The 105,655-nt window shown below is 42.0% G+C and overlaps 2 protein-coding genes and 1 long non-coding RNA gene across 4 annotated transcripts; all 3 read left to right on the forward strand.

Annotated features, from left to right (window-relative positions):
- Window positions 1-22,928: 22,928 nt before the first annotated feature.
- Window positions 22,929-70,849, forward strand: PIK3AP1 (phosphoinositide-3-kinase adaptor protein 1). 2 transcript variants are annotated; one of them, XM_053450315.1, is made up of 17 exons: window positions 22,929-23,244; window positions 28,810-29,199; window positions 53,629-53,780; window positions 54,800-54,944; window positions 55,918-56,060; window positions 56,212-56,344; window positions 56,601-56,797; window positions 57,799-58,015; window positions 61,566-61,658; window positions 62,431-62,604; window positions 63,530-63,595; window positions 64,291-64,499; window positions 64,906-64,978; window positions 65,065-65,217; window positions 66,339-66,409; window positions 66,616-66,722; window positions 70,395-70,849. In XM_053450315.1, the coding sequence occupies exons 1-17, from the start codon at window positions 23,232-23,234 to the stop codon at window positions 70,456-70,458; spliced, it is 2,400 nt and encodes a 799-aa protein (XP_053306290.1). In that variant the 5' UTR covers window positions 22,929-23,231; the 3' UTR covers window positions 70,459-70,849. The 2 variants fall into 2 exon arrangements, with proteins under 2 accessions (XP_053306290.1, XP_053306291.1); XM_053450316.1 differs by having other exon boundaries at window positions 62,434-62,604.
- A 905-nt stretch (window positions 70,850-71,754) lies between these two features.
- Window positions 71,755-72,440, forward strand: LOC128468563 (uncharacterized). Its single transcript, XR_008345863.1, has 2 exons — window positions 71,755-71,826; window positions 71,895-72,440. It is a non-coding gene; the product is annotated as an uncharacterized LOC128468563 (long non-coding RNA).
- An 8,262-nt stretch (window positions 72,441-80,702) lies between these two features.
- Window positions 80,703-97,868, forward strand: TM9SF3 (transmembrane 9 superfamily member 3). Its single transcript, XM_053449920.1, has 15 exons — window positions 80,703-80,968; window positions 84,671-84,866; window positions 85,756-85,878; window positions 86,857-87,017; window positions 88,391-88,468; window positions 89,229-89,360; window positions 89,781-89,947; window positions 90,864-90,958; window positions 91,215-91,345; window positions 94,042-94,181; window positions 94,485-94,553; window positions 94,927-95,073; window positions 95,798-95,881; window positions 96,222-96,298; window positions 96,531-97,868. Exons 1-15 carry the CDS (start codon window positions 80,897-80,899, stop codon window positions 96,596-96,598), a joined length of 1,740 nt encoding a protein of 579 aa, XP_053305895.1. The 5' UTR covers window positions 80,703-80,896; the 3' UTR covers window positions 96,599-97,868.
- Window positions 97,869-105,655: the final 7,787 nt, after the last annotated feature.

Here is a 105,655-nt window from a genome sequence, read left to right on the forward strand (position 1 = left end):
TATATTTATTAAATGTTTATAGTAGCGTTACCTACCAAGCTATAACTACCTATGTGTATTTGCATTTTGCATACCTAGTTTAGCTAAATTAGATGGGACAGGACTGGAAAAAAGCAGGACTGTCCCTGAAAAAGTTGGGTCTGTTGGCAGGTATGTGGATGGAAAAATGTTATAGGGTGAAGTGTGAGTTATAGTGTTAATGTAATGCTATTAGTGAGTGAAGGCCAGGGCAAATAACAAGGAAAACGTCCTTGTGTTTTGTGCATTGTAAGTGTGTGTGTATGTGTGTTATGTGTGATGTCACTGTGTGTTATATGTGTTATATGTGTTATTGTGTGTGTTATGTTTGGTTGGTTGTGTATCAGAAGGAAAATAATGAAATGGAAAAGGAAATGGGAAAGGCAAATGAGTGGGCAATTGGCGACCCGCTCACCTGTTTCACCCCAGGGCAAAGCACCCAAACACTGTCAGTCTTAGACGTTTGGCAGCAGACTTCCAGAGCTCAGACACAAGGCCCTAGCGTAAGCTGGCCACTCCGGCGGAGGTAGCAGGCGTTGCCACACCGCAAACAGAGGCAGCCAGGGGGGAGAAACTGCCCTTACCATTAGGGACATTTTGGGCATGACTCTAGCCAGGAAGCGAACTGGCAGAGAAGAGATGCTGGCACCACCACCAGCAGCAGCATTGAAAAGGCGAATGAGTGGGCAATTGGCGACCCACTCACCTGTTTCACCCCAGGGCAAAGCACCCAAACACTGTCAGTCTTAGACGTTTGGCAGCAGACTTCCAGAGCTCAGACACAAGGCCCTAGCGTAAGCTGGCCACTCCGGCGGAGGTAGCAGGCGTTGCCACACCGCAGACAGAGGCAGCCAGGGGGGAGAAACTGCCCTTACCATTAGGGACATTTGATTCATGACACTAGCCAGGAAGCGAACTGGCATCGAAGAGACACTGGCACCACCAGCAGCAGCAGCAGCAGCAGAATTGGGAAAGGCGAATGAGTGGGCAATTGGCGACCCACTCACCTGTTTCACCCCAGGGCAAAGCACCCAAACACTGTCAGTCTTAAACGTTTGGCAGCAGACTTCCAGAGCTCAGACACAAGGCCCTAGCGTAAGCTGGCCACTCCGGCGGAGGTAGCAGGCGTTGCCACACCGCAGACAGAGGCAGCCAGGGGGGAGAAACTGCCCTTACCATTAGGGACATTTGATTCATGACACTAGCCAGGAAGCGAACTGGCATCGAAGAGACACTGGCACCACCAGCAGCAGCAGCAGCAGCAGAATTGGGAAAGGCGAATGAGTGGGCAATTGGCGACCCACTCACCTGTTTCACCCCAGGGCAAAGCACCCAAACACTGTCAGTCTTAAACGTTTGGCAGCAGACTTCCAGAGCTCAGACACAAGGCCCTAGCGTAAGCTGGCCACTCCGGCGGAGGTAGCAGGCGTTGCCACACCGCAGACAGAGGCAGCCAGGGGGGAGAAACTGCCCTTACCATTAGGGACATTTGATTCATGACACTAGCCAGGAAGCGAACTGGCATCGAAGAGACACTGGCACCACCAGCAGCAGCAGCAGCAGCAGAATTGGGAAAGGCGAATGAGTGGGCAATTGGCGACCCACTCACCTGTTTCACCCCAGGGCAAAGCACCCAAACACTGTCAGTCTTAAACGTTTGGCAGCAGACTTCCAGAGCTCAGACACAAGGCCCTAGCGTAAGCTGGCCACTCCGGCGGAGGTAGCAGGCGTTGCCACACCGCAGACAGAGGCAGCCAGGGGGGAGAAACTGCCCTTACAATTAGGGACATTTTGGGCATGACTCTAGCCAGGAAGCGAACTGGCAGAGAAGAGATGCTGGCACCACCACCACCACCACCACCACCACCAGCAGCATTGAAAAATTGGAAAGGCGAATGAGTGGGCAATTGGCGACCCACTCACCTGTTTCACCCCAGGGCAAAGCACCCAAACACTGTCAGTCTTAGACGTTTGGCAGCAGACTTCCAGAGCTCAGACACTAGGCCCTAGCGTAAGCTGGCCACTCCGGCGGAGGTAGCAGGCGTTGCCACACCGCAGACAGAGGCAGCCAGGGGGGAGAAACTGCCCTTACCATTAGGGACATTTGATTCATGACACTAGCCAGGAAGCGAACTGGCATCGAAGAGACACTGGCACCACCAGCAGCAGCAGCAGAATTGGGAAAGGCGAATGAGTGGGCAATTGGCGACCCACTCACCTGTTTCACCCCAGGGCAAAGCACCCAAACACTGTCAGTCTTAGACGTTTGGCAGCAGACTTCCAGAGCTCAGACACAAGGCCCTAGCGTAAGCTGGCCACTCCGGCGGAGGTAGCAGGCGTTGCCACACCGCAAACAGACGCAGCCAGAGGGGAGAAACTGCCCTTACCACTAGGGACATTTTGGGCATGACTCTAGCCAGGAAGCGAACTGGCAGAGAAGAGATGCTGGCACCACCACCACCACCAGCAGCAGCATTGAAAAATGGGAAAGGCGAATGAGTGGGCAATTGGCGACCCACTCACCTGTTTCACCCCAGGGCAAAGCACCCAAACACTGTCAGTCTTAGACGTTTGGCAGCAGACTTCCAGAGCTCAGACACAAGGCCCTAGCGTAAGCTGGCCACTCCGGCGGAGGTAGCAGGCGTTGCCACACCGCAGACAGAGGCAGCCAGGGGGGAGAAACTGCCCTTACAATTAGGGACATTTTGGGCATGACTCTAGCCAGGAAGCGAACTGGCAGAGAAGAGATGCTGGCACCACCACCAGCAGCAGCATTGAAAAGGCGAATGAGTGGGCAATTGGCGACCCACTCACCTGTTTCACCCCAGGGCAAAGCATCCAAACACTGTCAGTCCTTGGCGTTTGGGAGCGGACTTCCAGAGCTCAGACACAAGGCCCTAGCGTAAGCTGGCTACATTGGCGGAGGTAGCAGGCGTTGCCACACCGCAGCAAGTGCAACCAGGGGGGAGAAACTGCCCTTACCATAAGGGACAATTAAGGCATGACACTAGCCAGGAAGCGAACTGGCAGAGAAGAGATGCTGGCACCACCAGCAGCAGCAGCAGCAGCAGCAGCAGCATTGGAAAAGGCAAATGAGTGGGCAATTGACGACCCGCTCACCTGTTTCACCCCAGGGCAAAGCATCCAAACACTGTCAGTCCTTGGCGTTTGGGAGCGGACTTCCAGAGCTCAGACACAAGGCCCTAGCGTAAGCTGGCTACATTGGCGGAGGTAGCAGGCGTTGCCACACCGCAGCAAGTGCAACCAGGGGGGAGAAACTGCCCTTACCATAAGGGACAATTAAGGCATGACACTAGCCAGGAAGCGAACTGGCAGAGAAGAGATGCTGGCACCACCAGCAGCAGCAGCAGCAGCAGCAGCAGCATTGGAAAAGGCAAATGAGTGGGCAATTGACGACCCGCTCACCTGTTTCACCCCAGGGCAAAGCATCCAAACACTGTCAGTCCTTGGCGTTTGGGAGCGGACTTCCAGAGCTCAGACACAAGGCCCTAGCGTAAGCTGGCTACATTGGCGGAGGTAGCAGGCGTTGCCACACCGCAGCAAGTGCAACCAGGGGGGAGAAACTGCCCTTACCATAAGGGACAATTAAGGCATGACACTAGCCAGGAAGCGAACTGGCAGAGAAGAGATGCTGGCACCACCAGCAGCAGCAGCAGCAGCAGCAGCAGCATTGGAAAAGGCAAATGAGTGGGCAATTGACGACCCGCTCACCTGTTTCACCCCAGGGCAAAGCATCCAAACACTGTCAGTCCTTGGCGTTTGGGAGCGGACTTCCAGAGCTCAGACACAAGGCCCTAGCGTAAGCTGGCTACACCGGCGGAGGTAGCAGGCGTTGCCACACCGCAGCAAGTGCAACCAGGGGGGAGAAACTACCCTCACCATCAGGGACATTCGAGGCATGACACTAGCCAGGAAGCGAACTGGCATTGAAGAGAGACACTGGCACCACCACCAGCAGCAGCAGAATTGGGAAAGGCGAATGAGTGGGCAATTGACGACCCGCTCACCTGTTTCACCCCAGGGCAAAGCATCCAAAAACTGTCAGTCCTTGGCGTTTGGGAGCGGACTTCCAGAACTCAGACACAAGGCCCTAGCGTAAGCTGGCTACACCGGCGGAGGTAGCAGGCGTTGCCACACCGCAGCAAGTGCAACCAGGGGGGAGAAACTACCCTCACCATCAGGGACATTCGAGGCATGACACTAGCCAGGAAGCGAACTGGCATTGAAGAGAGACACTGGCACCACCACCAGCAGCAGCAGAATTGGGAAAGGCGAATGAGTGGGCAATTGACGACCCGCTCACCTGTTTCACCCCAGGGCAAAGCATCCAAAAACTGTCAGTCCTTGGCGTTTGGGAGCGGACTTCCAGAACTCAGACACAAGGCCCTAGCGTAAGCTGGCTACACCGGCGGAGGTAGCAGGCGTTGCCACACCGCAGCAAGTGCAACCAGGGGGGAGAAACTACCCTTACCATCAGGGACATTCGAGGCATGACACTAGCCAGGAAGCGAACTGGCATTGAAGAGAGACACTGGCACCACCACCAGCAGCAGCAGAATTGGGAAAGGCAAATGAGTGGGCAATTGACGACCCGCTCACCTGTTTCACCCCAGGGCAAAGCATCCAAGCACTGTCAGTCCTTGGCGTTTGGGAGCAGACCTACAGAACTCAGACACAAGGCCCTAGCGTAAGCTGGCTACACCGGCGGAGGTAGCAGGCGTTGCCACACCGCAGCAAGTGCAACCAGGGGGGAGAAACTACCCTTACCATCAGGGACATTCGAGGCATGACACTAGCCAGGAAGCGAACTGGCATTGAAGAGAGACACTGGCACCACCAGCAGCAGCAGCAGAATTGGGAAAGGCGAATGAGTGGGCAATTGACGACCCGCTCACCTGTTTCACCCCAGGGCAAAGCATCCAAGCACTGTCAGTCCTTGGCGTTTGGGAGCAGACCTACAGAACTCAGACACAAGGCCCTAGCATAAGCTAGCTACACCGGCGGAGGTAGCAGGCGTTGCCACACCGCAGCAAGTGCAACCAGGGGGGAGAAACTACCCTTTCCATTAGGGACATCTGAGGCATGATTTCAGCCAGGAAGCGAACTGGCAAAAGATACTGGCACCACCACCAGCAGCAGCGTTGGAAACGGAAAAAGGTGAATGAGTGGGCAATTGACGACCCACTCACCTGTTTCACCCCAGGGCAAAGCATCCAAAGACTGTCAGTCCTAGGCGTTTGGGAGCGGACTTACAGAGCTCAGACACTAGGCCCTAGCGTAAATTGGCTACACCAGCGGAGGTAGCAGGCATTGCCACACCGCAGCAAGTGCAACCAGGGGGAGAAACTACCTTAAACATTAGAGAGAAAAAATTTAACTTTCCAAGCTAAGAGCTGGGTAACCCAATTTGGGCAGATTGAATTTAAGAAAGGCAATCTGCTCCATCAGATGAGGTGCCATGCGTGAGCGCTGTGGACTCAGTATGTTTCCAGTCATAGAAAACACGCGCTCACTTTGAACAGTGGTTGGCGGACATGATAGAAGCTGCTGCGCAACCCATGAGAGTGCAGGCCACACACTCTTCTTTTCATCCCAGTAGCTAAGAGGATCAACATTAGGAGCAGAAGGAACTTCACAGAGGTAAAGTTTGACCATTTCAGCAGCACTACTCTCCTTTCTGCTGCTAGCTCTGTCAGATGGTCCAACTATACTGCCAAGTGCCTCTTCCCAAAACGCAGCTGCTCCACTCAGCTGTGTTGTGCTGCTTGTGGCACTGCTGCTGATGCTGCTGCTAGGGGTAGCAGACCACATCATCTCTTCCTCCTCCTGCACCTCACCCTCCTCGGACAGCATTCCCATTTTACGCTGCCAGTCACGCACCTTGTTGACCAATTGCTCCCGGTAGCTACTGAGAACATTGAATTTCAAAGCTAGCTTTCCCTTAATTCTTGGATCACAAAGGCACGCTAGCATCATTTCGGGACTCTCTTCCATTCGCTTGCGAAGGTGTACTTTTAGCAGATCCTTCAGCTTCCTGACTATGGCTGCTACGTCAGGATGTAGAGTGCCACCTTGAACAGCCTCACGGTTTCCAAGGAACACATCCATCTTGCTGCCTAGATGGGAGAACACTGGGATTACCTGGGCCAGACTGGCAGTGTTTGAGCTTAAATTTTCTGTGGCATCCCTGAATGGTTTAAGGACTGCCACTAGCTGGGCGATCACTGTCCAATCCTCCCTATTCAATGGAGAGGTAATCCCTATATTGTGCTCTGAGGCAAGATTATGGATTGCCCTCTGCTGCTCCAAAATCCTCTCTAGCATGTCTAACGTGGAGTTCCACCGTGTACTGACATCCTGACGTAGGCAGTGTACGGGAAGACCTGACCTCTCTTGCTCTTCCCTCAAAAGTTGGCTAGCCTTAACACTATGGTGAAAGTGCCCAGCGATCTTTCTGCAGCGGGACAGAACTACTGCTGCCACATTAGTTCCTTCTGACATTGCTGCCTTCACTACAAGATGGATGATGTGGGCTGCACAGCGCACACCAACAATATGACCATCTCGCAGCGCTTTCACCATATTGGCACCTCCGTCAGTTACCACAAAACCAACTTCAACATTGGTGCCCGCCTCTGCTCCCACCCAAAGGCTAAACATTTTCCTAATCGCATGCAGAATATTTTGGGAAGTGTGCTTTTCATCCATCACTTCTGCATGGAGAAGGAATGATCGGTAGCCTGCTGCAGCAACTTCCTTAGACACACCGGGCTGCCACCAGTGTGCTGTCAAAGAAAGAAAGGCATGCTGGGCGCTAGGTGCACTCCACAAATCTGTAGTGAAATGAACACACTGACCAGCAGCCTTGGAAAGCTCCTCTTTCACTGCTGCAACACAGGACCGATACAGCGAGGGGACAATGTTCCTGCTGAAAGTGGAACGTGACGGAACTGTGTATTGTGGAGCCACAGCCGCCATCAATTGTTTGAAAGGCTCCCCTTCAATCATGGAGAAGGATGCCCCTCCAACAGCAATGAACTGACCAATAAGTCGCGTTACTTTATTGGCCTGCTGTTTGGGCATCGTTCTCTTGGAGTGGAATGCCCCAAATTCTTCCAGGGTGGGCTGGGCATGCAGTGCTCCAACCTGCCTTGGTCTCTGGCTGCCAGCACTAGTTGCTGCTGCTGCTGCTGCTGCTGCTATTGGCTCAGAAGAAGAAGCTGTTGGGGTTTTTCCACGGCCACCAGCTATGCTGCCTGCACTAAGTTTTACCTCTGCATCTTTCCCCAATAGCACAGCGTTGTGTTGAGTGCTGAGGTGATGCTTCATGCTAGCACTGGTAAAATGGCCAGACACTTTCCCTCTGCTTATTAGCTTCCCACAATGTTTGCACTTTCCATAGCGCCCTTCTTCAACATTTTCAAAGTGCTCCCAAATTGGGGCGCGCATAGCCTTGGAGTGTGCCTTGGGTGCTGCTCTTACTGCTCGGGGTGGATGAACAGAGGCAGAACTAGTGGTGGTGGGACTGGTGGTAACAGTACTGGCCATAGTGGGACTGCTAATTGCTTTAGATTTGCTAGGTTTTGCTGCTGCTGCTGGAAGTGGTGATGGTGATGATCGTAGCGGAGAAGGTGGAGGCTCAGGGGAAAATTGTGCACTAGTCATTTGGACACTGCTCCCTGAGGAATCTGATTCCTGACCACTCATCTCCTCTACTTCCTCTGGCTCATAGTCTAGCTCTTCATTAGCCAGATCGAATGGAATTCCTGCTAGGCTGGAGCTAAGACTGATATCGTCGTGAGACTCGTGACTAGTAGTAGTGCGAGCAGGAAGAATAGACTCTGCACTTGGCCTCTCAGTCTCAGGCTCCTCTGCTACCTCGCTAGGTGGAGTTCCACTATGTGTAGCCCTCTCTCTAACTGTCTTTACAAAAATTTTGTAAGGACTTGGTGGCTTGCTAGAGGTACTAGGAGGACATGGCGTGGCGGTACCAGTGGGAACAGTAGGCGCAGCACTAGTGGTGGTAGAGGCGGTAGAGGTGGGGGTGGTGGTGGTGGTGGTTTTCCCTACAAAGGAATGAGATCGCTTTGGTTTGGGACCCCTCTGAGTCTTGCTGCTAATTTGGCTCTGCTTGGTACCTTGCATGCTGCTGGTGGATGGGGAAGATGCTGCTTGGGGCAAAAGGCACTTCTTTTTAGTCACTGGGCTGGTACTACTTGTGCTACCCTTTAACTTTGAACGTGCTTCTGGTGCTTTAGGCTTTCCGTAAAAAACCATAGAGCTTGTGGGCCTAGCCGCACTACTACTGCCTGCTTTTGGTGCCTTTCCTTTACTTGATGATCCTTCAAGCAATGCTTCCCCAAATGATAAGCGAGAGCTTGGCCTACTTGGCCGACTAGACTGACGCAAAGGCTGCATCTTAGAACTGGTGGTGGTGCTGGTGGTGGTGCTGGTGGTGGTGGTGGTGGTGGTGGTAGATGGAGCTTGTCCCTCCTTAGTCCCAAAAGGAGGATCCATTTCAAATTTTGTGTTGTGTGTGTAGTGTAGTGTAGTGTAGTGTAGTGTAGTGTAGTGTTTAAAAAACTATAAAAAAAAAATAAAAAAATAAAAATAAAAAAAAGGAAAAACGAATTAAAGACAAAAAAATTAGAGGAAGTTCTCTTCAGTGCTACTGCTTAAAAAGTAAAACTATGCACTACTGCACTGTGCTGTGTGCAATCTGCCAAAATCCTAAAGTTATTTAAATTATTAACTCAAGATTAACTATTTAATAACTAGCAGTATTTTATTTTTAATTTGAATTTACACGGGCCTAAGAGCTTAGCCTACTACTATGCTAGCCTAAAGCTATATTTCCTTACTATAAGTCTACCTCTAGGCAGACGCTCTCAAACCCACTAAGCTAAAGTGAGGTTAAATCAGATTCAGTATATGATTTATTAATTAATATTAAGTTATATAATATTAATAGATTAGAACTAATTTACTTATATATTATGTATTATAGATAGAAGAATATAGATTATGAATTAGAATTTAGAATTAGAATTACTTATATTATAGATTATGAATTAGAATATTATTATTTATAATATATTATAGATTAAGATTAAAGAAGATTAGAATTATTTTAGTACTACAGCTAGTAGCTTGAAGCTTTGCTTAGTACAGCTCGTCACAGTCAATTTTTCTTGAAAAGAATTAGAAATAAAATAAAATGTCACAGCAAAACAGTTATCTTCACTGCTTGCTGCACTCACTAGCCCAACAAGTTCACTTCACTGATGGACTGAGGTGAGCAAAACACTAAGGGTACTTTTAATAAAATTGAAATAAAATGTAAAATAAATGAGAAAATCTTTGCAAAACAGTTAACGTCACTGCTTGCTGATCAAAAAAAAACACAGCACTTATGCGGCTGCACTCACTAGCCCAACAAGTTCACTTCACTGATGGACTGAGGTGAGCAAAACAAATGAAATAAAATGAAAGATTAATTAAGAAAAATTGACTTGGTCTCTTACTGTTGCTAAAACAAAGCACAAACTATAGAGCTGCAGCACCAGTACTAATAAGATTAGCTGAACTATACGCTAGTAGTAATTAATTAATATTATTACTTTTATTTATAGCTAATTTAATTAACTATTAAGATAAGAAAGAATTAGAGAATTATTGATATTACTGATTTTAGATTAGACACTAGTAGATGTTCTGAATGTCTACAGTACACTCTACACTAGTATACTATTACTAACTATAACTGACAAATATATATATTTTATAATGAATTCAATTATTAATTATATTAATTAATATTACTGATTTTAAATTAGACACTAGTAGATGAATGTCTACAGTACACTCTACACTAGTATACTATAGTATATATATATATATGACTGACAAATATATATATATATATAATATTATAATGAACTATTAAATTATAGATTCTATTAAATTGTAATTTATAAATTCTATTTAATTTATTTAAGCAGGACAGGCAATAGGCACTAGTGCCAGCCCAGGGCAAGGGCACCCCAGTGCCACTGAGGCACTGGGTGCACTGTCAACTCAACAGCACTTACACTAAAGTTGATGACAAATTAATTTTAAAAAAATTAAATTAATCAAATTATTATTATTAAATTAATTATATTAAGTAGCACTGAAGTGAGGATGAAGTACACTGTGAGAAAGGCTTACCAGTCTCACACAGAACAGAACAATCTCTCTCTGTAACGCTCGGATGCAGCACAGCAGTGTTGCCAAAGCAGTCACAGCGAAAAATGAATGGATCTCTCAGGCAAGCTCTGGTCTTATAAAGGCGCCTTCAGAATTCAAAAAACAGCAGCACAGGCATTGGACGAGACCCTTAGCGTTACGTCACAAGAGTGAGCTGATTGGACAGACGAGGATCAGCTCACTCCTGTTTGAAATTTTGGCGGTTGCGCGGCAAAAACGAAGACGATCACGAAGAATCTTCGATTCTTCGTGATTGTGAGTCTTCGTCTTCGCCTACGGTTTGCCGGCACTGTATTCTGTTCTACGTTCCTTCGGAACGAACAAAAAAACGGCCTCTTCGTGCTCGTTTTCATGTTCGCCCGAAGACGAATGCACAAGTCTAGTGACTACACTCCCCCGTTTGTTGAGCACCTAGGGTTGTGCGGCCATATACCAGGGCCCTGACATAGCAGTGGATGTTGTCCAGAACAAAACAAAATGATATCCAGCAGGCACCCTGGAGCAGGCATGAGACATAGCTCAACAGAGAAATGAGCAGGATGCTGCAGGCTGGGAGTAGGGAAGCTAAGCAGAGTAACAGCAGAAACATAGTAAGGAAGGGGGTGGGTGAAAATGTCTTGTTGATGTCAGAGGAGAATAGGCAGACTGGTTCAACATGACAGAAAGGCAACAGTAACCCAAGTAACACAACACGTTGAACCTTGAAGTAGATGGGGTAAAGCAGCAGAAGACCACACTGGGCGCCACTCCTGTCAGCTAAGAACAGGAAACTGAGGCTACAATTCACACAGGAACACCAAAATTGGACAATAGAAGACCGGAAGAATGTTGCCTGGACGGATGAGTCTCGATTCCAGCTACAAAATTCAGATGGCAGGGTTCAGACTTTGGCGTAAACAACCTACCTGAGTATTGTTGCTGACCATGTCCATCCCTTTATGACCACAGTGTACCCATCTTCTGATGGCTACTTCCAGCAGGATTATGCACCATGTCACAAAGCCCACATCATCTCAAACTGGTTTCTTGGACATGACAATGAGTTTACTCTACTCCAAAGGCCTCCACAGTCACCAGTTCTCAATCCAATAGAGCACCTTTGGGATGTGGTGGAACAGGAGATTTGCATCATGGATGTGCAGCCGACAAATCTCCAGCAACTGCGTGATGCCCATACCTGGGAACTCTCCAGGTTTGACCTGGAGATTGTGTCATGTTTACAGGTTTGCCATCTGGCGGGATGTACGCTGGGGTCCACTGCATTCCCACACAGATAGCAGTGCCGAAGGTCTAACACCCAGCGTCTGTATAAATATTCCATCAATTCAAAGTATCTATTACCAAAATATTATCTAGTAGGTCTGAAACTAGTATTTCAGCTTTGGAAATCGCACCTTTCCTTGTTTGCAAACTGTAATGCACCAGGTGGGCAGGTGAACGTCACCCTCCCATCCCTTCTACCATGACACTTTCCTTTGTATATTCCATATTCCACGAGTTTCCCTAGAATAATGATACCTAATATCAAACAAAGCAGTAATTTATTATGGTCTTTTATCTCCAAAATAACAGTGTAATTACATATAGACATCAGTCCCCTGGATTCAGAACTGGATAACTTCGATAACTAGTAGCGACTGAGATGAGATCTGCCTTCCATTTGGAACCCTAACGGTTCTGAAGGCCACCATGTCCACTGGTGTTCAGCTAAAGCATCATGCTTCAACATATGAGAAGGACAAATGAACGTCAAGTTTTGCAGAGGGTGTGCCTTGCACTATGGCTGGGATGTTAGGTAACAAGCAGGTTCCCCACTGCCCTCTACTTTGTCCCCACATACACTTACATTGCTTGCTGCCATCTTTTTGGCAGTCTGCACCTTCCCTTTTTCCATCAGTTTGTGCCAATATTTAACCAGTGAGTAGGTTCCTGTCTGTCTGTCTATCTATCCTGTAGCCCAAAAATCAAAGAAGATTTGTTTACGTGATAACTCGAATCGTGAACCTCCTTGGTTCCCTCTCCCCTCTTTCTACTTGACCCCTCCTTCCTGTGTCCTCATACCGATCGGGGTCAGGAGGGCCTTTTCTAAACTATTTTGAAACCGACATGGAGAGACAGGAGAAGCTGCTTGTGTACAGTGCGAGAGCAGCCAGCGGGAAAGCTGCAGTAGTGGTGAGAGGTAATTGCAGGCTGGAGGTGGGATATATATGTACATCTGTGTGTGAATATTGATGTGTAATTGTGTAAGTGGGGGCAATGATGGCACAGACCAGCTGTTGAAGTTGGGGGGCCCAGGGCAACTAAAATAGAGTCTGTGGTTTCCATGAAAATTATGAATGTAAGTTTTTTGGCAAACCTACAGTATGATACTGCTCTTAATTGTTATGATATTCTTCTATGTAGTTGGTAAAATGTGATCACATTTCATGATATACTGTACAAGGTAATCTTAAAAAAAAATGCTAAAATCATTTATACACATGTATTTATATATTTACATATTTATTGGAAACGAGATACTACTGCCTTTATGTAGTGCTACTGCATATGCAGTGCAGATATATAGACAACAGTTCCTCAGTGGGAATATTGTAAAGTCCTGGCAAGGAGAGTTTCACAACCTCTAACAAACAATGCTTTGTACTAGAACAGGGAAGTTTTTTGATAATATGGAGCCAGGAAAGATTAAAGGATCTTAACATATATAGCCTGGAAGGAAGATGTGACAGGGAGGATATGATAGAAACATTTAAATACTTAAAGGGAATCAACATGGCTAGTCAATGCCTAGTCATATGAAAATTATGACATATTCTTCTACAGGCCAACAACATGCAGTAATGAAGTAGTAGCTGTGGTCGCTTTGTAGGGATAATTATATAAGGAGTCCAAGATAGCACTATTGGAGTATAGAAGGTGGGTTTCATCTGACTATAGTGAGATCACGGTTTGGATCTTCATCACTAGCATAGCTCCTGGGCTTCAAATTGAACAGCTGTATGTCTATCACTTGAGAAACTCTATGATAGCATCACTTGGGGCCCCAGCATCCTCTAAGGAGACGTTCTGGGCAGTCACAGAGATAGGTACATTACCTTCAAATGCAGACTATACATATACAACTTGTTGCTGGAGCTGCTTTACAGTTTGAGCCAGTTTGAGCCAAGTTTGCAAGTTTTTTGGTGAGGGTAGCAATATCTTCCGAAACTCCACATGATAACTAGATAAATCATGAGGTCTGTTTTGCAGGGTAAAGGCAGAGATTGCAGAACCAAGGGTCAAAAACAGAAAATGTATTCAGACAGGCAAGAGTTCAGGGGTTGATGTAAGGTCCAGTACAAAGGACCAAAAGTGGTAAGTCAGGGGTGTCCAAGTTTCTTCTGCAGTGGGCCACTACATCAGAAATGTATGAGTGCAAGGGCCGCACTAATTTTTCAATCAGAGAAAATATGGTTTTAGCTTTATAATGCGTATTAATACAGGGTTAATTTGGCGATAATGAAAAAAGGAGTGGACAGTTTTTTGATCAACTTTTATATGTCATTCTATCAATACTGAATTACTTAAACAGTAAAACAAAGTCACTCCACAAACCATTTAAAACAAGTTTAGCCAAATAAAACTACACAAGGCCGGAGCACACTTTTTTGTGGCCATTTTATGGAAATAAGTAAAATAGACAATCTTAACTCCTCGGCATCCATGTGTACTGGATAAAGATGACATTGGTGCTCGGCAGATAATACAAGATAGAATCTTATGTGATGGCACTGGGAATACCTCAGTACACCAAAAAAAAGTCATACACTGGGACATCTGAAGCCACAATTTAGTGCCACTGATCCTTTTTAATTAAATATGCAGATTTAAACAGAGTAAATAACGCAAAACCTTTACTTTTCCTCTCACTGATTTCTGGACCTAGAAAGTTATGTCCTCGGAAGTGACTACAAATTCAGCATAGCGTTTTATCTCCGGATAAATAAAATTAAATAGTTCAATTTATTCCTACAGAAAGTAAAGTGCAGGAAAAGGATGACCAAACACACAACAGGACAGGCTCTGCGACACCGACACCCAAACACACACACCAAGCCAGGCTCTGCCACACCAACACCTAAACACACACCAGGACAGGCTCTGCCACACCAACACCCAAACACACACACCAGGACAGGTGCTGGCACACCGAAACCCAAACACAGACACCAGGACAGGCTCTGCCACACCAACAACCAAACACACACACACACACACACCAGGACAGGCTTTGCCACACAGACACCTAAACACACCCCAGGACAGGCTCTGCCACACTGACACCCAAACACGCACACCAGGACAGGTTCTGCCACACCAACACCTAAACACACACCAAGACAGACTCTGCCACACCGACACCCAAACACACACACACCAGGAAAGGCTTTGCCACACAGACACCTAAACACACACCAGGACAGGCTTTGCCACACAGATACCTAAACACACCCCAGGACAGGCTCTGCCACACCAACACACACACCAGGACAGGCTTTGCCACACAGACACCTAAACACACCCCAGGAAAGGCTCTGCCACACTGACACCCAAACACACACACCAGGACAGGTTCTGCCACACCAACACCTAAACACACACCAGGACAGGCTCTGCCACACCGACACCCAAACACGCACACCAGGACAGGCTCTGCCACACCGACACCTAAACACACCAGGACAGGCTCTGCCACACCGACACCCAAACACACACACCAGCACAGGTTCTGCCACACTGACACCCAAACACACACACCAGGGCAGGTTCTGCCACACTGACACCGACACTCAAACAAACACACCAGGACAGGCTCTGCCAAACCAACACCCAAACACGCACACCAGGACAGGCTCTGCCACACCGACACCTAAACACACCAGGACAGGCTCTGCCACACCGACACCCAAACACACACACACACACACACTAGGACAGGCTCTGCCACACCAACACCTAAACACACACCAGGACAGGCTCTGCCACACCGACACCCAAACACACACCAGGACAGGTTCTGCCACACTGACACCCAAACACACACGCACCAGGACAGGTTCTGCCACACCAACACCTAAACACACAACAGGACAGGCTCTGCCACACCGACACCAAACACGCACACCAGGACAGGCTCTGGCACACCGACACCTAAACACACCAGGACAGGCTCTGCCACACCGACACCCAAACACGCACACCAGGACAGGCTCTGCCACACTGTCACCTAAACACACCAGGACAGGCTCTGCCACACCGACACCCAAACACACACACCAGGACAGGTTCTGCCACACTGACACCCAAACACACACCAGGGCAGGTTCTGCCACACTGACACCGACACCCAAACAAACACACCAGGACAGGCTCTGCCAAACCAACACCCAAACACGCACACCAGGACAGGCTCTGCCACACCGACACCTAAACACACCAGGACAGGCTCTGCCACACCGACACCCAAACACACACACATACTAGGACAGGCTCTGCCACACCAACACCTAAACACACACCAGGACAGGCTCTGCCACACCGACACCCAAACACACACACCAGGACAGGTTCTGCCAAACTGATACCCAAACACACACACCAGGGCAGGTTCTGCCACACTGACACCCAAACACGCACACCAGGACAGGCTCTGCTACACCGACACACAAACACACACACACATGGACAGGCTCTGCCAAACCAACACCCAAACACACATCAGGACAGGCTCTGCCACACTGACGCTCAAACACACATACCAGGACAGGCTCTGCCACACCAACACACCAAACACACATACCAGGACAGGCTCTGCCACACCAACACACCAAACACACACACCAGGACAGGCTCTGCCACACTGACACCCAAACACACACACCAGGTGTCACGTCCTTCCCAGGCTGCGGAGCTGAATATCTCGCTCTTGTTTCAATTTCCCTGTTTTGCTTCAATCCATTCCTGGATTTCCTTTTGCACTGTTCTGTTCTCCCATTCCTTGCTTCTGCTTCAGCTCTTTGCTTTTGCTTTGTATCCTTTATAAGGTGTGCCCCTCCCGTGTGTTCTGTTTGTCTCAGTCTGCAGTCTAAAGGTATGTCTCAGTGCTATGTGCTTGGTTTACATGTTTGGTTTGTTTTGTATCTTTGTCAGCAGGGATTAGCGTTAGGACCCACCGTCATTGGAGTACTTTGGCATAGTGGTGGGCTAAGCATACTATGGCCATAAGATGTGAAGGAATCTCCAATAGTTGTCATACAGTCCTAGGCTAGTTTCTGTATTTATGTGTGTCAGTCTGCCCTGCATCCCCGGCAGCGGGGTGTCCTGTCTTGTTCCCTGTTGTGCCCTGTGTTATGTATATCTTGTCTGGTTATGTTTATTCCTTGTCTTGTTCACTGTTGTGCTCAGTAACATGTATATCTTGTCTGGTTATGTTTCGTGCTTGGTCTCCCTGTCCCTTGCTTGTTATGTGTCTGCTATATTTCTCTGCTTAGCTTCCATACTCCCAGCCTGCAGCATCCCACACATGAGTCTTGTGTGATGTCTCATGCCTGTTCCAGGGTGCCTGCAGGATTTGACTTTGTTCTGGACTACATCCGCTGCTATATCAGGGTGCTGGTGTTTGGCTGTACAACCCTAGATACTCAACACCCAGGTGAGTGCGGTCACCCTGCAACCAGGCCCTGTTCTACTCCACTACTGCACCATAACTCCTGCACACAATCTTTGGGCGCGCTGGGTCTTTTAGTCATCTGTTTGGACCCAGTCCGTGACACCAGGACAGGCACTTCCACACCGATACACAAACAAAAACACCATGACAGGCACTGCCACACCGAAACACACCAAGTTAGGCACTGCCAAAACAACACCTAAACACACACACATCAGGACAGGCTAAGCCACTACAAAGCATAAAAATGTATTTTCTAGACTGCTTTGTCATTAACCCTCCCTTTTATATTTTTAAATATTTACATTTTTGCTTTTCTTTTTTTCCTCCTCTTCTCCAACGTGACGATCCTCTCCCTGTCACGAGGAACTCTACTGTGAGCATGCCCCCTTGACCGTCACGTCTTGAAAGGGGCGGGACAAAGAGCCTCACTGAGGCACTGCCACACGAACGTTTGTCTGCCAGCCCACGGACAGGCCCACCAGGAAATTTTGCAGTGGGCAAGTCCGGGCCCTGCTCATGTTAGACGCACCTGTGCTAAGTGGAACAATGTAACACTGTCAAGTAAGGGAGGGACAAGCTGGGATTTATAGGTGTCAAGGAAATTGTCATATTTACTATGAGCAGATGCCCCCTTGATAGGGCCGGCCCAAGGCATTGTGCTGCCTGGGGCGAAGTGTGAAATGCTACACCCCTCCGCTCCGGGGAGAAAAGTGCTGCAAAAACCGTCCTACATCCATTATGTTATATCATGATAGTTAAAACTAAAATTAGGAAGTGAGAATTTACATACTGCTCCATATGGGGCGCAAATACATAAGGAGAAAAACAAAACAAAGATAGTGTAATATAGTAAGGAGCTATATGTGATGCATAGTCCCCGCTATAATGAAATCAGCAATTGCGTTTCACAAACTCTGAAGAACCAATTTAAGTTTCCTTTTTCATAATATATTCAGATTGAAATAGAGTAAATAAAATGATACCTTCACTTTTTCTCACACTGATTTCTGGAGTTTTGTCCTTTGAAGTGACTAGAAGTTCAGGAAGGCGTTTTATCTCTGGATAAACAAAAATTACAAAGTTCTATTTATCCCTAAAGTAAATAAAGTGCCAGGAAACAGATAACCAAATACACACCAGGACAGGCTCTGCCACACTGACACCCAAACACATACACCAGGACAGGCTCTGCCACCGACACCCAAACACACACACCACGACAGGCTCTGCCACACTGACACCCAGACAAACACACCAGGACAGGCTCTGCCACCGACACCCAAACACACACACCAGGACAGGCTCTGCCACCGACACCCAAACACACACAACACGACAGGCTCTGCCACACTGACACCCAGACAAACACACCAGGACAGGCTCTGCCACCGACACCCAAACACACCCACCAGGACAGGCTCTGCCTCACCAACAGCCAAACACACACACACCACGACAGGCTCTGCCACACTGACACCCAGACAAACACACCAGGACAGGCTCTGCCACCGACACCCAAACACACACACCAGGACAGGCTCTGCCACACTGACACCCAGACAAACACACCAGGACAGGCTCTGCCACCGACACCCAAACACACACACACCAGGACAAGCTCTGCCTCACCAACAGACAAACACACACACAGGTCCGGCTCTGCCACACTGCCACCCAGACAAACACACCAGGACAGACTCTGCCATACTGACACCCAGACACACACCAGGACAGGCTCTGCCACACTGACACCCAGACAAATAGAGACAGACTCTGCCATACTGACACCCAGACACACACACACACCAGGACAGGCTCTGTCACACCGACCCCCAAACACACACAAACCCAGACAGGCTCTGCCACACTGACACCCAAACACACACACCAGCTCAGGCTCAGCCACACCGAGCCCCAAACACACACACCAGGACAGGCTCTGCCACACTGACACCCAGACAAATAGAGACAGACTCTGCCATACTGACACCCAGACACACACAGGACAGGACACACCAGTACAGGCTCAGCCACATCAGGATGGGATAAGCTGCTAAGAGCATAAAAAATGCTTTCCACATTGCTGCTTGTTGTGTGTTTGCCCACTTTGTGTATCTGTGCCCCCGGCCAGGCCCCTTTGTGCATTTTTCCCCAACACACCCTGTCTGTTGATTTAGTTGATGCCCCCAGCCAGCCCCCCTCCCTTGTGGTTTGATGCCCCCACCCCCTTTTGTACCCTTTGTGTATAGATTGTCCTAACCACCCTGTTGTGTACTTATGTCCCCAGCCACCCTCTAGGGACATGAATATGTCTCTCCATCCGTCTATCACCTCAATTTTTTTTTTTTAAATACTTACTTTTTCTGCTGGCTTTCTTCCACTGACGTGCTCTTCTCCCTTTGAGATCTTCTCTTTGTCACGCGGTGACGAGCAACTGTTCTGCGTGAGCCCGCCCCTTGAGCGTCACGGCGCATCTTCAAGAGGGCGGAACGAGGAGCCGAACTGATCGGCATGCAGGCAAGCCGGCCGCTTTCAAATAATTAAACGGAGGCGGTTTTACAGCTGTTTTCAAACCGGTAGCCGCATCGGATGCATTATCTACCCCCCTCTCTCCCTATTTTCAAAAAAAAAAAAAACGGCGCTTGGGGCGGCAAAGTGCTCCATGGTAGGGCCGGCCCTGCCCCTTGACACCTGAGAACTAAATATGTTTTAAAAATGTACCCAGGTTTGGAATAACACTACTTTATTTAGTATATACAGTATATATATATACTACCATAGAAAAGTTAACTTAGAAATGTCCTTGTTTTTGAAAGAAAAGCAAATGTTCTATATTAAAATATCATGACTGAATGGTAATTTATATATATATATACAGGCCCGGACTGGCCATCGGGCACACCGGGCATTTGCCCGGTGGGCCGGGCCGCATTGACTTAGGGGCTGATGGAGCTGCAGCTCCAGGCCCCTACCCTACCTACGGCCGCATTAAAGCAGGGCTTAAGGGGCACCTGCCCCTTAAGGCCGCTGCAACTGCGACCGGGTCCGCCACTCTAAGGGGCTGGGAAGACCCCACCAAGGCCGGCCTTACGGGTCTGCGGCCGCACAGGGTTTAAATTAAAACATCTGGGTTTTTTTAACTTTATTTAACATCCTCCATGTTAAATAAAGTTTTTTTTAAACTTTATTTAACATGGAGGATGTTAAATAAAGTTGAAAAAAAAACCCCGATGTTTTAATTTAAACCCTGTGCGGCCGCAGACCCCTAAGGCCGGCCCTGGTGGGGGCTTCCCGGCCCCTTAGAGCAGGGCCGGCCTTTGGGGTGTGCGACCGCACAGGGCGCCACACTGCAGGGGGCGGGAGGCGGTCCGCACCGGGTGTCGCTCATCAGGGGGTGCCAACTTGCGGCACCCGGCACCCCTCCAGAGACAGACAGTAATGTCCGCCGCTGGAGGAGCAGGATCGCAAGGGAGCGGTATCTGAGGTCTTTAACAGACCTCCGGTCCCCCTGAGTGATTTTAAGCCGGGTTCAACCCGGCTTAAAATCACTCAAGGGAGCCGGAGGTCCGTTAAAGACCTCCTATACCGCTCCCTTGTGATCTGCGCGGCAACAGCTGCTGTGCGCCGGGGTTTGTTGTCAGATCCCGGCGCACAACACTGAAGCCGCGCCCACCGCTGTCCGTGCCCTCTGAACCGGAAGAAGACAGAGAAGACAGAAGAACTGAAGAAGAGGAGGAAAAGGAGCTGTAAGGAGAAAAGAGGAAAGGTAGGAAAACATTCAGTGAGAGTGGATTGGTATATATGAGTGGATTGGTATATATATGTGTGGATTGGTATATATATGTGTGTGGATTGGTATATATATATGTGTGTGGATTGGTATATATATATGTGTGGATTGGTGTATATATGTGTGGATTGGTGTATATATGTGTGGATTGGTATATATATATGTGTGGATTGGTATATATATGTGTGGATTGGTATATATATGTGTGGATTGGTATATATATGTGTGGATTGGTATATATGTGTGGGTTGGTATATATGTGTGGATTGGTATATACGTGTGGAGTGGTATACGTGTGGATTGGTAAGTGTGTGAGAGTGATGGGTGTTATGCTGTACCATTTCCAATGTCTTTTTCATGATCTAATTATGCTCTAAAAGTACATCATAACTCCCATCACTCTATACTGTTCCATACAGTGGCAGAGCTGGGAGGCAGAGGCCTTGCACCCCCACCGCAGGACTCCTGAAAGGTAAGTGAACTTCAAAGAGGGAGAGGGTAGATAGTTAGGAGGGGGTAGATAGGGAGAAGGGAGTGAGAAGGGGTAGATAGGGCAATCATACTCCTATCATGCCAAGTCTGCGAGTACATCCTGGGATCTGGGTATCTCTGGGCATGATAGGAATGTGATTGCTGTTAACAATCATATATATATATATATATATATATATATATATATATATATATATACATATAATATTGTTTTTTAATTGTTTTGTCCTATTTTGGTGTGTTACTTACTTTAAATAAAAGTGTTAGATTTTTTTATGGTGTGGGGAGGTCATATTCGGTTTCGGACAGGTAAATGCTGCATTTTCGGTTTCAGTCCAGAATTCATTTCGGTGCATCCCTACTACTAAGCCAGACAATGAAGTGGTAGGCCTACACCACATCAATGTTTGGCGTAGTATATAGTGATTGGGGTTATGCTGCACTATTGTCAATGTCTGGTTCAATGTATAGTGATAGGGATTACGCTGTACCACCATCAATGTTTGCCTCAGTATATAGTGATAGCAGTTATGCTGTACCACCGTCATTGTCTGCCTCAGTATATAGTGGTAGGTGTTATGCTGTACCACCGTCAATTTCTGCCACAGTATATAGTGATAAGTATTATTCTGTACCACCGTCAATGTCTGCCTCAGTATATAATGATAACAGTGAGAAGAGGGGGGGGGTCAGTGAGAAGGGGCAGAGGTGGTAGATAGTCATACAGGGGGATAGATAGTGTGAAAGGGGAGTTTTGTTACAAGTTTTTATTCCTTTCTTTTTTTGGGATGGGGGGGCGCCAGAAGAGTAGTCCGCACAGGGTGCCAGAACACCTAAGGCCGGCTCTGCCTTAGAGTGGCGGACCCGGTTGCAGTTGCGGCGGGCTTAAGGGGCTCTGCGTTAATGCGCCCATATAGGCCCAGTCAGTCCGGTCCTGACTGGGCCTATTTTAAGGTGGGGGCCTGGAGCTGCAGCTCCATCAGCCCCTAAGTCAATCCTGCCCTGCCACAGGCGCGGTCGCAGTTGCTGCTTGCTCCGGCAACAAGGTAAGTAGGGTGAGGGAGGGGGGTGCAGTGAGAAGGGGGAGAGGGGATAGATAGAGGCAGTACATATTGAGAAGTGGGGAAGGGGGTTACATAGTGAAAAGGGGGAACATAGTGAGAAGGGGCAGATAAGATGAAGAGAGGGGGTAGTGTGAATGTGTATGAGAATGAATGAATAAATGTGTGGATGAATTGTGTGAATGCGTATGACAATTAATGAATTCATGTGAGGATGAATTGCTTGAATGATTTGTGAGACTGCATTAATGAATGTGTTAATGATTTGTGTGAATGATTAAATGCAAAGATGGTACATGAAGGGTGGGCTTTAACAATAAATAAATAAATATGGGCTGCTCAGGCTTAAATGCCCGGGCCTATTTTTTGTCCCAGTCCGGGCCTGTATATATATATCTATACTCCCAACCGCCCAGAGAGAGAAAGTAAAATAGAAAGCCTTCTCTGCAACAGGCGCTTTTTTTTTGGTTGATGAAGCATGACAGACTTGTTGGTAACAGGACTGTGCTGATAGCACATTCTTGTCATTAGTCACTTTAAGCCAGAATACAGGAAGTATGGGACAAATAGAAATCAGGAAGTAGAGTATGCATAATGATACCGTGAGTGTTGTCTGTAGCTGTGTACGACAGGTGACTCTTCATTCCTGACTGAACACATTGAGCTGGGTTTGTGACAGATATATTTCCAGCATTCAGGCACCTGTTGATTTAATAACTTTTGAAGCAGAATCAAGGACCATTGTAACAACCCTTTGATGAACTGTTAAATAATACACAGAATAAAAAAGGGACATGGAAAAGAGAAAAATCGTGTATGCTGGATAAAAAAAGAAAAAGTAATCGTGAAGATCATTTAATTTTAAGATCTTGGTCTACAAATCTACAGGATGGCATCAAAAGGTTCGTATTTAATTTTTACTTTTGTATTTAAAAAAATATAGAAAACGGTTTCTTTATTTGGAAGTTCCTCTTTCTTGTCAGTTTCAAGCTGTTAGAAGATTACATTCACTGCATTGTAATTTGTACTACTAATATAATTTACATGAAGTAGGTTTGTAACAAAGTATTTGGAATTTTAACCCTACCCTGTTTAGAGATTCAAACAGCTTGGGGTTATCATATTTGATCAATAATTTGTAAATGGTTAATAAAGTTTCAAGTTAATATATTAGAGAACTCTTAGAGAGTATAAGACACCACACTTGAAATACTTTGTTTAAATATTCTGTCTTTTTACTGTTTTCCACTTTCTACCATCTAAATACATATTCAAATGTTTCCAGAGCTCCAATTGAAGGTGACTTTAAAAATTAAGAGTGGAAAACTGCAAATAAACCCCTATAAAATAAAATGCCTAAATTCATACTACTTTTACTTGTTTGTTGAGTGTTCCATTTGAAAAAAAACACTGCAGTACAGAAAATTTAAACAAATTAAGTTAAGCTTTCACAATTTAAAAGAGGTACATGGTGATTTTTCATACAAAGTTTTCTCTCGATGTAAAGTTACTGACCTCGGTAAAAGAAAGCACTTTTACCTATTTCTTTCCTGCATGCTAGAATACAAACCTATACAGGTCCGGTTAAATTCCTGTGTTGTTTATCCCCCAATGGTTGCACTGTATCCTTATAATCATTATTGTCCCACTAGTGGTCCAGGTTTCATGCCCTGTCATATTATGCCATCATTTAATTGAGTTTGGATCTCCAATTTTGTATAGTATTTTGTTTACATTAAAACACTTGAAGCTTACAAAAACATAAAGCAGGCCTCCATTAGTGAGTTGCCAGAGGGTGTTTAGCATTCTGATGGCTGAAGGAATTCAAAACAAGAGGTATAATTTGGGGGGCTCAAAAGGTGCAAGAAATGTATACCTTCATTCTCTTCCCTTAATCCATAGAATATATTTTCAGTAGCAATTTTTGTGCCAATCCAATTTTTGTAACTCAGTCAATTAAAGCTTGTTTGTTAGCTAGTATTGCTTCCGCAAGTAAAATTAATCGCGTAAGTGACAATTGGTGGCAAACAAGAGGGCAAACACATATGCTGCAAGGCTAGTTGCTGAGGAACGGGGAAAGAGGCAAATTCATATGTGAGGATTTTGTAGAACACTAGAGTGGTTGGAGTGTCTCTTTAAAACAGGGGCTAATTGAACAACAGGCTACTCTAGCATAAACCAGTGGATGTGCCATACAATCTACATGAGATGTTATGCTTCCCAATTTCTTCTGTTTTAGTGCCAGAAGTTGGTAGCATGTTCCAGCAAGTATCTGCTGAAAGTGAGCCGTAGGTGTCCGCTTTGTGTATAGAAAAAGATAGTAAGGGAATAACAATATAGCAAATATAAAGAAGGGGGATGAGGAATAAGAGATACTAGAAGGGTGACTAGAAGAGGGTGACTAGAAGCCAATGGCCAAAAGGAAGTAGAGAGGGGAAATTGCTAGTCAAGTGAACTAAAGGAGAGAAGGGACAAGTAGGTGGGAGGTAAAAAAAGAGAGGAAAATATATGGGAGAGGTGGAAGAGTTTTGGGGAAAAATTGGGTGATGAAATAAATACCGGTACATAAAATATATACATTAATAAGTCACTATCTAGATCAAGGTAACCATAGTAATGAAGATACGCAATTATAAGAGTTGGTTTAATGTTATATTGAAGAACAACACCCATGAGATGCCCAAGAGGACAGTGAGTAGTGCAAGATAAAGAGGGAATGAGTAGTCAGTGAAAGAGTAATCTATTTGAATATTATCAGTGGTTAGATACTACTGGGTAGAGATTTGGGTATTATCACTGAATAGATGCTATTAAAATAGATGTGTGTATTATCAATGAACTGATGATACTGATATAGATTTGGGTATTATCAATGAATTTACAATGCTGATATACATCTACAGTATGCATAATCCATGAACACATGCAACTCAAAAATTTGTGTAACTGCTATGGAAATACAGAAAAGAAAGCATGTACAGTATTTATACACTGAAAGGTGTGCTCTACTTCATTCCTTGTAAAACAAAACCAATGATCATATAACCTGCATATATTTAGCCTAGACTATATTAAGTTACGTACACAGAAAACAGCTCCTGGGTATGATAGTTTCATATAACATTTATTTTATGGAGTTACGTTCATTTTACACAAAATGAATGTTTGAACTCTACACAAATATGACATAATACTTAGTAGGTCCCAAATCAGCAAACAATATTGGTAAAGGATTGCAGTTCGCATGTCCTCGTTCTGCTGGCTGTGGCTCGTGAGAGGACCCTACAAGCTTAAGCTTAAGTTCAATTAATGTTTAAATCTCTTCACATTGTTGAAATACAACTCTTAATGCTTTTGTGCTATGTTGATTCCAAGCTTAGCCCCGGTGAAGATTTACCCTAGTCCCTCCAACATAAGACGAGACGCAGAAAATCTTTTTTTAATGATTATTTTATTATTAGTGTAGTAATGAGAAGAGTATAAGGTAAATAAGCAAAATAATACCTTTTCACAAAACTATGAAACTTTTTTAAAGAACAAATCAAATGAAACATTACTGACATAAATGTGTGGAATCATTTGGTTCCTGTTCTGGGACATCTTGCTGATTTTCACTTTCTTTTGCTAACATTAATACTTCCCAAATTTGAAGTTTTTCAAGTGCCTGATGAATTTCTTTTAATCAAATCTTTCTGTTTTAAATGGGCCCAGAAAGAGGCATCTTCTTAATGGAAGTATTTCCCCCCAGGGGAGGGCTGGGGGGCAAGTCTAGTCAAGTGGCCCGTTTCGCTACCGAATCAGCCCACCATCCATGACCATCTTTTCCTGATTTTCTAATGCATATTGATGTAATGTGATGGGATTGGATGTACATCAGCACAATTTAGTGCCACTAATTCTTTTTAACAAGAAATGCAGATTGCAATAAATAACACAAAACCTTTACTTTTCCTCTCACTGATTTTTGGGCCTCGAAAGTTTTGTCCTCTGAAGTGACTACAAATTCAGGAGAGCATTTTATCTCTGGAAAAGTAAAAATTAAATCTGTTCAATTTATTCCTACAGAAAGTAAAGTGCCAGGAAACAGATGGCCAAATACACATACACCAGGACAGGCTCTGCCATACAGAGACCCAAACACACACACTAGGACAGGCTCTGCCACACCGACACCCAAACACACACACACACACACACACCAGGACAGGCTCTGCCATACAGACACCCAAACACACACCAGGACAGGCTCTGCCACACCGACACCCAAACACACACACCAAGACAGGCTCTGCCACAACCAAACACACACACCAGGACAGGCTCTGCCACACCGACACCCAAAGACACACACACACACACACACACACCAGGACAGGCTCTGCCACACCGACAGCCAAACACACACACCAGGGCAGTTTTGGCCCCCTGATACCCAAACACACACCAGGACAGGCTCTGCCACACCGACACCCAAACACACACCAGGACAAGCTCTGCCACATCGACACCCAAACACACACCAGGAAAGGCTCTGCCACACTGACACCCAAACACACATCAGGACAGGCTCTGCCACACCGATAGCCAAACACACACACACCAGGACAGGCTCTGCCATATCGACACCCAAACACACAAACCAGGATGGGCTCTGCCACACCGACACCCGCATCAGTACGGGTTAATCTACACAAAGCATAACAAATGCTTTCCACACTGGTTTGTTTTTTTGTGTATTGATGCCCCAGCCAGGCCCCCCTTTGGTTTTAATGTCTTTCACCCACACCCTTGTGTAGTGCCCCATGTATATTTGTGCCCCCAGCCAGCCCCTTTTGTGCATTTATTCCCCAACGCCCTTGTGTATTGAGTTATGTGATGTCCTCAGACAGCCCCCTTCCTTTTTGTACTCGTTAATGTACCCATGTGTATTGCCCCCAGCCACACACCCCCCTTTGTGTATTGATTTATGTGATGCCCCAACCACCCTGTTGTGTACTTACTCGCAGCAGCAATGGCTACAATGGCATCTCGGTGTGCCGGCCAACAGACTGGCTGGCCCATCGCGGGTGCTGCCAGCTTGGTGCGGCTGATCACAAGAACTTTACTTACTTACTTAGTCTGAGATCTTACCAGGTCAGCTCTACTTTATTGTTTCCTGGATTTAATTTGCTGGACCAAAAATTCCAAGGCAGATGCCTTATCTTATCGGTTTGAATTATTATCCTCCCTTCTCCAAGGCTTAGCCTATCCTTCACAATAAATTGTGGCTAATTTGAACACTATACGGGTTCTAACTATAATTAAGCATGATTGTGCATGTTTAATGGGGTTTCTACATAGTTCTATTTGATTATATGTGTTGTGCATTACTGCATAGTGTCTATCTATTTTGGGACATTCTTTTACCCTGTTAGCTTTATTGGTTTGCACCGCAACAGTCATCAGTTTGTCCTCTCTAGTGTCAGAACATCTGAAAGCACAATTCACTAAATATGCATTGTAGAAGGTTGAGTGAAAAGTAAAAAAAAAAAAAAAAAAAAAATTATAGGTATCTATATTCTTTGAGTCTCATAACCATACATGCTGGTCTAATAAATTTTTCACCAAGACCACTCGTTGTTTGACATATTGTCTTTGTTTATTTACAGAAAGAAAAGGCGGTAACCCAGTATCAATGTTTTTCCTTTCCAAATGAACTTACACTACATTAGTTTACCATATTTGCTCAATAATAAAACAAGGGTTTTTTCAGAGCAAATGCTCTGAAAAAGATCCCTTGTCTTATAATCGGGATCGTCTTATAATCAGACCTCAAATAGGTCTGACTATGAGACTAAGATTCAGATCCCCTGCAACGAAGCAGGGGACCTGGATCCTCCTGTGTATCCCCCCCCCCCACTTACCGGTGCTTCTGAGTCCCTGGTGTGTAGCCGGGGCAGCGTGTAGACTGCCGGAAGGAGGTGCGGTTAGCAGCGGGGGTTGTCTGCGTCCATTGCGCAGACCTTCCCCGACTGTCAGTGAGGAGAGTTCCCCGCACCACAGTGGTATTTAGAGGGTTAAAAGGCATATCATGGGGCACAGTGGTATTGAGAGGCTTAAAAGGCATATCATGGGGCACAGTGGCATATAGGGGGTATAAGGCATTTCTGGGGCAGAGTGGCAAGCCTGAGGGCAGATGTGCATAACCGGGGGGGGGGCAGGTTGGAAAATTAAAGGAAATAAAAACAAAATATTTTTCTCAATCATAGCTTTTATTAAAAAAAAATAGTTTACATTGTTTACATGAATCAACATTTACTGGTAAAACTTTTTTCCTATAGGTTATATATAAATATACGTCTTACATTCAGGCTTTTTCTTTTTTTCCTAAATTAATATTCAGATTTTGGGGTGTCGTCTTATAATCGGTATAATGAAATGTGAGAAGTCTATTAATATTAACTAATTTTTATTTTTAAATATCATAGGTGGCATTGATGTGATAATACTTCATGGACGTGATGCACACGAGTGGAGTCGATATCTTGTAGACCTCTTTCAGGATCTAATTGTTTATAATTATGAAGTTATCAGCAACAATCCAATAGAGGCAGAAGATCTGGAATTTTTCAAGAGTTGCAAATGCATTCTTATTCTTTTATCTAGAGATCTGTTATGCAGTCTATATATCCCTGATGTCCTAGAAGTATTTCAAGAAGTATTGAAGCCACCAAAAAAAGTGGTGGTCTTACTCTGTGAAGTGACAGAATGTGAGAATTTTACAGATATCTTTGCAGACTGGCCTAAGTGGAAGCAGCTTTCTTATGAAGATGAATCTGAACTTTACATTAATGCTGTTAGAAATGCCATTACTGAAGGTATGTAATTATATGTATTATTTAACTCAACTTTATAATAAGGTGGGCAGAAAAAGAACTCCCTGTCTGACCAACACTCTTCCGCTGCAGGAGTACATTTGGCTTTGGAAAATCTTTGCATTGTTTATTTAAAGAATGTTCTTTATATTGAGCAGAAACCGTTCATATTATTGTTATATTGCTTAGAACACCAAATATCAAACAATTCAGATCTGCAAAGATTGACAGATACCTGGTTTCTGATACATGCAAGATTGCAAATTCTACTCTACAATGTAGGGTGAGAACAGCAATAAAAAACTTGGGGGGGGTTGGCTACCACATGAATCTCAGTGTGGGGTGATCTGGCCTACTCACATGCTCACCGTCCTTGAATGAAGTAGCGTCCAGATCCCCCCCCCCCCGATAAATAGATAAATAACACAAGAGACACTTCTTTAATTACAACTGTTATTAAACGCCAGCTATGGATTTTTGTCCGCGGTGCGGACCACATATTACCACACCACCGCGACACTCAAGCTTTATTAATGTTTAACATCACTTATAAGTGTAACCATTTATTTGCCAAACGCATTTTGACACAGTATATAAACAGCTTTAATTCCATTCCACATGACCATACGATTTACAGGGGTGTCCTGCACTTACACCTCTGTGCACCACAAGTAACCATACCTATAGATGGTTAACCCCTGCACCGTACCAGCCTCAAACCTAAGCCACCGGCTGATGCCAAAACATAGGGGAGGGATTGGCGGGAAAATATTATTTTCAAATTAATTACCCCTGTACCACATGCCCCCCCTATATATAACCATTAGTGATAATTACCCCCTCCATTCCGGCCTTGCACGTGCTAAAGAGGCATTAACCCTTTACATGGCCAAATTATGTTTAGTCATCCCTTTAACCCGGGATTCAAGGGGGTACCTTGTCCTGCACTTCATTCATGGGGCCATCCGGGGATGTTCTGGAATGACATCTTACATAGTATCTAAAAAAAAACCTAGTGTAAAGAGTCTCTAGAAACACAGGGTAACTAAGGTAACGGCTGGTATACCAAATCACTTGACCTTCATTCATCACTCAGAATTGCAGAGACAATTGCATACCAATGTCCCAGTCACTTTAACATCTGATGCAGGTTGAGTTCAACCTGACCCTAGCACAATAAGGTTTGTTGCATGCTGGGTAAGGGCTGATGAATGCCAATGGACAAGTGAATTGGTATTTGGGTAGCAGATAATGATACTAATGTACTTTAAATGGCAAGAGTGCTATGTTTTAGCTAAAAGGGACCTGGTTGTACATAAAAGGGAAAATGGCTGTCACCATGGAATGATCCTACATCCATCCAATCTTACATGGTACATGGTGCTGGGGCCATATATGGAATTCAAAATAACTACAAAAAACCTTGGTCCAACCATATTTACAAATTAAGATTTAAGATATGCATTTAGTAATAAAATAGCAAATCTAAATCTTAATAATTGGCATAATTATTTTTAACAGATTTTGCATATTGTATACATATATACATATATATATATATATATAAAATGTAAATATATATGTAAATATACAAAAATACAGCATATGTATAATATATTACTTAGATTAAAGGGTTCCCTTTAATTAAGTGCTAAGTCAAGTCTGCATTAAAACTATTGGTATATTGTGATACCATGGCTAGAACTTGAAACTTTTCTATATTAAAAGAACTGGTTTTGAATCCTCTTTGAATATATGGCATATTTGTACTAAGGGTTTTCTGAGTGAAAATAATAGCAGTGTCCTGTAATCCAATCAAGATAAAAAATGGGTTTATAAAAACATTGGTTTTTGAGCAAAGTTAGTAGGGGGGCAAAGAAAAATCCAAACCACATATGTTAAAGATACTAGAATTATTGGGTACAGTTGGGAGTAATGAAAAGAACATTAGATTCACATATATCAAGAAAGAGACCTTTGAGGTCCCGAAAGCTTGTAACATCATGTCTTTTTCTGTGGTGGCCAAATTATTTCAAAATTGACTAAAGACTCAACTTTGCCACTTATTTAACAGACTTGTGCATTCTGGTTTGTCCAAACTCCAAATTATTGAAATTTGTTAATTTTGCATGTTTGGAAGAATCTTAGATAATGAGGAGGGTCCTTAATGAAGACGAAAGGCAAAATCTCTGATTTTTTTTTAAGATTTGCTGTGTTTTGCTGCCATTACAAGCCATTTTGGTGTGATTGCTTTTTGATGAGGTAAAGTGGCCAAGGACTTTGTGTAAGAGGGTACATATAAATGACTATTTCAAATATTTGACTATTTCAGGCAAATTAGTAAGATTAAATTCCAATTTTGTTCGTGTGTTAGAAGTTACGTTTTACATAGTGTTTTGTTTTTGTTTCTATCTTTATATGTTATGGTTTATTCTGAGATTCATTTGCATTATTTCCCTGATAACTGTGGTATTTATTAGGCTTGTGCTTTTGGATCAGTACAAACTTATTTTTCATGAAAATTGCCTTTTTTCACTCTGACAAATCAGCATTTAAAGGGAGAAGGGACAAGCAATCGATTTAAAAGTGTGTCGATGCCATTAACGCTACTTGACAGTAGCAGTTACAGACTGATGAGAACTGGAGTGTGACAGTCAGTTACAGTGTTGAGGCTGAGATTGATGGTCATCTATCATACTGCAAGTGTTAATAATGTAGAGCAGAACATTTACTGGGGTGGGGTGGACTGGAGAAGTTGTAGTGTATATTAGTCCATAATTGATATACAGAGACTGCAGCAGACTTTTTTCTTTTTTTATGTGATAACTAATTTACTTATTTTAGAAGTGTTTTTTTTTAAATCTCTAGTTTGTCAACAACATAAAACGTGAAATAATGAAAAATATCGGTGACAAAATCAGGCATTTGACTGTGCTTCCGCAAACTTTGTTTTAGTCCATGAAATCCTGTTTCCGCCTAGATTTAAGACAGTTGCACATTTACACTCCAAGTAAACCTCTAGTTTGTGGATAGCTTTCCAATTGTGGGTAATTTATCAATTATCCTGTGATAAATATTGATGACAAAATTAGGCATAGGACTGTGAAGTTCCTGAGAAGGGTTAAACATTTTTTTTTAAAATCTTTTTAAAAAGTTATTCCAGTTTGTTTGTGGGTTGGGCAGAGCTGGCTGCAGGAGTCTATGAAAAAAATGTTGCATGACCCCTGTTATACTAGTCCTAAGTAGGCTGAAACATTCTTGCTCAGACAGAACTACCACAAGCTGCTAATACTATCATAATAAAATCACTGGTACCACTGCTACCTTGCCTGGTCAGGAGCGCCGTGGTAAAATATGGGATCATTTTGAGAGAGTGGGAGATGGCTGCACTGCAAGTAGCCGGGTAAGGTGTTAGGTCATCTCAACAATTTTGGTATGAACCTATACCCATGAACACACCTCAGCCTTCTCTGAGAGTGTGACGGGTCACCAGAGACAGGTGGGGCAGGGACATCCACTGCACCAGCCTCTTCTAGAAAGCTTTTTGGCTATACATTCAAGGGACATGTCAAAGCAGCAGTCAAATAAACTGACACGACTGCTTGACCTGCTTATTGCTGTACCTTCTCCATGATTGATAGGGAGCCCTTCAGGCAGCTGCTAGAGGATCCTACTCCCCACTACTGCCTCCCCTGTCACACCACCTTCAGCAGGACTATAGTGCCCTTTCTTTACCAGTCTCAGAATGAAACATTTGATTCATGGTGCAAAGTTGAATACAACTTGGTCTGCCAATGTGTATGTTCTTGTTAAGGGGAAGGACTGTGAATCCAAAGGGGAATAGTTCCCTGTAGAGCATAATGTAATCAGCCCTTACCATTGAATTGGATTTCGCAGACTTCTAAGAGCAACACCACCATCCAAGTATCTGTGATAAAATATGCAGATTGAAATAAAACAATATCTTTTTGAGGATACTTTTTCTCAGATTTCTGGGCCTAGAAAGTTTTGTCCTCTGAAGTGACTACAAATTCAGGAGGGTGTTTTATCTCTGCATAAGTAAAAATTTAATAGTTCAATTTATTCCTACAGTTAGTAAAGTGCCAGGAGACAGATTACCAAACACACACCAAAGATACCCAAAACACACACACCAGGACAGGCTCTCTCACACAGATGACCCAAACCCACACACACAATGACAGGCTCTCCCACATCAACAGCCAAACACACAGACGCTAGAACAGGCTCTTCCACACTAATAACCAAACACTCACACACACCAGAACAGGCTCTGCCACACGGACACCCAAACACACACACCAGGACAGGCTGTGCCACACCGACACCCAAACACGCACACACCAGGACAGGCTCTGCCACACCGATACTTAAACACACACACACCAGACACACACTGACACCCGCATTAGGACGGGTTAAGTTACATGAATCAATAATATTACAAGTTATGGATATTAGATTAATAGGGACAGAACGTTGATCCAGGGATTTATTCTGATTGCCATAATTGGAGTCGGGAAGGAATTTTCCCGCTGGTATGGGGCAATTGGCATCTGCTTCATAAGGGTTTTTTGCCTTCCTCTGGATCAACACAGTAGGGACACAATATGTATATAGGTTGAACTTGATGGACTTTGGTCTTTTTTCAACCTTATGAACTATGTTACTATGTTACTATGTTACTATTTTCCACACAGCTTTATTGTTTATGTGTACCCCCTTTAGTATTAATGTATTCTCTCCACACCCTTGTGTGTTGCCCCATGGGTACTTGATGCCCCCACTGACATGTTTTTGCACCCAGCTACCCCTCCTTTTGTATTTATGTGATGCCCCAACCACCCTGTTGTGTACTTATGCCCCCTCAACCACCTCCCTTTTGTATTATTTCATTTTTACTTTTGACCCAAGACAGCCCCCCTTTGAATATAGGTCCCCTTTTGTCTATCACCCCTACAATTTTCTGTAACTACTTATTTTTTACCGACTTCCTTCCCCTGCAGAATGCTGCACACACTGCTCTCCTCCGCCGTCACTGACTTTTCCCTGTCATGAGGAACTTGCCACCTTGAGCATCAGGCCACGTCTTCAAAGTTATGGGATGAAGAGCCTCACTGAGGCACTGGGCAGCATGATGCAGCCGCTATAAAATCATTAAGTTGTAGCTATGGATAAGCAGGCTACATCTGCTCACAGTTTGGTAGCTCTTAGGAAAATTCTTGTAGAGTGGATTGGACCACAGGCAGGCAAAGCAGTAAAAATGTGAGTGGTGGGGACTGACGGGGCAGCAAACATGGTGAAAGCGGTTAGAGATGGGGATTCTTGAAAGTTAATCTGCTTAAATTACAGTTACCCAGCACTCAATATTCAGCAAATGAGGTTCTACTGCTTGTGCTCTTCTTTCTTCCTGAGGGACCATTGCTTTTCATTTTTCAAATCTTGAGGAAAGTAAGTCCGGCGCCAGGTGACTGAATGTGTCTGTCTACTCTACTGCTGCTGCTCCTCTGTCTCCCTCCTTATTTTGGGGCATCAGCTGTTTTAATTTTTCAGATATTGTGGAAACTCAGTCATTCACCAAGGGTGGTTAAGTCTGGTTTTTTGTTTCTAAAACTGGGGAAACTTCATTATTGTACTAAATTGGTAGATGCCTATGTCTGCCAGTGCCTTCATGTGCCCTGCCTCTGTAGTGGCTCAATCTCCTTTCTTACTTTAATGGATAAATATTGTTTTCTAATTTGGGGGTAAAGTCAGTGTCCTGTATTGTGGGGCTGGATTTGTATGTCTACCAGTGCCTAACAAGGGCCTTGCTACTACTGCTGCTGCCTTATCACTGTCAAAATGGTCCATTTTCTGGAGAGATTCAGTCCCATGGCATGCTGTTGGATGGGCATATCCATTGGTGCAGTGCTGCTGGTGGTGGTCCTGCAGTGCAAAATTGAGTCTGGATCTCTTTCTAAACCTTGAGATGGTGTTGCTGTAGTTGAAAGGTGAGTCCAGAGGGTGTCAAGGACACCTTTGGGAACGCCTCCCCCAAATGTCGTTCCAAAAAAAAGCCCCCAAATTTTGGGGGTCGGAAACAAATTCCAAAAACGAATGCAACAAAAACAAAATTAAAATTTTGTCTAAAGCAATTTTGCTTGCTGTGCACAAGTCTAGTGGTGCTGATGGTGCTGCAATGTAAAATCTAGTTGGAAAAGGAGTCAGAAACTTCTTCCCTTTCGGAGCTCCCCGAAAATGTTGTTTTTCCAAATCAAAAAGGCCTCCAAATTTCATCTGAACCGAACAGTCGGAAAACTAAATTTGTTGCCCGAAAACAGACGTAGAAAATATGAAACATAAATTTTGTCTGAATCAATTTACCTTGCCATGCACGAGTCACATTTTTAATATAGTGCATTACTGTGTGATATACACATCCTATATACTGCACATCGTCATATAAAAGCAAGGTTAAAAAAATTCCCATTATAGTTTCCTATTACATAAATATGTCTGTCTCCCATATCCTGGTGGAGTAACAGTAACTTGTCAGAGGAAGTGAGATTTCAGATTGAAGTCTCCTGACTCATACTTCACAAATTGATGGTGAGCATATGCAAATGAAATGTCTTGATCATACAGATGTTCATTTTATATATATAGTGTGTAACGGACACATCTTATTTAGAAGGCTATTTAATTGCCACTGCCAGTATTTGAATTATCTTGCTTCAGTTACAAGCCTATCTTACATTGAGGATGAGAGAAAAGAAAATTAATGAAACTAGTATTAACTAACTCCCTTTATTAGGCTCGTTAAGGTGATTTGGGTTAATATTAGTTTCATTAAATTATTTTCCTGACCTCAATATAGGATAGGTTTCAGAATGATGTCCTGCCAAACTGTCAAAAACGAATGGCAAAATTGTCATTTGTTTGCCACGCCATTAGAAGCCGTTTTGGTTCAATTACAAGTTGTTTTAGTGCTCATTAATGAGGTAAAGTGGGAACGGACCGTGTGTACAAAGGTACATATAAAAATGGGGGTGGTCTCATTAATGGTTATGGCTAAGACAGCTTAGCAGAGGCTAAGATTTATGCTCGTTGCTCATCTATCATACTGCCAGGGCTGGCCCTATAATGGGGCAGACTGGGGCAATTGCCCCAGGCGGCACTTTAGAAGGGGCGGCACTTTGCCGCCCCAAGCGCTTTTTTTTATTTTTTATTTTTTTGAAGCGGAGGAGAGAGAGAGGGGCGCCGAGTGGTTTTCGCTTACCCGCTCGGCGCCCCTCTCTCTCTCTCCTCTGCGGCGAGTCTCCCTGTTCGGTCCCGGTGCCGGCTTGTAATGCAGAGCGCCGGAAGTGACGTCAATTTCCGGCGCTCAGCATTACAAGCCGGCACCGTGGCAGAGCAGGGAGACTCGCCGCAGGACTGTTTAAAGGTAAGTACCGGGGGGGGGGATCGTAGATTATGGCGTCGGCGAAGTTTAAAATGCCGCCCCCCCCGGCGTCGGCGGGGGGGGGCGGCGTTTTAAACTTCGCCCCAGGCGGCGTTAAGTCTTCGGCCGGCCCTGCATACTGCAAGTTAATTAATAATAGTAAATTCTAGTGCAGAAAATGTACTGGTGTGGAGTGAATTGGAGAAGTAGGGTACTCTAGTGTATATCAGTTATATACACTTATACAGGGACAACAGCAGACATTTTTCCCAACTTATTTTAGCGCTTTGTTTCTCTTTAAGCATTAACCGAGACAAAACCTCTAATTTTTGGTCAACACAATACAAAGATATTTCTTCCAAAACTAAGCATTTGACTGTGCTTGTGCACAGTGTGTTTTAGTTGTTTATTAAATATATACTGTTCCTGAGTAGAGACAGTTCATTCTATCACTCAAACCCCTAATTTGTGGACAACTTAAAAAATATATATTTATATCTTATGACAACATGCATTTTACTGGGCTTGCCCACAGTGTGACTGTTTTTCAGTTGTCAACACAAAAAAATATCATCTTAATATCTTATCATACTCAATTCATTGATAAATATTGGTGACAAAATCTGGCATTTGACTGTGTGAAATTCCTGAGTAGGGGGTATATATTTTATTTTTTCTATTTTCAACGGCACATACAAAACATTTGCACGTTTGTGAGAAGGGGTAAGCAGGGGTGACAGTTTTCATGAGTTGGGCAGAGCTGACAGCAGGCATGTACAAAAAAGTAGTAGCCAGGTGATTCCTGATTCCAAATCCACGACTACCACTACTGCCAGCACTCCTCAGAGGAGTGTAACCGGTATGATTTAACACCTATGTACACACCATAGTGCAGCTTTGCTGTGGTGGTGTGGTGAGGGCTCAGTCTTCTCAAGTAGTGTGAATGGTTCCCAGAGACAGGTAGGACAAAGACATCCACTGCAGCGGCCTACCCTAGAACACGTTGTGGCTTTCCATTCATTGTGAAAGCAGCAGACATGACTGCTTGGTCAACTTACCACAGTGGGAGGTGCTTCTTTCTCTATGTGAGAGCCTTTCAGGCAGATGCTAGAGGCCCTCTCTCCTCACTACTGCCTCCCTTGTTACACTAACTTCAGGAGAACTGTAATGCCCTCATTTTACTAATCTCATGTTGTTGAAGGATGAGCTGTCCAAGGCATCTTGACAAACCATCAACTTTACCCCTGACATATGGAGCACAACTAGCGTACAGCATGCATTTCTTTCCCTGGCGGCACATTGGTGGCTGCCCAACTATTTGGAGGACAATACCACTGTAGCTGGTGTAGGCACACAGCGTGAAAGGAGGGGCAGAACTGGAGCACATGGGCAGCAGGATTATAGAGCCTTCCTTTTCCATGCTGAGGTTATGGATGAGCAGCTCACATCAGCTTACATTTTTGGCAGCTCTTCGGAAGATGGTGCTTGTGACAGAGACTCGAACTGAGTATCTCCGCAGTAGAAAATCCTCCCTGGATAGGATTAGGGGTATAATCACCACCAGACAGCCCGGCTCCGCCATACAGTTCTATGGCCAGCAATGCCCACCAGACAAAGAGTCAGTATTTCGGGGTGATCCCGAGGGAGCGGCGTCAATCCCCAGGTACCAATGGAGAGCTCAGGATCTGAAGATGTTATGGTGCAAAAACTTCCCCAGGAATATTCCATGCGGTAGCCAGGCCAGGGTTCTATAGCCACAGTTATTGCCGTGGTTCCTAGCCGCTATACAGTTCCGTGAATTTGTGGTTAGGTCCCGGTCAGGCACACCGAGTGTTACCTGGCTTGTAGAGCCCCCATTGCCAGCCAGTTCATTGGATTCTGGTTAGGGCAGACCAGACAGGGTTTCCCGTTCACCCTGTGCCCCCCAATGACCACAGGTTTACTTAGACATAAGAGGGGACTGGGCAGGCAGGTAAGAAGTTTCAAAAAAAAAAAAAACAAAGGGATCGATCCAGCACTGGAAAAAAAACTTCCAGCTTTATTATACTTAATAATTAAAAAGCATGGTTCACACCTGAGTGCATCTAGTGCACAGGAGACCCCTTTGTTTTGTTTTTTTTGTCTATTCTACGCATCAAGTCCGTGCGGATCCGCGCAGATGAATACATAGGGAGGTGAGCTGGCTTTTGCATTTATTCAATTTTGCTAGGTAAGAAGTTTCCCCTGGAATCTACCAGTGCCTGCCTCCCAAACTCAAACATACCCCCATGTGTCCTCAGCCTCAGTCCTCAGCCTCCGTGTCCTCAGCCTCAGCACCGTGACAGTGCTGCAGTGGATTGAACCACAGGCTGACACAGCAGTAGAAATAGCGATGGTGGTGACTGACAGGGCTAATGGGGACTTTATGAGTATGCATTGAATGGCCTGGTGGCACGGACAGTGCAGGCAGTCAAAACTGATTAAAAAGTGCTGTAAGATTGCCGGGCATTTTCACAGCATACTGAAGGCAAGCCAGCAGCTGAGGGAGGAGGGGGAGAAGGCAGGTCCACCATACCACTAAAGTCATCAGCTGCAACGCCACCCTGGACATGATTGAATAGATCCTAGAGTAGCAGTGGACCCTTCACTCCATGTCCACTGATCAGAACATTGAGGTGTCTAGCCCATTGGCTAGAGGGGAATCGGCATTAATGGGGCAGGTGATGGCAATCCTGAAGCCATTCATGGATGTGACCGAGAACCTTAGACAGAACACTGCCACTTTGGGCCAGGTCATCCCCTTACTTACCTACCTTAAACAAAACAATGAATGAATTCCTGGAACAAAATGTGTTCTTTCTGGGCATCAGATTACATGTGGAGAAGCTGATCAGTAAACTGACAGGTCAGATGCAAGCCATAGTGGACAACCCAGAATACATGCTGGCTACCCTCTGTGACTCAAGGGTTAAGGGCAAGTTGGTCCTTAAAAATATTAAAACTCGAGGGGGGTGGCATGCTTGTCCATAGAGTACATTAAATGCAGCAAAAAAAGGGCATGCTAAACAAAGGAGAGATGCAGGAGATGCCAATGAAAATTCCCAGCAGTAGTGCCACTTGCATGTCCAATGCTCGGTACCCTGAACCCATGCAAAGCAGCAGCACTAGCTATCCTGGAGCATTAGCCATTTGGGCAACAGACCTTGATACTTTAGTGGGAACGAGCCATGCTCCCCAAACCGAGACTAGCGCCTCTGAAAAGGTCAAAGCCTTGGGGCCAGAAAGGGGTTATCTGGCCAGGTCTCTCTTTAGTGGCCCAGCAGCTACCCACCAGTATCCAAAGCAAGAGGGTTTTCTCCGTGACAGGCAACATTCTCCACCCCCAGAGAACACAGCTCTCCCCACATCTAGTGAAGCAGATTACTTTCTTGCACAAATTAGGTTACCCAGCAGAATTCCGGCCCTACTACTTCTGCTTCTCTCTCATGTCCTTATTTTTTGCTATTTCTATAAACATTAGGGAAATTCAGTCCTGCACTGAAGGGCTGCATTTAACTATTTATCTGCCAGTTTCTGCCTGTCTAGGCCTAGTGCCCTTCTACTGCTTTTGATGCTGTTCTTCTCTCACCATCCTAACGTTAATGGTTCAATTGATTTAATTTCAGTAATACTGTTGAAATTCCATCCTGCAACAAAGGGGTGCATGTGCCTAAGTGCCTATAATCTGCCAATGCCTTCCTTGCTCTGGGGGATCAATTCTTGTTACTTTTTTCCTAATATGGGTGGAAACTAGTCTTGTACAATCCTGTACAGAAAATGTTGCCCAAAATGAGTTTTTTTGCCCTGCATGTGTCTAGGATTTACTTCGGTACTTTAAGAATTGTCATATGCCTGTCTGGTTTAGGTTCTCTAAACCACAATCCACCAATATGTGGATTTTTCTTTTGCGTTCATCTGGAAAAAAGCTAATGCATCTTTATTGTTTTTCTTACAGTAATGCAGATAGGGGGACAATTTCTTAAATAAGATTATGGGCAGCTAAAGATTTCATCATCAGATAAATTTGCCATTTTATACTATGGTACAAGTGTTTACTAATGGGAATTAAACCACTGGCGTGCCTACACCGTGCTCTTTGTCCCGCCCCTTTGAAGACGCGATGTGACGCTCAAGGGGGCGGGCTCACACGGAAAAGTTCTTGTGACAGGGAGAAGAACACGTCGGAGGGGAGCAGGGAAGGAAGGCAGCAAAAAAGTAAGTATTAAAAAAAAATTGTTTGTATAGATGGAAGGGGACCCCATTCTAAGAGGGTCTTTCTGGGGACAACAATACAAAAAGGGGGTGGCTGAGGGTATAAGTACACAACAGGGTGGTAGGGGCATCACATACATCAATACACAAAGGGGGGTAATACACATGGCTACATTAACGAGTACAAAAGGGGGCATCAATACACAAGGGTGTTGGGGAATCAATGCACAAAGGGGGCTGGCTGGGGGCTACATGGGGCAATACACAAGGGTGTGGGGGGAATACATTAATACCAAAGGTGGGGCTGGCTGGGGCACCAATACACAAAAAAACAAACCAGTGTGGAAAGCATTGTTTATGCTTTGTGTAGATTAACCCCTACTGATGCAGGTGTCGGTGTGGCAGAGCCTGTCCTGGTGTGTGTGTTTGGGTGTCAGAGTGGCAGAGCCTGTTTGTGGTGTGTGTATTTGGCCATCTGTTTCCTGGCACTTAACTTTCTGTAGGAATAAATTGTACAAATTAAATTTTACTTGTAGTCACTTCAGAGGACAAAACTTTCTAGACCAAGAAATCAGTGAGAGGAAAAGTAAAGATTTTGTGTTATTTACACTATTTCAATCTGCATATTTTATTAAAAAGGATTAGTGACACCAGATTGTGACTTCAGGCGTTCCGTGTATGATGACTTTTTTAAAGTGTACTGATGTACTTCCAATCCCATCACATTACATCAATATGTGTTAGAAAATCAGGAAAAGATGGGCATGGATGGTAAGCTGATTCAGTGGCGCAACAGGCCACTTGACTAGACTTGCCCCCCAGGCCTTAGGCTGTCAGCCCTCCCCTAAATGAAACAGTAGTACAAACAACGTTGACTGTAACTCATTCATGGCTCTAGTAGTAGAGCAGATTTCAGATCAAAGCCATGCTGGCTTGTCAGAATTCCAGAAAATGTCTTGCAATCTGCCCTAAGACCGCTCTGGAAGCCTCCTCCACATTGTGGGTACCACCAGAATTCCATGGATGGACACGGCTACATAACAGAATGCGACCCCATGTCTGAAGCAGCAGTATCCACTCCAGTAGTTCTATTTTAAGCAGGACAGTCCCAGTTTGGTCAGTTCTGGTAACTGGGCACCTTAAATCTTGGAATGTATAGTGATAATTTTCTGTAGGAAGAATATATATTTGTGTGGCATTTGTGTCTTGAATCTTGGAGTACAAAATTAATCTATAGAAAATGTACACAATACAGCAGCTGCTACAGAATGTGTATATACAATGTGTTAGTTGAGTTAGGTGTGTATGGTGAAGGAGGTATTGTGAGAGGACATGCAATATGGGTGGGAGGTCCAGGGAGCAGCAGCCACTCTGCCATAGTGGATGATCAGAATCCCCAGTACTGCTCAATGGGCTGCTCAGTTCCCAGGTGCTGTGCATCCTTAATTAGTGGAACGCTGGATGATATTATTTCATATAGACTTGGGCACCAGGGGGCTCTTCGTGTTCGTCTTCGTGCTCGTCTTCGGGGGAAAAAAAATCTTCGTATTCCGCGAATATTCGCCCGTTCCTGTCTTCTCTTCGGGCGAATATTCGCGGACATTCTTCGTGCTCGTTTAATCTTCGTTTTCCTCCTGGTTGCCTAGCAGGGGTTAATACGGGGTTAATAACACATCACAGCAGCAGCAGCTGCCGTGAAGGTACGTGTGTGCAGCTCTATTGGTCGTTTCGGCAGGGGGCTGGTCTGGCATCAACGAGTGAATTGCAGAACTGCAGAATGCACTTCATTCGTTGATGGCAGGCGAGCCCCCTGCCGAAACGACCAATAGAGTTGCACACACATACCGAGGTGTACTGTCCATAGATGTTTAATAAAAGAATAGGGAATATTTTACATTTTTAAATTGATTTTGGACCACTTTACATGCCTAACATTTGCTACCTATTTACAATGGCATACTTTGCAACAACCCAACTTACTTATTGGACAGGACTGGAAAATAGCAGGACTGTCCACCAAAATCTTGGGTGTGTTGGCAGGTATGCTGATGGAAAAATGTTGGACAAGAACTAAAAAATAGCTTAGGGTTAATGTACGGTTATGTTTAAGATTAGTAGCAGTGCACTGGTTTGGTTAAAGATGGATTATGTCTAAATAATAATAATTTAATTTTAATGTTTTTTTTTAAAAAAAAATAGGGGTTTATTTAAATGTATTTTAAAGTTAGATTTATTATTTAGTACTTGATTATATTTATTAAATGTTTATAGTAGCGTTACCTACCGAGCTATACCTACCTATGTGTATTTGCATTTTGCATACCTAGTTTAGCTAAATTAGATGGGACAGGACTGGAAAAAAGCAGGACTGTCCCTGAAAAAGTTGGGTCTGTTGGCAGGTATGTGGATGGAAAAATGTTATAGGGTGAAGTGTGAGTTATAGTGTTAATGTAATGCTATTAGTGAGTGAAGGCCAGGGCAAATAACAAGGAAAAGGTCCTTGTGTTTTGTGCATTGTAAGTGTGTGTGTATGTGTGTTATGTGTGATGTCACTGTGTGTTATATGTGTTATATGTGTTATTGTGTGTGTTATGTTTGGTTGGTTGTGTATCAGAAGGAAAATAATGAAATGGAAAAGGAAATGGGAAAGGCAAATGAGTGGGCAATTGGCGACCCGCTCACCTGTTTCACCCCAGGGCAAAGCACCCAAACACTGTCAGTCTTAGACGTTTGGCAGCAGACTTCCAGAGCTCAGACACAAGGCCCTAGCGTAAGCTGGCCACTCCGGCGGAGGTAGCAGGCGTTGCCACACCGCAAACAGAGGCAGCCAGGGGGGAGAAACTGCCCTTACCATTAGGGACATTTTGGGCATGACTCTAGCCAGGAAGCGAACTGGCAGAGAAGAGATGCTGGCACCACCACCAGCAGCAGCATTGAAAAGGCGAATGAGTGGGCAATTGGCGACCCACTCACCTGTTTCACCCCAGGGCAAAGCACCCAAACACTGTCAGTCTTAGACGTTTGGCAGCAGACTTCCAGAGCTCAGACACAAGGCCCTAGCGTAAGCTGGCCACTCCGGCGGAGGTAGCAGGCGTTGCCACACCGCAGACAGAGGCAGCCAGGGGGGAGAAACTGCCCTTACCATTAGGGACATTTGATTCATGACACTAGCCAGGAAGCGAACTGGCATCGAAGAGACACTGGCACCACCACCAGCAGCAGAATTGGGAAAGGCGAATGAGTGGGCAATTGGCGACCCACTCACCTGTTTCACCCCAGGGCAAAGCACCCAAACACTGTCAGTCTTAGACGTTTGGCAGCAGACTTCCAGAGCTCAGACACAAGGCCCTAGCGTAAGCTGGCCACTCCGGCGGAGGTAGCAGGCGTTGCCACACCGCAGACAGAGGCAGCCAGGGGGGAGAAACTGCCCTTACCATTAGGGACATTTGATTCATGACACTAGCCAGGAAGCGAACTGGCATCGAAGAGACACTGGCACCACCAGCAGCAGCAGCAGCAGCAGAATTGGGAAAGGCGAATGAGTGGGCAATTGGCGACCCACTCACCTGTTTCACCCCAGGGCAAAGCACCCAAACACTGTCAGTCTTAGACGTTTGGCAGCAGACTTCCAGAGCTCAGACACAAGGCCCTAGCGTAAGCTGGCCACTCCGGCGGAGGTAGCAGGCGTTGCCACACCGCAGACAGAGGCAGCCAGGGGGGAGAAACTGCCCTTACCATTAGGGACATTTGATTCATGACACTAGCCAGGAAGCGAACTGGCATCGAAGAGACACTGGCACCACCAGCAGCAGCAGCAGCAGCAGAATTGGGAAAGGCGAATGAGTGGGCAATTGGCGACCCACTCACCTGTTTCACCCCAGGGCAAAGCACCCAAACACTGTCAGTCTTAAACGTTTGGCAGCAGACTTCCAGAGCTCAGACACAAGGCCCTAGCGTAAGCTGGCCACTCCGGCGGAGGTAGCAGGCGTTGCCACACCGCAGACAGAGGCAGCCAGGGGGGAGAAACTGCCCTTACCATTAGGGACATTTGATTCATGACACTAGCCAGGAAGCGAACTGGCATCGAAGAGACACTGGCACCACCAGCAGCAGCAGCAGCAGCAGAATTGGGAAAGGCGAATGAGTGGGCAATTGGCGACCCACTCACCTGTTTCACCCCAGGGCAAAGCACCCAAACACTGTCAGTCTTAAACGTTTGGCAGCAGACTTCCAGAGCTCAGACACAAGGCCCTAGCGTAAGCTGGCCACTCCGGCGGAGGTAGCAGGCGTTGCCACACCGCAGACAGAGGCAGCCAGGGGGGAGAAACTGCCCTTACCATTAGGGACATTTGATTCATGACACTAGCCAGGAAGCGAACTGGCAGAGAAGAGACACTGGCACCACCACCAGCAGCAGAATTGGGAAAGGCGAATGAGTGGGCAATTGGCGACCCACTCACCTGTTTCACCCCAGGGCAAAGCACCCAAACACTGTCAGTCTTAGACGTTTGGCAGCAGACTTCCAGAGCTCAGACACAAGGCCCTAGCGTAAGCTGGCCACTCCGGCGGAGGTAGCAGGCGTTGCCACACCGCAGACAGAGGCAGCCAGGGGGGAGAAACTGCCCTTACAATTAGGGACATTTTGGGCATGACTCTAGCCAGGAAGCGAACTGGCAGAGAAGAGATGCTGGCACCACCACCACCACCACCACCACCACCAGCAGCATTGAAAAATTGGAAAGGCGAATGAGTGGGCAATTGGCGACCCACTCACCTGTTTCACCCCAGGGCAAAGCACCCAAACACTGTCAGTCTTAGACGTTTGGCAGCAGACTTCCAGAGCTCAGACACAAGGCCCTAGCGTAAGCTGGCCACTCCGGCGGAGGTAGCAGGCGTTGCCACACCGCAGACAGAGGCAGCCAGGGGGGAGAAACTGCCCTTACAATTAGGGACATTTTGGGCATGACTCTAGCCAGGAAGCGAACTGGCAGAGAAGAGATGCTGGCACCACCACCACCACCACCACCACCACCAGCAGCATTGAAAAATTGGAAAGGCGAATGAGTGGGCAATTGGCGACCCACTCACCTGTTTCACCCCAGGGCAAAGCACCCAAACACTGTCAGTCTTAGACGTTTGGCAGCAGACTTCCAGAGCTCAGACACTAGGCCCTAGCGTAAGCTGGCCACTCCGGCGGAGGTAGCAGGCGTTGCCACACCGCAGACAGAGGCAGCCAGGGGGGAGAAACTGCCCTTACCATTAGGGACATTTGATTCATGACACTAGCCAGGAAGCGAACTGGCATCGAAGAGACACTGGCACCACCAGCAGCAGCAGCAGCAGCAGAATTGGGAAAGGCGAATGAGTGGGCAATTGGCGACCCACTCACCTGTTTCACCCCAGGGCAAAGCACCCAAACACTGTCAGTCTTAGACGTTTGGCAGCAGACTTCCAGAGCTCAGACACAAGGCCCTAGCGTAAGCTGGCCACTCCGGCGGAGGTAGCAGGCGTTGCCACACCGCAAACAGACGCAGCCAGAGGGGAGAAACTGCCCTTACCACTAGGGACATTTTGGGCATGACTCTAGCCAGGAAGCGAACTGGCAGAGAAGAGATGCTGGCACCACCACCACCACCAGCAGCAGCATTGAAAAATGGGAAAGGCGAATGAGTGGGCAATTGACGACCCGCTCACCTGTTTCACCCCAGGGCAAAGCATCCAAAAACTGTCAGTCCTTGGCGTTTGGGAGCGGACTTCCAGAACTCAGACACAAGGCCCTAGCGTAAGCTGGCTACACCGGCGGAGGTAGCAGGCGTTGCCACACCGCAGCAAGTGCAACCAGGGGGGAGAAACTACCCTCACCATCAGGGACATTCGAGGCATGACACTAGCCAGGAAGCGAACTGGCATTGAAGAGAGACACTGGCACCACCACCAGCAGCAGCAGAATTGGGAAAGGCGAATGAGTGGGCAATTGACGACCCGCTCACCTGTTTCACCCCAGGGCAAAGCATCCAAAAACTGTCAGTCCTTGGCGTTTGGGAGCGGACTTCCAGAACTCAGACACAAGGCCCTAGCGTAAGCTGGCTACACCGGCGGAGGTAGCAGGCGTTGCCACACCGCAGCAAGTGCAACCAGGGGGGAGAAACTACCCTCACCATCAGGGACATTCGAGGCATGACACTAGCCAGGAAGCGAACTGGCATTGAAGAGAGACACTGGCACCACCACCAGCAGCAGCAGAATTGGGAAAGGCAAATGAGTGGGCAATTGACGACCCGCTCACCTGTTTCACCCCAGGGCAAAGCATCCAAGCACTGTCAGTCCTTGGCGTTTGGGAGCAGACCTACAGAACTCAGACACAAGGCCCTAGCGTAAGCTGGCTACACCGGCGGAGGTAGCAGGCGTTGCCACACCGCAGCAAGTGCAACCAGGGGGGAGAAACTACCCTTACCATCAGGGACATTCGAGGCATGACACTAGCCAGGAAGCGAACTGGCATTGAAGAGAGACACTGGCACCACCACCAGCAGCAGCAGAATTGGGAAAGGCGAATGAGTGGGCAATTGACGACCCGCTCACCTGTTTCACCCCAGGGCAAAGCATCCAAGCACTGTCAGTCCTTGGCGTTTGGGAGCAGACCTACAGAACTCAGACACAAGGCCCTAGCGTAAGCTAGCTACACCGGCGGAGGTAGCAGGCGTTGCCACACCGCAGCAAGTGCAACCAGGGGGGAGAAACTACCCTTTCCATTAGGGACATCTGAGGCATGATTTCAGCCAGGAAGCGAACTGGCAAAAGATACTGGCACCACCACCAGCAGCAGCGTTGGAAACGGAAAAAGGTGAATGAGTGGGCAATTGACGACCCACTCACCTGTTTCACCCCAGGGCAAAGCATCCAAAGACTGTCAGTCCTAGGCGTTTGGGAGCGGACTTACAGAGCTCAGACACTAGGCCCTAGCGTAAATTGGCTACACCAGCGGAGGTAGCAGGCATTGCCACACCGCAGCAAGTGCAACCAGGGGGAGAAACTACCTTAAACATTAGAGAGAAAAAATTTAACTTTCCAAGCTAAGAGCTGGGTAACCCAATTTGGGCAGATTGAATTTAAGAAAGGCAATCTGCTCCATCAGATGAGGTGCCATGCGTGAGCGCTGTGGACTCAGTATGTTTCCAGTCATAGAAAACACGCGCTCACTTTGAACAGTGGTTGGCGGACATGATAGAAGCTGCTGCGCAACCCATGAGAGTGCAGGCCACACACTCTTCTTTTCATCCCAGTAGCTAAGAGGATCAACATTAGGAGCAGAAGGAACTTCACAGAGGTAAAGTTTGACCATTTCAGCAGCACTACTCTCCTTTCTGCTGCTAGCTCTGTCAGATGGTCCAACTATACTGCCAAGTGCCTCTTCCCAAAACGCAGCTGCTCCACTCAGCTGTGTTGTGCTGCTTGTGGCACTGCTGCTGATGCTGCTGCTAGGGGTAGCAGACCACATCATCTCTTCCTCCTCCTGCACCTCACCCTCCTCGGACAGCATTCCCATTTTACGCTGCCAGTCACGCACCTTGTTGACCAATTGCTCCCGGTAGCTACTGAGAACATTGAATTTCAAAGCTAGCTTTCCCTTAATTCTTGGATCACAAAGGCACGCTAGCATCATTTCGGGACTCTCTTCCATTCGCTTGCGAAGGTGTACTTTTAGCAGATCCTTCAGCTTCCTGACTATGGCTGCTACGTCAGGATGTAGAGTGCCACCTTGAACAGCCTCACGGTTTCCAAGGAACACATCCATCTTGCTGCCTAGATGGGAGAACACTGGGATTACCTGGGCCAGACTGGCAGTGTTTGAGCTTAAATTTTCTGTGGCATCCCTGAATGGTTTAAGGACTGCCACTAGCTGGGCGATCACTGTCCAATCCTCCCTATTCAATGGAGAGGTAATCCCAATATTGTGCTCTGAGGCAAGATTATGGATTGCCCTCTGCTGCTCCAAAATCCTCTCTAGCATGTCTAACGTGGAGTTCCACCGTGTACTGACATCCTGACGTAGGCAGTGTACGGGAAGACCTGACCTCTCTTGCTCTTCCCTCAAAAGTTGGCTAGCCTTAACACTATGGTGAAAGTGCCCAGCGATCTTTCTGCAGCGGGACAGAACTACTGCTGCCACATTAGTTCCTTCTGACATTGCTGCCTTCACTACAAGATGGATGATGTGGGCTGCACAGCGCACACCAACAATATGACCATCTCGCAGCGCTTTCACCATATTGGCACCTCCGTCAGTTACCACAAAACCAACTTCAACATTGGTGCCCGCCTCTGCTCCCACCCAAAGGCTAAACATTTTCCTCATCGCATGCAGAATGTTTTGGGAAGTGTGCTTTTCATCCATCACTTCTGCATGGAGAAGGAAAGATCGGTAGCCTGCTGCAGCAGCTTCCTTAGACACACCGGGCTGCCACCAGTGTGCTGTCAAAGAAAGAAAGGCATGCTGGCCGCTAGGTGCACTCCACAAATCTGTAGTGAAATGAACAGACTGACCAGCAGCCTTGGAAAGCTCCTCTTTCACTGCTGCAACACAGGACCGATACAATGAGGGGACAATGTTCCTGCTGAAAGTGGAACGTGACGGAACTGTATATTGTGGAGCCACAGCCGCCATCAATTGTTTGAAAGGCTCCCCTTCGATCATAGAGAAGGATGCCCCTCCAACAGCAATGAACTGACCAATCAGTCGCGTTACTTTATTGGCCTGCTGTTTGGGCATTGACCTTTTGGATTGGAATGCCACAAATTGTTCCAGGGTGGGCTGGACATGCAGTGCTCCAACCTGCCTTGGTCTCTGGCTGCCAGCACTAGTTGCTGCTGCTGCTGCTGCTGCTATTGGCTCAGAAGAAGAAGCTGTTGGGGTTTTTCCACGGCCACCAGCTATGCTGCCTGCACTAAGTTTTACCTCTGCATCTTTCCCCAATAGCACAGCGTTGTGTTGAGTGCTGAGGTGATGCTTCATGCTAGCACTGGTAAAATGGCCAGACACTTTCCCTCTGCTTATTAGCTTCCCACAATGTTTGCACTTTCCATAGCGCCCTTCTTCAACATTTTCAAAGTGCTCCCAAATTGGGGCGCGCATAGCCTTGGAGTGTGCCTTGGGTGCTGCTCTTACTGCTCGGGGTGGATCAACAGAGGCAGAACTAGTGGTGGTGGGACTGGTGGTAACAGTACTGGCCATAGTGGGACTGCTAATTGCTTTAGATTTGCTAGGTTTTGCTGCTGCTGCTGGTGGTGGTGATGGTGATGATCGTAGCGGAGAAGGTGGAGGCTCAGGGGAAAATTGTGCACTAGTCATTTGGACACTGCTCCCTGAGGAATCTGATTCCTGACCACTCATCTCCTCTACTTCCTCTGGCTCATAGTCTAGCTCTTCATTAGCCAGATCGAATGGAATTCCTGCTAGGCTGGAGCTAAGACTGATATCGTCGTGAGACTCGTGACTAGTAGTAGTGCGAGCAGGAAGAATAGACTCTGCACTTGGCCTCTCAGTCTCAGGCTCCTCTGCTACCTCGCTAGGTGGAGTTCCACTATGTGTAGCCCTCTCTCTAACTGTCTTTACAAAAATTTTGTAAGGACTTGGTGGCTTGCTAGAGGTACTAGGAGGACATGGCGTGGCGGTACCAGTGGGAACAGTAGGCGCAGCACTAGTGGTGGTAGAGGCGGGGGTGGTGGTGGTGGTGGTTTTCCCTACAAAGGAATGAGATCGCTTTGGTTTGGGACCCCTCTGAGTCTTGCTGCTAATTTGGCTCTGCTTGGTACCTTGCATGCTGCTGGTGGATGGGGAAGATGCTGCTTGGGGCAAAAGGCACTTCTTTTTAGTCACTGGGCTGGTACTACTTGTGCTACCCTTTAACTTTGAACGTGCTTCTGGTGCTTTAGGCTTTCCGTAAAAAACCATAGAGCTTGTGGGCCTAGCCGCACTACTACTGCCTGCTTTTGGTGCCTTTCCTTTACTTGATGATCCTTCAAGCAATGCTTCCCCAAATGATAAGCGAGAGCTTGGCCTACTTGGCCGACTAGACTGACGCAAAGGCTGCATCTTAGAGCTGGTGGTGGTGCTGGTGGTGGTGCTGGTGGTGGTGGTGGTGGTGGTGGTGGTGGTAGATGGAGCTTGTCCCTCCTTAGTCCCAAAAGGAGGATCCATTTCAAATTTTGTGTTGTGTGTGTAGTGTAGTGTAGTGTAGTGTAGTGTAGTGTTTAAAAAACTATAAAAAAAAAATAAAAAAATAAAAATAAAAAAAAGGAAAAACGAATTAAAGACAAAAAAATTAGAGGAAGTTCTCTTCAGTGCTACTGCTTAAAAAGTAAAACTATGCACTACTGCACTGTGCTGTGTGCAATCTGCCAAAATCCTAAAGTTATTTAAATTATTAACTCAAGATTAACTATTTAATAACTAGCAGTATTTTATTTTTAATTTGAATTTACACGGGCCTAAGAGCTTAGCCTACTACTATGCTAGCCTAAAGCTATATTTCCTTACTATAAGTCTACCTCTAGGCAGACGCTCTCAAACCCACTAAGCTAAAGTGAGGTTAAATCAGATTCAGTATATGATTTATTAATTAATATTAAGTTATATAATATTAATAGATTAGAACTAATTTACTTATATATTATGTATTATAGATAGAAGAATATAGATTATGAATTAGAATTTAGAATTAGAATTACTTATATTATAGATTATGAATTAGAATATTATTATTTATAATATATTATAGATTAAGATTAAAGAAGATTAGAATTATTTTAGTACTACAGCTAGTAGCTTGAAGCTTTGCTTAGTACAGCTCGTCACAGTCAATTTTTCTTGAAAAGAATTAGAAATAAAATAAAATGTCACAGCAAAACAGTTATCTTCACTGCTTGCTGCACTCACTAGCCCAACAAGTTCACTTCACTGATGGACTGAGGTGAGCAAAACACTAAGGGTACTTTTAATAAAATTGAAATAAAATGTAAAATAAATGAGAAAATCTTTGCAAAACAGTTAACGTCACTGCTTGCTGATCAAAAAAAAACACAGCACTTATGCGGCTGCACTCACTAGCCCAACAAGTTCACTTCACTGATGGACTGAGGTGAGCAAAACAAATGAAATAAAATGAAAGATTAATTAAGAAAAATTGACTTGGTCTCTTACTGTTGCTAAAACAAAGCACAAACTATAGAGCTGCAGCACCAGTACTAATAAGATTAGCTGAACTATACGCTAGTAGTAATTAATTAATATTATTACTTTTATTTATAGCTAATTTAATTAACTATTAAGATAAGAAAGAATTAGAGAATTATTGATATTACTGATTTTAGATTAGACACTAGTAGATGTTCTGAATGTCTACAGTACACTCTACACTAGTATACTATTACTAACTATAACTGACAAATATATATATTTTATAATGAATTCAATTATTAATTATATTAATTAATATTACTGATTTTAAATTAGACACTAGTAGATGAATGTCTACAGTACACTCTACACTAGTATACTATAGTATATATATATATATGACTGACAAATATATATATATATATAATATTATAATGAACTATTAAATTATAGATTCTATTAAATTGTAATTTATAAATTCTATTTAATTTATTTAAGCAGGACAGGCAATAGGCACTAGTGCCAGCCCAGGGCAAGGGCACCCCAGTGCCACTGAGGCACTGGGTGCACTGTCAACTCAACAGCACTTACACTAAAGTTGATGACAAATTAATTTTAAAAAAATTAAATTAATCAAATTATTATTATTAAATTAATTATATTAAGTAGCACTGAAGTGAGGATGAAGTACACTGTGAGAAAGGCTTACCAGTCTCACACAGAACAGAACAATCTCTCTCTGTAACGCTCGGATGCAGCACAGCAGTGTTGCCAAAGCAGTCACAGCGAAAAATGAATGGATCTCTCAGGCAAGCTCTGGTCTTATAAAGGCGCCTTCAGAATTCAAAAAACAGCAGCACAGGCATTGGACGAGACCCTTAGCGTTACGTCACAAGAGTGAGCTGATTGGACAGACGAGGATCAGCTCACTCCTGTTTGAAATTTTGGCGGTTGCGCGGCAAAAACGAAGACGATCACGAAGAATCTTCGATTCTTCGTGATTGTGAGTCTTCGTCTTCGCCTACGGTTTGCCGGCACTGTATTCTGTTCTACGTTCCTTCGGAACGAACAAAAAAACGGCCTCTTCGTGCTCGTTTTCATGTTCGCCCGAAGACGAATGCACAAGTCTAATTTCATATGCCAGTGCTCAGATTAAGGACAATGGCCATGGAAGGTGCCGCTAGGGACATTAAGCAGCACAGAAGATAAATATGTTGCTGATGTGAGTAATGAAACTTGCCAGACCATTGGCATACTTTGCTGTGTAATCATTACATGTTATAATGTATTATGTATTTTTGTTGCTATGATAATTGTACTGATTTCAACACTTTGTGTGAGCGTTGTTTTTTATAAATTAACCCCAGAGTAGTATCTTTATGCACTGGTCTTTTCTACAATGTTTTCAAGGTCTGTTGCTTACATACCTGCTTCCTGTTTCTTATCTTACATCCTCATTTTTGTTTCTATATTGTTAATTACATTACAGACACATTCATGTTATTTAAAAAAAAAAACTTGTACAAAATATTTAACTGTAAGAGTCATTTGTAGCTTGTAATTGCAATGCATACATTTATTTTAGATTCTGGCTGTGATTCTGTTACCGATACAGACGCTGAATGTGATGACGAAAACCCCATATATTCAAGACATCTAGAATATTTACACCAACCATTGACTCAAGAAAAGCATGGAAACTTAATAGCTGTACAGCCAGAGAGGATACGCTGTGGGGTAAGTGCTTATTTTTCATATAGTTATTCAGCGTGGGTTGGTATTAGCAAACAATGCTAAATAATGTATTTTTGTAACTAAATATCTTAATACTTGAGCAGAAAGAAATCTAAGTATAATGTCAGTGTTGAGATACAACATTAGTTTACAAGCAATTCAGTATAATACCGGTAATATGATTATACGCAACTGATTTGTGACTCATATTAAAGCTAGGATCTCAGCACCTGCTGGGGAGCTCAGATATCAGGATAAAATAGTGAAATATGAAAAACTCAGATTGTATGACCCTGAGAATGAGCGCATGGGCATTGGGATAAAATGTTTAGGTGATTCTTAGTAATTCTCATTTTACTAGGAATAGTGTAAAACAAAAATTTAGACCGAAACCATGGTAGGCACATAATAGGTAAACTAACTAGTCCTTCCTGAATCTACCCTGAATTTAAAATGATCCAAAAGGTATATCCAGAAATGGATATTTCAAATAAAGTAGAATAGAAAGAACTTTACAGAAAAATGCATATGTAGCATCTAATAAAAAAAGAATCCTGTCCCACTGTTGGCAATGGTATTTAAAGGTAGCTCCTTTGCTTGTCACATGATTCTAGTAACAGCAAACACTGAAGACAAAATGTCATGCAATAGAGAAATATGATCATGTTCCCCTACTTCAGTATTCCCTAAAGTGCAGACATGCACTTGCATTGATTATTCAATGAATAGTAATAACTATGAACTTGTTTAATAACAGCATAATTGTAGTCCATTTATGTTGATTTATTAGTGATTATTGCATTATCCCATACCCTGCAAAAGGGCCCACAGTGGATTGAGGTGCCCGTGCATTTCTTCTGATGAACAGATCTGTTTTTACCAAGTTTCTTTTCATCATTGAAGAGGCTTTAACAATGTGTAGAATTAAGAAAGTGCTGAGAAAGAAAAGTTTGATACACATTCTGTAATGCCCCTAAGCCATTTTATTTTCAATAATAATCACATACTTTTATGCCCTTCAGGAGAAAACACAACTTTATATAATTCTGAAGTGCAAACTTGACAGTCAAATTAAAAATGAAGTGAATTTTAACCCAATTAATGGACCTTCTGTGAGATTTCCTGCTACTTTACAGAATGAATACATCTTATCTGTGGATGCACCAGGTAGGTAATATTTATATCTCTCCTAATGGAGAATAGATAGATAGATAGAAACAATGAGAATAGATTCATGGATAGATGATGAATGTTTGAGAAAAGGAAGTATGCTTGGAGAACTGGTATGGGTCCTTAATGATGATTTCTTGGGGCACCATTAAAATTAATATGTCTGAGTGTAAAATGCTAGATAATGTAACTTGTTATTATTCTTTTAGTAGGCAGCCTGACTTTTATTTCTGCACTTGATGTACATTCCATTCGCTTAAAGCTTACTCCTTCCCCTATTCCAGGGCTCTCCTCTCCCCGCAGTCTCCCCGATTGTGAGGCCTCTGGTTGGTGGGGTTAAATACCCAAGCCCTGCTTGTGAATAGTCTTGCATAGCCTTTTCACTATGAATCTGCTTTCCAATTGCTCTACCCCTATATAAATGTGTGTGGACAAAGTGTTTGGTTTGTTTTTGGCCCATTTTTGTCAGGCAACAGAAATTCGTCGCCTGGTGCCTACCTTCACTCTCACTTCACTCTCACTTTCTCTCTCACATTCTCGTTCACTCTCTCACACTCTCCTAATATTTTCCTACCTTACCTCTTCCTTATCTGCCTACCATTTCTGCATCTTCTCTTTTCTCTTTTATCTTCAGTCCGCTATCTTCAATTTTTTATCTTCGTCTGCATTTCTGGACATAACCCAGCGGCTTAAGGGATATCATCGGGTGAGAGGACGTAACCGAAAGCCCCGCCATATTGCCCTGAGTTTAAGTAAGGGCAAAATGACGGCATTTTCGGTGACATCTTCTCCTCCGTTGGGATGAAGCTCCTGCTGGGTTATGGCTGCGGAGATCCAGATGCCTATATAAGATTGAAGATAGACGCTGTGTTTTTATATGTCATTTCTATATTATGTTTTTACCCACACATAATTGATTTTAGGCTTTCATATAACATTCATCTGACCTTTGTGGCTCTTTCCTGCACAGATTTCCCATCAGGACCAGTATATCTAAAGGTTTTTTCTGGTGACCTGGTAATATGTGAGGCCAAAATCACATATTACACTGACATGGAGGAAATAAGTAACTTGCTACTCAATGCAACAAATCCTATTGAATTCATGTGCCAGGTAACATTTGTCATCTACATTTGGAATTTTGGAATTATGGAAAAACAAATATAGTGTACTGCTTTCTGGCTACTCATTTTATCAGTAATATATCATTCTCATTGGTATTCAATGTTAGTTATGTTTATCATGGAAATAATTCTTGTTTTAGGCTTTTAAAATTGTGCCCTACAACACAGAGGCACTTGACAAGCTGCTGACTGAGTCATTAAAGAACAACATTCCAGCCAGCGGCATACACCTTTTTGGAATTAACCAGATAGAAGAAGAAAACCTCAGTGCAAGTAAGTAAACTATTACATAGGTGCAAGTTATGTTCATGACCTTGACCCATATGTGTATACTGTTTTGGATCTAGACATTATAAAGCAAATATAGGCAATTTTACTCAAAATATAAAGTGGTAAGTTACAAACAGTGTAAGTAAAAATTAGATGCCATTAACAGCATTTCTTTGCCATTAAGCCTTAGGAGCCTCCTGACATCAACACCTTTTCTGCACTGTAAAGACAGTATCTTGTGTGTTTAATTTTGTTATAGATCAAAGAGATGAAGAACTACCAACCCTTCTTCATTTTTCTGCAAAGTATGGCCTGAAAAACTTGACAGCCGTTCTTCTTACTTGCCCTGGTGCCCTACAAGCTTATAGTGTGGCAAATAAACATGGAGATTTTCCAAACAACATGGCAGAAAAACATGGCTACAAAGACCTCAGACAGTTTATTGATGAATATGTGGTGAGCTTTCATTGATTAGTAACAAGCTTCGTTAGGTGACCATAAGGAACGTGATAATGGATTAAAAAGGCCAGGGAGGTACAAGGCAGTTGTTGCTGGAGCTTTGGATGTCTAGCAGGCAACTGCTTATTGAAGACTCTCCTGCCATAAGCTGACAGGTCAAGTTAAATGTATGTAATGTGCCCCTTGCAAATGCAGAATCTCCCTGTGATGGTACCCAGGAGTTTGCACAAGACCCTTTTGGGGCCGTCAGTTTTCTGGTCTTTGTCACTGGTTATCACCAGTTGAATCCTAGTTGAGCACTGCCGCTCTTAAAGGGTTTTTTTTCTCTTTAGAGCTAGTGAGCTAATATACTCCTTTGCAAAGAATCCCTTCCAATAACCAGACAAGACTTGGTTTAGGGTGGGAAAACAGGCATTGGTTTATTACAACACTGAACAGTTTATGTAGGAAATTTACAGGGGGGGGGGGATGACACACAACCAAAGACACAACACTAGTTATGGACACATCCTGCTGAAAACAATATCAATGTCAGAAACTGATAACACAATAAGATACATTATAACCAAATAACATAATACCAGTTTAACCATAATAGTTACAACACTCTTTTCAGAGGGGGGGATTAGAGGCGAGCAAAAATTAATCAAACACTAATTTGCATACACAGACATATACACATACATTGATGCTGAACTCTAATCTGGACCTGGCCCAGGACAGTGCTCCCAGCCATCTCCTTTGCCACTTTTGTCCTTACTGTTGATGTGACATCATAGCCAGATGGTCTGTCCGGTGTAAATGGGCAAATATCCATTTTATAATAGTCCTGGGTCTCCTTTTTTAAAAATGCCTGAAGGTAACCAAAGTGTAAATTTAGAAATGCCCATTGGAACTTTTGGTTTCCCCCTACCTTGTAAAGATTGTAGTAAAGCCCATGTCGATATAATTAATTATTATTACACAAAGCTGTTTATATTTTTGTTTCTTTCTAAAAGGAAACAGCTGACATGTTAAGGACTCATATTAAAGAAGAACTGATGTATGGTGGTGGTGGTGGTGCTGATGATGATGATGACAATAACCCCACATATGAGTCAATGGCAAGCTTCTCAACTGATCTGCTAATGAAATGTTCCCTAAATCCTGGTTGTGCTGATGACATTTACGAATCCATGGCTGGCTTTGTACCACAGTATAATGATGAAGAAACATGTGAGTGTGTTTATCTCAGAAAACATACCAAGATACACAACATAATCATAAATGCAAATGATTTAAAATGTACCCATGCAAAAATGTATTCAAAACCATGGGTTATTATAACATATATATGACATTGTCAATTCAGATGAAAATGAAGTGTGCTTAATTTGTTTATATGTACCAGAAAAATAAGTAAGATTCATAAATTTAACATCATTTGTGTATTATAGAATTGTGTAGCTGGAAGGAATCTGTTTATAGGTGGACCCAAATCATAGCACAAAATGCAGATGCCTATGACAGCCCTATTTCCAGACAAAGGTTGGACTTTGGGGTATTCTGTGGCCGCCAGAACTTCACTACCCCCCGCTGCTAGAAAAGATTAAAAAAAATGTGGTCTGCTGAGAACAAGAGGTCATACACAGTACAGAGCATGGATAATCAATAATTGTAGTCAAAGATAAACCATGGGTCAAAGTACAAATCTGTAAACAAGAAAGCCATAACAATAATACAGGAAGAGTAGTCAGAAACCAGGCTGGTCACAAAACACAATACCTGTACACCATCTCATTGAATTGGCTGTTTTATATTTTAGTTTAGTGTCAATCTAAGAAATGTGATCCATAACAGCCAAGGGAATTCTGCTCCAAGTTGTTGGGTCGCCCAGGGGCAGCCTTAGTGGGGTCAAAACGAAGTAACTGAGTAACAATAAGAACTGTAAAAAATGGTGGTCTAAGAACCGATAACTGATAGGGCATAATATGTGCTGAATAAACCCTTCAGTCAACACAAAGGCATCAGGTTACAGATACTATAAACCTAAATTCACGTTAATAATGTTAATATTGGTTAAATCAAGTCCTAAATTTGGTTACTGTAAGTATGAATACGTTAGATTCCTCTTTATGTGAGAAAATGCCGTGTTGATTAAAAACATCTATACCAAACCTATGTCCATCCTGTCAAGTCATCCTGTCATAAATCAAATCATGAAATACCACTGACAATTATGGTACTTAAGGCAATTTCATATTTTGTTTGTGGTCCAAGGTCTAAAAATGGAGAAGACTTAAGAACTTAATGGGTGGTTAAAAGTAACTGCTTTAATTAAATTATTGAATGCTGAACATTTCTAACGCATGACAAAATATTATAAGCATCACTTAAAGTGTACTCTTGTTTAGAGTAGGAGTGATTCTTTGTCCTAACCAAAATATGTCTTTAACTTTCTGAACCTTTTGTATGGAAACAAAGGTAATTGGCTACATGTATCTTTGAGATACAGAATCAGAGATTTTAGAACAAGTTCTTTCTTTAAACAGTGCTGTCACGTTGTAATTTAGTAGCAGTTGGCTTAAGAAGCTAGTGATAAAAGAAAGAGTAGGCCATTTTTGGAAAAGGTAGTGTAAGGTTATCCAAACCACCTTGCAACACAACACATTGAGCAGATATAGCTATAGTGGTTATCTATGTTTACAACATTTTCCAAAGAGGGCAGACTTTGAATAATACACCATGAGGTGTTAACCAACAGGAAAATGTATTATAAACACTTCAGCTCCATTTTATGACACTTTTAACTGCAAACTGTCTTAGCGTATAGTTATAGCATTAAAAGCCCTAATTCAAAAGTATCCTTAAAAGAAAACTTTTAAAACTTAAACAAAAACTATTTATATTGTGTTCGGTGTCTTAAATAACAAGAAAGTGTTATTTGTTCAGATTCTTAGAGTAGGGGCTCAGGGTGCAAAGTAGGGCACGGAATGATGAACCTTGTGCCACTTTACAGTTATAGGTGTGTGGGATGTTTTGAAGCAATGCCCATGGTACAAAATGGAAAACCAAAATACATTCACACAGTAAATATTGCCTAACTACACCTGTTAAACATAAAACTAAATGAATATAGCAGAAACACCAGTAAGTCATCACAGAAACTTTGTAACGAATGTATATTTCTACTGAATTGTGAAAAGAACTTTAACTTTGCTTGAAATACTTCAGAATTAGAATGACATTTCATGGCTTCAGTAATAGAGCCAGTCAAGAGCCAATACTGCTCCCGGCCTGAAACACAAAGACTTCTTCTATTCTACTGCTTATTTTTTCCAGTTCTGCTTTCCATTTGATAGTGAGCAGTTTGCAGAGAGACACACCTGTCCATGCTGCAATGTTACTCTGCAGCTTCTCGGGGTCCACATGTTCTATATACCGCTTCTATACCTATAGTGCCCTAGAAATCATTTTGGTGGATCAGTCGGCATGGTCCAGTTCGGGTTGCATAAAAAGTATACTCACCCCATGTTTTTCTGTTTCTGCTGAGTAGGCAGCATGTGCATTCACAAGGGCCCATAAAGCTCTCTGGTTTGTTAAAAGATTAAAATTCTCATTAATTATGTAATCTTCTTAAGGAGCCGTTTAAAAATAGAATACAATACAAAACATATGAGAAACATCAATACAATGTTTATTGATCCGGTTCAACTATACAACTGAGCAAACGTAGAGGATCTGGAAAGGTTCTGCTTGTGGGCATTCAAGGGTATGCTTAGGGATATTGGTGCCTGGGTGTAATATTTCTTCTGTGCCCCACCCCTAGATAACATACACATATGCTAGCATGATACCATACACTTACATATATTGTACATACACACTCTGTGTCTCACTCATTTCCTTTCTCCAAGGCTCCACTAACACTAGGCTTACTCCTGACACATACACTAACACCAACACATACTAACACCAAATACATATTTATGCTAACACTATTAACAGGCATACACTCACTCTAAAACCATATAGACACATGCACTAACACCATACCCTAACACACAGACCCTAACACCATACACTGACACACACACTATCTAACACCATGTAGTAACACACACACAATTCACTAGCAAGCATACTTTAATGGTTATGGTATACAGTGACATGCATTCCAAAACAATACACAAACACACACTCACTCTACTTACATTTCCATACACACAAGTTCCTTATGCCTCTCTTTTCTCCTCTCCTAATAATGGTTTGTGTTAAGTAATTGTGAAAGGGGGTTATATTATCATCTCAGCAGTAATACAGTAGCTTGTAGTTCTCTAGTACTGTTTCTATATGGGTGTGGGAGTAGACAAACACAGGGAGTGAATCTGGGGCTGTATGAACTTCAGACCGAGATGCTATTTCCCCCAGTAAACCTGTCATCCATAACTAAGAGGATGACACATTTTATCCACACATTATTCCACAGAAATTGTTAGCAAACGTTAGCTATAAAATGTAACATCTTACATTTTCTTCCTTTGTGTATCTGACAACATACAGACATAAACAGCAAATAGGATTCTAAAATATCATTTCATCTATACATACACCAGATGTTTGGCTACTGCAATGTACAAATGAAATTTTCTCATTCCCTTGGTGCTAAAACATTATTAAGCATACACTTTCTTTCAAAACTACTGGTGCAATTTTGTAAAAAAAAAAAAATAAATAAAAAGGAGCAAGTTTGTAAGTATTTGTGTTTTGCAATTTATTTCCACAGATATGGATATGATGCAAGCTAAAGGTGCCAGTGCATCTACAGATGGGCAAAGGCTAAGTGCTAATGATTCTGTAATACGGAAAATTTTGGAAGGTAAGATGTCTTGTAGTGTTACATTACAGCGCTAAAATCAACTAATATAAAGAAAAAAGCTAATACTGCAGAAGTATTCTTGTACAAGGTAACTGAAAAACATGATAATAATTTATATGCTAAATTGCTTATCCTGTAGTTCTCGAGCCAGTGACATTTAATGAACTTTATTGAATATATTTTGTGGATATGGAGATACTGGACCTATAAGGATATCAGGATCTACTAGAAGAGTGTGAGCTGGGCGTTGTGCAATACAAGATGAGCCAGATGCACCTGGCAGAGAAGGAAAGTTCCAGACCAAAAACCTTAAGACAGAAGAAGTTTGAGCCAGCTTACATCTGCCGTCGATTCGCATGCTAGGCATTTGTTTGAGTCTGTGCTCACCCTGGTATTATAGGGTCTAGTGGATATATAGATAGTTGGTTGCAGGCCGTATGTTGGCTTCTATTGTTAGTCCTCCTCTGCTTTTTAGCTAACTGTGTGCCAGAAACCTGTAGCCTAGAAAATATCCAAAAGACATGTATACAGGCTGACTCACATTTTTGTGTTTTCATGGTGGTCATAGGGTGTAGATAAATATGGCAAGCAGAAACATCCTTGAAAAGGCATGCTCGCTGGCTTATTGCTTTTATTTAATAATAATTACACTGAGCAAAGTGCTTATTGAATAGCAGTTGCTGATTTGTTTTTTATTTATTTTAAGTTTAATAATCAGGGAAACATGTCAAAGTGCAGTTAATTGTCTATTTCCTTTTACATTGGTTACTAGGAGACACCATCGACTATAGCAGTGATGAAGAAGATCCGTATCATCTTTGTAAACATGAGGATGTCTATGATGTAGTGGAGAGAGGCAGCCTGAATAGTGAACTAGGGAGTCGGCCTCCAGTCCCCGTTCCAAGGCCAGAAGAACCTCAAGATATGGAATCTTACATTTCTAAAGGTAACATTGAAAAAAATCTGAAATATTGTATGAACATCAATGAGACAAATCTAGTTGATTTTTACATATACATATATGTATGAAGATGAAGATATTGGGAGGTATAGCGTATGTCATTGACAAACGGAAAATTAATGAACAATTTTAAGAAATGTCATATGGGGTTGCTAATAACCCAGAAGGTTTTGATAAGATTTGGTCAAGATGTGCATGGATGTAAGAAGGAAGGGAGCCGGGGAGCAGGGGACAATGCTTTCCATGTAGGCTGACACTACGGAAGGGATGGCAATCCCAGTTAACAAACCAACTTCATTATGAAATAGATAAAAGTTTAAGGGGACAATGACATGCAACATAGCAAGAATTTAATTTACATTATTATTTTGTCTTATCTTTATATAAACTATAGCAACTAAAGCTAAAAGTCTTTTATATATGTGTAACACCGTAAAGTAAGTAAGTAAAACCCACTGCGTAAAGGTAATATTGCAGACACCATCAAAATGTATGCTATTTCCTCTTATTTTTATATGTTTTCTTTTTTCTGTAAATTAAAAACTCAATAAAAGCACTCAGAAACAGAGAGAGCAGTGAGGTGAAAGACATCTGAAGAACTTTCAATGGAAGCAGGATTAAAGCACAATGGTGTGGTGCATGGGCAGGTCTATACTTTTACCTCCATATGCAATAACTTTGAAAATTTATAACAGTTCCACAAACCAAAAGTGTATGAAACATTTATTTTATACTTGCTAAGATGTCCATGAACACAAACTTTAAAAAAAAAAAATATATATATATATATTGGGATTTTTGTCCTGTAATTATAATATGAGTTAACTATTTTCCAATATATTGATATTTTTTTTTAGATAAACAAATTAATAATGCTCATGTTCATTTATATGTATACCCTTTCTCTTAGTTTTTCCTGAAAAAACACAAGTGAGAAAAGAAAATATTTATGTGGAATCTGTACCCAAAAAGAGAGGTATGTCAAATATTTATACAATTAGCAAATTCAGCAGAGCTGGAATTCCATAAATATACTATTCATTTATGTGACTTTTAGCCATTTTTCATTGCCAAAATATCCTACCACCATTCTCTCCACTCATCAAGAATTGTATTTGTGTATGTCATACAAAAAGTGGTAATAATCAGTGCAAGAATACGCAGTCCAATAATTTTGGATGGAAATAATTTGCTTGTCTTTTTATTCCATTAATTCCCAATTAAGCTAAATATATATTATGTATCTTGCATGTTGCAAGTAAAACATGCATGCATACATGAACATACAGCAGATATACACAAATATGACCAAAAGGCAGTTTCGTATATTTCGTAGCTACCATTTTATTTTATATTTATTTCTTATATGTACAGTACTCTGCAAAAGTTTTATGCAGGTGTGAAAAAATGCTGTAAAGTAAGAATGCTTTAAAAAAAAAAAGACATTTTAAAAATCTAAATCAAATCAATATTTGGTGTGACCACCCTTTGCCCTCGGGACAGCGTCTATTCTTCTAGGTACACTTACACAAAGTCAGGGCTTTTGTAGGCATATAGTTAGGTATGATTAAACGATTATATACCAAACTGAAACAGAAACAGCTGTATAGGAGGAATAAGCTCTTCTCACCATACTGATCTGATTGGTTTTGTTAACATTCTGTTTCGCAGAAGTCACAAGTATCAAGATAAAGAGAGACAGGCCTCAGTCAAGTGTATATGACCCGTTTGTGGGTATGAAAACCCCAGGTCAGCGAGAATTAATCACCTTACAGGAACACGTAAAGCTAGGAATGGTCAGTGTGGATGAAGCTTTACTTCAGTTTAAAGAATGGCAACTAAACCAGAAGAGGAGGTCTGATTCATTTAGATACCAGCAGGTACGTCTTCAGTGCAAGTTAATATACATTACACAATATTTATGACATTTAGTTTAATGGTTTCACAAGTTGCCTAAAATATACATAATTGTGTAATACGTACATATAGTGTGTTAAAGTGGTAAACACATTGAATGCCACCTATGCACCTTGTGTCATTGACATCATTTGTTGATTAGTCCAAGCTGATAATTGTTGTATTCCTACTTAAAATTTAGTGAATAAACCCTATAAGGCTATAATGGTATATTTCCACTTTGCTGCTTTCCACCACATCCCAGACAATTAAAATTAAATGTTGCTATAAATATCTTCCTGTTTGATTTAATACTAACCTGTATGTATATATATATTTTTAACAATCAATGCTCTTCTCAGTTTATGATCATTTTCTGTACTGTTTTAGGAAAATCTAAAAAAATTAAGAGACAGCATAAATCGAAGGCGAAACGAAAATAAAAAGCGAGGGAAAAAGTCGGGTAATTGGCTTTCAATTTTTGAAATGCTTATTTGACAGAAAAATCATTTTGTGTACAAAATAGAAAACTATAAAATTTTACTTTAGATTTAGAGATCACTAAGCCTATCCGCCGGGGTCAAAATACTGAAACGAAACCAGAGTTTGCTGTGTATGAGTCATACCCCAGGATGCCTACTCCATCCAGGAAAGAAATCACGCGAGGAAACTGGAAGACAGACAGCACGTCTAGCACTACAAGTTGGTGACTCTCATATTACTTGCTGCTCACTGTGGAATATCTTGATTTTTTTCTTTAGCAATGTCAATTATACATAGGAGAACTTCCACTTACATTAAATATAGATTGTTACATATACTTAACTTCCCAAAACCAGAACGGACAACCAGACCAGAGGAGAGGTAGTGAAGGTCTAGAGTGCATGCTAGGCAAATAAAGAAGGTAATATAAGACAAACTGGAACTTTTGACAGCACTGGACACCAGAAGCATAGAGAAGGTCACGGACATATTAGAGATGATCGACTGGTGCCAATTGTAGGAACAATTATTGGGGTTGGGGCTTGATCAGGAGCTGGAAATGTGGTCATTTAGATAAGTGAAGGAACAGTGGGGAAGCCACAGGTTGCAGCACTCAGAGCAGGTCCAAGAAGTAGCGTATTCATAATGCAGAGCCAGTTAAGCCAACTTAAGTAGGAACAAGTAGTAAAGTCCAAAATACTTGCTGAGGGTCAAGCCATTTGAGTTTATGTACAAGATTCTATTACTCGTGTGATGTTATTTAATTTTAGAAGGATTGTGTCATTTCCTCTGCATGTGCAAGAGGGCAAAACAGATACCTAAAATAAGAGAGGAACTTAATCAAGGGAGAAATATGTAGGAGGTTTTCTAAAGAGGAAGGAAATAATATGTAAATATATGCTCATTTGAAAAATAGCTCACCGAAGACATTGCTCTGATAAATTCACCTAATAAATAATTGGTATGGTTTTGCCTAATGTAGAATTCTAATTACCTTTTGTTATTTTATTATTTTTAAGCGTCAACCTTTGTGTTGGCATACCTGAAAAAAAGGCGTAAGAAACATAGACTACTAAGCCATGCTGCTTGTATGAAAACATTTTTTTAGTTGTGTTCCATTCCTTTGAGAAGTGGAAATACTGGGTTGTCTGGTCTGTCTATTCTTGCCACTTACAGGGGAACCATCACCATCACAGCTTTTGGCAAGACAAAGTAATCTACCTAAAGCATGCTCTTTTGGGTTTTCAATCAATGTCCTGTTTTAACGTTCCTCTATACTTGTCACAGTGATGCAAGGCATACTTCTTATGCTAGTTATTTTGGTTTTGTCTTCTGCACAGGCAGTGCCAGTAACAGATCCAGCACACGGAGCACGTTGAGTATCAGTAGTGGGATGGAAGGAGATAATGAGGTAAATTATGCGCCTTTACAGCATTACAACCATTGCAACCACACCCAATGTATATATATATATGTCTCCCAGTTAGACATGTATATACCTATACTAACTAAAGAAAGAAAATGTTGTGATCTGTCTTGGGGTCAGCAGGAAATGTAGAATATTAAAATAAACAGCCTACAGAAGTCCTCATAAATCCAACATTTCTACTTTTGTAGGATAACGAAGGATCTGAACAACCACAAAGGCAAAACCCTAGGCATTCTTTGACGGAACACAGGCCACCACCTAGGCCACCAAGAATACCTACCCAAAGCCCTATAAGGTAATTAGAACCATTTTATCCAACATATAAGCAAATCAACTGGTGCATTTTTATTCCTATGCTTCATTTCCTTTGTGTATGTTTCTTGTATGCTTCCTAGTTTTTTTAAATACTGATGAAAACAGTAAACTAACTTGGAGATTTGGACTTCGAGAAAACATTATTGTCCTATCCATCTCTCATTCAAGGACAGCATTTTGGATATATAAGCAGGATGTACTGTGACTGCTTTAGTGTTCACATACATGCCCCCCAACTGTCCCGATTATGGCGGGACAGTCCTGATTTTGTGACTCTGTCCCGCCTGTCCCTACCTCTGTAGCCGTAGGAAGGGTGAGGCGAGAGAGGCACTCGCCTCGGGCGCAGCTGCGAGGGGGCTAACAGCCACCCGATCAGCAGCTGCAGGAATGTGTGTGTCTGTGTGTTTGTAAGCTTGTGTGTGTATGGGCAGGTGTGTGTGAGAGAAATGTAGGTATTTGTGTGTGTATGTGTGTGTATGTGTATATATGTGTGTAAAGGCAGTGTGTAAGGGTCCTGGGAGGGAGGCTAACATTTGCTGCTGTGGACTACTCTTTCAATGATGCTCAGCCAGCATCACGGTGGACACCTGGCTGGCTGAAAATCATGGGAATTTTTATTCACAGCTAACATCTGCAGCTTTAGTTTTGACTGCACTTCCTGCACTCATGATGCTCAGCCAACATGATATAAGCAGTATGTCTGGCTGAGCCTCATGGGAACTGTGGTTAACTGCAGATGATGTGACAGGTGTTAGTTGTGGATTACAACTCCCATGATGCCTACTCATGGTGGACACCTGAATGTCTGAGCATCATGGGAATTGTAGTTCACAGCTAACATATGCAGCTTTGTCCACTGTTAACTGACTTCCCATTATGTTCAGCCAGCATCATGGAAGTAATATATCTGGCTGGGCCTCATGGGAATTCAATGCAATGTGGTGGTTATTTTTAATATGCATGACTGTACTGACAAAAAGTGGCGAAGCAAGCGCGACATTTTAAAGTGCAATTGCTTGTATTGGTCAGTTGCGCAAGTGTCCCTTGTTCACATTTTGAAATGTTGGGAGGTATGCATTATACTAGTTAAGGGAATAGTTCTGTTACTAAAAAGAGGGTTCAACAAGCAGAACAGTCTTTGCAATAAGACAGTATTAAAAAAAAAAAAAGTTGTCTTCTGTTCATTATGAATATATTGCATTTGAATCATTTACAAAAATATAAGTTACCATTTCAGAATTAAAGTATCAAGTGATTACCTATAATGACAACTTCCAAGTTAAAAGTCTGCAATTACAAAAACATAAACACACTTTCCTGTGGTGCTGGTCTGAATTATTTTTCAACAGAACCTCGTTTGAATAAATTCTGCTTGTTACTGTGCAAAGGCTTTGATGAGTTACCCTAGCAGGCAATAATATTAATACACAAAAATAAATATTGGTATAGCTTAATATTCTAAAATGAAAATGTCACTTTTATTAATCAGACTATGAGTAGAAATCTCTATGAATAGAAAAAAAAATCTGAAAATTACATTTAACCAATTAACCCACCTGCATTAACCAACCTGCCTGTAATCACCTGAGACGACTACAGACAAATAAGAAAGAAGAAAATAGACCATGTCAACACAAATAAGAAGAAAATGCATAGTTAATGAGGAAAATTTATAAGAGGAGGCATTCCTGAGTTAATTATGCATTATTAAGGGAAAGCGAGAGAAGCCCAGTTTGCCATTGAAATGCATAATGAGGTTAGGAAGCAAGCTCTATCATGGAGAAGGTATCAGGGTAATCATTTGCTAATAACTCCCAGCTCATTTAGCCCTTTGCAATACAACTGCTTTAACCCCTTAACGACAATCCACGTACATGTACGGGGTTGCCGTGCAAGGGGTTAACGACAATGCCCGTACATGTACGGGCTGCCGTTAAATAGCTGCATCGCCGCGATCGCGGCGTTTTCGCCGCGATCGGCGGCTTTGCAGCATCCACGGAAGCCTCCCAAGTGAGGCTGACCGTGGATCCGGGGAGGGCAGCCCTTGGCAGCCCTCCCCGGAAGAAAAATGGCCGCCGCCGCACCGATCATGAAAGATCGCGGCGGCGCCCGGCTAAAACAGCTTAGGAAGCGATCTGAATCGCTTCCTAAGCATAAATGGTGTTACTGACATGCCTCGATATCGAGGCATGTCAGCAACACTACCCCCCTACCCCGATCGCCTTGTGATTGCTCCGAAGAGCAACCACAAGTGCCATCCTGTAAATGACGTTGCCGTCATTCACAGGATGGCATCAACAATAGAAATGAGTTCATAGAGGGTCTATCCAGACCCTCTTGTGAACTCTCGAGCTCCTCCTGCAGGTTGAATGCAGGTACTGCATCCAACCATGCAAGGTCAATGGAGCCCAGCTCACTAATGAGTGATTAGTAAAAAAAAAAAAAAAAAAAAAAAAATAAAAATTAAAATTTTTTTTTTAAAAAAAATGTTTTAAAAAAATAAAAATAATATGGTAACATATAAAAATCCCCACTGTCACCAAAAAAAAAAAAAAATTAATAAGCAAGTCCTAAAATTCTTTATCTTTACAAAAATTCCAGCAGGGAAAGAGTTAAAATATTGGCATTACAAATGCCCATAGGGTGTCTCGTATTAAAAAATGCATGAGTGGATGGGATAAATTGAATTGGCCGGGTTCAAAGGTGTCCCAAATATGGGACATGGGGCAGTAGGATCAGATGTCTAAATGGCCAAAAAATACACACCTCACAAAGGCGGCCTTTTACCTCCCAAATAACCCAACAAACCCATGCATGTGGGGTATCACTGCGCTCAGGAGATGTTACTGAACACATATTGGGGTGTTGTTTGACAGGGACATATACCAGGAGCGATAAATTTATACCTGAAGTACAACGTGTGTGAAAAAAATACAAAAAAATGTACTACCATAAAGTTTCACAAAGGCTGGTGGTAAAATTAGTGCATGGAAAGGGTTAAATTACCAGCATGTGAAATACCTTGGGGTGTCTAGTTTTTAAAAATATATGACTTGATGGGGTAAATTGCATTGGCCGGCTTCAAAGATACCCGAAATGGCACATGGGGCGAAGAATTACCAGATTTGGAAAAAAAAGTTTTGAAATAGCAAAACGCTACCTGTACTTATTGCCCCATAACGTGCAGAAAAAAGCAAAAAAACATAAAAACATTGGGTATTTCTAAACTCAGGACAAATAGTAGAATCTATTTAGCAGGTTTCTTCATTCGTTTTTGCAGATGAGTAAAAGTTTTCTGTTTAAAAAGTGAGAAAAAGTAATTTTTTAACAAAAAATCCCCATATTTTATCATTTTTTTTATAGTAAATTAGATGATATGATAAAATTAATGGTATCTAAAGAAAGCCCTGTTTGTCCTGAAAAAAACAATATATAATATGTGTGGGAGCACGAAATGAGAAAGAAGAAAATCACAGCTAAACAGGAACACCGAAAAATGTTAAAATAGCCATTGTCCCACAATATACTACGAGTAAAAACCCCTATTGTCCTTAAGGGGTTAATAAAACCCTTCCTTGTTTGTTTATTTTTTTAAATGAATGAATAATAGCACCTATTAACTTTTTTCTACCTTTGCATTTTAACATGTCAGATTTCCACCGACAACATCTGATAATAAGTGGAATCCACCTCCCGTCCCACCAAGAGGAAGATGATACATCTTGATTTGGCGAAGGATAATATTTCAGAAAACAATAAGCACCGAGGATAACTCTTAACATCTTTAAAAAAATACTGTGTATTTCCTACAGACTAATTGTGCTATCATGTCCTACATGTCTTGCTAAGTAAATCGTGGAAGCCGGGTGTTATCTTACCTATTATGTGTAAGAGTTGGAAATGTGTAAACAAAATATGCCATTTGTGTGTTCCAAAGAATGCAGCCATACTACATGCTTCTCATTTACCATGATACATGAGGTTAACTGCTTACTATAGTGGAACACTTCATTCCGCTTTACAAAATAGAAATGGTGTCATTTAATGCGATTAGGTGGGACAACGTTACAAATTACAATTTTGTTTTAATACAATAATTTAAAGCAATATATTTAATACCAGCTGTGTCTAATTTCACCATATTGCAATATCATTCAGACACTTCAAATCCTTTTTGACTGATGGGATATTTCTGAGCCAGTCAGTCACGGAAGGACATGCTGATGTGTCAGCCGCTCTGCATTTCACAAACTGGCTAACACATGGTTTGACACATGCGTGTGTACTGAGCTAACAGATATGCAGATATGCAGATATGCTGAAGATATTCAGGTCCAAAATTAGACCATTCCAGCCACAGCCAAATTTCAGGGACTATTCTACTGGTAAGGGTTAAATCGACAATTTATTGTCCTTAAGAAACTCACCAAGGAAGCTTGCATTTTAAAAGTACTTTATTATGCATTCTTTAAACGTTAAAAACACAGTTACTTCCTCAATGTTTAGAGCATTCTCTCTCAATAAGTAGTAGGAAATCTGAGTCCATATTTTGTGGGTGCACATGGGAGAATCTCGTTAGGACTCCCCCCAATGATGTTTCCTGGAACAGTGCTGAGCTGAGTGGCGGTGAGTATATCAAATGTCAAGATACGTGTTTTCAGGTGAACACATCTGCTGCAAAAAAAATAGCTGAGGGGTCGGGGGGAAAGGAGGAAATATGAGGGAATTCTACAGTTGTCACTCTGCCTTTCAAAACTCATTGGTGTTAAGTTTTAACCCCCTCCCCAAATTTTTACAGATAACTCCCATTGCCAATGCAAAGACTTAAAAGTGACGGCAACCAACTACATTGTTATGGTGATTGAACCATTCCATTGGTTGCTTTGATGATACAAAATCAACAATCAACTAAATTCTGTAATTTGTCATTGGTTTAGCCTTCTTACTATATTACTTTGTAATAGGTATACATAAAGCAGCTTTTACTTTTAAAAAAAAGCTTTGTTTTTGTGATTTACCATTGATGATCCTTATTTTTAGGAGTAATTGGGCTTTATTATGTTGTGTTGCCAATGCCATATCATGTTGCATAAATATTTAGCTTTAAGAATTTGTATCTCCTAAAAGTCTACGGCCTTTTTGAGTGATGGAGTGATAGATTTGTAAATCAATTCCACACATAGGGGATCAGGCCAATAAAACATGTATTAGGCTGTGGCAACAGGTTTAAACCCTTTTTTTGTGTGATCTATCAACCTACTACTGAATGTGTCTTAATAGATTTAGTTATGGTAAAAGAAAATGAAATATTGCGTTGTGGAAAGTCGTAGCATACTTAACTTATTTCCAAACCTTATGTGCATGCTTGTACAGATAATTTGATGTTTACGGTAATTTTTCAGTGGTTCTAATCTGATGCCTTCATTTAAACTTTAATTTAATTGTACCTTAATTGACAAAATGCAACACAGAATTAGCAAATGTATGATTCAGGATTTGCGTTGTACATATTTCTATATAATGTATGTATTGTTTCTAAAGTGTTGTGTGACTTTATAAAACATATAAAGTAAATGCACTTTGACAAAATACACATTACAAATGTTACAATTCACAATTAAAATAAAACTGTTCAAATTAAAAACATACTTTTTCCAAAGCTTGAAATAAAACCTTTTTGTATAGGCATACATAACAATTTGTAAATGTATGCATTTTCTTTAAAAAAAAATATTTTTTAACAAAGAGCAAAGTGTAATTCATTTTAATTCATTCAGTCAATTACAATAATTGAACCGATACAATACGGAAAAGAGACAGGTTTTTGGGTATTCTTAAAACCTGGAGCCACCTCTGAGATTATGCTCTAGTTTTGATAAATTGCTGGACAGATAGATGAGAAGTGTTACGGTCTATGAAGCCTATGTCTATTATTTAATGTTTTCATACAAGTGGAATGTCAATTCATATGTATATACATACAATCTGTTTGTTCATCGCTGAATTTATACTTATCAGGAGCTTCATAAGTTTGTCATTTTATCAACATTCCAGTGTTTTTAAGAGCAGAAATAATGTGTAAAAACACTTGGCTACTGGTTTTCCAGAGCTGGGCTAAATTAGGTGCAGCTACCAGCTGTGTAGCTGCATGAGCATAAGACAGGTAACTGAATTGCAAACCATGCTTTAATGATCTTTTGTTAAAAAACATTTTAGGTATAGATGAGTCATCAAATTAAGCCGGTAATTACTAGACTTGGGCACCAGGGGGCTCTCTGTTGGTCGCTCATACAGACTTTTAAAACTGCAACTTACCCGGCACATCCCACTGGTCTCCCTGTTCTATCAGTTAATAAATGATAGAACAGGGAGACCAGTGGGATCTGCCGGACAAGTTGCTTCATTAGGGGTTAACTTTTTAAAGTCTGTACGAGCGACTCTGTTGGTCGCTCGTACAGACTTTTAGGCTCCTGGTGCACTTGTTGCACCTTAAGGGGTTAAGGGGGCCGTGCGAGTGATGGTTGGTTGATGCCAGAGGAGGTCCCTGTAGGCGACTAATAGGCTCATTCGCACTGCCCTGTAACCCGTGACGGCGAACCTGCGGATTTCCACTTCCGTGAACTGCCGCGATGCCAAGGTAAATTAGAAGGGGAAGGGACCGGGGAGAGTGGTAGACGAAGACGATCACGAAGATCTTCATGGTGTGTGTCTTCGTCTTCACCTACGTTTTACCGCTGCTGTCTTCTCTTCGGGATGTCTTCGGAACGAAAACACACTCTTCGTGTTCGTTTTCATGTTTGCCCGAAGACGAATGCACAAGTCTAGTAATTACTGGAACCTCCTAACAAAAGTAATCTGCAAAAACACGATGTGTACTATTTTGCATTGCTCCCTCCCTACCCCTTAAACCATGCTAGTTTTCTGCAACATCAGCAGGACCATCCACAGACGTCAACTGGACTGCCTACCCGCATACCGAGAAGGGAGGGATCAGGGTAGTCGGGGACTGAAAGTTCCCAGGTATGGATATAAGTAATAAAAACTGTGCACACAAGTAGTATGTATGTATGTATGTGTATATATATATATATATATATATATATATATATATATATATATATGAAACCAAAGAAAAAATGGGCACTCACGGGTCTTTGCAGTAAAGTGCATTAAGCACAATTTTATTTCAACCAGCACAGCCAACGTTTCGGACCACCTCCGGTCCTTTCTCAAGGCCATATATATATATTTATATATTATATATTTATTTTTTCTCTGCTGCATATAATCTGAGGTATATTTGCTGGCTTTTTTTTTCCTTCCCTTCATGAATAGACCACAAATACCAACACTCCTACAATTGTTACTTTTTAAATTGCACCATGGCATTGATTTCTTTTCTATGCATTTTTGTTATTATGGAACGTTTTTTTTTGCCATATAAAATTTAAAAAAAGTATTAAAGTAGCGCCGGCCGGCGGCATCAGCACCCTGCGGCCGTTTAGAATAGATTTCGGGGGGGGCCTGGGGAGCAATTGCCCCCCTGCCCCCAGGCCCAGCCCATCCCTGTAAGGCAGTGCTGGAAAATAATGGTGGGCACACAAAATATTGAAACTTTGGGTTTCAGTATTAAAGTAGCTCTGGCCAGCGGCATCAGCATGCAGCGGCCGTTTAGATTAGTTTTCCAGCAATCTGATGGCCGCATAGTGATGGGAGGAGCGTGAGGGGTGAAAGCTCCGCCCCCTCGCACTCAGACTGCTGGAGCACCGGATGTCGTGTCACTGACATCCTGTATACATAGAAAACAGTCTGTTGCTACCAGAGGATTGAGGTCTAGACGAAACCGCCCAAAAGTGGAAGTAGAAGGTTAGTAAACCAATTTATTTTTGTACAAGCTATATAATATTTTTTTTGTATTCATTAAAAACAAAAAAATAGGTATGTGTGTGTATGTAAGTGTGTCCGTGGGGGACAAACAACATAATGCCTTTTTACATTATTAAACAAAAAAAGTTCAGCTCCCCAGTGTCACTTCTGTCCCCAATCAGCTCCTCCCAGTGTCACCTCTGTCCCCAATCAGCCCCCCATGTCATTGCTGTCCCCATTCAGCTCCCCAGTGTCGCCTCTATCCCCAATCAGCCCCTCCCAGTGTCACTTGTCCCCTTTCAACCCCCCCCATGTCATTGCTGTCCCCATTCAGCTCCCCAGTGTTACCTCTGTTCCCAATCATCCCCTCCCAGTGTCATCTCTGTCCCCAATCAGACCCTCCCATTGTCACCTCTGTCCACAATCAGACCCTTCCAGTGTCACCTCTGTCATGTCATTGCTGTCTCCATTCAGCTCTACAGTGCCACCTCTGTCCCCAATCAGCCCACTTTGAGGTATGATCCTGGTAGGGTACTCATATTAGCCTTTACAATTTTCCTGCTGCTGTGTACTATACTTCCCATAATCCTCAGCCAGTATCATGGGGGCATATAACTGGCTGAGCATCAGGGGGACATTAGGTTTTGCTTTTTTACCATCCTTTGTTGCTATTAAATTTACTTATGTTGAACCACATTTGAATCATATTTGTATTTTTATAATGAATATGCATTCAGGAAAATCAGGAAAAGATGGGCATGTATGGTGGGCTGATTCGTGGCACAATGGGCCACTTCACTTGAGTTGCCCCTCAGGCCTTAGGCTGCCAGTCCTCCCCTGCTGCCTTAACACTCTTGGGCATGGAGTTCACCAGAGCTTCACATGTTGCCACTGGAGTCCTCTTCCACTTCTCCATGACATCACAGAGCTGGTGGATGTTAGAGACCTTGCACTCCCCCACCTTCCGTTTGAGGATGTCCCACAGATGCTCAATAGGGTTTAGGTCTGGAGACATACTTGGCCAGTCCATCACCTTTACCCTCAGCTTCTTTAGCAAGGCAGTAGTTGTCTTGGAGGTGTGTTTGGGGATCAATCAGGGTGCCCATGCTGACCTGTCCACTGCCGAAAGTGGCTACAATGGGCATGTGAGCATAAGACCTGAACCAAGAAGCAATGGAAGAAGGTGGCCTTATCTGAAGAATCACATTTTCTTTTACATCACGTAGATGGCCAGGTCCGTGTGCGTCACTGGAGAACACATGGCACCAGGAAACACTATGCTGAGAAGGCAAGCCGGCAGAGGCAGTATGATGCTTTGGACAATGTTCTGCTGGGAAACCTTGGGTCCTGCCATTCATGTGGCTATGACATGTACCACATACCTAAGCATTGTTGTAGACCATGTACCCGCTTTCATGGACACAGTATTACCTGATGGCACTGGCCTCTCTGCACAAAACAAAAATGGTTCAGGAATGCTTTGAGGAACACAACAAATGAGTTCAAGGTGTTGACTGTTCCCCAGATCTCAATTCAATCAAGCATCTGTGGGATGTGCTGGACAAACAAGTCCAATCCATGGAGGCCCCACTTCGCAACTTACAGGACTTAAAGGATCTGCTGCTAACGTCTGATCAGTATATATATATATATATATATATATATATATATATATATATATAAATATATATATCTGTATATATATATATATATACATACTGTGATAAACCCTGTAGCATGAGGGCCATAAATGTCACATTTAGGGGTCCTAAGCACAGTCCTCTAGGGCAGAGTCAGTAACACCAGCTTGTAACAACACAGCGCTTTATTTTAACTGTTTAAATGCAACACCCAAAAAACCAAACCATAAAAAGAAAACCTAGCTCCCAATTGGAGCCCTCTCTAACTGAACTATGCTGGTCCAGACTGACCAGCCTAATCACCCACTAACTCGACCTCCCAGCCAGATCCAGCTAAGCCAGGCTCTGGAAAACCTTCTCCAGACAGCACACAAAAGGTCCAGGCAGGTATTGCCTCACTTGGCTCAGGGATGGTCTTCTTCAGGGCCTCTCCTTGGCCTGGGAGCACAGGGAACCTCCTCTTCCCCCAACAGTCTCTCTGAGTATCAGACTCCAAGGGTTTTTTAGTGCCCAACACCTGTGCCTGACACCAGCCCCATAGGAAACCCGGATCGGATCCTGCAGACTTCTAGCCTCCTGGAAAAGCCAGCATGGATTTTCCACAGAATGTTCTGTCTTTGGGAATGGGTCAAAGTCAGACTGGCCTTTTTTAAGAATCTTGAAGTGGCCAGAGGGGCACTTTATCCCCAACCAGGCCCTTTGTAAAAATACCTTTGTAAAAATAATGTATATCCATGTGTAAATATATGTATATATACTGTATATGTTCTACCCCATTGATATAAATATAGAAACATGGACTCTCCCTGATACATGTATACAAGTGTACACATTCGAACATCTATAATAAGCCATATAATACATTACTAACTGCCTGTAAAGGAGATAGGTGGGGCTTTAATCAGCGTGGATCAACTAACTCCCTTGCCATAAATGTAATCCCCTTACAGTACAGTCTATTTTCCTTCTAAGCTTATTATTCTCTCTTCTTACCCTCTAATTAGCCCATTAGTCTTGTCTACCCTAAATACACTACATGTAGAAATATATAATTGGGAGATCTATACTGTCTGCTGATAGCTCCTATAACCTCTACCCCCATTAAAGGTTAATGCAGGCTAGCAGGTTTAGTGAAATCTCCTTGGGCACCATCAGAATGCATGCAGCACCACATTGGTGTACCTTATGTGAAGCCTTCAACCTCCCAGCAGGAACCTATAAAGCCTACATTACTCTTAAACAAATGTATTTCACTATATAGCCGACAAATAATACTTCATATACGCATACAATACATATACCCAAAAACAGCCAATTAATATATGCACAGGCAAATATATCTCTTGTATTAACCCTGATTCCCTGGGGCTCCAGACACATTTTTGCCCCGTAGGAGGATAGACTAATTATTTTGTTTTTTTTTTGTTAGATGACACTTACACTTTACCTAAGGAAAACTGTATATTTTTTCTGGACAAGTTCAGCAATTCATGTATTAAACAATATATTACTTGGTAGGCACACATAAAAAAGGGTTAAATTCTATATTTATGTTAAAGGAAAAGTAGAAAATTGGAATGTCTGCAAGTATTTTGTCCCTTGTTTTTCAGGGCCACAATCCGTATCAAATGACTGAGCATGCTGTAAATTGTACTCAAGGGATGAGGTTTTTTTCCAGCATGTTAGACTGCTGATCTCACAATACATCTGCTAGCAGCATGCTGTCACCTTTACTTTTAAATGTTGTTATTATAGCAATATCATGCCCTAATCTCTACCCAAAGGCAGAGATCGAATATAACTTTTTAAGCTGGAGAAGCTGAGAATTGGTCTGTGATGAACATAATCTTTTTTTACTGTAGATGAAGCCTTCTCGTATGGGCAGAGCAGGAGATGGCTGCAAATTGTATCAAGAGCTGATTGGCAGCCCTTGAAAATACAGGAAAGGATGACATGCATCACATATATGTAATTGGCATTAGGGGTCGATTTTGCCAATCACATACATTGTGATCACATTCTGCCACTATCATTCCCTGGATGATTTGATATCTCGATCAGTGACTGAAACATAATGAGCCTAATTAACTTCCCTTCCATGACAGCAGGGTTGATCTATAAACATACCTGTTTACACAGAGCCCACCCCTGCGAGATGTGGGTAAGAGGTCTCGCTGACATCAAGGGTGGCCCTGCTGACATTGCAGGTGGTCCCACTGATGTCAGTGGGCAGTCCAGCTGACATTGCAGAACACACACAATTATTGGAGAGGAAGTGTGCTGGGAGTGGGGGCGGTGCGTCACCCAGGGAAACACTTTGAGACCTGGAGGGTCTTATTTTTTTATTGTCATGCTGGCATGCATACTAACAGGAAGAACCAGATCTTGGACATCGAGGCAGATTGCAGCCTCCATAGACCCCATGTTACAAGATCCTACCGTGAAAACAATGTATTAGTACTCAGTGTGCAATTGTGGGTGCCTCTCCAGAGACCGGGACCCATACAGCTGTACCCACAGAATATTGTAGATGTACTGAAATGTAATGAATTATAGACAGCCCATTATGCACCATTAATATACACAATTACTATCCACTATTTATATGGCAGAGACCGTGAGAGAGGAACTGAGCAGAGCTACCACAGATAAAGATTTGAGTGGTAGTAACAAATATTCAAATAGGAACTTTAGTATTTGGCACCTCTGTAGCAAATTTTGTAGTAATGTTACCGGGACAAAATATGTAACCTCAAGAACAAGGATTCTTCTTTTTGGGGGTCCTAAAATGTGTCTGGAAAAAGCAAGGTTTTTGAGCCACAAGGTTTCATAAGGAATAAAACACATGCACATTTTGCTTGCAAACTACATGTTACAATTTACATGCTAGATGATACCTAAGCAACACTTTCTATAGCGTATAACTGACAATACACAAATCATACCAAACATATGTAACAACACATATCAGCTTACAAAGTAATCTAATTGTAAATACATAGAAGAGAAACTGGTGCGCCATGTTAGCATACTCACCTTCCACCGAGCAGCTTCTGGGTTTTTGTGATTTGAGCCCCCACTGATTTCTGCAGGAGCTCTTTTATTACACAGAACTCAAAAGTCATCAAAAGTATAGAGTTGGGGATTAAAAATCTTTACTGATCCCAATTATGATCTTGGCGCCTGATGCTCCAGTCAACCTGGGCCTTAGGTGGTAGATAAGGATACTACCGATAGCTGTAACGTCACAAGGCTTGTGGAAATCATTGCTGCCAATGGGACACTTACAAAAAAAGCTGACTATAAAGCCATTTGCCCTACTCCAGAAATTAGACCCCGCGGTGTCACTAAGACCAACCATATGGACATCAGTAGGTATAGTAGGCATTTCCCATTGCTACGCAGAACTTTCTGGCTTTGGCTACATGGAGCCCCCCTTGCGGAATGGAGGCAGGAGGTCCCACTGACGTTGGTGGGCAGTACCTGCATCATCGTGGGGCACACACTATTTTTTACAGGGAAGTGGGCAGGGAGTGGAACATGCCAAATGCCACTCTTGTGACCTTAGTGATCCAGAGAAGCGGTACTTCATCCGGAGTCTCCATGCAAATCCAGAGAGTTCCCAGAAATTACTGTATAACCCCCAACATTTCAAATGAGAGGAACACCTTTGTTTTAGGTGGGTGTGGCTAGGGCTTTACCAAGCCTTTTCATGTGACCTCACTACTGTATATTTATTAAAGGTATTAAGAATAATGTATTTTATTTGAATAACTGTTGTTTCTATAAACATTATTATTTTCATGGCTTTAGAACATTGGGGCACACTCACCAATCGGAGGAGAAAAGAAGAACAGTGTGATTTGAAGGCAAAAGGGGAACTGCTCCTCCTAAAAAAATGAAACTTTGTGTAATACACCATAACTCCCTCTAGACTGTACGCTAGTTTGTGCAGGGCCCTCCTCACCTGCTGTTTCTGTAAATCAAATAGTTATGTTTATACTACTTGTAACGTCCTGTCCACCTACTGTGCAGCTCTGCGGAATACGATCGCACTATATAAATCAATTCTAAATACTCCATTACAACTCAACGTTGCGGCATGTTACATTTACGGCTGTGAAAAGTCTATATATTTTGTTAGACAGGGTAAGTCTAAATTCCATGGGTAAATAAGACATCCACCTGTGTGTCAATGAGACTTTAAATATGGCAAAGTATAGTATCATTCTTGGTGCGTGTGGCCATATCTATGTGTGCCACTGTTACATAATTACCATCTATATACCATCTATATACCATCTATATACCATCTATATACCATCTATATACCATCTATATACCATCTATATACCACCGAAGCCTTACAACACGTTATAGATCACAACCCTTTTGTGCCAACACAGGTATCTCCGCCCCCCGTGGACAGACCGTGCACTTCCGGGATGCTGGCAGGAGGTGAGGCACTTCCGGTCCGAAGCTCCGTGGCCGGATGACGTGGCTGAGCGGCCGCTGAGAGGGTGGCGGGTGTCGGAATAGGGCCAGTTACAGCAGCCGGAGGAGGACCAGCAGGAAGCGGTTGGTAGGAGGGACTACCGAAGGAGCCTCCGCGACATCGCCGCTGTTCGTCACGAAGTGCCAGGGCAGGATGAGGCCGCTAACGCTGGTGCTGCTGTGTGTGTCCGTACTGTGTGTCACGGCGGATGAACATGAGCACACGGTGAGACACCGGGGATAGTGGGTGGGCTTTACACGTCCCTCGGTGTGTTCCGGGATGAGGGATGGCTTCTGACTTTACAGCCAAAGGCTCAGGCCTAGGATGTGCTCGATTCCGGAGTACTTGATCCCATCAGGCCTCTGTATGTGTGTAGTCAGGGCTTTACAAATGTCATTCCGAGCGTAGGCCCAAATTTGCAATTGTATCACTCATCTGGTGCTAAGTACTTGCTGATAAATGGCTTCAGGCCTGCGTTCTGACACAGGATAGATCTCGGGACTCTGCACAGATCCTGTTCTACGAAGATCCTGTCATGTGTAACATGTTGGCTTCACATGTATCAATTATGGCTGCATTAGAGAGTTATTATATCATTGTAAGCCTCCACATGCTGCTAAAACTTGCTTTCATACATGGGTTAATTTGCTGAATTGTCCTGCACCCCTCAAAATGTAGGATTTAGACTAGATATGCTTGGGGTTAATGGTGTGCACTGATAAAGCATTTACAACCTCATTAGTTATTTGTGGATAGGTTGGTTTAAAACATTAGTAACCATGGTCAACACATTTGTTTTGTGTTTCCAACAGTAAACTGTTGCTTTTATTAAACATTGATACAATAGCAAACAAAGTATCGTTAGAAATGCATCTCGTGTTTATTTGCATGGGTTAATCTTGGTCGCAAGTAGCTTCCAACCGTTTTTTTTTAACCGGTGTTAGTGTCAACTGATTTGTCCCGACTATTGGTTAAATAATCGCCGTTCTTGTAGTACGTGTCCCCTGTGCCTTTTTTATGAATGCCTGGACAGTCACACCCTTGAGTTTCAAAGGAGTGTGAAGTTTATACCTGCATATCGCAGGTATAAATTGGTAGACATAATCTGTAGAATTTTGAATGCCATAACGAATATTTCCTTATGGCATTCAAAATTCTACAGATCATGTCTACAATTCCCTATTTAGATTTGTGAAAAGCCGACTGGGTATTCTCTGTTCCCAAAATGATTGTAACCGTACCAATGCCAAACTACATGCTTCACAGTGATGATGACTTCAGAGACCAAGTTCTTAATAACTAAAGTGGGGGTTTGCTGGACCGTTGCGACTTCAAAATTCATTATACGGTATTAAGGTCCCACCCTGGCAAGTTTCTCCTGCCTCTACATAATGTGTTTAATCGGTGATGTCACTGGATAAAAATCACTGATTTCTCTATACTTTATCCAGGGTCAACCAAGGCAAGGGTTTTCACAAACTCCGTTTTTGATATTTTCTCGCCATGGAACAATTGTCAAGGATCAAAAATACATCACTGTTCATTTTAACCCGTTTTAGACGCACATGTTTCTTTGGGTTGTTCTTCTAGGTTATTTATTATACATATGACTTTGTAGAAATGTGCTCAGGTGTATTTGACTTTTTTTTTTGTTTTCTCCAGCTTGCAAAGACCAGGTCACACTGTACATGCAGGCTTTGTATTGTTCATGACCACGACTACTGCCACCTTTGCACACCTGAGCTACACACCTTTACACTTCCTGGATTAGTAGCAGGAAATGCCACATACAAAAGTCCTGAACACATTTACTTTTCTCAGTACAAGCCTCACAGCATTAAGTAAATACAGTGCTGATTATACCATTATTTAATTGTTTGTTTTTATAATTTAATGCAAAGAAATGTTCCTGTGATGTTCATTTGGCACAGAAAGTAGGTGAAAGAGACAGCAGTGAGTGTAGAAAAGTAAAACTGCTGTCATGAGAATAGTATGTGTAATAAAGATGGAGTGTTTATTACATTGTATTCTTACACTAGTTAATATTGATAGGTAATTGGTTCTTATATATAGTCAGCATCTGTAAATTAAAGAAGTTTATTATTTCAAGTAACTTAGCAGCTTCCGGAGTCGTCATTACCATATAGTACTCAATATAAATGGTAAGAGGGATTTGCTTTTTCCCAGATAAAATTAAATTACCTGCAGGTAGGTTACTAGGCAAATACTTACTTTTCTCCTACGTAGTAGCGTATCTATTTAAACACCCTTTTCATATAGGATCATATAGTACACAATGGTGTACCCAATGTATTGCATGACTGACAGCAATGGCAGCCTCCAGGTCTACAGATACAGGACATTTATTGGTCTATGACTTAGTTATATGTAGCGATGCCCTTTTTCTGATGGGGAGCTGACATTGGTCTGGATGCCCTTTACTTTTAAACTTAACTTGATACATGTTAAGCAACTCACAGATGAAACGGTTTCTAATGCAAATTGTTACATTCATTGAACAAATACTAGCTAACGTTAACCGGTAACCTAATGATTTGGCTCCCGTCTGCTAGGAGACCCGTGCATTCACTTGGCAGTGTTTTTTATTTTTTCTGGTCCACGTGAAAACCACAAATGATGAGCATAGTGATATTATCCTGTTATCAGTAAAGCAGAAACCAGACACATGAACCTCTAAAATACATGCATTCTCTTCAGTGTTGCCTTTCTTTAATACATTTCTTGGGTTTGTCTGTAAGATGCATTTATTTTATCATAGTCTTCTTCTCAATAGCGCCGGTTAGAAAGGTTTTGTTTTAGACTGTAGATCGATTAAAAAATGAAAAAATTCTGGTGTACAGTTTTGTTGTCCATCACCATAGCAACCACTTACAACTTTACTTCAGAACTGCTCTTTGGTTTTGATGCAAACACTTAAAATATTGTGAGATGTGAAAGTTTTTTAGAATTTTAATAATTTATGTAAATTCCATTCCCATAGAATTTGCTCTTTTCAGAATACGGCCAGTTAAGACCCGGCGGGCACTGTCACTTTTTCTCTTTTCCACCAGAGATTTGCATCTAATATACTGAAAGCATTGCATCATTTATTGCAGTGCGTATCATTTAACACAATATTATGGGGAATTGTGATATCTGTGTAATGTATCTGATGCCCATTGGTGGGTTCCTATGGGTTCTTTTACATGCAGGTAAATAAGTTCTGGTCCGGTAATAAATCTGAAAACAATGCCAGTGTCTTATTGTTTACAGATAACCGTCTATCTGTGGATATTCAGACATTCAGGATGGGCAATGCGTATAAAACTGTGTTAGTCGGTACAGGCTTTAACCCCACACCTGGTTCTTCCTGGCTCTTTGGGGGGACAGGAGTACATGCTGGCTAAATTGCTTCTTCCTCCATCTGTGTTTGAACAGAGTTCTTATGATACCGTTTGCAGTCCTTACAGCTAGAACAGAGGGGAATGAAAAAGGAGATGGTAAAACGTGATTTGATAAATATATCTTAAAATAGGAAGTTATTTCAAGAAGTCAACTACAAAGGAGTTTATTCTCTAAAGGGAGAAACATGCATCTCTGTATTAATATATGTGGGGCTTTATCCAAAGCTGTAAACCAGAAAAAAAAACCGATGCAGAGTAAGAAACATCACGATGGCATGGAACGTAATGGTTGATGCGAAGTGGTAAAAGTAGTTAAACAGCCTATATCCGAGGACAGCAACATTCTGTGATACACAATCTTTTCAACAGAAGACCAAAAATACAAAAAAAGGAAATATTTCTTACTTGTGTTTTAAAAGCTTCCATATATAATTTTTTCTGCTTCCTTGTGCATTAATGATAAATGCAAATCAAATCTTTTTTTTATTGTTTCCCCCCCACCTTATTTTCTTTCTTTTTCTAGTATAATGACAAGGAAGAAGTTGTTTTATGGATGAACACGGTGGGACCGTATCACAATCGGCAAGAGACATACAAATACTTCTCCCTGCCTTTCTGCGTGGGGACTAAGAAAAGTATTAGCCACTACCATGAAACTTTAGGGGAAGCTCTTCAGGGAGTGGAGTTGGAATTTAGTGGCTTGGATATTAAATTTAAGGGTGAGTGCGCAAGTGTTATAAAAACTAAGAATATCATATTGATGTAATTAACCTATGCAATTAGTTCAGTATTATTGTATTGTATAGAACATCAAATAATCTAAATAATTTGCACAGAAAAAATAGCAATGTCATAAAACTCTAACATATCTAACATTGATGCATTTACTTTGATAAAGCTGCTATGTAAGCATGGATTTTCTTTTTCAGTTTGCTATGTTTTAAATACTGTTTGTGATGAATAGTTATGTGCTATGCTCTCTATATATCTACTTTGAAACTAATGATGATCAGAGTTAAATATATAGTTGGAACACAGATCCTAGATGCCCTGGGTTCTCCACTAGCACGTATTCACTAAAGCGGCAGTTGGCGGAGCAGTTGTAACGAAGCTCAAACTACATCAGGTCCGGCCCCAATGAGCTTCTGCTGCAAGAAAAGCTTTTTCGCCCTGTATAATACACAGTTCACACTTTCAGTGCCAAACACGTATGCGGTAGGTCCTTGACAAAATGAAATCATTCATGACTGCTTTCTGCCAGCTGATCTTTTAAACTTGGTGTAAAAACATTGATATACTTTATTTTTTATCTCTATTTTGTGTCTCAGCATAATTGTCTATTGTGTTTTAACCACGTGTTTCGCTCTGTAAAGTGTGAACAACTTATATGATCATTACCTAACTAGAGCGAGCTTTAGTAAAGCTACAAACATTGAAAGGGTTAAACGAGGGACTATTTTTTTGCGTCTCTGCAGCCATAGAATACTGCATTTTGCAGGGCTAGCCAACCTCTTGTAAGAGAAGCTCGCTAACATGTTAGGTACCATTCACTTTTTACTTGAAAATATATAGTTGTTGAATGAAGTATCTTTCTGTTTTTATGCGCAGATGATGTCATGCAGACAAGTTATTGTGAAATTGATTTGGACAAAGCCAAGAGAGATGCATTTGTTTATGCAATCAAGAACCACTATTGGTACCAAATGTATATTGATGATCTACCAATCTGGGGTAAGATATTGTATATTGGGATTTTTGTTTTTTTCCTTTATGATCAATTGAATACATTTAGATGGTCATATGATTGCAGAACCCCCCCCCCATGCATTTGCAAAGTGGACCACACTGCTATCATAGGGGGAAAAAAATTCAGTTTCACCTATAAAAAACCTATATATAACCAGTGCAAACGGGAAAAAAATCCAAAAGTGTAATTGGGTATCTTTTCTGTTTTTGCAAAAACCTCATATACCTGGTATTTTCATTTATTTACAGTGTTAAATATGGATGAGACATTTCTGAACAAGAATTTTTTTAAATGTGGTATGCTGGGAGTTCCGCCCCAATAGCGGCCAGAAAAAGAAAAACTGCTAAACTAAAGTGTATATTTTTTAAAAGTTGACATCCCAAAGTATTTTACTAGGGGCATTTTAAAACTTTTGATTTAACTATTTTAGCGCCAGTTTGTCCCAAACATTGTAGTAATAGACAGCTCAGGGAATCTAGTTAGGGGCATATTGGCCTGTCCCATGCAGCTGGTTCCACACCCTAACACCCTTTAAGTACAGCGATACCCCACATGCATGGATAAGTCATGTTTGTGCTGTCAAAACTGGAACGTGCGTGTTTCGGTTTTAAGGGACAAATTTAGGCCACTGACATTGATCAGGGAGATCAATTAATAATCAGTGACTTCAAATGTTACTCACAAGTGATCAGGTAATATGTATTTTTTGGTGTTTAAGCAGGGAGCAGCCTGTTTGGTCACTCCTGAAGGCGTGATCAGAGGGCTTGTGGGGGCTCTTTTTTGCTGAGACCAGCAGCAGCAGAGCCCTGTACAAAACACATATTAACCCCTAAAATGCCCCAATTGCGGGATTGAAGGGGTTAATGCTGCACTGTTGCTGATATGGAATTATGGAATAATTGTATAATTGAATAATTGTATGAACTTCTAAACTCTAATATAATTTGTTTATTAATACACAGGTATCGTAGGCGAAGCCGATGAAAATGGAGAAGATTATTATCTTTGGACTTACAAAAAACTAGAAATAGGTTACAACGGGAATCGTATTGTAGATGTAAATCTTACCAGTGAAGGAAAAGTCAAACTTGTCCCAAACACCAAAGTCCAGATGTCGTACTCTGTAAGTAGACAGTGGCCGTATAGCTGTGGGTTCTTGTTGCTTTTGGGCAATGTTACTTTGTATTTCATCGGTCGACCAAATTGGATATCGGATGACTCTTTGCAGATTGTGGTATGAAATGATCTTCAGTCTTTGATGTAAGATTGGCAAGTTAATGAACAAAGGTTTTGGTTTGAAACTACTGGGTCAATAGCCTTTCTTTGACATTATAAGGCCTGGCTTCAAAACTCGTTAGTCGACTATCCACAGGCAGTCCTTGTTATAGTATTTTCTGTGACTTTACGGAGCACGCTGTAGTGTTTCTAACTTTTTATGGTATTTTAACAGCCCTAACCATTCTTGACTTGGGGAATTGTGCTGTGTTTTGTAAAAAACCTGCACCCAAATCAAGCAAGCCGTTGCCGACATATAATATAGCGTTATTTATTAACACATTCCACAGATCTGGATATTCACGCAAATGCTACTTGTCTATTGGTATGCTAAGACCCATGGCCGGAGTACACATTTGTCTTTTCTGTAAAGTCTAATTAGATGGTACTTGAATCAGTCATTACAGTATGCAAAAATACTTGCGGTCCATGTTGGTGGCAACTCTGTAAATATATATGACGTATTTGGCTATGTATATATAATCTCCTTATTAACGAGAGAATGGTCGGTCACGTTGGGTCAGAATTAATCTGAGGGTCCAATCATTGTGAACTTTCTGCATAGTGATTGGACCCTGTCCAGCCCAGCATTGCAATTCTCTAGAACACCGAGGTGGACCCTGGTGCGCATTGCAGGTAGGTAGGTAGACAACACCAATGTAAAGAGAGGTTAGGCAGGAGGACTTTGGTTCGAGGGGGAGTGGGTAGGTAGAGGAGCTCTTATGCAGGCGGAGGACAAAGACTACTGTGCTGGAGTGGTAACGGTAGAGAGGAGGACAACAATGACTCCCAGTGTTAGAGGAGCCTGTGAAGCAGGAGGCCCTCAGTATGTAGGTGGAGCACAAAGCTAGTTTAGTAATAGCTACTTAAATGTCGGGCTATTTAAATAAACGAGTACTGTGGTCTTCAAGAGGAAGCATCTTGAGTCTTACATTTTATTGGTTTTGCATTATGCAGGCAATCTTACATAGAATCCAATGCGTTTGTTTGCACAGATTTCATGCCTTTTCCTCCTTTTTTTGTTTTTTATTATTGCATATTTACCTTCATTATGTTTACATGGCCAGCCAGGATAGTTAATTGACTTGAATTATTGTGTTTACAGGGTATATTTCGGCTTGCGGTAATGCTGCTGTTAATAATTGACATAGGCATACTTCTCTTAGAAATAATACATGAAATTGTTCTCATAAAAAACTTTTTTTCCCTTCTCTCCTAAAGGTTAAATGGAAGAAATCTGATGTTCGATTTGAGGATCGTTTTGATAAATACCTCGACCCTTCATTTTTCCAGCACAGAGTATGTAAAACACTAATTCCTTCTTAAAATCAAACAAAAATATTACCCATATAGTAGAGTAGTGTGCTTTTTGTTTTATCCACGTATTGTGGGCACTTATCTTACGCTTTGTTAATTATCAATTCATCCAAAGTGACATGTTAAATGCTATCAAAGTAGCATTCCAAGGTTCTGTTCCTGGGATCTTGCCAGTTACCGGCTATCTCAGATATAAATATAGTGATTGTGACCTATAATAAGCTGCTGCAGGTCGTGATCCCAAGCTATCCTAGATAAAGATGCATAGATAGTGATGGTAGAAAAGAATGAGTTGTCCCATCCAAAGAAGGCCATTCTTTAATCACTTTATGCAAATTCTCCCACAACTAATTGGGGTTTATCTGCTAAAATATCAGTGAACCCTTTCCCCATTATTTTCCAACGTACTTCTGACACCCCTTTTTTTTTTTTTGCTGTATTTATGTGAGGGGCAGCCCTGGGCCTGGTCTGTTGCTTGTTTCGTTTCATTTCATAGATGCTGTGAGTACCGTAGTATAAGTGGACCTGCTCCAAATAACGTACTCTCCTCTCTAACCAGCCCAATGAGCAGTGTGACCTAAGGAGCCTGTTCGCCCGATAGGATGATATTTGTCTGGCGCATGGTTTCCCCCACAGCCCTATCTAGAAAATGTGGCTGACCCCTTACTGTAGATTGATTTTTCAAATGTTTGAACTGGTTACATGGTGTTCTTATGGTGACAGTTGTTTATTTTTTATTTAGATACATTGGTTTTCAATCTTCAATTCTTTCATGATGGTTATTTTCCTGGTGGGCTTGGTGTCCATGATTTTGATGCGCACCTTAAGGAAAGATTATGCTCGATACAGTAAAGAAGAAGAAATGGATGATATGGTGAGTATATGGCACTAATATAGACTGATGTGTAAAAAAAAAAAAAATACAAAATCTGTTTTCCATGAATCACAATTGCTAGGTACTATTCATCAATTATTTTTCATTTTTATCTTTTTTCATTGAACTTTTTTTTTTAAATTATTTTTGCAACCATTGCTTTCATATTTGTTACACTGCTTAATCCTGGGCATAATATATTGCCTTATAGTTTTGCACTGGTCGGCAATATTTTCATAGTTGTGAATGTTGCGAACTGCCATGGTTCCAGATTTGTCAGTTGTCTTATTTTCCCCTAGGAGTCAATGCATAGGCCATTTTCAAATTATCTTGTCAAATATTGTTTAAATGTTTTCCCTCCCACTGTTCCTTTTAGATTGCACGCTTGCTATTTAATTGTACGCTTTCTTTCATTTCTAGGACAGAGATTTGGGTGATGAATATGGTTGGAAACAGGTCCATGGTGATGTTTTTAGGCCATCAAGTCATCCACTAATGTTTTCGTCTTTGATTGGATCCGGGTGCCAGATCTTTGCTGTATCGCTCATTGTAATCATTGTTGCCATGATTGAAGATCTATACACAGAGTAAGCATAATATATTTGTTTCCTGACCAGAGGTGTATCTAGGGTATGGCACCTATGGCTCGTGCCATAGGCGCCATTTGAAAGGGGGGCGCCAGTGAGCGGCTTTCAAACGCTGTCTGGTTTTTTTTTATGCGGAGGAGAGAGTGGGGTGCCTAGCAACCGCTCGGCGCCCCTCATTCTCCTCCACAAGGCCTCTACCTCCGTCCCGGTGCCGGCATTTCATGCTGAGCGCCGTAATATGATGTCATATTTCGGCGCTCAGCAGTGAAGCAGCGGGCACCAGCGAGCGGCTTTTAAACGCTGTCTTCTATATTCCCTGATTGGTTTCACAGCTTCAGAATGTCACCTTAGCATATCTGTGTTTCAGCCTTTTTCTGAGATATATACCTTATTTACAATTTTAGACATGTATTTATTTTGTTAGCTGATATTGCGTCACATATTGCATATGGGGATATGAATTAGCTTAACTGATTTTCTTTTTCATTACTAGTTTTCGCATAATGTGTTCTGTCTCAGTTAGTTTAGCATAATCTACTAGACAAACATCCTGATGCCTTATCATACTGCATGTGTTACTGCAGTGGCTCTTTGTATAGCCAGACACACTCAACAAATGAGTCTGTGAAGCAACATACGGTACATTAGCATTGCCATAAAGAATCAACTCGGCGTGGTGTATTAGAGAGGAAAGTCGCCTAAAATATCAAATGACTGCCAACCTTGATTATCTATAGATAAGTAAAGTTTATTGAAACAAAATGAGGAAAATAACAGGTTAATAACCTCTGCTACTGTATAAAACATCCACTGCTTTACCCTCTCTTACCTTACATTGATTCTAATATTGGATAAATGCATACTTTACCTACTCATACTTTTTTTTCTCACAAACATTGTTTTTTTCTTTCTTTAGGAGGGGATCCATGTTAAGTACAGCTATATTTGTCTATGCAGCAACATCTCCGGTAAATGGCTATTTTGGAGGAAGCCTTTATGCTAGGCAAGGAGGTAACGCATACTTTTATGTAATACACAGATATCCTTGAACTATTTCTTCTCAAACAGACCATAAAAGGAAAGAAAAAAATGTTTCGTTTTATTGTGCTGTACAAGTGATCCAATTGACTTTGCTTCCTATCGCTGCTATAAAAATTTCAGTATTAAGGTTTTATTTTTTTGTTTTGAGAGTAAATAGTGGATTATAGTTTTCCTATTTGTACTTTTGAGTGTCCTTTATTCACAAATAAACTATATTTACCTGCAGGTAGAAGATGGATAAAGCAAATGTTTATTGGAGCTTTCCTTATCCCAGCAATGGTTTGTGGGACTGCGTTCTTTATCAACTTCATTGCAATGTATTATCACGCTTCAAGGGCAATCCCATTTGGTACTATGGTATGTTGTTGCTTTGTTTCTGTTAATTGTGATGGCAATCATAAATCCTTTTTGTCAAATTTAGCATGATGGTAAAATATTGATAATGTAAGGATACGTCATTTGTTGAAGCTATTCCCTTTGTTTCTAGAACACGTGAATTATTATATTACATCCTGGCAAGGTAGATATTTTGATTTTATCAAACTAATGGTGCATTCCAGTTAATGGTTTGAATAAAGCTCAAAGTTTAATAGCACAATCCATTGGTAGTTCTAAGGTATGGATGTAGTTACTCTGAAAGCTCTAACAGGTTCCTTTGTTTCAAACAATGCCAGAGATCTCTTAAACAAGCAAATAACCAAATGAATATGTATTTAAATGGCTTGTGTACGGGGTTTGTTGCTCTTGGGATAATGCAAATAGTTTATTTTTTAAAATAGTTTGAGTTTAGCATATTGGGCACGCTTAAAAACCCAGCTTTCCATACCTTGTTAGCATTATGGGTACCGGATTGCATGGTGAAGCAACATGCAGATGTTCCTTCCTGGCTATCCATGGCAGCATTAATTTATGGGTTAGCTCTTGCAGCTGATTGGACAGGAAATAAAGCAGAGATCCTAAATAGTCCCCTTTACCCCAAACCCCCAGTATTTTTCTCCTGTCCTCCATCATTAGAAAGGTGGCTTTTGTGTTACAAATGTTTTTTATGGCTTCCCTGGCTTTAGTTTTAGCCTTGTCCAGGGGAATTCAGCCTCTCTCCCCTGGAAGCCGCAGTATGTACCTTTTCACCAAGGAGTTGTCAGTGTGGTCCCCTTCTTAGTGACCAGAGGGTAAACCTATGCCACTCACCCACCATACTGCTGAAGGCTTCTTGGAGATTAAGTCCGTTTCTATCGGCAGGTCTTTACCTTCAGACAAGGCCCGGTTTGCCAATGTGGTCCAAAGTTCGGCTGGGGCCTTGCCTCAACCGCAAACAGGAATACTACGAAAACAGATATTTATTATTTCACCCTCCTCGTTTGGGTGCCCATAAGTAAATGCTGCCATGTATAGCCGGGAGAACTAAAAATGAATCCATAATCAGCATAACTTTCCTTGCTTTACTCCATGGCAGCATTACTTTGTCTTCCTCTTTTGCTGTTTGACTAGTCACTAGACTGGGAGGTTTAGGTTGGAGGGATCTATTTTAGGAACAAAATATGTTGCCCTGTGCCCTCAGTCACTCTCACACTCACTCACTCTTTATCTCGTTCACGCTGTCTCTCATGCTCTCTAAATGTTTCCCTACCTTCCCGACCGTTTCTGCATTTAGTTCTGCATCTTCAATTTTCTCTCTTAAATCCTTATTCATCGTCCGCTTCTATGTGGATATATGGTGAGAGCGAATAAGAGTGTGAGAGAGTGTAAATTAATGTGGACCCCCATTTTCGTCTGAGCCCACGTCTGGCCTATTTTTCCTGGGTTTCGTGCAAATCGCCAAATTGACCACAAACCCTAATGCACAAGTCTGGTTTCCAGTTTGTGGCCACTAGGCGGCATTGTAACCACCCATTAGCTTCAATTTGCGTGATTAGGTTTCTCCTCAGCATGTGACTGTGCAGCACCTGTAAGTGCTTACGAGTTTGTTCAAACTCTTCTGTAGGTCTTAAACTGATTTAGTGTTGCAGCGTTTAATACCTTTTGAAGAACCTTTGTTTAGGATTCAGATGTTGATTGTACCCCCATGTATTGTTTTTATAGAATAAGTTGCCATTAAAATGTTTTTGTTTTTTTTTTTGTTTTTTTCTTCAAATGTTATTTCTATATACTAAATAGTTGAGTCCCTTAGAGTAGACCATCTTTGACATTTCTTTGGGTGCTTCTAGAATTGATCCGCTACTGGTGTAGTTTTCCTATCCAGTGCCAGGAAGATTCTTCAGCCCCTGTCAGAAAAGCTTCTAATGTGGGTCTCTGACATGTGCTGAACATGCATTTTCCCAATATTGCATTCCTTGGTAGTAATCTGTATATCATTCGGTCTTTGGGAATGCTGACAGAAGGGCATTCCATCTGCATTAAAGCTTTCTTTTTGGTTCTATGGATTGCGCTTTAAGTACACACGTGTTTAATCTAGACAACTATGTATTTTTGGAAGTTTATTTGGGGTCACACAGGGTTTTTTTCTTTTCTTTTCTAAGAAAAGCAAACTTTAACCTGAGTTTTACGTGCCTGGAAAATATCCAGGGTAATCGAAGCTGGTACTTCACGTACAAATAAAACTTGCTCTTACATGTTAGAGATTTATGTTTCGAAACCGTTTCTGCATTGAATTGGGGCTTTAGGGAACTTTACTTTATACTTGAGCTTTTGTCAATGTCAAATCCTGATTTTTCTTTGTAGCAGTTTCTGCATTGGTATATATATATATATATGTATATGTATGTGTATGTATATATATATAATATATTAATTTGTGATTTGTTATAGTTGCACTGTTTAGCTTCAGTGTTTTTAAGTTGCCACTTTCACCTGTTTTTACATTGTCAGCTGTATTTGAGGTTTCATAATAAAAGTTACAATCCTGGGTAGGAAGCAGCAGTGATAATTAAAAGGACAGTATAGACGCCGGGGCTCAATAATAGCTGATTACACAGACCATTTGGAGATGTTCTTATACGTCTCTGCTCCAATCAGTAATAAGACGCTTAGTAATCCAAACACATGATGTTCCCTAGGTTGCCGTGTGCTGCATTTGTCTCTTTGTGATACTTCCATTGAACCTGGTGGGGACTATTCTTGGTCGGAACTTGGCAGGACAGCCCAACTTCCCTTGTCGCGTCAATGCTGTCCCACGTCCCATTCCAGAGAAAAAATGGTAAGTACAATTAAATTGAATGTGTAAGTGTTTGCACTGATATACTATTATGATTATGTAATAATGCTCCAAAGGGATTTTTACAAATGAGTTGTTTCCATCCATGACTAACACTAGCTATAAAGTATCAACAGGGAAAATGAGTGGAAACCCCATATCCAGAATTCTTAGGAATTGTGTTTGTGTTGACACTTGTACCATGGATACTTCCATGAATGCCTTCTTTATTGTGTGCAAAGCATTGACACTTGATATAATGAGATTAAATATGATTTTCCAAAAGTAATACCTTGTTCATTGTAGGTTCATGGAGCCGGCTGTCATCGTTTGCCTGGGTGGCATTTTACCTTTTGGATCCATTTTTATTGAAATGTAAGTGTATTTGTTGTCAATACTTAGTGTAGTCAATATGGAGTATGTAGTTTTGCAGTGTTATATATTATATATAGCTTATGCTCCTCTGAGTTTGGATAATAAGGCTGCTGAATGTAAGGATTCATGTTAGCAGATTATAAAAACGTCACAGCACCCCTACACAAACTGCTTGTTGAAGAAGTAGGCCCTTTGAACTTGGCCCTAATCTGTTGTTAATGGCGTCTGTCATATTTTATTACTGAGCAAACACATGGCGTTAATATGCCACATACATGGGAGAGGGCTAACAACACGGCAAGATTCTGTGTTGGGTGGTTGGTTTAGAATTCTCTTTAGTTCATATAACTCATATTTGCTTTTTCCTCCCTAGGTATTTCATTTTCACTTCATTCTGGGCGTATAAGATCTATTACGTTTATGGATTTATGATGCTGGTGCTCGTTATCCTCTGCATTGTAACTGTTTGTGTGACTATTGTATGTACATACTTTCTCCTTAACGCAGAGGATTACAGGTGGTACGTATTCCCTTTTTCTTGACCTCATGTTTATAACAAGAAAAACTGGTGTGTGTGTAAATGGAGTATATAAGTATTGAGACATTTTTCCTAATTAGGGGGTTCAGCCACATCCATTTCTAACAGATGTACATAGGCATCTATCTCCATAGACAGACATTGGCAGTAGCATGGGTTGTGCTGAGGAACTTAGTGATTTTGAACATGGCACTGTCATAGGTTGCCACCTTTTACACAAGTCAGCTTGTGAAATTTGTGCCCGGTATCCGGCAAAATGACGGCGCTTGCGGTGACATCCTCTCACTTATCCGCCAATTGGTGAAAGATGTCACGACAAGCACCACCATTTCCGTGCAAGTTCCCGCTGGGTTATGTCCACGGAGATGCAGACGAAGATTAGGGGATAGTGGATTGAAGATAGAATAGAGAAGAGAAGATAGAAGTTGCAGAAGTGTTTGACAGAGAAGGTAGCAAAACAGAGAGAGAGAGAGATTTGCGAGTGAATGTAGATCCATGATTTTCTGAAGACAAATTTGAGCTCGGTTTTGGAGCTTTGTACTAATCACCAAATTTACCAAAAGTCCTATTGCAAATTTCCTTATGCAGGGTATATAGAATATTCATTATGCTGTGTCCCACCATACTGCCCCTTTAATACAGTTGATGAGATTTGTTTGCAAATATATTTTGTATATCTTTTGCTAAAATGTGTCATCTCTTCTAGGCAATGGACAAGCTTTCTTTCGGCTGCATCAACTGCAATCTATGTTTACATGTACTCATTTTACTACTACTTTTTCAAAACTAAGTAAGTAGATTTTTGTATACATTGTGAGATATGCTTTGTTTCATCAGTTATTCTTAGGAAAATACTTCAAATTACTTCAGTATGAGCTGTGAATCGTTGTGTTTTACAATAGATAAAACAGCTTAATTTTGACATATATTTTCTATATACTGTTTTGTATTGATTTCATACTGCTTTAGTTTTAATTTACAAGCATTGCCGCCCAGGACATTGTGTGTATGGTTCACCAGATTTTAATTTGAGCCCTGCCTTTAAGAATATTTCTCTCCTTTTGATGCCCCCCCCAGGTCCAATGCTCTCTGCATTAAAACTAATCTATCTTCTCTCTCTACTTTGCCAGGATGTATGGATTGTTTCAAACATCATTTTACTTTGGATATATGGCCGTGTTTAGCACAGCCTTGGGAATCATGTGTGGTAAGTGCCCTTAACATAAATACCTTATTTAATTTGAATGTTGTGGGAACAAAAAAAAGAAACCCTGTCATTTTAAGACCCCATCTGCAAGGGGGTACATTATCCTAATGGACATAGTTTAAACATGTACCTATATTTCATAACAATATTGGTGATTTCATCAAATTGTTTTATATAATCAGTATAAGTTTATGTCTTCTGCATTTTCTTAATCTTTTATTTCCTTTTATAGGAGCAATTGGTTATATGGGAACAAGTGCCTTTGTTCGAAAAATTTACACTAATGTGAAAATTGACTGAGGAAATCCAAGAGGAATGGGAACTTTGGATCGGCTACTACTTTTTCTGGGGTGCGGGTGAAAAATGCACATTAGTGCCAGAAGAGATTGGGTTTTAACACTGGGTACTGTGTTGGTCTCCGTTATGTGGATGGCTTAAAACGGCATCTATTTCATTGATCCTTGGTTCTTACTGACTGCTTTCTCCAACCGTTCGCAGAAAATGCTTGGATAATATGCAGTAAGCATTACTACAGTACATGGCTAATCTTCCCAAAAACTAGCTCATTAAAGATGAATAGACTAGCTCTCTTCAGTGAAGAGGACAAACAGTTTATTTAAGGCATTTGTTCCATTAAATAAAAAGAGGGAAACTTGGCTGCTCAAACTAGTTGATTAGTAGTCTTCTTGGTACCTTCTAAATGCTCTAGAAATGCTGTTCCAGGAAACCTCCTTTTCTCTAATTTTTGTTGCCACTTTAAAGATGGGTGTTTATATTTTGACTGTGGTGTCCATTATTATGCAGTGTTAAATATAGCTGCACCTGTTTTGTTACAAAAAAAAGAAAAAAAAAATGAAAGAAAAAAAAAATCCCTTGTACGTAATAACCTTCCATATAAATGGACCAGTTTCCCACATATTTATCTCTGAAACAAATGAAATGGCAGTCCAGAAATCAATAGAATGAAATAGGAAAACAGGTGTTCTTTCCACTGCAATTTATTGTATAACTGAATGGGAAAACAGTTGAAGAGATTGTTTTGTTTTTTTTAACCATTTTCAGGTCTAGATTAAAAAAAAAAAGAAATCTTTTAACAAAATTCCAATGTAATGTCCGTAGATTCAAATTAATTTTGTTTCCATGTGTTTTGGTTTTTTTTCGGTCGAGGGGGAGGGCCTCAACAAAGGCATTTTTTCTTAAAATGTAAAAGGGGAGTTGTATATAACATTAAATAATGTAACTTAGGTTTAGATCCCAATGTATTTGGATGTACAGGTTTACTACAGAGTACTTTTTTCTGACAATGGTTCATTGTATAAAATCTGTGGAGTCCGGTGGCTTTTACATCTTGCTTGCCATTGCATGAGGCTATGGTTTTCTCAATGATGTGTGTATGTTAGCTTTTTCTTTCCTCTGAAGCTCCTACATGAAATGTCAAATTTGTAATTTAGAAACATCTAATTTTTTGTTAATCCTGTCTGGACACTTGTGAAACATCTGAAGCACTGCGGCTTTAGGGTGTTCAGAAAACTGAAATAAAATTTTCAGACAAATCGTCTTGCTTTAAAAACGTTTGTTTTCCTTTTTTTTGTAAAGTAATTATGTAGGCAATAGTTGTACCATTGATTACCCCACCCTTATGAAGGCATATACTTGATGCAATATTTTGATTGTTGTGGTTTGTGTGACTTTTTTTCTTTTAATAACTGTAAGAGGGTGACTGCAAAGAATATAGGCAATTATGTCATTTTTCCTTACTTTTTATTGACTTTATTCCTTAGTCAGAAGGAACCATTAACGATTGGGCATGAGAATCTTTACTAACAATGCCATTGTGATCTGCAGTAAAGAGGACATTACAGGCCAAAAAAAAGTCAAAAAAAGCAAATGAAATGATTTGGATAAAAGGCATGGACAACAGCATTGGAACTATATTTTAATGTTAATAAATACAGAATTATTGAAGAAACACAAGAAGGGAAAGAAAACAATCTTAAAGTAGAATACTAGAAAAAAATACTGTTTTTTGTGGGGTTTTTTTATGATTTCCATAGAGATGTGTAATGTTTGCACGATAGGGGATTATAGTTGGAGAGTAAATTTTGCATTGAGAATGCATATCCAGAAGGACATGAAGACCCAGAAGAGTTGTTGGAACTGGAAATGGTTTACAGACAAAATAAAGAATTGAAACAATGAATCTGAGCTTGGAGGGGAAATGCAAGCAAGCGTACGAAACCTAACAGTTAAAATCTCATTGGAGGTTTAGCAATAACAAAAAAAATTCTAGTTCACTTGGAGAACGTTGTGCTACAGGTTAATACAGGCATGGCATTTAAATATACATGACACACGCAAATGTATCCTTGTGAAAGGGGTATATAGTGGCGGTTTAGAACAGATTTGTTTTTGTTTTTATTCACCTGTTAAGTATTTTAGCCTTGTCTTGTTTTAAAATACGGTTTCCTCTATAAATGTTGAAATTTATTTAATTTAGTGGACCTGCAACACTCCCTAAACAAATGGATCGGAATGACTAGGAGACAAAAGTTAACTTCCTATACCTCATTCCGCTGCAGTTTAAAGACGTGGCGCCATATGGCTAAGTACTGAATACTGTACACTTCTGTATTGGTGTCAGAGAGTGCAAAGAAACTGTGGCAGAAACTGAAAGCCTGTGTGGCTCTACATCTATGTGACTCTTGGGTAACTAATGTTATTTAAATAGTTCTAGGTACAAACATGTTGTGGGCTTATTTTTAGATTGTCTGCAAGATTACCCTGAACCACAGTTGTCAGATGTAATATTTGTCCTTTAAAGCATAAAATAAATTGATGTATACAGTAATATAAGTTAGCGTTGACAAATACCTGAATTTATTTTACTTTGTTCCTTTATCTGCAGATCTGGATGCTATTGTTGTGTGGTTTTTCCTGTTTAAACCACATAGCTGATTTTTTAAATATTTTTATTACAGTGCTAATGAAGTCTGTTCCGTGTAGACTTTCATTAGAGTGACGGTTCTATTCTCTTGTTTACCACATGCAGTATGATAAGGGGTCAGGGTGCTTGTCCTAGTAGATTGTGTTAAGATAGGGTTTAGAACATATAAGTACTGCTAATATGAATCGGTCTAAAAATATTGATATTATGCAACATCTAGAAAACAAGTATTTTTTCAAATATATGAAGTCTTATATCAGTAATAAAAACATATGGTAGGCATGTATTATACCAGGATACATGTTATATACGATGTTATAGAAACGATAGCGAAGGTACAAAGGGAAGAGTACCCTTTATGTAAAAAATGGTAAATCTTATACAAAGTAAAAAGGAGAAACTAGAAAACATTTGTGTAACTTTAGAGCTTTTAACAAAGTGGCTCTCATTGGCGTGTTATATAGACTTGGGATTGTTTTGCAGCTGCAGGACCATGCAACAGGACAATGTTCTCAAGCGCACCAGCAAATCTACAACAGAATGGCTGATAACTAAAAGAATCAAGATGTTGCAATGTCCCAGTCCAAGATCGTACCTCTACATGATTGAAATGCTGTGGTAGGACCTTAAGCGAGCTGTGCATAAACAAATGCACAAAAACCTCAATCAACTGAAGCAGGGTTGTAGAGAAAAGTGGGCCAAACTTCCTCCACAATGATGTGAGAAGTCCGACTTCAAGACTAAGATCCAGATCCCCCGCAGCACTGCAGGGGACCTGGATCTTCCTCTCTGGCAGTCGGGGGACGTCTGAACAATGCACACAGACAACCTCTGCTGCTCCTGGGGCTTCTACAATGGAGCGCCAGCGTGACATGACCTTCCTGTGCTCCACCATAGAAGCCCCAACGGATGTACCAGCCAGCAGCAGCAGCAGAGGTTGTGTACACGCATCGCGCAGACTTTCACCTGCTCCTAGAGAGGAGGATCTCCTGCAGCGCTGCAAGTGACCTGGATCCTCCTCTCTGGCAGCATCTCCGCTCCTACCCGACACTTCCACTGGGGTTTTTATGAAGGAGCGCCGGCATGACGCAACCTCGGGAAGTGCCGGGTAACAGCGACCCCCGCTTGACACCAGGGAGTCTGGAGCACAGGGCAAGTCTAGAGATGCATCGGTAAGTCGGGGGGGGGGCATATAGGGGGGTTATAAGGCATATCAGGGGGGCAGAGGGGCAAATAGTGGGTTATAAGGCATATCTGGGGGGCAGAGTGGCAAATAGTGGGTTATACGGCATATCTGGGGGGGCAGAGTGGCAAATAGGGGGTTATAAGGCATATCTGCGGGGCAGAGTGGCAAATAGGGAGGTATAAGGCATATCTGGGGGGGCAGAGTGGCATATAGGGAGTATAAGGTATATTGGGGCAGAGTGGCATATAGAGAGGTATAAGGTATATTGGGCTGAGTGGCATAAAGAGGGGTATAAGGCATATTGGGGCAGAGTGGGATATAGGGGCATATAAGGCATATCTGCGACTGAGTGGCATATAGGGGGGTATAAGGCATATCTGGGACTGAGTGGCATATAGGGGTGTATAAGGCATATCTGGGGGGGCAGAGTATCAAGGCGTGGGGCAGATGTGCATAACTGGGCGGCACGTTGGCAAATAAAAAGGAGATAAAAGCAAACTGCATTTTTCTCAATCATAGTTTTTATTACATATGAAAAAATAGTTTACATGAAAAATTAATATTTACTAATAAAACTTTTTTTATAGAGAGGTCTTATATTCAGGCTTTTTTTTTCTAAATTAATATACAAATGTTGGGGTCGCCTTATTATAATCAAGCAAATACGGTATTTACCTAATTTTTAGACCTGCTAAGAAACAGATGAGTATTTGTTTTTTCTGATATGTAAAACCATAGAATTCAAAGAGGGTGTACTTTCTTTTTCACACGATTGTAAGTATGTAACACTCTACAAAAGACAGCACTTAAATACATATAAAAACAATAATTTTAATACATATACAGACAAAAAAGAAATATACAATCAATAAAAACAAAAAAATACACAGTAATAAATAACATACATAAAAAATATCCTAAACATTTTGATATAAATACACAAATATATAAATAAATCAAAACAGTGAAATAATAATCAACCTGCCCCACCAAGGGTTAAAAAATATACAGGAAGAAAAAAATAGAAATAAAAATAGAAACCTAACACTGAGATGACTGTGCCTGGCTAGCGCCAAAAAAACACAAGCAGGACGCGTTTTGTAAAAACCTCCTCAGCTGCAGTGGTTCGCTACCTGTTGGAGAACCTGTGCTAATCTACTGTTGTTACCTCTTCCCACTCCCGTATCCAGGAATTCCCTTCCCGTTCCGTCAGACCTGCTGCCTCGTACGCGACAAAACCTCTCTGAAAACCCACTTGTTCAGGGAAGCATAGAACATTCCTTTACGGTGCTCCCAACCATCATCCTAATCAAAGCCATCGGAACAAACAGCTTCAACACATCATCGGAACCAGATCAACTCATCCCCATCCAAGCAGTCCTCTCTATTGTCCCCCCTCAACCACCGACTAGATTGTAAGCTCGCAAGAGCAGGGCCCTCTTCTCCTTTGCACCAGTTTGTTATTGTATGTGTTTATAAATTGTTCTAATAAATGTAACAACGCTGCGGAATCGGCCGGCGCTTTATAAATAAATGTAATGTAATCAAGACTAGCAGCTTGATATTTGCCACACTGACTGCAGATTAGGAGAAGACTTAAAGTCCCATTGCGGGACTGTCCTGGACATGTGGTCACCCTACTCTTCACCCATGCAAAAACTAGTTGGCAGCTAAAGGAAGCACTTGTTTTCCCAGGGGTTTTAACCAGTTATTAAATCACATTTTATGAACAATTAATGTAGAAACCAGGTCATTCTGAAGAATGCTGAAGAACTATTTTTCTTGCCACTGTACCACCTATAACAGTCCTATAATATTATTTAAACATTCTTGTAGATGATACGTAGTATCATCTTGTAGGATGATACGACAATTTTATATGCAAGTTGTAAACGCTTGGAATGTATGTGGCCAGCCCATTTAGGTTGCTTACCGTAAATGTATCAGTTGACAGAAAAACTGTGCATCAAAAAGGCAGGAAAAGGGCTATGCATATTTATAAAGGTATTGATCTCTACTCTTTTCGGGACGTATAATTTCCCTTTAAATGTTCCTAGGATCCTGCTATAGAAGACAGAGTTCAAACATTTACTGTTGTCTCAATATTGATGTAGTTAACAACATTACAACAGGAAACAGCTTAACCTTGGCATGAGAAAAAGATAGTAAATGTTTTTATTGGGCTATATTTAAGCATACCTTGTTAAATTCCAGGGCCAATTGACTCTGACCACCTGAAGACTATTAAGATGAGTCAATAAAGCATGCCCTGGAGTGACAGAATTTGTATTCATTTAATCACTGTTTTCCCCCTTCTTTTTCAAGCGGCTATGGCTATTAAGCCATTTAGTGACGTACATTTCTGTGTAACTGGTAACATTATGTATACTGATGACCGTAGAGCATCAATAAGACTTAATACTGTATGCATTTTTTATTTACTAGAAAAACTAGAGTGGCAGACATCTGGTCCCTTTAAATGCACCGTTATTTTTTGTTTGTTTTTAAACGTTTGATATCTGATGCATTCACTGCTGATCTGTTCATATGATCTGTTCTGTTTTAATTTGTAATTAAATGCAGTAAGTGAAGCATGCTTGACCAAGATGCCTCAAATCTCTTTAGTACCTAGGCATTTTAATAAATACCCGCATTAGCATTGTGCTTTGTGATTTCAACTCTCTCCTTCTATTATTTATTATGAAGAACACTGGCAGATTTTTGCAGCTCAGGGCCTGAGCTGACCCTGCATAGTGTATGATTCAATGGGTGAGAAGATGGAAGATATCTCTCTGAATTAACTATACAATATACAAGGTCAGTAAAAATCTTCCTTCAGCAGAAGCTCCCTTTAGCCTGGCACATGGGGCTTTGCACAGAGCGATTTTCAGCCCAAGGGCAATTCCATTCAAATGGTTCAGTAATAAAGCAGGCAGAAATACATTTGGCAGATAATACACTAGCAGGCTAGCATCAGATATTTACATTTTAGTGTTTGAGCTACAACTCTGTCAAGACCTACCAAACTGAAACGCCCACCCTGGATTTTCTCATGTTTCTCCCCTCGATCCCCAGGGAGCCTCCTCCTAAAAAAGCTAATCCACCTATTTTCTCTCCATATTACAAATCGCTACCTTCAAAGCAAGGCGTTGCTATTCGATGTAAGTACTGTGGTGACCCCTTGGATAAGCTAGGTGTCATGTAGTTGTACTGGTTGCACCCTCGACATGACAGCCCTGGTTACACGGCTCAATGTGCACCATCCAGTACCTAAAACATGTCTAAGCAAAGGGAATGTATGTTGTGTAGTTAAGGATTAAAATGCAAATCGGTTTTGTAATGGCATAACAAAACATAGTTTTATATCTTTATCTTTAGAAGGGAAGCTCAGATTTTCCTTGTGCATTATAGCATCCTGGGTCGGCAGTTTTTAAAATATACATTTAAAAATCTAGATTATAAAAGCATAAACTAAATGCCACACCAGGCAACAATACTCCCTGCTGTCCTCAGTTTGCTTTACGTGACCAACTGGATGGATCGCCATACATTGCAGCATGTCAGTCGTAAAGCAGTGCCTCAGAAGGTACTTATAGAGGCAAGAGAGGTGAGTGTACATACTGTAAGTGATCGCCACAGTTCCTGCACCCAATTATTGGGACGGTTACAATGGCACTTCAAACCCCCACCCAATTCAGGTGCCAGAAATAGTACTAGACACCCCAGGCTGGCGAATTTCTGGCCCTGAAAACATTTTGTTTAATATCTTTATATAGTGGTAGAAATCACCCATAATTAGTTGCTAACAGTAACCGTACATGTCTTCTGTTTCATTTTAGTGATACATTTCTTGTGATAAATTTCTTGTGGCTCATGCCCTGCTACTTGCAGGCAGCATCTTCAGATCTACAATGTGCTTTTTCTCCTAGCTGCAAGTTTCAGGATCAAACCATGAGTGACCTATCAATCACAATAACACACAGCTACACAGGCTAATATGCCATCAATCTAAAAAGGACACAGCCAATTGGCTCTATAGAGTGTAATAGACAAACATTCGGCAAACCAGGTGGAGACAGCAGGAACTTATATTTGACATAATGGCAGACATGTATCTTGGCTTGGTGCTGCCCTAGGCCTGACCTAGGTCAGTGCTTCAGCCACCCCCTATCACATAAGTTCCCAGTGCTCCATAGTGTAAATGCCTGGGTACAAGGGAGATCAGTGATCTTTCCAACTGGCCCATGGAGAAGTGGTGCACTGTAATCCATATCTTTTGCCCAGTGGTATTGGACAATACCCCTCTTTGCCCCAGCTAAAAGTGCACCACTCTTGGTGCATGCCAGTCTACCTTAATTTGAATCTGACTGGTGACTACTGATGTGAACTGATGTTGAAGTGCAAATGATTCTTCTAAGTCTTTCCACTAATTCTGTTTCAATTGTCCTTCTCCTATAAGAAATTCACTTCACTTTATAGGAACAAAGTTCACATAAAGGTTCCTGATGTTCACTTTGTTTCTATGCACTGTAGCAATGTTTTCCCTTCAATTACAAAGATATTCAGCAGGACAGCTATGAGGTTATTGCTGTTCTTTATTTATAAATTAGAGACTTTTCATACCATATCGACTTTTCAGTTCATGACGGTTTCATTGATTACAGGTGGTGCATATTGCAGACCATTGTAGAATCACCTGACACTGAATAGGTTACAATCATTATTTAACTGTGTGTTATTAAGAATTATGGTCAGGGTTATCCTGAAAATATGGTGCTTGAGAAGTCTTTGGATAGGCTTTATGACCAATAGGTGCAGAATTGCAGAATCATATTTATTTGCAGATCTGTATATTGCCATTATAGGCAGTCATATGATATTTTAGTTACATTCCAAAGTCAAACACCAAATTGGGCTGATTCTTCATGACAACGCTAATGAAGTCCTGCTTATGCTAATGAGGTAATTTGCCCCTCTGGACAAAGACATAAACTGTGTCAACTTTGAGTAAAGACTCCATTTCCCTATAGACGATATTTAGTCACAAGGTCCCTGAGTGATTAAGACTTTCCATTGTTTACCACACAACAGTCTGATAAGAACGTAGTGTGTTTGTATAATATATTTGCCAAAGATAACAAACTTGAAGCCACTATACAACTGCTACAAACACTATATTTTGTGAAAACGCAAAATTACAACACAATTTTTAAAAACTGTTTTAAAT

This window comes from Spea bombifrons, chromosome 11, assembly GCF_027358695.1.
Source record: "Spea bombifrons isolate aSpeBom1 chromosome 11, aSpeBom1.2.pri, whole genome shotgun sequence".
NCBI classification, from domain to species: domain Eukaryota; kingdom Metazoa; phylum Chordata; class Amphibia; order Anura; family Pelobatidae; genus Spea; species Spea bombifrons.

Coding starts and splice junctions, on each gene's coding strand:
- PIK3AP1 (XM_053450315.1), top strand. Junction 56,798..57,798: donor AGTTTATTGATGAATATGTG/GTGAGCTTTCAT, acceptor TCTTTCTAAAAG/GAAACAGCTGACATGTTAAG. Junction 66,410..66,615: donor GGATGGAAGGAGATAATGAG/GTAAATTATGCG, acceptor CTACTTTTGTAG/GATAACGAAGGATCTGAACA.
- TM9SF3 (XM_053449920.1), top strand. CDS start 80,897: ATGAGGCCGCTAACGCTGGTGCTGCTGTGTGTGTCCGTACTGTGTGTC. Junction 89,948..90,863: donor ATTGAAGATCTATACACAGA/GTAAGCATAATA, acceptor TTCTTTCTTTAG/GAGGGGATCCATGTTAAGTA. Junction 95,882..96,221: donor TACTACTTTTTCAAAACTAA/GTAAGTAGATTT, acceptor CTACTTTGCCAG/GATGTATGGATTGTTTCAAA.